Raw genomic sequence first — 144,179 nt, 5'->3', positions numbered from 1 at the left:
TTATTATGTATCTACCTGCACAATTCTGTTGTCAAAAAAATTTGATTATATTTATCATATTCATAATTTTCAATTATATTTGTCAGTATTTTTGTTATCGCATCAAGCCATGTTAACTCTACAGTAAAAGAAAGGATTATGTTTTATTGATTTCCATTAACACGATGTCGAGTGACAGGGACTATTTCATATTTTTAATAGGTATATTTATGACTCTGGTTTGTCGTAACAGGATTAAGATATCAGTTATTCTATTAAACAGTCTGGCACAACGATGCGCGCTGATATGAGCCCAAAATTAATTTTCATATAGATAAGAATGTAATCAAAAACAATAACACTTTAGTCATGATGAGAAGATTCGGCGTCGAAACCTATGTTACCCTCTAATGGCCATAAGAAACTCACACCTGAACAAACATGTGCCTTAGGCAGAAGTGGTGAAAACGATCAGAGCTAAGAAATTTTTAGGATTTGCCAATCTATGATAGGTATTCGCCGATTATTGCCCAGGGTGCACCATAGGTATGTAAAGGAATGGTGCATCATGGGAGGCAGGTCCTTTCCTGCACCCTCAATTGTGTTTATTACAATATATAAATACCTGGTTGCAGGTTTCAATAAATCGCCCTAAATATAATAATAATAAGGCGAGAATCTAAAATACTCATACTAATAATAATAACAGTAACAATCAATATCAATTGATGATCCATATGATAACTTGTTTGATAACTAAATTAAAACTGAATATCTGTGCCAGTTACATAAGGAGCACTGAGCTACCATCTATATACATAAACTAACGGTGTAGAGGCTTGCTTCAACTATACTTTTGATTGTTTTGAGTTATCAAACAAGTTATTGTATGTAGTATTTATGCTGAGTCAGGGGGTCTACTCTCAATCTCCGCCCGACAAGCGTCCAAAACAATTACTGTGAAATAAGTACTATTCGACAAAATTAAAGTGAAGTATTAAGTATGAAGCTTCATTCGCATCACGTGTCTTTTCATTTGGTCAAGTATTGCTTATTTGGTAGTAATTGTTTCAGACGGATGTCGGACGAGATCGAGAGTAGACCCTCTGGGCCATTTCAGCACAAACTGTAGTCAATAGGTACATTAAAATTTTATCAGTTCTTAGATAGATGAAATCTTTAATTTCTCACCACCATGACAAATACATACACAGACACATGATACAGACATTAACTCAGATGTAACGTAGTAATATATTTTACTAATATCCCTCTTGGAAGCTTCCGCAACGAAAAGGCGCTGACTCAGCATAAATGACGCGGCTGCCCGTGACGTTTCTTATAATATTTGTTTGTTTTCCTCACAGTATGTGTTTTATATAAATTAGTATAAAATTGCTATGCTTTGCTGACGATATGAAGATTATTGCACCGATTTCTTCATTAGCTGACGCGTTTAAGTTGCAGGAGGACCTTATGAGGCTTGATGCATATTGCATTGAGAATCAACTGGACCTTAATCCATCCAAGTGCAGCGTTGTAACTTATAGTCGCAAACGGAATTTAGTGCAATTTGATTATGTATTAAAAACCTCTGTACTGAAACGTGACAAGTTCATACGAGATCTTGGTGTAATTCATGACAGCAATTTGATATTCGATTCCCATGTTAACAACATTATTTCAAAAGCGTCCAAGGCTCTTGGGTTTGTAATGCGCAACTCTGGTGACTTCAGACAAGCAAAGTCACTAAAAATTTTATATTGTTCACTGGTTCGAAGTCATCTGGAATATTCATCGCAGGTCTGGAACCCTCAATATGTGACATACATATCACGTATTGAAAATATACAAAAGAAGTTTCTGAAATATTTATGTCTTCGAACCAAGGAACAATATGAGTCAAGTCGCTACATTGACTTTTGCAGGAAGCATCATCTTCTGCCACTGGAGATGCGTCGCCAGATGGCGGACCTTGTGTTTCTGCATAAAATTGCTTCTGGCTCCGTTGACTGTCCAGAACTTCTGTCTCGAGTCGCCCTTAGAGCCCCTGTGAAGTCTCTTAGAATTACGGCCCTTATATGCGTCCCTCCCGCTTCCTCAAACTTTAGGCAGAATGCATATTTCCTGCGAGCAGGTAATAACTTTAATAATATGTCGAAACGGGTTGATCTCGATCTTTTTAACACTAGCGTTGCATCGGTGAAGCGAATAATTAATGGGTTGTTTTTTGACAGTTAGTTTTTATTAGTATTTTAGCAGTTAAGTGGTGGCTTGAGTCAAATAGTAATTATATTAATATTTATTAATTGTTGTGTTAATTCTTCGGTAGTATTTATATTTTATTATTTAAGTAGTGTCTTTGCCGTATTAATTAGTGCTTATATATTTATTATGTCTTTATTAGTGGGAACCTGTAATTGGCTTTCTATTACTATTTAAATTGTTATTCTGTGTCTGTAGCTGTTGGTTTTCCTATAAATAAATAAATAAATAAATAAATAAATAAATAAATAATAATGAATGTTTTATGTTATACTCTGTGAAGTGATTGTAAATGTTTTGTTTCTGTTTGTATTTGTGCTGTATAAACATGTTATCTATCTATCTATCATATGGAGCATCAATACCTGATTTCATGTCGTAACCATAGATTTAGTATATAGGTACCCATAGATTGGCAATGCAAGTGAAAGAGCGTTAGTATACACGTATGTTAGAGCGAGATGCGTAGACGAGACCACTTCATTATACGCTATGAGCCTGTATGAACCTAGGGTCAGCTGACAACGAAACAAATTTCGTTTATTTTTGAAAAAGAATTGGTTTTAAAATGTGAAATAGTGTTAAACGGATATTTATTAGTTATGGTAACGTGTTCAGTGCCCGGACGTAACTCATCTAAAAAGGAAAACTCGCAGAATTGTACATTTCACATGTAAGTACTATTTAAATTTGTAGCTGTCTAAAAGCACTACCACAAAAGTTTTTTACATAAATATATCCGTAAAATTATACCATTTAAGTGCATTAATAACCCAAATGTATACGAATTCAATTAAAAAATATATCAAATACTTGAATTTCTGAAATTCATAACCTCACTTTCATAGAGATTGACGCAATCGATAATATGTTATCGAGATGTCATTAACTGAAAAAAAGAAAGGCAAAGGCGTGGCTTGCATACAGGCGAAATCATCTTCATACTTAATATTATTGAATCAGAAATTTCTGGTTTTAGTGCTTTATATCTAATTAATATTGCATTAGTGCATTATTTTATGTCTACATTAAAACGAAAATTTCTTTTAATAGTGTAGTTGAGGCTTTTAATGTTAATTATTGTTGTTGATTCAGATTTCCTCAAAACATTGAAGTACGACAGAAATGGCTTATAATGGTAAAGAGATAAGACTGGGCTCCCAAAAAGTTTTCAAAACTAAGCAGCAAGCACTTTGAGGAAAAATGCTTTTCCTTTAGAGGCAAGCAAAGAGTAAAGCTACGTTCTGGTTCTGTACCCACGTTATTCATTCAGCCGGTATGTCTTACAATTAATGGATTTTTGTGTAGTACTACTCTCGTCAACAACAAATCAGCGATTTGTTGTTGTTAGAGTTCTGTTCTGTTCCGAAATACGATACTTACTGATATAGGATCACTTGTGTGTCCATCTGTCCGTCTGTCACAGCCAATTTACTCCAAACCTACTGGACTGATTATTTTGAAATTTGGTACACATATGCATTTGTGTGATCAAAATGTGTAACGTAAATAAATTAATTCTGAATTTGAAGTCGTTATTGGGAGGGAAAGTTCTCAAGTATATATTTTTTGTAATTTTGAAATATAAATATTTTTAAGTTGTTTAAGAAAATAGACGAAAATTGATCATTCTCCCCTTTATTTTCGAAACTACTGAGCCTAAAGTTTTGAAAAAAATGCAGAAATTGTCTTTAAATCTCTCACTATTGTGCGAATAAACCTATATTTGCTGTTAGAATCCGGTGTAATATGTTAATCGATATTAAAGTTAAATCAGTGGATGGCGCAACACTATTTATCTTGCACACATGCACATTACGCACACAGATGTATTTTTGTTTTGGTCTCGTCTCCAATACTTCAGGGCCAATCTATGGATATACTAAATCTATGGTCGTAACATTTATTTTTTTATCTATGATTCATGACCTTTTGAGAATAGTATATCTTCAAAAAGTACTTAGTTACATTTCTATCAATGACAGTTGCAGTGCCCCTCAAGAGCTTTAAATTGCAGAGATCTGAGGGTCACTGCCAATGCACCCATCACCTTGAGACATAAGCTGACAAATCCCGTGTGCCTGCAAGTGCACCAGCACTCTTACCCTTCAAAACCAGAACGCAGTAATGTTCAGATTACCACTCGATGGTAGAATTATGTAAAGTTTTACTGTAACTCAACTAAACAACTCAAGCCAGCAATCTCAAAATTTGTCATGTTGGAAATAATCAAATAAAAATGTTTATATTATATTATATTTTTACAGAACTTACTTCATCTACCTCCTGATATGCTGGTCGAATACTTGGCAGCTTAAAACTCAAATCTGTGGTCACATACAGAATAACTATGAGGGCAAGAATACATGTCGACCAGAATAGAGCTGATAACTTTCGAATCCTCATCTTAGAATGGTAACACTAGCTGGAATACCTGAAATAAAAAGTTCCATTTTAGCACTTTTTTCTTTTTTTCAAAATAGCAGAGCACACACATGGTGTGATTCTCTATCCCTAGTAAAATTTTATTTCCATTCTTATCCAGCAAGTTAAGATTTGTGGAAATGTTTAGATTACAGTATATTTACTAAAAATTAAAAAAATATCCTATCTGTAGTGTGTAATAAAAAAAATCAACTACTCTACCTACTAAAGGCTACTAGGCAAGTAGCTTGAAATATTAATTTCCATTAATGTGATTTCAAATGGCAATGTGTATATCTCTCCTATTTATTATTTAAAAATTCAGTACAAATTTTCAATGTAATGATAGCTCAGTCTATTACATTATCACTAGCATTTCGTCGGGTAGTAACACTTAATAGGTATCCACTTTACAGCCGGTATAATTCATTATCGCTACACTAAATTTATATCCAAGGCACGCAAAATAATGCCCGTAATCTACACAAAAAACCGGCCACATAAGTTATAGTGAAAATAATAAAACAAATCCTTACTTTTTCCGATAAATTAACTATCAGGAAAAATTCAATAGCACATTTTTCACGTCGTACGCGAAGCAGTTAACTTTGTTAAATGTGATTAAACACAACCACGGTCTGTGATTTCTGGATATTAACACATCCTATAATATTTACAATAAAATTAATAAACAATATCTGAAAAATCGGACGAATTTCCGCAAGCCGATCACAGTTCGCTTTTTGTTTTGAGGATATCATTTGACGTGTCGAATCGGGGTTGAAGACGTCAAATTCAATAAATAACTCGTTTTCGTTGTGACATTAGATTAGAGCAATCGGTATTACGAACTTGCGTGTATCCGAGCGTTGATATGCAATCCGTTGCCAGAAAAAAAAGTTACAATAGAAAAAGAAAAAGCAATTTTGTAGAGTGCTATCTCATTCTTATCTTACAAAGTCGTGAATAACTGGTAAAGCGAGCACGACTGTTATCGATTTCCCGAAACTGTCAAATTGTTATGTGAAAAATGGCGTCGAAGGAGTCTCTTGACGTGAGTATTGTATTATTTCATATTAATTTTACTTTTATTTTGACTAAATAGTATGTGTAAATTGTGTAGATAACGTTTCAATCGTCGAATGTTTTTAGATAGAAATATGCATCCTTTTGTTCGAGATATATAAGTAGAAAAGGCCACGCCCTGGAGTCGGTTTCTTTTGTAATTATTTTTTTGCCGAGTTTTACGTTACTATTTTGTATTAAAACGGTTATTCCGAACTTGTTTAACAAAGGCGATGTTCATAAATTTATAAGATAATGTTTCGATTGACCTTTATCGGCTATTTTTAATTCATAAAATAAGCTGGAATATGTGAATATGCATTCGCGGCTTATTGGAATAATGATTTTTTCTTTTCATATTTATCCAGTGATAAGTGTTTAGGCTTAGGATTTTTAAACAAAATGACAGAAAAAATATGTCAGTGTGTAAATTATTGATTTTTTCGTCACCTATATTGATTTGTGCCTTTATGTACCAAAATCTAAGATAATCCGATAATGAAGTGTGAGATGTTTATTTATACAAATCTAGTTTAAAGTCATATCATGGAGGAAACTACTGCTGCACCTTTGCGATATGTACTTGCCATCAAAAGTTTTGAGCAGGTCTCTTTTTTGTTGTAGGTAGTAACTAATACTTGGTACTATACATACTAATTAATAATTGTATTAACAATTTTACCAATAATAAATGTGTTACCAATAATAATAAAAAAAAGTGTGTGGTTACCCGTGAATGGAGTTAACAAATATGGCAGTTTATAGTAATTTCACTAAGACTACTTAAATATACGCCATATTATATTAAGTAGTAATAAACAAACAAAATTAAAATTAAAGTATTAGTAAGAATAATATGGTGTACTTGAAAAATTTAAGAGACAGTTCTTATATTATTAATTGATAAATAAAATAAATTATTCTTATTGCTAGTTATGTTTGGTATGAATATCAAAAATAGCCTACCACATGTTTACATTAAAGTCCTTGATACGACATAATATACAGTCTTGTATGAATTTGGACTAATGAAAATATTTTTGAACACTATTTCACCTTGTCCTCTTATTGAGTGACCATTATGACAGATTTGGCTGTACTTCCGCTCCCTAAGTACAAGCGAATTGTTCCCAATTGCTTTTTAATAGTGTCTTTGATAGCACAACACAGAATATATTTACCTTGATATCCTTTTGTGCTGTTTTCAGAAGCAAGTTCAACACTTGTACCGGGAATAAAATCTTATTTAATATAATGTAGTAGACATAATCTAACATTAAATATTAAAATAATCTGAAAAAAAAAATAGTTTAAAATTACAGCTTAGATAGAAACTGTAATTTGTCTCAAAATAATTTTGTATGGTACCAAATGACGGAACGAACAAGATGTTAGGCAACATGCCTGTCCGTAGCAGTTACAGAATTACAAGGACCTGAGTTCACCCTGAGATATAGTCATTTAAATATGCATTTTGAATTCATCCTGGTATGGATCATTGTTATGCTACATTTTGAATACTTTGATTGACCAGACCGTTTTGACATGAGTGTACTTTCAAAACATGAGGGTATGGTTGATAATACAAATTGAGTGCACTTTAATATTAATGACAAAATACTGTTCAAGATATACTGTTGCAGCCTTTGCCATTTTTTGGACTTTGTTTGAGCTTGTTCATGGATAGATTGCAGGCTTAAAAATGAAAATTAGTGCGAACTTAGTGCATTAGTACTGCAAAAATGCGCTATTGCAGCCTTGGTCGGTAGCGCGGTTCGATAACGGGCAGGCAATTGAGCGCATCCGCATTTGTCAAAGGACACGCACGCGCTTCAAGACGCGCTCATCTCAGTCCAAGGTTACCTACACATCCGTGGCAAACGCCGTAGGTTGTCTTTTATAGCGGATGTTTCGCTCTTCATTCGGGGCCTCAAGATATCGTAATCTACTAGCCCGAACGGCGGGTTTAAACCTTACAAAAAGGCTTTAGCACGCGCCTCTATTAATGTTGAGCTAATAATTAGTTATTGGGTACTGCTTCTTGCCTTTATTGAACTTGGCGTGTTAGGCTGCTAACAGATTGACAGCATGTTTGCAGTTAATGCGTGAAGTCGTAATCAACTTGAGTCGATCTCGGTTGCAGGAAGTCGGTTTCGACTGCATGCAGTTAATGCGTGCAGTCGTTATCAATTTCCGCATTCGTGGTCTTGCATAACGACTTCACGCATTAACTATGAAGTCGGTGTCGACTGCAAACATGCAGTCAATCTATTAGCGGCCTTAGATGTTAGAAAAGAGTCAACGAAACTAAATTATATACCCTACTGTCTATATTTAGAAAAAGCCCTAATAGTTGTGTTTATTCTAGAAAGATATTTATTACACACCCTCTCCATTAATCATACTTTCTTTCATGTCGGTAAGAGAATACCCACAACCTTGTCATGAATATGATGATACTGCTTATAGTACCAAAGATTACAAACAGATTTGGGATCTGCGGATGTTAACACAACCTCTTCATCATATAATTTGAATTGATGAATATAAAGCGTCCGCCGTTGCCAATACGTGAATAGTTGTGACCTTACTCGCCCATCCCCACATTGTATGATTCACAATGAGCCTTCAATGGTACTGCCTGAATAGATCGTGTCTCAATTTCAGCATTGCATCGTTAGCAAAACTGTTATTCGAAATGTTTTGTACTCGTGTCATACTGTAAAAGCACAAGCGAAAAGGCCCCCAAAAAATCTGTCACGCAACACCTCCCTAAAAGCTCCTCGTGACTTGCTGTTTCTCTAAAAGCAATGTCTACTGGGTATTTGTCTCGTTTTATGTTATCTCAAAATTAACGTTGCGTTGTCAGAATAATATATTATAATTTCATTATACCTCTGCGGTTTATGTTCCATAATAAAGTTTTGTAGTTATTTTTAAGTGCGCCCCCAAGCGCTCGGGTGTGAAATTGGAAAATAGTCTGGCGTATGAAATAAGGGTAGTGGAGACACGACGGTTACTCGGAATTGCTACTGGTACACCTCATTATCCTGGTTACTACATCACGTGGGGATAGAAAATTCCATTTATAAAACCAACAGTCCATCGTTGTGGCCCTTGATTGTTTGATGGAGAATCACGAAGGTGAGAATAATTTGTGGCGACAGCCATATATCTCGCTTGCAATCGTCTGACAGATCGTCTAGTGGGCTGTGTGCCGCGAGGCTAAGGTCCTCGCCACTGACGCAAGTGGCCGGGCTACCGCAGGATGTCGGGAATGAGATCGTGTCCTCATAAAGGCAGCCGCACTGTCGTGGGTGGCGATAGTCTTGTGTAACATGTTCCTAATGAGGATATTATTCAGTGGCGTCTAAGCCGTTGGTTTTCTTAAGCGTTAATTGCATCCACGGTAGCCTCGTTAGCGAGACGGACAGATTGTGACGTTAATTTACGTTTCTCGTTTGTTTAGGTTTTAAAAAAAATGGTTTTTAAGAGTTTTAGCTTATTCTAAATCACGTCGCCTGGATGCTTTTTTATTTTTATGTGATTTCTCGCGCAATAGTAGGGAACTATCAGACGATTACCGGTAATAATGATTATTATTCTAAGCAATTAAAGCCTATTGTCTCGGGTGTATAAAGCAGAAGTATCAGAACGTACGTCTCGCCCTTGTCGAAAATTCAATTGGAATATTGTTTGATTTTTATTGAAAGTTTAATTTCAATTTCCACATCATGGAATGTTTCAATGAAATTAAATTTAGAATGGAGCAGTTTTTGAATGATTGAAAGCGATAGATGAAAACACAGTAATATGACACTTATATAGATTTAAGACGTTCTACTGATTGAGTTCGCACTTAGGCTCAACTCACACTGGCGCAGAGTTGAAGCGTCGCGTCGCGTCCTGTTTTTCAACTCCACACGCGCGACGAAGCTCGCATTAGTGCGCCGGGATCACAGTTTGGTCGGCGTCTGACGCCACGGCGCCCAATAGACGCGCGGCGACACACGTCGCCGCTCGATTCCATATTTGCAAAACACAAATTTGTACCTTAAATAAATGTGTAATGAAAATATAGATGAATATGCTATAGGCGAAAAACATGACGCGTCGCGACGCTTCGACTCTGCGCCAGTGTGAGTTGAGCCTACACAGTTCGCCGATCCCTCACTATTATACTGACACGTAGAGTGCTTTTCGAAACTAATCAAATTATGACACAGTTACAAAATATGCATTACCACGTGAGACAGTTGTAACATAGGTGTTTAACTAATATTTAAGGATTGTATGTACCTTGATTTTATTCAAAGAATATCAATTTTATGTTTGGAGTCCAAATGGCTGCAATATTTACTACCTAAAGTAACAGTTTCAAGAAAACGAATACTTGTTTTTGAACGGTTAAAGAAATCTAAGCCCCTGTCCATATACACTGGCCTAAATTACTATACCCAGACTTGGTCGAGGCCAAGGCCGACAATATCAATATATTTGGCTTTACTTTTGCCAGGCACTAGTGTTACGTAATCCGCTCAAGCCCTCGATGGAACAGAAACCTTTAAATTTCACGGTTATATGGAGCTCTTTGATCGGCGCGGTAGCACAATATGTTGCGTGCCCCTGTTCCACCAAGATAAGCCCCGACGACAAGGAATATACAGTGAAGGTTACAAGCGGTTTCAAAGGAAATGGAATAGTTTACGCTGGTTCTAGACCACACGAGTAACCTTGACAAAGACGAAAATAACCTAGCAACAGCATTACGTCTGCAGATATTATCTCGTGCATAATATAGGCTCATAGTTTATATGAATTTCGTTCAAAGTGCAGGATAGAACTTTCAGTTAAACAGTGTAGTAATACCACTAATCGGAATGTAACTAAATTGTTTTTCTTGACTTTTTTTCTATAAAACGTTAACTAAGTGTGCATTTGAGCATCTTTTGACCTGATGGAAAGTGACGATGAGGTCGACATGGACGCTTAAATAATGCCTATTCACTCTCGCCTTGAAATGCCCTTGTTGTAACGCTCAGGGAACAAGTCTGCAGGCAGGGAATTCCACTCCATAGCCTTTCGCCATATAAATGTGGAAGCGTAACGTTTCGTGCGAATCTTTGGAATATCCACAACATAGGGGTGGAACTCAAGCCTACATCTAGTCCTCTGGTAACGGAAAGGCGGAATTAAATCCTGTATTCCATCGCACACACTCCGTGATATATCCTGTAAAATACCGATAAGCAGGCAAATTTACGGCAGTGTTCAAAGCTCTGCAGGTTCGCCGCCATTAATTTCCTAATGAGTTACCTTTAAGCCTCTTGGCATGGTTGTCAATTGAATTTAAGAGGGCCAGTTGGTATGTAGCAAAGCCATCCCAAAGGTGGCAGCAGAACTCCATGCACGACCGGACTTATGCTTGGATTTGATAATATGTGCCTGCCTACAAAGTAATCGGCGTCCTTTATAACAGAGTAGGGAAGCAAATAGTCCGTTGTAAGTAGTTGCGTGATGCAATCCATCGTTTAGCACTTTCACTATTATTGTTTAATTACTTACACCGTGTTCGCTATTAAAGGCTCTTAACGACATACATACGTTAACGATGTTGCCGTGTTGGGCAGCCAACGCGAAATTTTTCCCACCTGCCCATTTTCATTAAACTGGTATTGATTTTCAATTATTCATTCGTTGAAGGGCGTGAGCACATTCCCTTGTTGAGCATCCCCAATGCGTGAATATTTATTTTAAAAAATGGTACGATGAGCACCTGACAGAGACTTTGTTGATCGCATATATACTCGCTTTGACGCTATGCACAACTGAAACAAATAAACGTACTAGGAGCCATACTATAGGGCTAATTTATTTAGAATCTGCAGTGCTAGTTGAGGATCACACTCTCAAATTATTATTTTAGAAGAAAATAGCATCGTTGCGCTAAAACATACAATTCCTATTTTACTTTCCACGGGACTTGGAACACTTGAACACGGCTAACGTTTCGCGAAGAAGCTTTAAATGATTCCACCAGTTCACCGCAAGGTAAATACATTCTATTGCTGATCAATATTTCCAAGGCTACTTTAAGTTCTATGTGTTTATGACGATCTGTGACTATTAGTATGCTGTTAGTTAAGCGAATTTATAATACACATAACAACTTCAACTATTTTTAAAAACAACTATATTGATAAATCGCTCCATTTAAGGCAACGAAGTCAAGGTATAATAGGTAAAGCGCACATATAGTTAACTCAATATATTAGTTTGTCATTTAACCTAACTTCAACAAGTCAGAGATCAACCTGTTGTAGTTGTATTAGGCCTATAAATTAGTCTGGCCTATTCCGTGACCTGCTAGCATCAGCGATTCCAAGTGATAGCGTTTTATTCCGCTTTTCGGTATTTAATATTAATGATGTATGAAAGGAGCTGTGTTAAGCATTTCCAGGTCATTAAGCAATAAGTTAAGCTTATGGTTGAATTAAGTAGGTGTCTACTATTACTTTTCGTTATCTTTTCATCCTTATGACGTTGATATACCACTTATTCGCGCTTTACTTTCTCTTTTTTAATGCCTCTCTTCTTCCTCTTCTCTTCTATATTTTGCCGCAAAGAATGGAACACGTTTTTTAGACAAACGAGTACCATAGTTGGTCACCACGTTGCTTAAAATCTCGTGAGATTGTCATCTAGAATGCATCGATGTTTATTATAAAAAAAAACTTATGTACCGTTCAACCAAGATCAATAAACTGGTCGTGTCATACTTCAAACCCTGTTTCGCTATAAAACGTTGATGCCTGTATCTCAACCAATTAAAACATATTGGCCATTTATATGATAATCTATTTCTTACCCTTTTACGGTTGGCCTCAATTCCTTTGTTGCAGCCAGTTTATGAGTAAGTACGTAACCGCGGACAAGCGTTTACCCGCAATTGGATCTGAATTTAGTTAGAGTATAGTCCTCCAACTCAAAAAGCATAAGTCATGTTGAAATGTTTGTAAAGTTCCTACTGAATAGCAGTTTACAGCGCTTTTAACTCCTTTCAACGTTAAGTGACGAAGGGTATGACATGAAAAGTTGAATATGCTTTGTAACGCTTCTATTAGGACCAAAATTATACTTGATATAATACTACTCGTGCATATTGTCGTATACGAGTTACAAGCCCTTATTAGCTGAATTAGCTGGACGTCATTCACATTGATATAGGAATTTTGAAAATTGCAGCAAATTTAAGAGAATATGAGAATATACATTCAGGAGCAATGAATCCGGGTCACTAACATAAACAGTAATATTGTTAAAACTATTCCACTATACTACTTAATTTTTTTTTGCCATAAAAAAGCTAAAAACAAAATAATAGATTTTTTGAGACCTTGAACCATAGTCATAACATCGAATTCTTAGATTTTTCGCGATTGTTGCCTACGCACAGGAAACTATTTTTTTTTATCTAAATCGCGTATATTTGTTTTTTCAAACCAACATTTCGGGCCCTTTACAGGTCCCATGGTAAGCCAGTCATGACAAGGGCATTATGTCGTACAGAAAATTGATATCTCAGTGCAGTTCTAATAAGAAACCGATTTAGAACCGGTATGCGGTATAATGAATTCATTGCATCTGTTTTTGGGATTGTTTCTGTTCTATCACAAAAAATATTAGAATCGTTTTTAGAATTCATTGTTCATAATTAAAGTACTAATTATGTTGCTTACACCCCAAGAATGTACGAGAATCCTCACAATGCTAGAAGACGTTCGGAGTCAGCGTGATAGAATCGATGTCTCGTTCTTAACAGTACAGCTGGTTGTTCAATGATGCAATAAGCACCCGGCCCTAATCTATGCAAACCAGGAGACGCAGGCTTCGAAATCGGTTTCTTAAGGGCACTGTGCTGAGATATCAATTTCTATACCTTAAAGCGAGCAATCCAAGTCCATGAACCGTAAGGCGAGCTGAAGCTGATTAGAAACCATTTAGATAGCATTTTATACACGCGAGCGAGCACGTGAACTCTCGAGAAATGTGCAAGTATCATGTTCTCAGAAGAATCGAAATTCATGCTGTATAAACATGACTGGAGGCTATAGATGTACAGAATACCAGAAGAACGATTTGATATTCGAATTCTACTGAGAGACGCATACAGCTCACGCTGATCGAAGACGACACTTTGAATGGCGAAAGATACGTGGAAGATATTTCAAATGAGAATGTTGGTCCATTAATTTTGATTGACTCTTATGCATTACAATGTTCGTACTGCGCAGACAATGAATTCCACCTTCTTCCTTAATATACTACCTTTAAGAGGTAGGTATCAGTTGCATGGAGTGGCCAGCATGCAATCCCAACCTGTGTGACGATGCTCGGGTAAAATTCATTTTGGTATTGGACTTCCTTATTGCATCATTAGTGAATGATCTTTAAAGAAACTTTTTAAGTCAATTTGATCTTTAATTATGTTGACATAAATACAACTTTCAACTAAAAAACTTAAATTCCTAACACTTTTCTGTTGAATGCGTAAGAAGGCTGTCAGAACCAACCCCACAACCTATTTGGTCCAGAAATTAGTACTGTCACTTATTAACATAAAATGTTATTATATTATATTATATAATTTTCATTGTAATGGCCTGTACAAATCTTTGTGAAGGTAAAAAAGAAAGCCTAGTATTACTAAGATGTTAATATTCATATTTCGTTGTATGAGAATTTACCTAAATGTTTTCAGTTCGGAAAATTGATGTCAGAGTCATTTCTTCGAGCTCTAAAATCACGGATTTTTCGTGTATAAGGATGAATGATGATGCTTGTCGAACTTGATGGAAGCGGAAGAACTTCTTCGTACTCAGCATCTAGGGTGTCAGTATTTTTTTGATATTTCCTTTCTATTTTGTAAAATGTCGGGACTTCTAATAAAAATATAACATAACTCTATATAAACAACGTAATCGATCTAATTCTTATCGAAATTAAGTTATTAACATATCTGGAATAAGCAAATCGATCTCGATTCACTTATAAGTGGCAGTATCGCTGTAACACCCTATAAGCAATTTTTTATATCTTATTTAAAATGTTTCATTTTTTTTTTCATTTTCATTGTTAAGTAAAATCAGCGTAATCGACATTTTTCAAAAAAAAGGCCTTAGGTGCCAATACCTCGAAAGTTACCAAAAGGTGAACGCGTTGTTTATGACAGGGAGAGCAGATAACATTTTGAAAGTATTGAATTACTTAGATACAAGTCTTAAAACATCTTAAAAAGCTTCTTTTTGCGCAAAAAATTCATGATCGTATTGATTACGGAAATTTAACGATTTGTTATCTCGTGAATTTAACTATATTCCAACCAAACAGTTCTTTGTTTTGTTCGCTTATGACGTTGATAAATTATTCTGCGGCTATATGAAAATTTGGCGAATAACGTTTCATAGCAAACAATGACAATACCATTAGCATTGTGTACTGTGCTAATGCTAATTTCTGTGTCGTTGGGTTCTATGAAATGTTAATTTCTGTGTCAATGCGTCCCGTGAAATCCTATTTCTTTGCTGCATTTACTTGTACAATGGGCCACGCCTAAGGCTCAACTCACACTGGCGCAGAGTTGAAGCGTCGCGTCCTGTTTTTCAACTACAACGCTTGGCGCGTCGACACGCGTCGTTTTAGTGCGCCCGGATCACAGTGTGCTTGGCGTCTGAAACCTCACTGCGTTCAAGTGACGCGCCTCGACGCCCGTTTTCATATTTGCAATACTCAAATTTGTACCTTAATAATGAGAAAATAGAGATGATTATACTATAGGCGAAAACATGACGCATCGCGACGCTTCGACTCTGCGCCAGTGTGAGTTGAGCCTAAAGCTTGTCAAAATTGCACTTTATGTCACTTACATACAGTATAATAAATTTGTAATTTAAAAATCTGTTTGTATGACGTAACCCAGGTGCGCATAATAATAATGATAATAGTAATTTCATTAGTGAAAAATATTTTTTGGCACACGGGACAAATTTTAATAATTAAGTCTTGAAACAAAAGTTTAACCGCGAAATCACGAAAGTCCTTTTGTGTTTTTTCTTTTTAATTTTATTTCACTTACTTTTACAACATGGATTTTTAAAACAAGATTATTCAGATGCCAATTAAAAGCTTCCACATATGAATATGATGTGAAGAGCCTATGCACATGGCCTATTTTATACGCGCCGGCGCTTCACAGTTACGCGCGTACGACGCCATAAACGCTCGTCATCTGCGCATATACGCGCCGCAGACGCGCTGTAGTGAATCGATGCAAACGCGCGCAAACATCTAAACTATAGTTGCTTCATTAAAAAAAACTAACTGAAAGAAACAAAACTAAAATTAAAACTATCCTTTATCAAAATGCGCGATACATACACGTGACTAAAGCGCAGATGACGCGCGTTTACAGCGCGTATACGCGCGTTGTCAGCGCGTATGAAATACATAGGTTCTAAGAAAATAACATTAAGCCGGGTACTCACTAGCGAGAGGTAACTGCAACCGTTGTATGTTATGTAACCAAAAATGATAATGTGTACGTGGTTCGCGAGCGGAACGCGTGCGGATCGCAGTGAGCCGTGTGATCGAAGACTGTTTCAAACGTACACACTAGAACCACGTTACTGTATCTGACACGTTACAATTGCAGCTCGCTAATGAGTACCTGGCTTTACAATAACACAAACTAACACGTGTATTAGAACACAACAATCTACAATCGCTTTTATCAGTCACTCGATAAGAAATTTACTAGTCATAATAATTTTTATATTCTAACGTTGCCGCTGTTGCAGAAAAGGTTGACCGTCATCATTGAGTTTACCCCATAGCAACATCAATTGTACAATAGTTTCTGAAAATATATACTCAATTCATATTTCCTCAGAGCACTTTCATTGGGTTTTTCACATCTATGGTCTGGTCCAATTTTTTTAACCGACTTTAAAAATCTAGGAGGTTCTCAATTCAACTGTATTTTTTTAACATATGTTATGCGAAAACTTTTCATAGCAGTTGTGAACCGATTTTGATGATTCTTTTTTGTAATGAAGGTACCTCAGTATTGGTCCCATTTAAATTTGAAGAAAATATTTCATCTAAGGGTGGCAAACCAGGGGACGAATCCGGTTTCGCGCACTTACCGTTTACCGATTTCAATTGCAAATAGATGTAATTCCACGAACTTTGAGATCGGTTTTTTTAATATTCTGTACTCAGAATATTTTATTTTTAGAAATTAGAAATTAGAAAGCCATTTATTGCACAATCACAAACACGCTTGTAAACAAAAAACAAAAATAATAATAAAAACAAAAGGACATTGAGGAACAATAATAATACAAAATATGCAGGTAATTCATCGTCATGCGTGTCGCGACTAGTGCAATTTAACTGGTATCTTTGGCGAACAATACCAGATTGCTGGTTTTAGCATTTATATAGTCTTTGATTATCGATTACAGAATAGTTAACATCGATATACTTAACGCCTATGTCATTTCTCTTCAAAGATGCTTTGTTTCATATTTCCGATTTTGTTTTGAGGAATCAGACCAAAGCACAGTTCCACTAAGGGTTGATGTCATATCTGAAATTGACAGTTTTTATCGATACTAAAGGCACGTCGACGCCGTTCTGATCGACAAATAAATGCAATTTACAGATAAAAATGTTTACTTTGATTAATAATATTCCGAAGTCAGCTTCTTTGGATCTCAAGCTAACTTACCTGTCTTGGAATGTATACGTGTCGTGAATAAAACTGGGAAACATTGGACTAGAATTTTAATGAATAATATTTTTTTACATACAAACGAAGGTGCTTTAAATTACACTTCACTTCTTCAAATTTTAATGCTTCGAATTTACAATTGTTGTCGTGTCTTTGTATTTGGTTTAAAACGACTTTTTAGTCGTAGCGCCAGCTATGAGAAATCTATGAAAGTATTTCGTCACCCAGTTAAATACCTTTACAGCTACCAGCCCCGGCTAGAGATGTAGCTATTCACTGTTTTAAATTTTTTTTAAATGATATTCAATTATTTTTATGTGAAATTACTCCACTAGTTTGTTATAACTATTAATACAAAGATCTATAAGTAAAAAATATAATGATCAAACTAAGAATCCTCATGGACAAATAAAATTACGATGATAATTATCAAAAAAAATATTTTTGAACCCTGCTTTAAATATTATTATATAAAAACAAGATGTTATCCGGTGTATAAACTCCAACAAGTGTGACATGCATTATCAGCATTGGAACATCAGTAAAGTAAAATTAATTACAGTAATTCAGTCTAGTGACAACCCTAGTGCACAAATAAATAATGGCGATTAAGTGCGCGCAGTTAGAAAAACTCCTATGGCTAGAAGATGCTGACACCCGCCTCTTCAGTCCCTTCGAGACCATGGACTTTGCAATACGTCCGAAACGTCGAGGTAATTACTATACGTGATTAAGTCCCGAGTTAAAAATCAAATAAAGTTAAAACATTAACACCCATTGCTGGGTACTGGCCTCCCTTTTGCACTCCAGCTCAATTGGTCCCTTGCGAGTCTCGTCCACAGTCTTCCAACCACTCCGACGGTATCGTCCGACCATGACGTTTCGTTCCTACCGGTTACCACTCGGTGACCGCCTTGGTCCATGAAATACTCACTTTTAAAATTATAGACCGTTAGTATTGGTTCCACGGCTCGAATCGGAATAAATCTCGAAGAATGAATTTCCTAAAGTAGCACATTAGAACCTTCCTCGGGCCACTAGCTCCGTACGTTGATGGGTTAATAAAACAGTATTATGTACTTACCAATATTACTATCGACCGAAGCACCGTATATACCCTTTTGATACTGAAAGTGGTTACATTGTTATTTATGATTGAGACGAATATATCCAATTGAATTCGTATTAAAAGAAAACCACTTCGAAATCGTTTTCTCTCCACAATTTCAATTTATATAAAGCAAGGATTTTATATTACGCTGCGTCCAAAAAAAGTCATGGTAATCTTCATACTGGATCTGAACAAAGTTTGCCACAGTTGTCTTTTCTGTATTCAGCGTTTTATTCTATATTAAAAGTGCAGCATTAAGTGTGAAGCGTAAAACAGCAGAGGTTTTTCCCGGATTATAGTTTGATTCGTTGCTCGTAGAGAATGATCCTTTAGTAGCAGTAGAGCTCCTTGTGACAGAGTTTGTCCAAGGAAGTACTGCCACTGTACCTATTTCTGCCGCCAAGTAGTAATGTTAGCATTACTGCGTTTCAGTTTTGAAGAGTAAGGGTGCTGGCGAAATTACAGACACATGGGAGTTGTCAACTTATGTCTCAAGGTGACTGATACAGTGGCAGTCCCCTCAGATCGTTGCTATTTAAAGCCCTGAGTGGCACTGCAACTGTTATAGACAGGCGTGTCGCTTACAACCTGGCACCGGAGTTATTCGTTATTCGTGCCTTCACTTGGTATCATAAAAATAAAAAATACATTTTACAAACGATGTGTCACGTGAAATGTTTGTAATTTTTTTAAGAATTTACACGTCGTCCACAGCGCGCTGATATTTTTAAGGATACAGACATTAACGGTACAAAAAGAACATTGTTAATGAATTTTTGATGTCATATCTGTTTTTCCCAAAAACTAATATTGCTACAAAAATACTTCGTCACAAAAGTCGTCATGTTGTACAACTTGGTTGCTCGCATCTTTCTTAGCTAAAAGAATTAATGAACCTTGAAATTTTATCTAAAATAGTGGATCGAAGTCTGAAAGTAAAACAATTAGGCCGAGTGACATAAAAGAGTTTTCTTGACAAATTCTAAAATTGTTGACAATAATTTGACGACACAAGCCTCGACTTGCGCGAGAGTATAAGGCATAAGGCGCGAGGCGCTGCTATTTTCGCATAGAGATAGTAATATCTCGCGCTTCTATGTCCTGTTCCTGTCGTGCTAGCCCTATTGATATATATAAAATATGATATATATAGATATATAAAAATATACAAAGGAGCTTACTAGAGGAAAAAAAAATTTTTTACGACTAAAATTTTTTAATTAAATATATCACACAAGGTATATCGCAAATGGTTGGTTCATATACAGGGTTATTTGTAAAATACTAACAACGCCTCAAGACTATATTACAAATGTCATAAATAACAACTCTTGTACCATGACTTTTTACAAAACATAATGGTTTTACCAAAAAGAAACTTCTAAGTTTTTGTTGTAGTATTTGACACTTTTTAGATCTGTATTTGGTAGTAAGTTCAGACGCCCACTTTCTTTTGTTACCGCACAGAGTTATCTCTATTCAAAGTCATGGACAAGTCGTGCGCCTCATGTTAACAGGTGTATACCTGTCCATAACAGTTCCAGTGCCACTCAGAGCTTTAAATCGCAAAGATCTGAGGGGCACTGCCACTGCACCCGTCGCCCTGAGTCCTATGTGCCTGTAATTTCACCAGCACCCTTCAAACCGGAACACAGTATTGCAGACATTACTGCTTGGCGGTAGAACTACCCTGGATGAACTCTTTCACAAGGAGCTCTACTGCTACTATGTTAGTAATATTGATCGTGTGAGGTTGTTAGTATTTTACAAATAATCCTCTGTAACATAGTAATTTAAATATTTTTTTAACAGGATTTAGTACGAACGACATTATATCAAGCTAAACATTGATGGATCTTGCTCCGTTGCTCTGGAGGCGATATTCGAACAATGAAACCACACTTTCTTTGTTCGAATATGGGCTCCAGAGCAAGCAAAATAGGCGCTACGATGTAGAGTTGCGAATATCCACCGGTTACACCACAAATTACAAATGCAAACTTACGTAGAGTTTTGTGATAAAAATAAAGCACACATGAAAATGTTACACGACAACGAAAATTTTCTTGCGGCCGCCGCGCCGTAGACGTCCAGCTACCATGCCGTCACGTACGTTAATGACGAATCTGAATTATATTTACTACGTAATAACGTATAATTTCTCGTCCTTGCAATAATGCAAATAATACAAATAATTGTACAAGTAATATGTAATTACAACTTTTTTCTTGTGAATTGAAAAACAGAATTTGAGTGACTGGATGAACCCAAGTCGGCTAACGGGGCGTGAAGTTGCTTGTTTGCTTATTGAGTTTAAAACGTAAATTGTATATAAACAGAACGTATTTGGCTGTAATAGTTCGGTATCCACGCGGTCACCGCGCGGCGAGCGCGCGAAGAAATTCGTGTCATATAAACGCGCCCCAACAGTGACATGGTTCTAGTGTGTACGCGTGAAGCAGTCTTCACTCGCTGGCATGAGTCTGGTTATTGTCGGTTAACTGCGAACCGCACGCGTTCAGCTCGCGAACCACGTACACACTATGATATTTGGTAATATAACATGCAACGGTTACGGTTACAGCTCGCTATAGTGAGTACCCGACTTAACACCGCATTATTCGTATATCTATCGCAAAGTAGCACTGCTGTGCTCTGAATTGAAATGTAGGAAGAGCCAGCTCTCAAGGCACTAGAGACTTAGATCAGTGATATGCGCGCTGCAAAGCATTTGCGACATTCAGGATGCATCCCCGCGGACTTAGATGATAAAAATCCGTGGTAGTGACCCGTTTAGCTCTTGCTTAGTCTCGATGTTTAAATTAAATATTGTAATCATAAAATAATGTATATTTACAAAGAGCAACCCCTAGAGTTTCTTTGCTAGTTCTTCGATTGTTTGACTTTGACTCGTATATCTATAGACAATGATAACCATTCACCATAAGGCGGTTCGTTTGACTGCTTTCTACACTTCATCATCAACCCATTTATACGTCCCACTGCCGGGCAGGGGTCTCCTCTCAGGCGAGGGTTTAGACTATAGTCCGCCACGCTGGTCCAATGTGGGTTGAAGACTTCACACGTATTCCGAAGGTTGTGTTCCTTCTTCGACGTGCAAGTTTCATCACTAAGTTTTCCTAATAGATCATGGTAAATTTCAAATAAAATTTCGCACATGACTTCCGAGAAAGTCGGAGGCGCGAGCCCAGATTCGAAACCACGGCCTCTGACTGGGAGGCGGTAGGTCAAACCATTAGGCTACCACGGTTTAAAGCTTTGTAACTTAAAAAAAGATCTACAGTTGCTCTCGTTGTTACATAATAAATTTAATTGCTCCATCTAATGGCAAATTATTATTTTTCCTATGAGAAAACTTTTCGTACAGTAGTTCCAGGGATGAAAACAGCGCCACTTAGTTACACTCATTTCGTATATGACATATGTTATTTCATACGTAGCCTGCTGCTATTTGCAATAACCGGCAGGCCACAAATGCAATAATATACCAAATGTTCAATTTTAAAACTTCAACGTTACGTACAGTGAGCAATAAAGCATAGGTTTTCCCGGGCTGTTGGCTCGGTGCATCGGTCGGTAAGGAGGTCGGCACACGGCATCGATCCGCCAGGTCGTCGCCGGTTCATTGTAGGTGCACTGGCTGACTGGCGCCGAGCTGGCTTTGCTGTTTATTTAAAAAAAATAGGCTGTTTGTGCAGTGCAATAGTCACATTGTTTTTAAAAGATCATCAATGTACATATTTATGAGAAAAGTGCATGCGTATCATAAATTTTATCAATATGGGGGTTTTAAATAAAGAGTTATTATGACTGGTAGGGTCTATACAAGATAAGAAAATACATTTATTTGGGAAGTGAGTTACACACATATCGGACATTTTATTATAGATCGTTTAAAAAAATATTTAGTTGCTTGTTTTATTGTTTTCTTTTAGGTAGTAATTACAACCTGTGGAACATACAAGAAATGAAAATAATAACGTTAATAAATGAAAATAGTAACGTGCAAATATAAGCCAATTTATGAAACATTAAAACTGTAATGAAAATCAGAGTGTACCGCGTTAGTTTGTAAACCAAGAAGTTACAAAAATTAAGGCAATCAAAGCCATCGATTTGTTAAATAAATGATATTACAATTGCAACTATTAAGTCCTTAAATGTGTTAAACCACTTCCCACTTAACAAGTTATAGTTACCGGACAGCTATTGATGGCTCTGTAATGATTGCTGACTGAAGCATTTAAATATTAAGGTACACGTACGGAAATTTTCTTTTCATTTTCACTTTAACTGGCGCGATAGCATCACAGTATAATATATCGTTTAACCCAGTGATATAAACTAGCCTCAAGGTGGTAGACGCGTTTGTTAGCTTCAAGTATTTACGTATTATTTCTGGAGAATAGTTATCGATTTGACTCTAGTAAGATTGATAAAAAAAAGAGAATGGCGACGGGCGGCGTCGATGGAAGTGGTATTGGGGTGTTGACAAGTAGCAAAGCACAAGGGTGGTTTTGATTACCAATGTATACCTACATGAGATTTAGAGAGTGTTATTGGGTGATATATTGGAAGTGTGTTGTAAACGTTATTAAATATTTTAAAAACACACGTCAAGCTAATATATCTCTTCTTGACATATCGATGTCACACACTATTATTGTGGCCCAGAAGTTATTGCCGCTACCTGCGTCTCTAGTAGCAGCCGAAATGTATATAATACTAGCATGCTGAAATACCAGCATGCTAGTAATACCAGCATGCTGAAATGTGAGACATGTTTGCCATCGTCGTGAAAGGGTTTTCCAATCAACGTAACGTATTCGCCGATTGTTGCCCAGACTTACAAAGCACATGAGTAGCACACCATTGCGAGGAGGCTTCTTTCGCGCACCCCAAATACAACAAAAGCAAATACGTTGCTATTTGCGTGTATGTATGTGTGTTAACATTTTACTGTACCACAATTATATATAAAAGAATTTAATAATAGTTTCAAAAATTTACTTGTTTTTTAGATATTTCTTTTTGCTAGAAGGATCTTTGTGCAACTGGGAGGATAGTTATTTTTTTCGCGTTTTATGTCTTTTAAAAAATAAAATAAAATAGTTTATATAGATTTTAAGACTTTCGTGGCTATTCACTAAATGATTATCACTAGTATCAGGTTTCTTACCACGGTATGACTTCTTATAGAATAAAATATTTTATAATTTATAATATTTATATAAAATAGTTTATTTGACACGCAATACAACACAAAGATAAAAAATGTAAATTAATAATAATAAAAGGAGAGTGTGCTATGGAATTACACGATTTAATTCCGCCTTTTCCTTTCCATCATCGGGAGACTAGGCGTAGGCTTGGGTTCAACCCCTACGCTGTGGTTCCAAAGATACGCATGAAGCGTTACGCTTCCATACTTCTATAGCGAACGGCTATGGAGTGGAATTCCCTGCCTGCAGACTTGTTCCCTGAACGTTATAACTTGGTTTTTTTGAGGTGAGAGTGAATAGGCATTATTTAGGTGTGCATAGTCCATCCGACCTCATCGTCACATTCCATCAGGTGAGATGGAGGTCGAATGCGCACTTACATTTGTATAAAAAAAAGTCAAACGGGTCAATGACTCAGCTACAGAGGACAATGAAGTACACTGTCCTCTCTGATATTTTCCCATAGCCCTTAGTCTCTAAATACCACACACTTAGGCATAACAATACTAATAAATAATTAAAATGCAATATATTATAATTCTAAATTATTAAAAACCAGTATAACAAGACACAAGCCATGAATTATAAGATTTTATTATTGACTGATGATTTTTATAATAGAAACTGCTTCCATAGATACTGGCCATCATATGATAAGACTTACAAGAAAGCATTGGTAATGCTAGCTAAAATTAAAAAAAAAAAAAACCACGCTGTTTCCACAATCTTGCATGAATATTAACGAAGGAACTCTGCAAGTGTCAAGATTCGTGCGATATGCACTTTTGACCTGAAAATAGGTCAACATCGATCGCATGTGGCGTCAAGGAGTCCCTGGATTTGTAGGCGTTACTACCAACTAACGAATGATTGAAATATCCTCGCACATTAAAGATGTAGTATATCAGAATAAGCTAACATACAACAAACGTGACAAAAAAAGCAGTTCACCCGAATAATATCTTCTGATAGAAGTATTTCAAATAAATACACTACATATTGAAAAACTAAAAAAATTCAAAATTAAACTAACAAAATTTTTAAGTATTCGTGAACATTTACCCAATTACTGTGGACCGCGTTCTATGTGTTAAATCAGTTCTTCAAATTAACGTAAATAAAAGGGATTTTCCTTCCGCCATAAGAAAATTTTTACAATTTTTTGATCACTATTTGCCATGAACAAAAAAATTACTTTTTCAAAAGAAATGGGTAAAATAAGGGAGTTCTATAAGTATGCATTAATAACATATGAAAGCGCTACAATTTTGCTACGAAATTCTATCGTAGCTTTCCGTAGCAGGTTTCGTAGGAGTTCATTTAGTTTGATCTTATGGTAATGCGAATTATTCTGGCGACTCCACATACATAATCAACAACTGAAAGGTAATAGGGGGCAGTGCGACCCACGCTAAAAAGGAGTTTTATACGAAGTATATTATTTACTCCGTAGTTATACCTAGTTAGTAAAGTTTGAGTTTGAGCTCTTAAGGCCAGGATTTAGGCCATAGTCCGCCACGCTGGTCCAATGCACCCGCATGGCTATGGCTTCAACATATTCCGAGGGTTGTGAATCTTCTTCGACGTACAGGTTTCATCACGATGTTTTCCTTCACCGAAAAGCTGATGTTAAATTGCAAATTAAATTTCCAAAAATTCAGAGGTGCGAGCCCAAATTCGAACTCGCCGCCTGAATGAGAGACGGTAGGTCACCATTAGGCTACCACAGCTGTTTTTATAACCATTAATGGTTTGACATACATTTTATGTCGATACATAGATAGATACTTCGATAAAGAAAACAATATAATACATACAATAGACGTTACCTAGCCAACTCATTAATATCCGAAACTGATTCTAATCACTTAGGAAATGTATTGATTTTAAATGTACTAATGACTATGTCATTCGTAAAGGGCTTTTTTTATTAAAAATTTTACTTAAGATCATTGATTATTACATAATTATAGTCCTTCTTTTTAGAATGCAGAGTAAAATGTTGTGAAAAAAGACGACGGTAAAATCTTGCCAAAGATGTCAGAATTGTGAATGTTACAACGTTTTAATGAAATTATTCATTGCCTTCATTGACTTACAAATAAATGGACGACGGGTCTAATACAAAAACCGCGAAAAAAATGTCCCAAGTCAACCTATTCGAAATTTAAATTGTTATGTCATCGCAGTATCGCGCTGTCAGTCGAACAAATGAAGACTAAAGCGGAGTTTGGCGCTCTGTATACGATTTTAGCGCCTTACAAGTGCGGACACTTTTTAGCGCGGACCCGACGTCCATATAATTGTAAGTCAATGATTGCCTTCTTTAGTCTTATTTTGACAAATGGCGGTACAAAATCAATTTTTATTCATGTCCACTAACGTAATAAGGACAGGCGGATTTGATTGTCTATATTGAATTATAATGTAAAACTTGAATGTATTTTTAATGGACATAGTTCAAAATGTAGTTATGAAATGAAAGTATGAATTTACAAAAATCAAATGACAATTCGAATAATAATAAATAATAATAAAATTGTTTATTGAATAACTTATTGTGCAAAGGATATAAAATATAACTAGAGGTGGGCTTTTAAACGAAAAGCACTTAAAAAAGGTTTGCTTTTTAAAATAAGCGCATAAGCACGCTTTTCATTTTAATCATAAGCTGGGTCTATGCGCTTAAACGTTTTTCTAAACTACTTTTTAAGCGTCAAACTGAAAAAGCATGTGATAAGCGCTTTTACAAGCACGCTTTTTAAACGTACGTTTTAACGTTAAATAAATAAGCAGTTTTTTCCATTTCAACGGTTAACGACTATAAAGTTACTAACTTCTTTAGTTATGTTTTTGAACGCTTTTAAACGCCAATGAACAAATTGTTAATATAAAAATGTTATGTCATAAATAAAAATACAACTCGTTTTATACAAAAAAATTTACTTATCTTAAAACCTTTAGTGGTCTACTTTGGTTTTCGCTATCAACACAACGTTGCAAGTTTTTTTAACGTAAAAGTCTATGCGCTTAAACGTTTTCTAAACGATTTTGTTCGCTTCAAACTAAAAAGAGTTTAAGTGAAAAAACGTTTAAAAAAGCATAACGTTTAAAGTTTAAAAAAGAAACAGTTTTTCCCATCTCTAAATATAACACATGTATCTGCTAATTATATAGGTGGATATTCAATTATAAACAAAATAATAATTTAACAATAAAATACAAATCATTTACCTATACGCTTAAATTAGGCAACATTAATTTTGGGATAATTAATAAATTGTCTGTATCATCATAGGACATTTTGAAATGAAATGAACCTGTGATGATGATTCAAATAAAACAATTTCGGCAGAGGTAACCGACATTCAATCGACAGTCGATAGCTATTTATCGACTGCAATCATTAGCTGCGTACAAGCGAGCAACACTTCTGCGCAATGATCTATCATTTTACTCAATCTTCAAAAAAGAGACTATAGTCATTCGTCTCCTAAACCAAATTCACGTGCTAAAGACAAAAAAGTTTGTCACATTTGAATTCGCAACGAGTGGTTTGAGACAGCCGCAGTTTTATACAGAAATATATTTCCGCTTTTACGGGTGAATTCTCTATTTTTAACCCTCGACGTAAAAACATGTGGTTTTCTGTCTTTCTTGTTTTTCTATCTATGTGTCTGTGGCATCATAGCTCCCAAACGGCTGGACTTGGACTGGTTTTAGAGCGTTTTTTTTTGAACCTCCTTTTATGGACATTTACCTCAGCTCAAATTCATTTTTTTCCCGTACTAATACGATTCATTTTGCTTGGGTCGAGCGACAGGGACACTGGGACACTTATTTCACATTTTATTTTTTTACAAACGAAATTAAGCCATTACAAAAATGTATATCGTATAGTACACGCGTTCTATTTTCAGTTGATATTAAAAAAAATCATTGGTATATGTAAAACTTTGGAGGTACGTTTGTGTTTTTTTACGTGAAAATTCAGTGTATATCCTCAATTTGACTAAATATTTGTTCCAAAGTGATTGGTTGAACACTGTGTTATGCTGAATCAGCCAGTCATTTGAGGTAGTATAGACTCTTAAGACAGTGCTCGACCGACAACATTAGCGATGCTGAAGTTATAAAACATTTACTTGCACTCCTACTAAAACTTAGTATAATGATTATAATGCTATGCCAACCACGTAAGTAAATGTTTTCATCTACGTGCACCTAGTGTAAGTTAATTTTCCGTGCAATCTTATCTCATTTAAGTTAATTTTCTGTGCAACCTCATTTCGATGGTTAGATAGCAAAACGTGGCGCGTGCCTGTAAGTTGTAAGCGACTCGGGTCACGCGTCCGTTCCCTTAATTTATTGCAAATTGGCTATAATTTGCCATACACAACGCTTGTTTCCTACTTTTGGTCTTATTATTATTGAAAGTAACTCTCTTTTAGACCAATTACTAATAATAATTAATGTGTTTGTGAAAACATAGGTTATATAGAAGCTGACATGTACAAAATAAGTATAGTTTCACTGTGCCCGGCCACACAGTAGGCTTTTCAATAATATTACACGGACGTGAACATATGGGTTTAATAAGTCGGTCAGAATTTAAACGCGATGAGTTACGTCGGTCAATTTTAATGGTAATTATATGTCGAAATAATGTCGTAATATGAATATGAACGTTACGTACGAACGTACGTCATTGGATATTGAGCAAAATTCTTACCAGTTACCGCGTTTTTCCCTAAAACTTATGACTACTAATTCTTCAGATTCTACAAATCACTGTAGGTTTTGTAATGAAATAATTGAAGGTATGGCTAGTACCAAGATATGTTATGCTCCTTTTTATAACATTGCAATAATGTTATTTCGTCAGGGATAGTGAAATTACGCGTAACTAGCATTAGATTATGAGTTCCCATCTCGGTAATTTTGTGGCCAAATCAAACCCGCGTAAAAGTCGTGGCAATCAAATTAACGTGATTTAAGGAAATCTATTGTTATCAGTCGGTAGACAACATGAACAACTGTACAAAAATGAAAGTCGTAGCCATTTTAAATAAATGAATAATAAATTTTAATTCCTCTCTTGTAAAATTTTATTTAGTGCAAATACGCGCTTTTTACCAATAATACACACGCGGATTTGCACTATCCCCGACGATTTGTTCCTATGGTAGCAACAATGTTATAAATTTAACAAATTAGAATAACCAGTGTGCCTAATTCTAATATTAAAACTCGTTATTTGGAGAAACTCACTATTTTAGTAAAAGCTACATTTAAATTTTCTGTACAGCACGTGTAACTCGAGTATGACACTGAACATTATCAAATAAACTTCAAAGGGCAAATGTATCTTATCATAATATGGAAACATATTTCGTCCAGGGTATTTTTATATTCACAAGGGAATAAAGAGGCCTTTGCCGTGCAAAAGGGCGACAGAGTTGGCTGGTAAAAAAGCCGGTAAGATAGAAACGAGATGAAATAGAAAATGCCCTTGGCCCAAAGATGCATTGCCTTGGCCTTAATATGGACACTTTTCTCAGCCACTTTGTGACCTTAATACCTTATGATCTAGCACAGGTTTATTAATTACGCTTAATAAAATACCTACAGCTGTAAACCAGGCCCTGTTATAAATGCTCACACTCGCCGTATTCAATTTCTCGACATTCATAGATCCGACGTAATCAATCACTGGGTAATGACTCCAATACGATATCATTATTATTCACTCACAGAGCGCATCATAATACCATAACCAACGGTTCGGAGCTTTCGAAGTATACCTACACGAGAGACAGGCTTTGACCGCCTTCGCCCTAATGCCAGCCCTTTGTACGATTAGGAAGCCATGACGGCGCGACATTTTTCCCTTGCTTGTCAAAGGTCTGTTGCTGTCGAGGACCTTGAACGCTATCATCTTCCTCATTACATCGATGTCCCGTTGATGATGTAGTGTTAAACGAGGTTCCCAATACCGGCAGTCCGTCAGTGAAGGCTTCGCATGTGATCGCAAGTCAGCAAAACGCAAGATCATGTTGTACGATTCTTGCAGATTTCCGATCACGACGTCCCTGATCTCCCATTTGAAATTCCGAGCGCTCTTTTCTAGTGATTTTTCTAGATGTGCTGTATAGGCGGTTCGCTTATAGAGAACAAAGCATCCCACATAAACACATCGTGCGAAAAACTTAACTCTGACTTTGCTGTCGATCGGGTTAAGTTTTAAAAAGTGACAAAACAGAAGAGGTCTATCGTGAGGCGCGAACATAACACGAATATTGAAACGATGAACGAACTGTATAGGAAGAACTCGACATTGTTATTGTCTAATTTTATTATTATACCAATATCCTATATTTGCTGTGTAATAAAGGCTCCGTTTACGAAGCAATAAGTAGCTCGTCACCCGACTGAACGGAACCAATTAAGCTGAGAAGGTCAGTTTACTTTACGGATTAATTTCCCTTGAAGGGAGTGCCCGCACCGTGCTGTTACTTGTGTAGAATGAAATGGATCTTAATTCTATGGAAGTAAATACGGATGTATCTACTTATTATAGTCATTGAATTTTCTGCTACGAAAATTGATAGAGAACGAGTTTACCTTTTATTTTCATAAACGTACGTTTCCATCTCATTTTTAGAGCAGGTCCGTGTCGATGGCCCTTTTCTGCTTTCTTTTAATAGCTTTAGTTGAAGATCTGTACTGCCAATGTCAAGAAATTAACCAGTCAGGTAACTACCGACTGATACAAGTTTTCTTGTATTATATTATGAATTACCACATAAATGTGAATTTTACATTGTAAATTATAACCTACTTGCAAAACAGATAACAATTCTAACTGCACTATATTCTCCAGTGTAATCTAGTGGAAACTAAGTGGTTGTTTCAACTAGGTACACAAGTTTGCACATATTCTCTCGCGAGCACAATAGAGATCTAACAGCTTAGAACTTTAGTGTCTTCCCATTCTACTACTGTTTCTTTGTTCAATTGTGTAGAGAAATAAGCTTTAAAACTTGCATTGAAACGAATTCAGAAGGCTTATTTTGTCTTCAAGATATTGGTGTAAAGAAAACTAAATGATTAAAAAGTAACGCGTAGTTAATCCAATGTAAAAAGATAACGTCACCGCTGTCACTTATCTAACCTGGTATTCTCAACAATAACTAATTTTGTGCTGTCCAAATATAACTTAAGTATTTATATATATTATATATTAAATTAGTTACTCAATTACTCTCTGCAGCTAATGAGATGAGTGAACCGCGAACGTGTATTCGGACCATACGATGTCAATTTGTATGTAAATGAAGTTTTTCGCTATGCAATTCAACATCCGAATTTAATTGGGAAAATTATACTTATAACAATTTGGTCCTTTGTACGTTTGGCGACGTGTTATTATGACGATTAATTGTTGCGATACAAAGTTTTTTTATGATATCAATTGACGGGACGTACAAGTCATGCGCCTGTTAGTAAACAGTTTCAGTCCCACTCAGAGCTTTAAATTACAAAGGTCAGAGGGGCGCTGCCACTGCGTCTGTCGCCCTAAGACGTACGTTGCCAACTCCCATGTGCCTGTAATTTCACCAGCACCCTTACCTTTCAAATCGGAAACGTAGTAATGCTCACATTACTGCTTGGCGACAGAAATAAGTAAGGTGGCAGTACTTCCCTGGACGAACTCTTTCACAAAGAGCTCTACTGCTGCTGAAACATATTTTGATATATTTTTCTGTCCTTTTTCCTAGTCATGGAATCTCAATGGACACATCACTTGACATCTATTGTCGTTTTCTAATTGAATATTATATTCCTTGAGGAGCAACTAGAAATATTCCACCTGCCCTTGTACTATCGCACAGTGCCTATTTCTTTTTTCTTTCAACGTTCCTTTCCTTCCTACTCGTCAATATTCTCAGACAGAAGGTCATAGGGGTTGCGTGTGTGTATACACATGGTTTCGTGCCACCCGATAAAATACGGGACGATATAGTCCTTGGAACCAAAATTTAAGGACAATTCCATTTCGCTTTAAACATAAGTATGTATATACAAGTCCAAATTATGTACTCTTATTTATCTTATGTCTTTACTCGAACTTATTCATATGGAATTTACACGACCGCGCTAACTTTATCACCAAGTAATCTGAAATAATAGGCTGAAGGTCCTCCTGAATCCTTAATTTCCCGCGAAAAGTGAATAAAACCGCCCTTATTGTACCTTTGTTTTTGTGAAACATATTCCGCAATATTTTGCGCCCCTGTTACATTATTCAGCAATGTCGCTTTCCATTGGATACATAGTGCCCTTAGGGTGATTTTATTGATGTTTTTTTTTCCAAAACGCTTATAACGGAACTGCTTTCTCGCCATTTTCTCTACTTTTTGTAGAATTCGTTCGTGAAAATATTCCTAATCACTTTCAGCAGTAGCTGGTACCTGCGACTTCGTCTTAGTAGAATGAGTACTTCGAAAGTACCATATTAATGTTCATAGTTTTATTTGTTCTCCATATGAACTTTCATCCCCTATCTCACCGCCTTTAAGATTTATTTACCTCTATTTCACCCCTTTAAGATTTATTTTTGCGACAAAAAGTAGCCTATATCCGTCTCCTAGGTCCCATCTATCTGTGCACCAATATTCATCATTTCTTGTTCAGCGGTTTAGGCGTGAAAACGTAACAGTTCCTTTCGCATTTATAATATTAGTTTGGATTGTTATCTTTCTGACAGCAAACTATTCTATACTTAGAATAAGTAATTTTCACGTCGTCATTTCGAGTATGCTAAGGAGAGTAACTTCTTGCCGTATACAGAAAAGTTATGTAATTTTCTCAATTCAGTGCCAAATGCGCAAGAAAACAAAATCAATAAAGGAGTTCTTAAAATAACTTATTGTTTTGATTTTGACAAAACCAAACAAGGTTGATGAAAATTATTCTTTAATGAAATAATAGACTTCCTTTCAGAATCAGATATCGCGTAACATTTTTTTGGATAAGTAATACTATACTGAACATGTAACTGATATGATAAGTTTGAAAAATTACAAGCTTTCCCGTTATTATCAGGCTTAGGTACTCACACGTTTGTTTCCAGCAAGACGAATGGCAAAATATAGCAATAAACAACTTATAGTATAATAAATAGGTGGCTTCATGGTTGCAGGGGGAAGAACTCAATGAATTTTATGTTAGGATTTCAGAAATGCAATGTACCTCGTAAGTAACAAGTAAACTAGGTTAGAACATCTTGCTACATAAACCCGACAAATTACACAGTTTCTGTAAAAGGGATAACAAGAAACAATTTCCAAATTAGGAGTAGACATCGATTGCCAAGAAAGGCGCCAATAGACTAACCGTACGTTGGCCCTGTTATTACATGTTGTAGTATTGATTAGACAGGACTGCCGCGCGTTACGTAATGCCGCGTCGCCCGCAGCAGACAGCCAAACTGCATTGGAATACTTTCCACTGATTTATATTGATTCTTTAGACTATTGAGGGTGTGTCACCGTTTTATTGGTCGCTAAAGCCCAACTCTATTCTTGTATCTTTCAGAAACTAAATGTGATCAGTTTCGATCCTTGCTCTAGCTAGCTTCTTGATTACTTTCGTAGCGTTGCTTAACCTCACAGTGTAACAAAATTAATTACTAACGAGTTTCTTGAACAACAAAGTATTTACTTTTCTCCTTTATTCTCATGAAAGTGCCGAGAAAATAATGCAATTAACTGTGTTACACACTTTACTTTAGGGTAGCAAAAGTTGCGAGCTTTTAGGCTTTTACTCATTTTTAGCATGTATTCTTAGAAGAGTTGAAATTTTGGTGCTGAAAAACAGTTATATACAGGCGGAGCATAAGACGAGTACGACTTCAAACTCGTCAAATACACATACGACGCACACTCAATCGCATCATTACGAAATCGGATGTCGTGCGTCAACGGTGACAGGACTTGACGCCACTGTCTTAAACCTCAGAAATGTAACACATTTGAGTGCACTTCACAAACGTTTGACGTGCGAGTTGCTAATAATTAATACATTTGAATCCACTTTGCAAAAGTAAGAGATGCACGGAACGGATGTAGTTATTAAATTTATTGCTCGTTTTAAATAGGTTTTCTTGATATCAGACACGCATTTAAGTATAAGTAGTAATACGAGTATAGTAGGACTCACTGGTTGGCTTCAATTTAAAAAAAATCTTTATTACTCGCGTTTGTATTGTCGTCTCTAGTTTTCGTACATAAATGGTCTATTAAGCTGAATAAAAGCCCAAAAAATATTATTTGAAATTTCCTTTGCTAAACGTTTTTGTATTCATCCAGATTCTATTTTCCCCCATGATAACGTAAGCAATTTAGCATGTAAACGGGGAATGTCAACAGGGAGAATGTAATTATATTTGTCTTAGGTCGCATTGAACTCGAGCACGCTCTACCTTTTGTCGACGTGCGACTGACGTGACTTACGTCATTACGTATTTTTCGTTCTACTTAATTCCTCCAAAACTTTCTCGATTTCCTTCAATAATTCAATGCTAAACGAGATCAACAATCATTGAAGTCGAATTCAATGTTTTTGGCTATAAGTGAGCGGGAAAATTGGTACGGGCCGACCAAGACGAACTTATCAGAGGACATCCTAAAGAACGACCAGGTCAAGGGTACTCTTAACCGACGAGCATGTATCAGAGCAATTGATGCGTGTTGATGAGACGAACGATGTGTGTCGGACCTTAGCCAATGTTAGGCTGTTGTCTCTGCCTCCCCGATGGGAAAAGAGTGTGAGTTATATATACATTCGTGTTTACCGTTCGTGTCGAGCCGATTTTTATGCGAGTCAAATTTGAACTTTGTATCAATCTCAATCAATTTGAAGGAACTTAAACCACATCCACATCACATACATCAACATCTCTTAATTACTGCCAAACCTTGCACAACCCCTTGTTCAAATGATAAAGGACGAAGTTTTTTCTTGTAACGTCAAGTGACGGGACGAACAAGTCGTGCGCCTGATGGTAAGCTACACGCCTGACCATACCAGTTGCAGTGCCTCTCAGAGCTTTAAATTGCAAAGATCTGAGGGGCACTGCCACTGCGCCCGTCACCCTGAGACGTAAGTTGACAAGTCCCTTAGTTACTGCTTGGCGGCAGAAATAGGTAAGGTGGCATTACTGTCCTGGACAAACTTTTTCACAAGGAGCTCTACCGCTACTGAAGTAAGATAAAGGAGTATATAACGTGATCAAGACAACGAGCCGGTTTCTTCGAACTTACAACGTGTAATCCCTTGGTAGTTTCTTGCCATGTGCTGATGTTTTTGGGTTAAACGTTATTTATTATCCTTATAAATAAACTCTTCAGAAATCGATTACGTGCTCTCTGATTTTGTTTGCCTTTGTCGAAATTCGAACACATTTTTAAAAAAATCTTCTAATCGAAGCAAATCATATCACAAAGCAAATTGAGATGGATACCTTTATTATATTATTTTTATTTAAAATATAATAAAACTTAAACGAGATTTCTCAAAAATGTAACTAAATCTTAAAAAATTTAGTCACGGAGTAATTTCCTTTGAATTGCTTATTTTTACATAATATGAGACCGCCATTTGCATGGCAAACGGCACGTCATGTCACGATTTTGCAATGAAAGAAAAGGTGAACGGATTTCGAATGGGGAACGTAAACTGCATAGAAAGTGAATTGTTTTTGTGAAGTCATAGTACGAATTTGACAGGCAATCCAACTTACGGGCTTAAACAGGATTGCTCTAAGAGCTCATAGTAGGCCTCGGTCCTACTCAAACATCGTGGCAAGTGCTAGCGCTCATTAGCGCCAGTCTGGGATCGAGAATTCGGCAGAATGTAGTGCAGGCAATGACCTGTTTGTTTTACCCAGCTGAGCCCAGCTCTATATGCATAAAGGACGGCTCATGACATCTTTAAAACTTTAAGTATATTAATAAATGCCGTAATATTTCTATGCCTTCTATTTTACAAATCTTTTGTAATAAAATTATGTTAAATTATTATATTATATTAATTATAATTCAATGATCACCAGATCTACAGTGATCCACAGTAATGAATAATTCATTAAGTGAAGAAAGATATTTTTTTTTTCACACACATTCGAGTCAGCAGACGCAGACGACCTTACGAATTTTTCTATGCGTTTGTTACAGATCTTTGTTATTACTTGTTAGTTTTAACGCATTTTTGTCACTGTGAGAGTCTATGAAAGTTTTCTTCACTCAACCTGTACAGCTACCAAACATTGACAAGAGATGTCGTTTTATAATTGTTAATGTTGATTATAATGAATGGCCTACTGACTCGATCTGTAGCTCGGTCAGTAGAGCAGTCGCCCTGGTATGGCGATAAATGCTGGTTTTTTGGGCTACTGAACACTTTGAAGAGTTCTTAAATGTTATATTATTTCGATGTAACATTATATAATATGCAATTTAGCATTTTTTGTATCCGTCTTATCGTAATTAAGTTTTTTTTATAATATGACGTGACGAACTAGTCGTGCGCCTGGTGGTAAGCTACACGCCTGTCCATAACAGCTACAATGCCACTTCAAGCTTTAAACCGCAAAGATCTGAGGGGCACTGCCACTGGGCCGTCACCCTGAGACATAGATTGACAAGTCCCATGTGCCTATAATTTCACCAGCAACCTAACCCTTGAACGAAGCGCAGTAATGCTGACTTTGCTTGGCGCCTCTAGTTCTAGCTCTACTGAAGGTTAGTTAGTTCATGTAACATGATACGACACAAGTCCTTTTTTATTATATCTGAACTCTTTCTCTTCTATTATATTATGCGTAATAAAGTGGCATAACTTCATTATTTAAATAACGATCATAATTTGTTTTAGGTTTTAAATAAATCAGGATGTCGGTATATTGAAAATCAAACAAATCTGTAGGAACTTTCATATAAATTGAAATTCTGTATGTTGATATACTTATTTAAATATTATAATTACTCAATCTAAATCAAAGTTCAATCAATATTTATATTTAAGCAAAACCCTTTCAGTTTTCAATCAATATTACTTCTGTAATACTACCAATACCAATCATAACAATAATTTTTGATGGTAACAGCTCGTTTGACGCCATAAAACTGAGGTTGAAAGTTGTATCAATCCCGCTTTTTTCACTTAACGCCGTTTCGTTGACGCTATCGTGTCCACGAGGCACACTTATTCATCTTTCAAAACGTGATCTTTTGTCTTTTGTTTAGTCTGAAATCCACTGCCTGCATTGAGTAATGAATTCAAAGTGATTCTCGGTTGGAATGCGACTGCATTCATTGCGGGGTCGTTATTGCTTCCCCTGGCTTTTGATCCACTGTCGTTTGCGACCGTTTTAAATAACCTTACACATCGCATACATATTCACGTTAATTTTACTACGAAGTTTCGAAATCAATTACTTATTGTACGCTGCAAAATAAGCAACAATTAAGAACAGTAAATCCTTGTTTCGATATAGGACAAATTCTTGTAGTATTACTAAAATTTTGCAATTCAATGTGTGCCTTGCTAGTATTATCTCAAGGTTATCTGTCCCCTGACTTTGAAGCTAGACTAACCTGTATTATGAAAATCAGTGATTTGGTTATTTATGTACTTTACAAGCAATATTATGGTAATATGTAGACAAGGTATATTACAATTTATTTGCGCTTCTGCACACACTAAGTACCTACATGACTTTCAAATATTTCAAAATTGTGTTTGAATTGAAGTTGTTACGACCCTATTGAGTCATTTGCATACACATCACCGTAATTCATCCCTCGTATCCAGAACAAAAGCTTCGTTAAGGGGGAGGTGCCAACGCCATAGTTGCCCCGTTTCTAACCCTCAAAGGGTATCACTCGGGCAATGTCGCATCCTAAATTACCATACATTTGATAGAAAATGCTCAGGAAACAAATCTTGAGTCAAGTACGTGGCCAACTTGTCTGTAAGTGCTGAATCTAACGTTTTCCAACACACGAGATTGCTTCTAAATCCTAAAGCATTTCTGTCTTATCTTTACGAGTATAAGGTGTCTCTTAGCCTCATACATTTTTGTTGCAGTAAACGTCTAGGACGATTTGAATAATGAACCTAAACAGCTATTTTCCTCTGACTCATAAGATTACCCGATGAACCGAATAGAGAAGTACAAAGGCCAAAATTGTGTCTAGTTTTAACTGCAGCTTGCCCGCAATTCAAGTGTGTCATTGTCTGACTAATTCTCACAGCGCCAGCCCGACAACTCATAAATTTGATAAATCCTGTCGTTTTTATTAGTCCTTTGTATCCACACACATTCTCGTTCCTGAATCGCAATCAAGTTTTAAGACATTTAAAAATTATTTGGTCTGCTACAATTAGTAGTTAGTTGATCCACTACAATTAAAAATGTTGATGTCTGCATATCGGTTGTAAGTCGCATTATACTTTTCGATCGCAGTTACTTACTATTGAAAAGTTTGCCTGAATGTTCAATAATGAATTAACGCTTCATACTACAGATTTATGTGATTTTATTTCCATTCGGGTGAATCATGGGGTTAGTTGGGTCTCAAAATTAAATTATCCGTTGCAATTTGCAACTAGAGTAACATAACAGGCAATTAATTTAATCTCGGCGCTCGTGCCGTGAATCGCATTTCACCGCGACTCGTTTTCTGCGGCTCGTTTTCCAATTTCAGCGCTAACGAATGACATATTAGGCTTGTCAACAACAATTCTACGTCTATCTCTTTCTCCGGCATAACGGAGTCTCCTTTACAATCTTTAGCTCTGTCAAATAAGCACATCCAATCTTATGCGCTTTTAGCTTCATCGTGTGTGAGAAAGTTAGAAATATACTTTGAAATCCCCACCCAGTTTGGACTAACAAGGGCCACCTTGTTAGCCACTTAAACAGCTTCGTGGAAAAATCCGTACAGTAAATCATTCGATCTTAAGTAGGTAGATATGGACGTAATTTCTTTATAATCCGTCATCCAGCTGCCGTCTGCTCTATATACAAAGCTAATTTCCATTTATTATTTAACATTTGTAACAACCTTCAACCAACAACCTTCCCCAATCTAAAGCCACCGAAACCACGCCAAAGCTTGGGAAAAAATTAATCTGCAATCCTGAGAGGCATTAGAGCAGCTTTCACTAATCTCGTTTCGATCTCCAGTACTCGTATCTGCGCGCAGTATAATTAAGCAATTACTATAAAAACTTAATTGGTTAATAAGCAAGTTTAACCTTTCTGTGTAACATTTTAATTCAACATTTCATTTCCACTAATCCACTTTAATTTAGCTGTAGTATTCGACTTTTTTTATAGTATAATATCAAGTGATAGAACAATCACCTGATGGAAGGCTACACGCCTGTCCATTACAGTTGCAGTGCCACTCAAAGCTTTAAATCGCAAAGATCTGATGGGCACTAGTGGGCGTAGTGACACGCCCGTCATCCTGAGACATAAGTTGAAAAGTCTCATGGGTCTGTAATTTCGCCAGCACCTTTGCCCTTCATAAACGTAACACAATAATGGTCACATTATTGCTTGGCGGCAGAAATAGGTAAGGTGGCGGTACTTCCCTGGGTGAACTTTTTCGCAAGGAGCTCGACTGCTCCTAGTCTATCTATATCTACTGCCACTTCATCAATCGGCATGTCTACTCTATCTATATCTACTGTATATCTACTGCCACTTTATCAATCGGCATTGTATTTGAACATGTCACTTCTATAATATTGAATAACACAAAACGTTTCGTCCTTCCACTTAGAATTAGACGAATTAACGTAGCCGGAGTGCACAGGTACCGGCGTATTGTGCTTCTAGCGAATTTCATTCATACGGCACTCCCACGCGCAATTTGTCCATTCTCGCATTACACTAGTCAGAACAGAGTTAACTATATTCCATGTAACTAATTCACGTAAACGCTGACATGTGTAGCACGTGCCGATTATAATTTTTACGAAGATAAATAAATAACAATTAAACTACAACAATTTTCAAAACATTATTATCTGGAATTTGCTGTTGAAAAATTAGCTTTCAATTAATATTACACGTGAAAGGAATAGTGGAAATCTTGTCGCAGTGATGTTTCTGCCTCTCTACCGTACAGTTCATTATCCTAGATCGTTTCCACCCGAAGTCCTTTCTTTATGACCCGGACAGTCCGGTCACTTTAGAAGATTAAAGTGAATCGCAAACTGATCGCCTCATCGATCAAGTTCTTTGTTATTGAATTTTTCCCTTCTACTGAAGAATTTTCCATTGTTATTATATACTGTTTTGCACGAAAGGTTACATCGAAATGTCAATAAGATATGGATCAATCTTAAAAAGTAATTGAACTTTATCAACAAAAATTTATCAATAATGATATGCATTGAACTGGTTTAGCAGGGAATGGAAGCATGGAGATCCATTAATGCACACCGCCTCAACCAGGTCAAACCGGTGTCTTGCAGATCTTATTAAACGCTCATTTTGGCCTAATATATGACTGCATTGCGAGTTTGTAGTTTGTTCAATTCCATACTTTCATAGAAGTTAGGAAATAATGTTGCTATGTTAATGTCATTGTAACGTAAGGAATGAAAAGTTATTTTCAAATCAAAGTTTGTTAGTAACTACCAATGCCAACGCCAACAATAGATTCTTGTTTGAATCAATAATTCCGTTCTTCAGTGGTACAAATATTTAACTTATGCAAAACTCACCAATCAGCATCTGCATTCAAACATGTCCTCAAAATGTTCCACTCTGTGTCACATTTGTTTAAAATTTCTTAACAACGATAGTAAGCGAGGAGCCGTCAAATTCATAATTGAATTATGTAGAGCACGGCAATTCTCGCGTGCACTTAACGTTGGCGTATTCACGCCTGGAGTTACGTACTGCGAAGTGCCCTGGAAGCTGCTTAGCACGACACCCGGCTTGGCCCTGGCCCCGATGCTGGTTTATCTCTACAGTAGGTGCTATTACTGAGAATAACTGGCATCACTTTCCTACATTTATCCGCAATCCTCAGAATGGCCCCGGAATTTCACCTGTATTATGCAAAATGATGAGAGAATGGCGAGTGTGAGTATTACCACGCGGACTAAACCGTTTGTAACGTTTGCATTTTCAATTAGTTTCGAATATAAGGTGAATATGAACTTTATAGGACACAATGTTGTGATTATGATAAAATGTAATGGTCAGCATTAAGCTATACGATTTACAATGATTCTCATTTGTCCATCTAAACTTCCATCCCATAAATTTCTGACCCTGTTTAACCGTAAAGCTCCTACAGTTCTTAAAAAGTTTTACCGCAGTTTCATAGGTCACTGCGTTGGTGGCTTGGCATTACGTAACAGTTCACGGAACTATGTTAGGTTTGCTTGAAAAGAAGGAAATCCCTACTCCCTACCTTTTTTCTCCCGTTAATCTGCTTTGGATACTAACTCGCTGCAAGTCCACGGTTATACGTCTCAAATGTCACCAGCTGGCATTTGGTTGGCTTCTGTATAATTATCGTGTGGTTTTTGTTTCCCTTTGTGCAACAATTTTATAATCTTGCTCCTAATTCAATTACTACTCCGGGTATTATTGGATTTGCCTTGTTGAGCCTTGTTTTATTAGAACACTAATTAAGCAAGACCAATCCGTAAAGTACTAGTAAATATATAAAATTGTGAATTGTATGATGTTCAAAGATAAAAGTATCGACATAAAGTAGTCAATTTATTTCATTTATCCATTTTCAGAACTATTCGACTTGCTAGGTTTAGCTACGACAGTGGCGGACAGTGTTTATATTTGTACTTAGTGTAAACAGTGTTGTTTACTGTATAACAATTTCATTGGCTGAAATGTTTTACGACTCATGCCCACATGAGTTTGCTTTAATACCACGTTACACGCTAACCACAAAACTAATAAGTGCCCATGTCTTTTCTGACAGTACGCTATTTCAAGAGCATAATTTCAAGCTTAAGAAAAAAATTTTAAGTAGCAGTAGAGCTCAATGTGAAAGAGTTCGTCCAGGGTACTACTGCCACCTGACCTATTTCTGCCTAGTAAGGGTGCTGGTGAAATTACAGGCACATGGAACTTGTCAACTTATGTCTCAGGGTGACGGGCGCAGTGGTAGCGCCCCTCAGATCTTTGCAATTTAATGCTCTGAGTGGCACAGTTATTGTTATGGACAGGCGTGTAGCTTACCATCAGGCGCACGAATTGTTCGCCCCGTCACTTGATGTTAATATAAAAAAGCAAGGGTAACTATATAACTACATAACATTTTCTATGTACACCATATAAATCTTTCATCATCATAATTTGAACCCGCATTCATATATCGCGTCTCTTGTTGGTAAATTTAACGCAATGCTAATCGCTAACAGTTTTATCTGACGTAATTGAATTCGAAGGAAAAATCTTCTCTCCTTCCCAGAGTAATTTTATTGAATTCGATACTCGTACTGATTATTATTTGATTCGAATGCGTCTTTATGTGTTTAATATACTCCGGACGACTTTTTAAAGATAGTAAATTTTACGTACACATTGAAATGGACTAAGTGATATACAATCCACATTTACCTAATCAAATTCGTAGGCTATTACTAGACGACTGCTTGTAGTTGAAACCGTCTGCATGCAGTCGACACTTACTGCATGTAGGTATCGCTGCGCGTCTAGGTAAGGAGCTCAGTGTATTTGTTGATGTCGAAATGGAAGTACAGATGTCGGATACTTCTTGCTACTACAGCTTGTCACTGAATATTTATAATTTCAATCGCTAACTTATCTTTTTTTATGGAAATAAAACAGAAGCTGTCACTGTCGACACCTTCTGTTTTAATTTTTCAAAAACTCACGTCAGTGGTTCCGGACTATACTTTGCGGTGGAATTGCTGCGATCAAAAATGCATAGATGTTGTTACAAAAAATAAAGAAATTGTTCCAATGTGAAACATAACGTTGAGTAAGGTTTCACGAATCGTTTTTTTGTGTTACCATTATGTTGATAAAACCCTGAAGTAATTGTTACCTTTTGCCGTTACTTAAAAAAATAACAGCGTGTCACAATAAGACACAAAAAGTCATAATCGTCGCCTTACTTTTTCAAACTCGTATCTTAAAGCACAAACTACTGAAATGGATAGTCTATACAAGTTTTGCACGCCGATTTCTTCATATTCACACACTAGCTTTTACCTATTCTTAAAGTAATGAACACCCTTGATAAGAAATTTAAAATATTTAGAAAGTGTTGCCATCTCCTGAATAGTCACTTGTTTTTTAGATACGAGAGAAAATAAGGCATCGATATGTCCTCTTAAGAATTTCAATTCATGCTTTTAATTATAGACTGTCATTGGCTTCATCGACTGCATCCGACGCTAGTCGAGTCTTTGACCGCAATCATTAACTGCAGACATGCAGTCCAACTGTAGCAGCATCCACCAGCAGCCTAATATAGATAACAGGAGATGTGAGAAATTTTGATTTCACATAACAGAAATTCGAAACTTAACTTCCAACCTGGAGATAGAAATTGCGGGATATTAAATAGGGACACAGCCTATAAGGCTAATCTATTATCGGAAATGAAGTCTCGACTCGGTCACGGCTTATTCACTTTGACCTCGTCTCCACTCGACTTGAGGTGAGCTAAAACTATTAACAACCACTCCGCCGTAACGAATCGAGAGCAACCGAGTTGGTACATCACATTTGGTTCGAAATAAGCTTTCAGGAAATTAAACCTCACGAATATCGCGCTTGGAAAAATGTCTGGAAAATTCGAATTGTCATATTTATACGTGAGGCGCACTATAAGTTTCCGGCATGAATAATAAAAAAATACTATAAATGGTCAGAACTGCATTTATTGTTTCTCGAAATATTTTCCGTTAGCGTTAATGCATTTTTTCATACGAATGAACCAATTTTGAAAACATTTATGCAACTCCTCCGTGACAATCTCTGAAACATATTTTTCATACGACAGCCTCTTCAGGTGATGAAAATGGTTGACCGCGTAACTGGTTCTTAATTTTTGGAAATAAATAAAAGCCACAAGGTGCCAGGCCGGGACTGTACGCGGGATGGCTCATAAGGTCAATGTTGTTCACCTTCAAAAATTCATTTGTCTGTCTGGCCGTGTGAGAACTGGCATTATCATGGTGCAAGATGATACGGCGTATACGCTTGTGTTTACCGAGTTAGTTTGTCAATAACTTCCGGCAAACAAATGGTCGTGTACCAATCATTATTCACGGTACAACGATTCTCCAAAGCAACAGTAGCCACGAGTCCAATTTTATTTAAAAAAAGAAGCAATCATCCGCTTAAAGGCACTTTGCACGCGCGCCACTTTGGTTGGTTTCGGCTCATCTCGAAAGACCCATACGCTCGATTACTGCTTTGTTTTGGAATCGTAACTATAAATCCCATGTTTCATGTCACCTGTTACTATGTCCAACGCCAAATTTGACGTCCCTTCGTTGAATCTGGTAAGCATGGCATTGCACCAAGTGACGCGATCCGTTTTTTGAGCCTCAGTCAAATTGTGTGGGATCCACCGAGAGCACAGCTTTTTCAGATCCAAATGTTTGTGTAGTATTGATTGTATTTGACTCATGCCTATGCCTAAAGATCCCCGAATGTCATGGTATGTCACATGCCTGTCTGTTTTGATCATACGACGCACAGCATTGATGTTTTTGTGGTTCACAGCAGTGGACGGGCGACTATCACGAAATTCGTCACTGGTTACTGAGATTCACACGACTGCGTTTGAATTCTAAACAAACCAACTATAAATAGTCGTCTTGCATGGTGCTTCATTGCCAAAATCAGTTTGAAGCCGAGCGAAGCTTCGCTGAGCTGTTAAATTACACTTAAAGTCATAGAAAATCATACTACGAAAATTTTCACGAGTTAAATCCATGGTGATGTAGACAACCAATTTCTAAAATAACGCCACAATGTAAAAACAAGTGACAGTCAGATGAAACAAACCGTATTCTACAGCCAAACAGTTCCATTTTCAAATGTTGTGATTACTTTTTAAATATTGTTTATGTAAATGGCCAGTTCCGGAAACTTATAGTGCGCCCTAAGTAACTATATAAAAAGTCAATTAAGTACGTCATATCGTCCTATTTGCGCTAAATCTATGACCCACTTTTGTTAATTTTACAGCTTAATATCTCACTCATTATATTTTCGATCCACAACATACAAATATAAACGATAATTGAGAAATAGTGATTTATTATAAAAGTCTAACGGCTCAAAGAGTCACAAATAAATAAAGGGTACTATCGAAGGGTAAAAGAGGAAAATTTACGATGAATGCACGGTAAAAACAGATTACTTAAAAAAAGACAAATTTCTTTGTATGAAGACAATTTTATTAAATCCAAGAAAACGATTCGCTCCCTATAGACGCTAGAGAATAATTACTTGATAATAGTAAAAAAACGTCTCAAAAGTGTATTTTAGTTCTAAGACAGAAATATTTAATCCAAGAGCAAATTAATTTATTTAAGTCATAAAGCTACTCTAGATTCAAGAAAATATTTATTTGTTATTAGAAATTTCTGATTTTGACTTGAAAAAAAAAGAATGAAAATTGAGAGATAATTATTTAACTGAAGATTTATGTTTTCTATGTTTAAGAGAAGTTTGATTTCATTCTGAAACCAAATTTCTTAAATTATGACTTTTGGTTCAGTTATATCAAAGCAACTTTCTGCTATTAATAAGTCCATTACAATCTTAATGTAAGATTTTACCGTCTTGGGTTAAAATATGGGGTAAATCTTAATGTAAGATTTTACCGTCTTGGGTTAAAATGTGGGGTATTTTTGATTTAAGTCATTTTGTTTGTTTAAAATAAGGCTCAATTTATATTGCGGCGGAACGGAATGGAAGCGAATTTTTGTAACGATATTATACATAACATAATGAACATTATGGTCGATTGTGTAACGGTACAAACTAGATACGAGCCAAAATCTTCCGCGGAATGCTCGAGCATTCTCGAGCATGTACGTTACACAATTGACCATAAAATTCATTGTGCTATGTACAATAACGTTACAAAAATTCGCTTCCATTCCGTTCCGCTGCTATATAAATTGAGCCTAAGGGCATAGTTTGTGAATAATTAAAAAAAATATATAACCGCCTTCAAAACGCAACAATTAATTTTAATGAAGTCGTTGGCGTTGCTGTTATGACGTTCCGACTTTATCAAATTATAATTATTGCTTCTTGAAAACGGTTGTATTTTTTTGAGAATTGTTCACAAATTTAAACAAAATAAAATTGCAGGCTTAAAATACTTGACACAAAACGACTTAAATAATAAAAAGATTATACTTATTTAGGAAATAAATTAAAAAACGTTTATTTTTTGTACACGTATACAATACTGGCATAATATTAGTAAAATACAAAATGAATTATTGACATGAAAAACTTTAACATAGAAAATTAAATTACAACTCACAGAAATAAAATTCGTGTCCCTACATATATGCATATATGTGTGACAAACCATAATTCAATAAACCTTAGGGCTTGTTTACGTAACTTACTTATTTTATATAAATTTGCACTGCAACAAGCCTTCTGAATAATTTAAACAATCACACTATCCCTGGAGTATAACATATCTAATCCCTGGAGTATAACATAGGGTTGAACAGACAATTTCTTGCTTGTCGCCTTTTGTTTTTGTTCTTTGATTACTTGGTCTATATCGCCAGCATTCTAGAAATTAAGATAGTATTAAGAGTACATGAAACATAATAAGTATCCACAACAGATTTGTGAGCCAATCTTTACCACAAAGTAATATTATAAATGAGGCATAAATATTGAAAACAAAAAATACATATATTATATACAGGAGGCAGTTTTATATATATATACCTACTCATCCGTAGAACAAAGATCTATATGTGCAAGACTACTTGTTCTCAGGACATAGTACATTTCGTTTGTTCTTCTTCGCTGTAAATGTCAGATCGACTGTTGTTGGATTTTATATTTTCGAAACGAAATAAGATATATAAATTGTCAAAACGCCTTTACACAGGCCTTAGTTTGAATAACGAAATTATTCTCGTAACGTTCTTATTCTCTTTTTGTTATATAATCATATCGGACTTCGGATGAGTCGACATATATAACTTCCTCCGTGGCCAAACGGTTAGCATGCCGAACTGCCAACGCAGAGGTCCCAGGTTCGATTCCCGGGTTGGGAGAAATATTTGTATGGCCTAAATTTATTTATCTCGTGAGTTTGAGTGTAATTTGTGATTGTTTATGTGTATATGCATGGCACCCGCGACACAGGGTTTCCCTAGGGCGGGGCTATTAAAAAAAACATACCGGCACACAAATATATGAGGAGTCAATTGCTGAGTAGTGAACTTAATTTTTTTTGAAATTCTTCCCTTTGGAGGCACCAGATGTGCGAGTATTTTAAGCTCAGCAGGAAGTGTTACTGTAACAATTGAAAATAATATTATACAATTTTATCTATCAAATTTAGCCACTGTAGCGAAACTCTATACCACTCAAACTTTAATCAGACAACGTAGGCCTCTAAATTAGATCTAAATATTTCGAAGAGAAGAAGGAAAGACATTGTGGTAAAGTAAATACAACATTTGCAAACAGACAATTCAATCGATCGGCCCAATCGATCCAATCGATCGGACGGACGGACAGACGAACGCAGGCACGCACGGACACACTGACACATGGACGGACCGACGGACAGACGGACAGACGGACCGACGGACCGACGGACAGACGGACCGACGGACCGACGGACAGACGGACTGACGGACAGACAGACTAAGTTAAAAATGTTAAATGTGAATTTATAGCTATGGAAGAGCGGTACCTCCTGACACTGACGCTTGACAAGCTTAATAGGAGGTACCATCCACTGTTAATGTAAAGTTAATTGCATTACTGAAATAAACATTTTCTTATTATTATTATTATTTATTTTACTAATTCTATCTCAAGCTTTATACAATTAAAAACGAACACTTACAATCATTGTCTAAATTTTTCAGTGACTCAATAAGGTTCAAGATTCTTTCGTCTCTGTTCGGTTTAAAAGCAATAATTTTTTCGAAAAATATTTTCCAATTTAAATAAAAATTCAGCCCTTTTTCTGGATACAACAAGTCGAAGTCAATGTTTATCTGAAAACAAATATCATAGTTGTCAAAATGATTGGTCTGCGTCAAGATGGAGGGACCCTAGCTCAGAAATGAAACGTAAAACATATGAAAACAGATTACATACCAATATGTCACTTCTTTGGTCTGATAATATTTTCCAGTCTTGTAGAAACTCATGAACGCTCTTGTGTTCACTTTCTTTTCGAACTTTAAACGTATGTTTACATTTTTGTATTACTTCACCCCATGGTTCGGTGTTATTTTTGAGAAACAGTATATCTCTTAAATGTAAATCTAAAAAAAATCATGTTAGTGTTTCATTTTATCCTTATTGAAATGTTTTGTAAGACTTTCATTATTTACCTGCATTCCAATCACCTGACAAATGCCTATCCCACGTAAGTACCTGTTCCTATCTAATAATAATAATATTATAGATTTTTTTTTAGATAGAGGAGATAGTAACAAAACAACCTATTGAAAATAAACATTAGTTCAGCAAAATTCAATAGTTTAGAATTCATGATTATTTATTTACAGTCAATAGCACATCAGACCACACATTTTTATTTGAAAATCGCCTCCAGTGCAACGGAACAAGATACGTCAATGTGTAACTTGACACGTTGCCATCCATACTTTTTCAATATTTTCTATTCTAGTCATTAAAACCACCACCAGTATCATAATCGTTATTCAAACAATTTTAACTTAATTTCTCAAAAGAAAACATTGGTTCAGCTCAGATTTACATGAAATTATTCTCAAACCTATCTATTTATCAGAAGTTCTCTATATGTTTTTAAACATTTTCTTTTTGTGTACATTATGACCATTAGAGAGTTAAAATTGTAGAAACTCATGAACATGAATTGTCTAAAAAATAACGGAGTAATCTAAGAACAAACACAAAAATGGTTCATTGCATGCTAGCTACATGGTTACTACTACTTTAATACCAAATTTCAATTAATTTAGTGGAATAATTTTCAAAATAGACTAGTTTTAAACTTTTGACTAGAGTAGAAAATTTTCAAGAAAGTACATAAAAAAATCATAACTTAAGCTATTGATTTTTGCTAAAGTAATGTTTATTTTAAATGGGTTGTTACTCCTCTATGTAGAAAAATTTTTGGACCACTGTAAATGGGGCCCACTTACAGTGGATTTACAGTTACATTTACCTGTATTAAAAACCCAGAATGATGCGACTTAGAATACCTACTCTCAAATACCTAAATAGGTTCATAAATTGCTTTAACCCAGTGAAAGTCAGTGGGTTTAATTGCAAGCCTATTTAAAAAAAAATTACCTTGCAAACCTTGAATATACTGTCTTTTAAACGGTGGAGCATTTTCTAGAGTGCCAGATTGTCGCTTGTGTGTGGTCTCCATATTTATACAGAAGGTTACGGACTTTGTCCACCAATTTTCCTGCTGCTACTGTAGAACGTCCATTAAATGAATTATTTTTTTTTATAGGTTTGGTAAAATAAGTGCCTATTGACTCCTTTGGAAACAGTGATATTATTTTCGCAGATATAATATTATATTCTTCATAGGTTATCCGGCTAAAAAAATAATGATGTATTATTGGGAAGTGTAAAAGTAATCAGAACACAGTATATACTTACTAATATATACAGTATATACTTACTAATTGACAATGTATGTGTATATATGTTTTATAATTATATCAGTCAACTGGTTTCTCTTGGTATTATTGAGAAAACCATATGTTTCATAGTATTTTAAAATACTATTGCCACCTGCTGACGTATGCAGTAGTGTCTCCAAATCAAAATGTGGAAATGTTTTTCTAGATACACTTTTGGTTGTTTCCAAGATGTCGACCATTTGTAGTTCATCTAATGAAACTAATAAACTGGTAAAAAACTAACAAAAATAAACAATCACTGGTGCTTGTCTCAAATTTACTGGAGGTGGGAGTAATAATGACTTGATCATCAGTTGATTCAGATACTGCATCCGTCGTTGCCTGTAAAGTTAAAAAAATAGAATATATTGTGTATTTTATAGTCAAACTATGTTAAGATAGTCAGTATGAAAGCACTTTCAACTAAATTTTTTAACTTAAACATACAGGTCCCTCACCTGTGCAGTAATAAGCTCCCCTATCTTTTCCTCTAAAGATAGTCTAGTCCCCATATGTGGGCATAATTCTTTCAAATTGTCTAGTTTTAATTTGGGGAAATGTTCAATCGTTATACCATTCTCTGCAAAAGTAGTCAAGTTTGTAAATAAAGTCAAATTAAATCAAATATCTTTTTATGTATTTTACTTCTAGTTTAATAACACACACACTCAATAACACATACACTGAATATACCCCGCACTAGGGAAACCCTGTGTCGCGGGTGCCATGAACACACACATAGACAACCACAAACTGCACCCAAACTCACGAGAGAAATAAATGTAGGCCGTATAAATATTTCTCCCGGCCCAGGAATCGAACCTGGGACCTCTGCGTGGCAGTCCGGCAAGGTAACCGCCACAGAGGCAGTTAAAAGTTAGTTTCTATTGTAAAATGCTAATTGTCGAAGTCACGCATTTCAAAGGTAGATAGGTACATTATTTTTAATAAACAATGACGACATTAAATCGGGATTCTAAACAGAGATTATTTACATAAAAACTCATAAATTAAATAATCCCATGTTTAAGTATACTGTATACCTATTTCTAGGAAAAGTTCGTCTAAGATCCCTCCATTTTACGCTTACATTCAACGTTACGTACAAAATATCATTATGCGCATAAAAATGTAATACTTACACAATTAATTCATAATAACATCAAATCACTCACCAATAAAATTGGTCACTACAACTTGTGGTATATTCCACGATTCCAAAAGTTCTTTCAACGAATCCATTACTGTTTCCACAAACAACAAATAGAAAAATCAGTTCCTTTTTAAGATTTTATTCTCCTTGCCTTACCTTTTTAAGATTTCAAGTAAAACTAAGTAAGTATAGTTCACTTTGCTTCTTAAATAATTGGCTATTGATTTATGGATAGCTTCTTCAATCGCAGATACGACGGCCACGGAGACGGAGCGCGCGCGTTTTCAACATGTCACGACATGATTGAAAATGACAAAGCAAAATGTTGCCATAAAAAATGTATTCTCGAATTTAGAATATTACTCTTATTGGCAAAATAACTTTTTTTTTGTCTAAGAAAATATTTTCTTAAAATACATCCAAGAAATTGGGGATTCATTTGAGATTATTTAGATTTGATGTAAGAGGAAAAAATTTCTTGATGTAAGTAATGTCCAATTAATTGATTAGAAATGAAATAAAATCTTGAAGTGAACGTATTTGTCTCAAAGTTAGAATAAAGTTAAGAGTAAAATTGTATTAGAAAAAGATAAGCAGTATCTTTGTAATGACAATATTTTATTACTTTAAATAAATATGTTTTCAGAATTAGCAAATATTTTGAGAAATTGCTCTTTCTTATTAGTAGAAATCCTTTTTTTCTGTGTGCGATCGGCTTTCGTCGTTCTAAAGCGCTGGTATTTTTCAATCGAAATAAACATGTTATGGCCAATAAGATTATTGAACGCCAAATGCACGTTTCTGAATTGAAATCTAATAGAAGTATTGATCTATATTGATGGTTACCGCCGTAATATCGATTACGCGCGATATTTTCCAAACTGTTTGTGTTAGTTCCTCAGAGACCTGGCCTGTATACTGACCTCTCGCTCTGTATACTTTCACGTAGTATTTAAGTTTTATGTTACCTTAGGGTCACGGTCGGTTGTTATGTTATAGGGAACAGTGTTTTCAGTATGCCAATGTAATTTTAAAGTGTGGCAAGATATAACGTGTAGTTAAAGGAAGGCAGCCTCAACTGTTAATCAGTTAATTATGTAAATGGAGCATAATCGCTTTGAGGAAGATATAAAAGCTGCCACATGCTAATTTATGGATCGGATTTTCAATGGAATGGTTTTAAAATTGATTGATAAAACCATTTCATCATGCTTAAGCACGAAACTTGGACGTAATTTTAACGAGTTTGTAAGCCTCGTATTGTATCGTTCGTTTGATATTCAAGGCGCACAATAAACTTTCTACTCCAATTGAAATGGAGAAATTTGTACACAAAACGTTTGAAATTGATGGGCTGGAAGAAACAAACGGGAACTGAGGTCTTTCCATGCTCTACATAATATAAATATGCTAAAAGTGTTTTTTTTATTGCGATTTGCATTTGAATCCACCTTATTCTATGCGGATATCACACATAAAGAATTACGACTATAATGAAGTGGATAAAAGGCAGATTAGCAGATGGCGAAAACAACTCATTTGTTTCTTGCCTCAGTGTTGGCCGCCCGTCAACAAAAAGTAATGGCGCTCATGAAAGGAAAGTACCCTCTAATATTTCCTCTGCATTTTGTTTCCTAGAAAGCACGTCGTGTATTTTCGAATTGTCCTCAAGTGATGAATGTGAAAATAAATTTATTTATTTGGCGTCAAGCCGATGTACTAAATGAAATAAGTTAATTTCAGAATATTCCAGATTGGGGAGCAACGATAATGTCACGATTAAAGGACACCTCCAATTAAGCAATGACTCTTGTACTCTATCAAATGTTATTGGATCTAATAATCTATCAAAAACATGAGAGGTTTTGATATTACGAACAAAACAAGTTGATGAAATCCTAGATTCTGTAGAACCATCAGAAATAGTAAATTTTCCATGCTATATTACGAACTCGGTATCCACGGTTATGCATAGGGGTGCTGGGTGAGGAATCCCGAGCTCGGCTCCCTGTAGGACCAATTTAGGACATTTCACTTTTTTTAATTGGTCGGGTCTGGATGTTCTGGATAGCACCCCGGAGTGAATTCGTTGCTCTGGTGCTCATAGTACACCGAATTCCCTAAATTAAATTATTATAATATTAAATTCTTTTTTTTATTAACACTACCATATTTTAACAATATAAAATGAATTTAAAAAATAATAATTAAGTTTAATTATTACTGATAATTAGAATAAATTAAAACATTAATTATGGCTGCAGTCTTATGTCTGCTTGGGATTCATCGGACGAAATACTGGCTGCCTAACTGGTGGTACGGAGTTTGAAACCATGTTCCCTGTTGAAAGTAGGATGTTTTTTTAATTTCAATGGCCTGTCTCAGCATCTGTCATCATTCTTTTGCAAAGACCTAAAGTTTGAGTGTGCAGCTTTATTCATGACATGCTAGAAGACTGCAGACGTATTTACGCGGCGGTGTTTGACATCACCTATTGTTCTTTGACGCGGATACAAATGCTTCGCTGTGTTTGTCGATAATTTTAGAGAGACCGCACGCGCAGTCAAGCTTGTAAACTCCTGCATCCTGTAAAGGGATGTTACATTTCACGGGTCTCCGGAACTGAGAAATCTTCCTCAGGGGTTTAAAATAGGTCTTGATAGCTCTCACAAAAGGTAAAATGGCAGGTCTTCCCTCGACTGTTAGTGGTTTTACATGGCGTCAGTGGCATTGGCATGGAATCTTCAACTTCTTTCCACGTAGAACTTGCTTTATATGCTGAAGTTCCTCGGCCAGACGATTAATGTCGTAGACGCCATGTGCCCTCTGAAACAAAGATTTGCCCACGGTAGCTAACTGGTTAGGTTGTTGATGGGAATTACCATTGAAGTACCAATCTGTATGGTGTTTCTTTCGAAATACAGTATGGCCTAAGGTGTTAGTGGTATTTCTTTTGACTAAATATCTAAGAAAGCTAAAGTACCACAATTCTCTTGTTCCATAGTAAACTGGATCTTTTTACTAATGGAATTAGATGATCCAAGTAACGGGATTACGACCGCAAAGATAGTTTCATTTCCTGTGTGTAACAATCGCGAAAACCTAATAACTCGAAACATTATATAACTTTGACACTGGGAATGTAGATGCCTACTTAAAAACCAATTATTTTTAAATGGACACTTAATTAAAACAGACAACTTTTGCAAAATAATTGTCCATGTTCAAGAACATTTCGTGGCAAATTTTATCAAACGAGTCGAGAGAGAGAAAAAGAGTCTGACATCGCATTAGTGAGGCTACTGACTTTAATGTTTGTCGGAATATAATCGTAAGGGAAACTTTTAGTTGGGAATCAAGTAAGAAAAATTCGTAGATTCCTAATTGACCTATTCACCCCTTATTATCAATTCGTTTAGTCGACAGTGAAATAATAACGGCAGTTGATTGCAATCAATTTGTTTTATTTACTTTTCACAGTAATTGGTTCTAAAATACAAAAGATGTATCGGTTTCAAATGGATTTTAAATGCCACGCGGCGTGTTTACAAGGAGCGGCCCGCCACTCTAAGTTGTTCACTTTCCAAGTAACTGTCACAAAAAGCTCCTTCCAACTTCAGTTCTTATTTTCGTATGGCAATCCTGCCAACTATCATCGAGTCATGGGACCACGACGACGACGGTCTGACGACTGATTATAATTATGTCTATTTTTTGTTTACAAGGGCGTAAAAACAATTTTTAATGTTTCGTCTGTAAGGTTGTTTATATAAGGAGGCAGACTTGGTAATAGAATGTGATTTAAGTCTTCGTGATAGATTTTATGCACGTATTTTTTTAAGAGAGGTAGTTTAGGTATAATTGGTACATGTTGTTTTTGTTTAAAATTGTTTCTCGTACAAAAACAATTAAGAATACTAGTTTTGTTATATCACTCACAATTCACTAATAGTAATGTCACTAAGAAATCATTAGCAAAATTACACATGTGATACTAAACCTTCGATGTCTGCTAATAATACCGCTATTTAGTCGAAATATTGACCCTCAAAATGGTAACTGTAATTATAAACCTCGCTAACATTAATTATTCTTTTCATAACATAAACAGTTCAATATTTTTCCTCGAAACTTATCAATAAACTACTTTTCGGCTCTGCTGAAAATCTTTTCTTATATGAACAACGCTATCTCAGGCTGTCATTAATATTCATTGCCACATCAACCCGTGCAGTGAACCACAAATCTGTGGAAGGTTTCAGAGTTACAAGATTTGTAGTTTCAACTTTGCCCTTCATGTTTCGTGAAAAACAATTCCACTCGTGTGGCGGGTATCGGTAAGTTTCAGAGTTTTATGTCACTTATAGAACATCGTTTATTCAACACCACACGACCTATTCATTCTAAGATACTTCTGCCAAATGCTAAGTGCTATTCGCCTAGCAATTTCTGCCTTGTCGTCTACATGTTATGTGTACCTAATTTACAATATAGGACACTACGCTCTGTGTCACGTACTGAGAACCAATTCATAGATAAATGACGAACCCCCACAGAGCGAAGAAACGAAGAAGCGAGAATCTCGCTCCAAGATTATACCTATATTATGGTAGTGTTAATTAGGAGCAGAAGCTAGAAGCAGATGCAAAAGTTTATATACTTGTGGCATTACTTCCAATGTGATGTGTGGCAAATAAGACATAAGAGTGTTTTCGACAGGCTTAATGAGACCAAAAGTTTTTGATCCCAAGTTCATTTCCTCGAAATGAGACAAGATCACGGAAAATATAAGGACATCAAACGTTTCGTCGTAAACTTGAACATTACTTCCAGTGAACATATTTTTTGTTTCTGAGCTGTTGATAAAAATATTAAGTAAAGGTGTACCAGAATCTCATGGCATTAAATATTAGAAATGTCGAACGATTTTCACCTGGCAATGTTAATTTGTCACATGTCAATTCAAGATATTACTTGTGTCAAATGGCTGTCTGCTCTACTTTTTTCACTTTAAAATAACGATTTTATAGTAAAATTACTGAGAATTCACTTCAATCTCAAGCAAAAAACATTGCAATAATGGTTATATCGCAAAATCAGCGATGAATTAGGTGCATCTAAGTCACAATTCACGATTTAGAAGCGGGTCTCAAATCTTGCCGATTAGTAGGAGTAAATAAACTTGATCTTTGAAATTTTAACGATGCCAAATCAACGTATGTGGTGCCGATGCAATTTCTGTTGGTACTGAATGCCGATCAGTAACACTACAGGGTATAGACTACAGAGTGGTAAAAAAAGTTATATGGCGTAAATGCGACTTACTTGAAACTGCAAACGTAAATAAATCTATCTATCACCCACAATGTAATTGATATATTTTTATTTAATTTTAAAATGTGTCAGAAATTACTTAATGTTTCTCACACACAAATTCATACAGATCTTATAACATGTACGAGATTAAATCAATTCTGATCAATTAAGATATAGGAAGTATCTAGTTATTGACTTACAAATAAATGGACGACGGATCTAATACAAAAACCACGAAAAAAATGTCCCAAGTCAACTTATTCGAAATTTAAATTGTAATGTCATCGCAGTATCGCGCTGTCAGTCGAACAAATGAAGACTAAAGCGGAGCTTGGCGCTCTGTATACGATTTTAACGCCCTATAAGTTCGGACACTTTTTAGCGCGGACCCGACGTCCATATAATTGTAAGTCAATGTATCTAGTACATTTTTTCCTATTATACTGATGTTGCCCACTATAAATTTAAAATTGTCTAAGTGCCATCAGATTCTGGTACACCTATAACCTTGTCTCAAATTAAGGGAAGACTCATTGCCAGCTACGTCTTAATGTAATAACTTTGTTAATTGTGATTCGGTTAAAATTCAGTACCAGAACCCGACTAACGGGCGAACTGGCTGAGCCGTCACTAATCAGTTTAAGTTTCAATATTAAGAGTATTTGATTTGATTGCCCTTACGGTCATTGCATACATTTACTTTTTATTATGTTAAATATTGTGAAAGTGGATCCAATCTGCTACACTTAAAGTTTTATTTAACTTTTTAACATTTGTGGGCCGTCGACAAGCCGTAATATTCATGCCTCTACTCCAGTTCGCTCGTCGACTAGAAACGCCTCATTTATGAGCTTTCAGCGTACTTTTAAATATGACTCGTTCCAGATACTGCTTTACAAGCAATTTATTGCTTCATTCGTCTTACGCTGAAAACATCGGCAACATTTTAAAATTCTTCCTGTTACTATGCGATGGTAGTTTGCTATTGTCTTTAATAGACTTTAACAGTCCTGAGCTGGAGATGTTTGTTATATTTATGCACTTACTATCTGTATTATTCTGTGTTACATAACTGCTGACGAACTGACTCATACTGGGGCAACCAGACGGTCGGTAGGTCGGTGTTAGCCCCGAGACATAGCCCGTATTGTTCTGCACGTGAGATTTGAGCATGTCGCTCTAAGCAGAACTGTTTTCAATATACTATTTTATATTGTGAGTGCAATATTAAAGTTAGTCTAAATATCTGATATGAGAGATGATTTATAAAATAATTAATGTCGGTGGGGCAGTGTGCGAGACGCGTTAGGTAATCGGCGGCGCGAGTGAGAGGGCGGACGGCGCGCGCCGGCTCGGCTATTGATCGCGGAGAATGACGCCCGGGGTGACCCAAATAGAGCCTCCGTGCTGCCTCCACCTCCGCAAACCACCCTCCGGCGTCACCCTTTGCCGCTTCTCCCTCTCCACGACGAATTTTCATATCAGCCGGTCCTTCACGGCGAAGGAATGGCCCGTTGCCCCGAGTTTGATACCGGCCTTACATAATACATCACAAGCGCCCTTCAAATTATCTACGCTCAAATCTCTTTGTCATTTAAACATTTGACATCTTCTATACAAGGGTCTCCAGTTTGAGATTCTTCCCTGACACCAGGCAGTACCTATGAGACTCCTCTGCGTGGAGTATAGAAGTTTTCTGGCTACGGCTAAAAAGTTTCGAGGTCAGTTTCCTTGCTGACAAGATTTTGTTCCCAACATTTTGTTCGGATGACTTTCTACAGTTACTTAAGCTTTTATTTACGCCTAATATTTACTGATTCAACATCGAGGGGTATTTTTCTTTAATATAAATTATAGTAGGCATGTAAAATATTCTGTTCCGTGCCAGTGCTGTGAGAAATTAGGGAATGTGTAGAGCACGTCGTAACTGACCTATGCCCGGGCGAACGGGGTCGCCGAGAACATTGCATGCGTGGTTAATAGTATTCTGATGGATGACATATTGCATTAAATATTGATCCGATCCTCATAAATGTCACCCGCGAATCTGAACTGATTCGTTCGTGATAAAATTGATAAATATTTATTACGTAGGCTTAAAAAACATAACTGTGTTTTGATGTTGTTGTTTTCTGAAATGCCTGCTATGAGCCTGAATGGCTTGTTAAAAATATCGTTTCGATTTATATAACAGCAAAGCCGCCTTCTTTAACCGACTTCAAAAAAGGAAGAGGTTCTCAATTCGACTATATGTTTTTGCATGTATGTTACGCGATAACTCCGGTATTTGTGAACCGATTTTCATGATTCTTTTTTTTGTTGGGAAGAGGGTACCTCCATAGTAGTCCCATTTAGTTTTGAAGAAAATTATCCACCTCTAAAGGTGGCTGTTCAAGCATGAAGATTCATTATAAATAGCGCCTAAATTTGTTTAAGGAGCATTTATTTTAATGGTTGATTTTGCTATTCTCCAAGTCAAGGCGTTTTTCTCTCTCATCAATAAAACTTTGTAATTATATGTAATTCCACGTACTTTTGAAGTCGGTTTTTTTAATACTCTGTACTGAGATTATTACATATAGACACGCCGGTCCATAACAGTTACAGTGCCACTCAGAGCTTTAAATCGCAAAGGTCTATGGGACACTGCCACTGCAACTGTCACCCTGAGACATAAGTTGACAAGTCTCGTATACTTGTAATTTCTAGCACCATTACCCTTTAAAACCGAAACACAATAATGTGCACATTACTCTTTGGCGGCAGAAATAGGTTGGTGGCAGTACTTCCCTGGACGAACTCTTTCACAATCTCTACTGCTACTAAAAACGTCTTCCTATTAAGAATGAATGTTAGTTTGTCATAATATATTGGGTGGAATAAAAAAATGGAATTGTGGAACTATGGTTCAAGCGAAACAATTATGCGAAATACCCTTTTGTTTACCGTTCAGTCCGAGGATGGTTAAATGAAAATGAAAAATACGAGCCGAGCCACGGCCCGGCAGACCTAGAATTGAAAAATGTGCAACTTTTTATAGTAACGAGGGAGGCACACTCCAAAGAAGATTGCGAATAAAGCTCTTTCAGCTACAGCAATTTTACAGTTAACTTTAAACTGACTGTTGCAATAATCTTAACTGCAAACAAAGTTGTATGCAAATTTTTAACTAGTGCAAACCACAGTGCAAGTTTTTTTGTCTTGTCCAATTCAGTTTGCTCGAAACTCGCTATGGCAGGAAACTTTACTGCAGATTAGTACTTTACTGTTTGCTTTCAGCATTGTTTTATTTCCTAACTGGCCATTAATTCCACGCCATATTTATTGTAAATTTTAAACTCTAGCGTATAAAGTCGAATTTACGAGCCGCTGTAATATTTTCAGAACTAATCTTCGCGGAACCACTAATCTTTGGTAATCTTACTTTGAGACACGGAATTACGGAGTTAGTGGCGTCAAGTACCGGAAATTAATATCTGACAGGTGGCGCCCCCTGTTACCCTCCGTGAAAGCATTCGCCTACCAGCCGTACACCTTCATATATGTACTCTCATCTAAACTTGGCCACTTCCGTAATTCCTGTTACACAAATTACATCCGTGTTTGTACATCAACAATGTTCTTATTCGGAAAAGTTTGCTAGTAATATACGAACGGCCCAAGATCTCTCTCGAACATCATTTGTCTTGTGTAAATGGAATGACTAGGTATTCTGTAAAATGGCGAGGAAAGCCTCTCAAGGACCAAAGTATGCGTTCCGATACGATTAATTTCAACTGTCTGACAATTTGTTTTCCTGTACGGTGCAACTTTTTGTATTTGAACTATAAAAAAAACCTACCCTCATTCAATTTAAAGAGATTTTTGTTCCTTCAACATAATACTGCCGATATGGGTGAATATTTTATTGAAATAGTGCAACGAGCAGCTTAAAGACGTTTATTGATTTTACAAATATAGGACACAAAATATAGAGTAGATTTAATTATTAACATCTAATGCCTTGTTTATTGTATATCCATATTTTTCGCTGTTTCCGTTGGAAAATGTATGAATTGGGAGAGATTTAAAACCTATAATTCTCGGAACAGATTTGTTCGGGCAGAAATTTTTCGGACAAAGGATTTAATGGTCCCGATATAATGCGCGAACATCCCCTTTTTGGTAACATGGGCCTTAGAGCCGGCATGAGGGGCAATAAATTATAGGTGTGGTCCGCCGTCGCTGCGGCGATGGTACGGTAGGCCACTTGCAGATTTACCACGACACGCCAATCGCAAACACCTAGCCCTGCACAGATAAAATTAGCCTACTATTTATGTACGGACAACGGCACATCATACTACACATTTTTGTTCGAAAACCGCCTCCAGTGCAACGGAACAAGATACGTCAATGTGTAGCTTGACGTGCTGGCGTGTGTATATATGTTGTCAAATTATCATAACGCGGCTGCTATGAAACATCGCAAATAAGTCGTCATAAAACCCACAAACAGAATGGTTTCTCTAGATACAGCTGTAAAATGTGGTAAATTAATTTCAGAGCCCCAATTCAATATATTTATGGTCTAAACCAAAACTGTAACGAATATCCATAAATTCGTGTCTTGGACCATAACTTTGAATATTACGTAAACTTCATTATCTAAAAATGGCTCTTCTATATAAACAGCAGGTACATATGTTTCCGCAAAATATGCCCTTCAGATAAGCCCGTCTGCCAATACTCAATATTACGTTAGGGCTATGGGCGCGTCGTCGAGACGTCCTTCCGCCCGCCTACGCGTGCCGCCCGCTCTACGGAGAAATGCCTCATAAAATTTTATTAACACCATCATTGTTACGAGGCTTACGCGACAGACATTCACAAAAATATCAAAATAAAATATTTTGACTATAATTTTTGCCAATAATGTTGTTTTACCGTTTCTGTGGGATTCTTTCATACACGAAGTGTGATCAAGATTAGAGGAGCGTTCGTCAAACAATTGCTGTCGATCAGTGGAGGCTGTCAACGAGCCGGTTGTGAAATGTTACGAGTGCGCGCGGGGCGGTGGCTCGGCGGCTGCGCGGTGCGCGCGGCGACGGCGGCGGCGGCGCGGGCGTCGTGACGCAGTGTGACGTCAGTGCGCCGTCGGCTCGATACGCGCCGGCCCCGCCGTCAGTCGCCGCCCGAAGCAGGCCGCCGAGTGTCGCGCCCTACGCGCCTCCGCCCCGCGCTCTCTCTCACACCGGGTTTTAGTTTCGTACCACGATGACATAGCCCCAGTGCCGTGCGACGAGACTACGTGGACGCGCACACATTTTTAAGTTTTTACGTTGAAACGAGGAATCCGTAAAGGTCCCCGTTGTTGCAGAACTAACGACGACCCACCCCGCTCCGTTGAGGGATTGAGGCGAGACCGAGAGGCGGCTTGCTCCTTTTATCCGCCTTTTCATAGAGACTAGCGAAAATGGGCGAGGTGAGTCCGGAGCCGCTTGCTGTAGTGCTTGCATTAGCCTTTTCAGTAGCGAGCCCGACTCGGCGACAGTGCTTTCGTGAAGGTGTTCAGTGCATGCGATAAGTGAGTGCCGTGCCGATCCGACACCGGCGGCGCCTCGTAGCAGCATCTGCGCCTGCCGCCGGTGCTCGTCCGTGAAGTGCTTTCCGTCTCCAGGCATGTCACTGTGCTGTCACACGCTGGAAATCATTTGCACGAACCATCGCCTTTGTTGTATTCTCACTCTAGAACTCCTGATCCATCCGCCTGCGCATATCACAGACACTTCTGTGTTGTTTGAAATGTTTCTGTTGAAACTTCTTTATGTTCACATCTTATCGTAGTGCATGTGTTAAAGTTACTAAGTCATGTACCATATGTATTGCAAAAGATAAAAGTAGGTGCAGCTGGTGAGTGATATAGAATAGAAGAGAAATGAGCCTATAGATTGTGCCGGGCCGGCGCCGGCTGGGTTGCGTAACTGTCCGTATCGATCTGCGGAGAGCGGGACACTAGCATCATGGTTTTTAATTTGCCAAAATGCAATATATATTATTTCCTTAGAACACACTAATAAATTAGATTTATTATATACTTCTCTAGATTGAAAAAATTATCAGAACTCCGCGAGAGATAGTTACGTTTCAACCTGTCTTAACTATAGCTGAAATCAATACCGGTTAAAACCTAACGCAGCTTTTATTCGTAAAAAACTAAAGTTATAATATGAGTACTTAATAATCATTCAGGAAACAAAGGCATTCTTTGTACAAAGTGAGAAATTGTATTACAAATATGACAATTTATCTATTTACGATCTGTCAGTTACAATTGTAAATTGATTGAATTGGACAATGTGCGAATGCAAAAAAAAATCGGATGATATAAAATTGAAGTGGTCCATAAGTAGGAAAAGTGTTCTATACAACATTTTCTTCTACCTTCTCATAATATAATATCAAATTTACTTTTTCTGACGTCGAAACAATGGTCGACCTGCCATCTATCTCGTCATGATATAATTACAAATAGTATTCTAATTTCTAAAATTTATTTGAAACGAATATTTTCTGGCTGTCAATAACCACCGTGGCATAAGAGCTATGGATATGATATAGATTGAGGTATGGCACAGAAGTCCTACTGCTGTGTGCAGAAGTAATTTTTGTAATTACAAGCGTCTGTAATTAATTTCACAACAGGACTTTAAAGAAACATATTCTTCAAGACACGGTTTGAATTCCGCCAGAAACATTGAATAAAAAAAGTTGAATTCGAAAAGTAACGGGATGAACCAATGTATCATATACGAGGATTGTAAGTGTAACTTGTAACTATTATATCAGTAACAGCTAGGCTTACCTAATCGTGTGTGTGTGTGTGTTTATATATATATAAAATATGTATGATAGAAATGTAAAGTATTAAATAAAATAATAACAATTGTCTCAATTATACTAAAGGTTTCTGCAACGCGTTCGTATTGAACGAAATATGTCCCAAGAGACCGCGTAATTGTGACTGTGAGGGATAAGATGCAAACCGAATTTTTCTAGATCGTCTTGAATATCAATCTTTTATCGAAGAATTACCTACTGATAGTACTAACTTTTCAATGAATTTAAGGTCCATTTTCAATACTGCCCTTATCATATGTAACGTAATCCTTTTTAAAGATATTTAATTATTAAAATATATGGATTAGCAAAACTAAATCTACAACCCCTCCTAGAAGTGTTTATTTTAAATGTCTTATTTAGTTTCCGTTTTATTGTTAACTAAAACCAGCGTAATTGATATTTAAAAAAGAAACTAGGTACAAACATCTCGAACGTTACCAAAATGAAAATGCATTAGTTATGAGTGACGGTACTGTTTTTCCAAAAATTTTGCTTTAAATCCCAAAAATGGCATTATGATGAATGACTTTTTATGTTTCGTTGTAATTTCCACATTTGGTAGACTGGAAAAAATTTTGTATAAAAGAATTGTATAGCTTTCTTTGGTTTGTATCATTGTCAGCTGACGGTAGGCACAAAGAATATGCCTTAGCCATCCGAAGGAAGTAGCTAACAGGTAGCAGCAGCCCGTGCCTTGGACACGAAGCTCCGAAGGTTTATTAGAAAATTGCCTAGTCATTATGTCATTTAAATCGCATAGACTGCCGTCGCTCTATTGGAGTATTTCCTTTATCCTCTATGACGACAGCAACAGCACGCATCAATTAGGTTGCTAGACAGTCCTTGGGGAGTTTTCTAATACGACATTAGATGCCCTAGAAAAATGTTTCGATAGAAATGAAAATGCGAACATAAGATTCAATGGGTGTAAACATGTGTTCGAAAATTTTTATTTTTTCTATTATTTAAAACTTTCTAGTATTACTCCTCCATAGCTTTCAAAAGAAAACATCAAAGTAAAAGTAATACCAATAAATTCCTTCAATTCTTTGATAAACAATAACTTTTCTGTCCACAATAGCTGTAAAAAGGAAATAATGAAAGCAAGAACTTCAGGAAATAGACATAAGTATACATTTATCGAATTTGGAGAATGTTGACATTGACCCAATTTCCCAAAGACCTTTATGATATCGCAATAAGAACGGCAAGAACCGATTTGTGACGACGATGTCACGCAAACCATGCTCTACATTGAGATTGCCTGGAAATCACACAATTTATGTTCATCGCCTATTTCTGTTGCTATGGAAAGTTTTTCCTGACCTACTTCTACTATATACTTTTACTGTATGTGTACTGGAGCTCTGTTGATCACGTAAATCTTGTGTAATTTTCTATAACAAAGTACATTTTGTTTCAAATGTATTTTCCTTGTTATTTTCCTTGTTATTTTTACATTTTCAAGTTTTGTTTTTATTTCAATTGGTTAAAAAACGATGGCAAATAAGCGTAGCGTTTTAAGGATTCAAATGAAGGCTATGATCGCTATGGTATGGCCCATAAACGCTGAGGCCTCGTAAAATTAAACGCTCGGCTTATTGCACTTCCCATTTGGCTGTTTTCTGTTGTTTCCTACTCGAGAAATAGAGTTTTATGGTTTCCATTACGTAACTTCAAGAGACGATCTTTTACAAAGTAATGCTCTTGGACATTCATTATTGTTTACAGAAATTAATAGATATTAAATAAAAACATTGCTTAATCAGGCTCATTTGATCGATTACAGACAACGCTGAATAATTTATCCATCGAAACATACACGTGTTCGTGATTTCCATCCATTTTAGTGGCTTAACACAACTGCGAGCAATCATTAATCAGCAAACCTTATCTAGAATCGCCAACTACTGCTTCTCGACAGTCAAAAGGACTTATAGTTTTATAGCCTCTAATCCGGCTAAGTCTAGAAGGGACTGGCGAAATAGTTTGATTATTAATACAACCCAAACTTGATTAAATTCAACTGGTCCTTTGTAAACCTACCAAAGCTTGGATGATTTAAATATAATTTTATTTGATAGTTATTATTTTGACTGCCAGCTATGAATAAAAATATTATACGACTTTAAATTCTTTATTTGTTTTATTTGCAATAATGTTTATTATTCTTATACCTGTTTATTTCTCATGTTTATTTTAATATTTTAAAGGTTATCGGACCTGACTTTAATTCGTACTTTCTCGTTTTGTTATTTATTATTATCGATAGGTTGTTAACATTAATAACTCTTATAAAATACATTATTATCTAACGTAGAGAATGTGCAGTGAGTGTCATTAATCTTTAGCCTCTTAGGTCTTGGAACAAATTTATATTTCACTCTTTTAAAAACAATATAATTAAATAAAGACTGAAGTCTCGCAATCGTAAATCGGTTTCTCTTTAACCACTAACGCGCCAATAGATTTTCCGAATGGCTTTATAAATAAATCATTGCGTTGAAACAATATTTTAAATGTTTAGGAGATAGTCGAATCAGTTTTAAACAAATTAGCTTTAATATTCGTTTTATCTTAGCACTTGCTAAGGTTAAATAAAAACCACTACGTTAGAAACTGCACCGTTGTGAAATATTTTGACTTTACTTTCACATAATAGATTTTATAGTCGATTTCAGATGTGACATTTAAATAATAAATGCGCCTGAAAACTACAGGTGAGGCAAACGTCATTTGAATTTAAATCTGTAGTGCAGATTTGGGGTTATGGCCCGCTGCCATGAGCGCGAGTAGATATAATAGACTAGATATATGGTCTCTACATTACCGACACGCGTGTTTTCTTTATGTATTTTTAACCGACTTCAAAAAAAGAGTTTAATGTCAATTTGGCTGAATTTTTTTGTGTGTTACGCGATTATTTCAACTTTTTTGTGAACTGATTTCGATGACTTTTTTTGTTTGAAAAAGGGTACCTGAACATTGGTCCCATCAAAATTAGAAGGAAATATTCTACCTCTAAGGGTTGCAAATTAGGGGATGGGTCCGGTTTATTGGATATCACCCAGTTTCCGTTAACCCATTTCAATAAAACTTGGCCAACAGATGTAATTCCACAAACTTTTAAGGTAGCGTTTTTTTAATAAAAAAATCATAATTATGCGTCCATGTAATCATGAGTTTTAGATTGATTTTTCGCAAAAGACCAGAAATTCATTTCACGTAGCAATTTTCATTCTATTAGCATTTTGAGATACGTTCATATACTACACTAAACAACTATAGTAATATTAAACATATATGTACAAAATAAAAAAGTGCGTTCTGTATACACCTAGTTACTATCTTTTCCTGTCACTTACACCATGGTAGCTAGATGACATTCTCGAATTTTTCGTACGTTAAATTTATTAATATCACATTTCGATTTTGTAGTTATTCGCTGCACAGTGATTAGTAAACTGGAACTGATGATAATCATTTATACAATTCATTCATAATTTGTTTATTGATTCACCGAAAAAAATAAACATTTGTAAACTATAGTGCATTTAAGACAACGCCAATCGCTTTTCTAATTAATAGAATAACACCCCATATCTTCGGTATCATTGCTGAGTTGCATATTATAGTGTTGGCTAATTATCCGACGAAACTCAAATAATGGAAATGAAAAAAATATTTTTCAAGAAAAAAAAAAATTTTTTTGAAAATTATTTTTTTCTATATGAACATTTTTCCATGACCCTACACTAGTTGTATATTGTTGACTTTGAAGTTTAGTTTCGAATATACCGTTGAAATCATTTATTTGTGTCAAAAAAGAAACTTGGTCGATATGGTATTATTGAATTTTAACCTAAACACTAACATGGATTCGTCAGTGATTTAATGATAAAGTATAAAGAAATAACTTGAAAATATCAACTGTAGCCGTAATTTATAACAATGGTACATCTTTTGAGAAGATATAAAAAAAATTATCTAGTTATCAAGTGTGAGCTGTGTTCATGGGAGGTCTCGTAAGGTAAAGGGCCAGAAACGTTTGTTTGAAAAAACAAATATAATTTAAAATTCCTAAGTTAAATATATTCGTTGATTTATTAGGATGTTCCATATAAAAAAAACACATCCTAGTGTGTAATGGCAACAAAATAAGATGAAATATTTAAAAATTATTAGGTAACAAAGGGAGCAACGATAGGCTCGGTGACCCTACAGTTTACACCGTGGGGGGTAGATGAGGAGGTCCCGAGATCGATTACCGGTGGGACCAATTTGAAAAGCGAATTTTTCTAAATTGGTTCTGATCTTATTTTACTGGTTTGTGCTCCAGGTGAATTCCGTTGCTCCATATATAATAGTACAGGGAATTCCCCAGTTTGAGACCAGGCAATTGGTGTGGTTGTAGAGCATATTATTATTATTTCTTACTCGTATGTATGTAAAACATATAACTTGTAAATATAAATGTAGGTACGTAAATATTCTAGGAGTTCTTAGGCTAAGTCGCGAATTCCAAAATATATCTTAGTTTAGGTTACCTATCAGTAGTCCGAAATGACATTTTCCAGAAATAACGTTTGGACGAATTTTCATAACCTCGAAAGTAATTTTGACAGGAAAATGTTTTTTCTTTTAAACCTAATTTAACCTAACCTAACCGAACATAATCGTGTCTTTACGATAAACATTCAACATATCCTGAAAAAGCAACTGTTTCGTTATAATTCGGTTTTCGGTGTAATGAAAATCGAACAAAACAATTGTCGAGTTTGTGATAGGTTACCCTTACTTCATAATAATAATCGAGTTGTACAAGTAAACAAGACTTTTTGACATTCTACAAAAAATACTATATCGATCGTCTGCTTCTTACACATTTTCTCGATTTTGTCTGATCAGACATGTTGATCAACAAAAAACACGATCGCGATCACTGTTGTTTACAAAACTATCAAATCTGACAATTACTACACATCGACACCCAATCGTGACCATGGGACGTGTTAAGGGCCCTTAACGTTGATTGGTTTATGAAAACAAATATACCTACATGATTTTAAGTCCAAAAAAATTGTTTTATCTCCATTGGTAATAATAAATTAAATAAATAATGTACCTTACAATATCGATGGGTTTCTATAACAATGACCTATCTCAAAAAACCCATTACAATTAAGGGTTGAAACACAAAACTGCGATGCGACGTCGCACCGCAAAAATCTCCAAGCTCGCACGACGCATCGTAAGAATTTGCGAATTTATCCGCATCGCGCATTCCTGCGTTGCTGATCTTCTTCGTGTTTTTTCATATACTTTCTTATCAATAACAGAAGTGTAACACTCTTTTTGCGATCCATATCGCCACCTAGTTTAAAAAATACGTTCAATACGGTTGATGATCGTCGGAGGAATGGTTACCCGAAACGTGGCAGTGAGATGCCTTGCCGCACGAAATCGCATCGCAGCAATTCGCGTCGCAGTTTTCTATGTTGCGAATTCGTATCGCACCGATTCGCAGTTGTGTTTCGACCATAAGGTTTGCTTGCTCAATAGCAGAAAGATTTTTTTTTACTTTTGTCACGATGCTGATGTGGCTCGACTTTTGTCGAACCACATCAACCCCGTAGCATACCACCGCGATAAAGCTATAATATCCACATTTAGCTGTCAAGTTCGAATGATAATCTATCGAATGATAGCTATTGCTGTGATAATGATAGCAATAGCCTAACATGGCGAGAACCTGATGTCATATTTTTGTCGCAGCGCGAGCACCGCGACCAATGGCTGCCAAAGAATATAGCAGTGCCAAACATGGCCGCAAGGTCACAGCTAATTTTAAAACATTTTGACGGTTATGTACAATAATTTTATCAACGTAAAAATTTTGCGCGACAAATGAGATAAAAAGAAAAAATAAAAACAAACTAATTTAGGAAAAATTTAAGGGAATATTTCTAAAGCAGTTCAATACATAAAAGTAATTACAAAATACGTAAATCATAATAACTAATATAATGCAAAGCGTGTAAATACTGAAACTTCAAAAACCCGACATTTTTTGTTTCATCGTTTTCGCGGCGATGATTAAACGTCAAAGATAACTTTAATACGCAATTTTATATAGTTACCCTTGTTTTTCAAAATGTATAACAGTAGTTCCTTATCAGATAAACGAAAGAACGCATGACTCTAGTGCGGTAACTTACCGATTCAGTGTATGCAATAAGTAAATTAATGTTAATAAATGCAACACAGCTTATCAACTGAAATAAATATGTCACGGGGAGGTATAAAACTAAAGACTTTGTCACACTTTGCCTTGCTACGGCCACTGGCGCGTAAAGCCAACAAATGGTGCACACAACATTGTGGAAAGATCGGTATCTAATACAGAATAAAATTTTGCAATTTCAGAATATGACTGAGTAATAAATAAAACAATAACTATTTTGTTTAAGTTCAGCAATATGTTTTTCGTAATATCTAGAGTCAAATATTTTTTTTACCTAGACTCTACACATCGGGTCGACTGCATAAAATATTCATGAAAAAGTTAAACAGACAAAATCAAATTTAGTACCAACCAAAAGCAGACTGTGTTAATTACAAGTGTGTATTAACTAAATATTTTTTGACAACATAGAGCAGTAACGAGTAACATGAGAGTAAGCTGTATAATATCAGCAGCCGGCCTGCATAATAGTTATATCTGCCAGGCAACCGTAGTAATATGAATCTTTCTTTTTCTCCACAAAGTTTTACACTTTAACAGTGTTTGCGGAGACTGGTACGTGAATTACATGGATCTTATATTTACAGGTCACCAGGTCTCTACCTCCGTAAGTAATTAAAACACTAACGGAAATGAAACTATTTTTTCGGATCTAAACCGCGTGTATTGTTTTTTTTTAAACCAACGTTTCCTTTCCCGGGCCCTTTACAAGTCCCCATGGTCACGGCTCACCAACATGGGACCTGTAAAGGGCCCAAAACGGTGGTAAAACCACAGTTGATAAAATCCTAGTCGAAGTCAATATAGTCGTCACATAAGAAGCATCGATAGGAGGAAGGTCAACACGAAGTCTACACATGTTTTATCACCTCTTACTTCCATCACGGTCATAAGTGAAGCTCAGCCGCAAGTAGACAAGAAAGTAGAAGAAATTGTGTTAAGACCCACGTAAGAATGGCTTTTCAATCGTGTGCCGAAATGTTGGTTTGTTTGAAAAAAAAAAACAAATTACGCGATTTAAATTCAAGAAAATAGTTTCATTTCCTATGTGTAATAATCGCGTAAACCTAAAAGAACTCTATATTAAAACACTATTTTTTTGCATACACATTTAAACAAATTTGAAAATTAAGAAAGTTCAATGAATTATGTAAAATTAATCAATAGAAACAGAACTAAAAGAACCGTGGTATAGAATAGTAAAATAATCAAAGATGATCGCTGGACCACTGTATCTATATTTCTTTTTTCTTAAAAGTATTTTCTGAATAGTAAGTGAAAAATTAAAATAAAATTACTGTATAAAATTTCATTGTTATAAGTCATTTTCAATTTGTAGTTGGTATTCTTTATTGAACAGTTCTTCTTGAATTCTTAGGTTTTCGTGATTGTTACACAAAGGAAATGAAACTATTTTTCCGGATTTAAATCGCGTATATTTGTTTTTTACAAAGCGTTGTAAATTATTCACAATGTTGTTTATATTCCCAATAAAAGTATGCGTTTTACTGGCTTGTCTACATTTTCGCTTAAATAATGCGTGAGTCATATTTGCGTGTGGAAATAACCTTCATAAACTTTTTATACTGTTTCGTAGTAAAATTTCTTTCCTTACCGTAAAAATAGACTACACATTTGTTATATAACATATTTGTTTGAATCAAATGTGTAAATGATGACGCATATTTTTTTGTTTTCATTATATCCATAAAGTGAATATAATCGATACGTTTCTTGAATTATAATAGCCTCGTTAAAATATTAAAAGTTCATTTTCCATTTAGTTTTTTGTCACTCTTCCAAAAATTTTATTAGCTCGTTTATTTCGTTTATTCATTGGTCTGTAGACTTGGGCCTGCAGTCTTTAAAGTGAGCTATCTGATGTAGTTCAATCGGTCGACTGAATTAGTTCGGTCTTCTAGTTCTTTTAGTTCGTCTTGCTCGGACATTGAATTAAAGCTCCAAAAGTAGATAGTTTTCTTCAAATTAACAGTTTACTATTTAATATACAATTGTATGGAATCGTTACTATTTTATTAACCTGATAAATAAAACGGCGTCTTTGAGTATTAAGTATTAGACACTTAAACGAGCTGGCAACGTTCTGTCGAACATGTCACTCGAACTTGTACTAAAAGCAGTGATAGGTCACTAATTATCTCATTCGCACTGTTCCTACTGAATTATAAGAAAAGTACTACATATAGTAGTAGTAGGATAGTCTCGCGTCTTTGGGTACGCAACGCAGACAGTTCCTAGTTTATACTGAATTAGAAACACCCATGAACTATTCTGCCGTCCGCTATCTAAAACGTGGCTATGTGAGAAAATATTTTTTGCGATTTCATAATAATGTAAAAACAGAACCGAGTTTTTAGAAAATTAAAATTGTGTTTAATTATATGGGTATAATGGGGCTATGGTGGGGTCGGGCTCGGCCTGCGGCGCGTGATCGGTTTCAGATTACGGGGTGTGCTTATGCTCTTCGTTGGCACAGTGATTAAGTACTATGGGCGCTTGATGAGGAAGTTCCAGGTTCGATCCCTGATTTGAACCAAAAAAATATTTTTAAATTGGTTCTGGTCAGGGTATTCTGGGTATTACCCTCAGAATTATCGTTACTCTGGTACTTATAGTACAGGAAATTCCCTACTTTGAAATCATAAATTTGGAGTGATTGTCTGGAATTTTTTCCTTAAACTTCTCTTTTTGGCATAGCTTCCAAAAAAAAAAAGACGTAACAGAGAGACGGCCGAGATACAACAACGCTATATATTATCTTATTTCCACTACATCGGGAAATATGCCTTACATTTTGAACAATTGTGAAATCTTGTACCGTAATAGAGTCTCCGTATACTACCTACATAAAGTGGCGTGCGGACGCTTCGGGCTTCGCCCTCCGCTACACCTCGGCCTTTTTTTTACGGGGGGAAAATCTTTATAGATACTCCTGAGCCCAGGGAGACTCAGGGGCTATGTGGGGACTCTCCCTCCAGACTGGAGGGCCTACCCCACTAAAACCCCCCAGGTTTACCTCTCGCCGGTTGAGTCGGCGCCGTGGGATCGGTGCACATTTACCAAGACCGCTACACCTCGGCCTACGGCCGTAAAAAGTGAAAAGTAAATTTTGACTGCAATTTTTATTATTTTTAAACATTAATTACTTTATTTATTATTAAACACCCATAAACTTCCCTACATGCCGATTTTCAATAGAATTAGAGTAACTTTTCATCTGCCGCCAAAAAACACTTCTATGACAGCCATATTGAAAAATTGAAAAACAAATTTTGATCACAAATTATTATCAAGCATTCCTAGAGACACCCCCCATATGCCAATTTTCAAAGGGATCTGGGCAATTTTTTTCTGCCGCCAACGAACGCTTCTGTGACGCCCATATTTGAACATGGCGAAAAACAAATTTTGGGCACAAATTATTCGGCATTTCTAGTGGCCTTCACATGCCAATTTTCAGTCGAATCAGAGCAAATCTCTTTCGGCAGCTCTTTTTAACGAAGAAAAACACTTACATGTTATAAAGCTGCTAAATGCTGACCATATTAAAAAATGACGAAAAGAAATTTTTGACACCAAATTATGATTAAGGACTCCTAGATACCCTCGCATGCCAATTTCCAGCCGGATCGAAGCAAGTTTTTCTTCGGCCTCCATTTTGAAATCGCCATCTTGATTTTTTTTTAACCCAGTCAGTTGACCAGTGTTACCCTCTATGACATTTCTTCGAGCACCTCCTACCTATATCTAATAGTTTCCGTGATAGGAGACTTTGAAATTTGTATATCTTGTTAATTTGACTTTCGAACATTTTTTACTTCCCACGGACATTGACCATAACAGTGTATCTCACAAAAATCCCCCCCATATATTATAGTTTTTGCAGGCCGTTGATCACTCGTTTACATTTTCCACATTCAGGTCTCCTCATATTCGATTATTTGCCTTGGAGCTTATCCGCGTACAACGGTATAAATATGTTTTTTCCACCATATCGGGAAGTGTGCGTTTTATTTTTCTAAGTGAGTCAGGATTTGTAGCTTTAAATATATAATAATTGCATCATTTGTGTAAGTTCCGATGTGTCGGACACCTTAACTGAACTGTTTATAAATAGATAATATTGAGCTCTATCCTATGCTATTTAAAACGGATATTTGACCACTTGTCACTTGACCGCGTTCTAGCTAGTGGATGGCAAGTATTGAGATCGTGCAAGAGAACTAATTTCTCGCTTCAGTCATTGTCGGGAATTCATTCCTACTTGCTGAACTACTCAAGCTTAGTCTCTAAGCTCTACAAAGTGACGTAATGGCGACATCTTGACATTTCCCCTGTTCTCCCAATATGCCCTATTAATACCTGAGCATGCACGTGAAAGCGCACGTCATTTAATAATAGTATTTTGGCAACAGACTGAAAACACGTGCTTCATTACTACGTTTAAAAATAATTGACTCATTCAGTGGTCACGCCATGACGCGACTACGCTATAGTAACAATAAAATTTCGGTTTAAAGCAGTTTGTGCTGTTGCCATTGGCCATGAGCGTGTCTTGTCTGACCAGCCGAACTGCCAGACATGTGCCTAAAAATTAAATGACTTGTCGCACAAATTTTGTCTGACGCGCGTGTCCGCTTGCGTGCGTAAGTCCGTTTTATTTAGGACTTTGGAGCGTTCGAGAACTACCGCTCAACTTGTACGAAATTAGATTACCATCTTTTAATTTGTCTTTTTTAGGTCTGTAATTTGATAATAACTTACTGTGCAGTTTTATACATTTAATTGTACTTCATCCCTATTGTATATGAAGGTTTTTCATATACACCGTCTCCTTTGTAATGAATTATTAAACAATAAACATTACACAATTAAACAATAAGCAAAGGATACGCAAACTTATTCACAGTACATTATTAATACACTTTCTTTTTACCTAGCTAATAATGTAATCTACTCTCTTATAGGTAATAAACAGTTGTCATGTTGCCCCTTTCGTACGCATTGACTTAATAAATTGACACAAATAGTTTATCAACGAGGCGTTGTACATGTTTATGATGCAAAGTAAAATTTAATATAGACAAGACATGCTCGTCTAGGAACAAAAAAGTTAAAAGTTTCTTATTTCATAACTGGTTACAGTCAAACGTAATCGCATTAACAAACGCGCATGCACAAACATAAATCACCCAATTTTAACATTCCACATTACATGTTCAGTCACCTTGAAAATCCCAAAATGGGCCCAACGGCCCACAGGTGGGGTCGACAGTTCTAGCCAACGGGTTTCGATTTTCCATCAGATATTCCTGTTTAACCTTTCTGGAGATTATAAATGCGGTCGCCAGAGCCCGAGGGGTGGCAACCTTGTCTTTTAACTATTTATGTCGGTCGTAGGTGGGGGCGGGCGCAGGACGCATGCGCGGCACGGTTCTTATGTAATCGGGGCCACGCCGCTGCCGTGCCGCATGTCTGCTCCTGCATTCCTGGCCGACACCATATGAATATTTCATGATCTCATTGTCCATATTTATGGTCTCTATGATACTAATTAAATCCCAGGCGAGTTGGAACCTTCTACCAAGTGTCAGCATCAATTATTCACTCCGGCCGCACCGCGCTTGTGAAAGCTAATTCATAAGCTTTTGCGCCCGCATAATGAAATGGTCCTTCATTTTCAGTTTGGTGATTACTTACTCCTTTGGCACGTAGACTCTGTTTCTATCTCTTTCATAACGACTCGATGTTCCTTTTTATCTGTATGTACTCTTCAGCCTTGACCCCTTTCTAAAACTTAAATTTGACGCCGTTTTCCTTTGTTCCTACAACATACAATGAAAATATCTTTCAACCTTTTGCAAGGAATGCTCGCCCGTGTATGTTGCATGATATACATTAATGAAGCAACTCTGCATCGATACTACACCAGGCGGTTTTTTCTAGCCGGTCTTTCTGCGCTGTTCCATAGCTCCAATGTGCCAGTTATTGATAGCCTTCACGGGAATTCAGGGCGTTGTTTAATGAGCGACCACGAAGCGATCGTCAATTATCGAGCGTTGTTTACCGCGGACGCATTTAGCCGCAGTGACATTAGCCTGCACAGTGCTTACATAATGAACCACTACGTTCCACATCGGACCGTCTGCATCAAGTCATTCTGAATCTTAATGCTCGTATTATATAAATAAACGACACCCATGTACAGAGCTAATCTTATACTATGCGTTATTTTGATGACTACATCTTACAAATGGCGTTTTCACATGATGATAAAATATCATCTGGCTCTTTCAAAACGTAGAGTAACGATCGTAATTTACTTAGCGATTACATAGTTACCTACGTATTTACTCTAATATTTCCTATTTTAGCAAATATGTCGTATTAATTATGTAGATAAAACATGCGCCTCAGTGCACAGTGTCCTTACAACGACGCTCAGATTCGCACACGCATCGTAGCCCAGATCAATTGAGCGCCATTGAGTTCCCCTGTAGATATACGTACGGCAAGGTTAAAGCGCACGCTCTGCGACCGTGTGCGGATCACTTAGCACAAAGGCTTTTCAGCCATTTATACTATTTTGTAAAACTAGTCTTATATAAGAGCATCCTGCTGTTAATAAGATTCAATGAACGCATTTCGCATTGTAGCAAATAGATACGAACATCTGCCAATCTTTATTTCAATGTTTATGTTTGGAATAACGGAACTGTGTTTCATATCGTAAAGTCTATTTACTAGTTCATAAACTTTCTAAAGACCATAAAGCGTAGTGAAACACAGTTTCTTAGCACAATGTTTTACATGTTTATTTATTTGACCGCTGGTTACACATGATTTTAAAATCGAACTTTTTCATTTCACTATTACTCTCTAAAACAATATTTTTGGAAAGCATTTCTAAGAGTATAAGGTAGTGTAGCAGAATCATGTGTAATCATTTGTCACCATCCACAATCCATGTGCATGGCCCCTAGGGCCGCCTTGTAGAATGTGTCTAGCTCCTAGTTATGTTTGCAGCATGGACGTTCTGACTCGTACCGCGTCGCCACCATCGGCCCCATTAAGGACGATAATAGAACCGCTGACGGACAGTATAAGGTTTATATTTTACCATTTTCATCTGATCCCGACGAGTGATGACTGACGTCACCAATTAAATATAAAATACCTCACAAATTTGAAGATGGACTTAGGTGCTATTAGAGCCTGTATGTTAACACTCTATAACACAAAAAGTGTACACAGAATCACTGAGAATTATGTATGTGTTAAAAATTGTCGACAAAATGTCAGTTATCACTCCTTCGCATGTTTAATAAATATTGCATACCCCATTTGTACCATTGTTATACGCTGATGCATGTTTACATCAAGTATCTTTTTTAATATAAAAATGTTGATACAATTTTGGTGTTATAAATAATGTTAAATGAAGAATTAAAAATCTTTATTACGCATTACAGACACGCCGGAAACCCCCCGCGAAAAAACGGAAAACAGGAGATTTAGACGATCTCAAACAGGAGTTGGACATCGACTATCACAAAGTCACGCCTGAGGAACTCTACCAAAGATTTCAAACACACCCAGAAAATGTAAGTTTTTTATCGCTTTCGCATTGAATTGGATTCATAACTTTACTCTTTGTTATTGGGATAATATAATACGTGTGCAGTTTAATACACTCCTGTATTAGAACGAATGATTGAGAGATAAATAGTATAGTATGTTATGTAGAAGTCGTTGTAGCACCCTCAATGATAAAGTGATATAATACTAAAATAGCATTTTAAAAAAGTGACGCAAGTCACAGAACATACTGCTAAAGGGGCTCAACCCGAGGCCCTCACAAGAATCTCAATAAACTCCTGGGTCTGCTAAAAATTTTGGAGAGCGACCTCGGCACCCTGTAGATGGCACACAAGCATAAACACATGAAGCATAAACGGCTGTCAGTGATACTAATTTAAAAAGGTGTTTATTATATGGATGCCTGGCCCGTTTGGGCGACAGTCAATATTGTTTTTAAGATTGACACTTTGACTGTTTTTGTCGTCAATCGCATTGAGTTAAATTTAAATCTTAAAAGTCAAACTTGACAAGCCCATGTACGTGACACCAGCCAAATACGAAAATTCTTTTTTATATTAGTGTTATTTTGTACGTTATTATATACTCCTTTTTAAATCTATTTGCTATTCCACTTATCGTTGTGAGTGAAAACCTCGCATTTGGATTTTCACATTGTTCGTTTTTACCTATTTTTGTTGAGAAATAACTTATAAACAGTATCTGAAAGAGGTATAATTTAACTAATTAAAAAGCTAACTAGAAACATTATTGCGTTTACTCATCGAGTATATAACCAGAAATAGAGACGAAATGTCATTTAATTTGTTTAAAAACTATTCTGCCAAATCCTTATGGTGACGACTGCGCTCCTATTGGCCAGCCCGAATTCGGAACAATTGACGGGTGTCATTAATTGTTTCACTACAAATCGACCAGTTTAACTTGAGCGTTGCTATAATGAACGAAAATTGAAAAATTACATATTTAATATTTAATTACTCGATGCTTTTACTACATTTTACAGCACATTTTTATCTTCGTCCTGATTGAAAGATTAATCAGAAATCACATACGAGGTTTTCACTCGAAGTTGACGTTATGGAGAGCAATGAAATTGTTGAGTATTGAGTATTTTGTAACTTCCCAAAAATTTTACGTTTGGAACTTCGTCGCTTTATTATTGAGCGTGTTATATATATCCAATAGGTTATTTGATATGTAGGTATCAATAAATAAATGTTATTCATTTACACAAAAAAAGATATTCAAACTCTTATCAATTCGCATGTGACCAAGTGCGAAGCCAGAACCAAAATTCTTGAAAATAAAGTAGTTAGTAGTACTAATTTAGACATGAAAAGTTAAAACGAAAAGGCAAAAGTTTATACATGTTAAAAAAAGTTAGATCACTTCACCAATGATTTTAAACATTATGTACACACGCCAGCACATCAAGCTACACATTGACGTATCTTGTTCCGTTGCACTGGAGACGATTTTCGAACAAAAATGTGTAGTCTGGTGTGCCGTTTAGGTGTGCATGCTTCATCGACACCTTTCTTTCCATCAGATAAGATAGAGGTCAAATACGCAGTTATTTTTTCAAAAATAAAATTATATATCTGGTATTAAAGTTAACTTCAGACATTTCTTCAACTTGTTCATATGAATTGATTGATACATTAAAAAAATATATGACTAAAACAAATGTAGACGTAACATAGTCGTATATTACGTATAATTTATAGGAGAAACAAAATATATTTTAAACATCACTGCTGTCACTCATAATTTTCAACGCGTTCAGAGTTGCTAACATATATACTGTATTTTGACCCCACAAATTTTAAGCTCTTATTGTTACTAATATGTAATAGTATTTTATGCAATCGTTTGCATAATTACCGAATAATGATTGCTTACAATACTTTTTCTACGAGTAAATAAAATTATGAAACAGAATCAATAATTAATGTATATTTTGTTAGCAATCCATGACAACGCATTTTAACCAAACTTTAACCCATTTATTAGGGTAGGCAAAGGTTTCACCATACAGCCTCTTCATATATTTAGACATAAGCCAAACAAACGCTACTAAACAAAAAACCAGAGATATGGAACTGGCCAAGTACCGCATATATTTTAAACAATGATTTTTATTTTCACTTATGGCCCGGTTACAACTTTTAGGCCAATTTAACCAATCAGGAGGCAGGATAGCGTTTGAATTGCGTTTTAATTGATATTTAATTATCAAAAAACGACATTCTTTTTATTCTTTTTTTAAAACTCATTATAGTTCTGTGTACAAAACTTTATTAAAAATTTTCAGCAGTGGCGATTACCATAGACAATAGAATTTTGAACTAGAAAGAAGTTCAAAAGTTCAGAACTAAAAAAGCACCTTAAAGATATGATTTAAGAAATTATAATTGATAGATTAAAATACAGGAGTAGAACCTAGAAATAATATTGATATATCGTCGTCTTAGAGTGAAAACCTCGTATGTTATTTCTATGTCATTTTTGAAGACGAAGATAAAAAGTGGTGTAAAATGTAGTAAACGCAATAATATTTGTAGTTAGCATTTTAATTACTTAAATTATACTTCTTTCAGATATTACATTACTTTAATAATATATTTGAGCAAGAAGTTTATAAATTTTATATCAACAAAAATCAGTAAAAACTAACTATATGAAAACGCATATAAGGAGGTTTTCACTCGGCTTCTTAAAAAAGGAACTCTTTGGCTGTAGAATACAGTTTGTTTCATCTGACTGTTACATGTTTTTACATTGTGGCGTCATTTTAGAAATTGGTTGTCTACATCACCATGGATTTAACTCGTGAAAATTTTCGTAGTATGATTTTCTACGACTTTAAATGTAATGTAACAGCTCAGCGGAGCTTCGCTCGGCTTCAAACTGTTTTTGGCGATGAAGCACCATGCAAGACGACTATTTATAACCATGCCATGCTTACCAGATTCAACGAAGGTGCGTCAAATTTGGTGTGGGACATAGTAATAGGTGACGAAACATGAATTTATAGTTATGATCCCAAAACAAAGCAGTAATCGAGCGTATGGGTCTTTCGAGATGAGCCGAAACCAACCAAAGTAGCGCGCGTGCAAAGTGCTTCTAAGCGGATGATTGCTTCTTTTTTAAATAAAACTGGACACGTGGCTACTGTTGCTTTGGAGAATCGTTGTACGGTGAATAGTAATTGGTACACGACCATTTGTTTGCTGGAAGTTATTGACAAACTCCGTAAAAATAACCGTAAACGCCGTATCATCTTGCACCACGATAATGCCAGTTCTCACACGGCCAGACAGACAAATGAATTTTTTAAGGTGAACAACGTTGACTTTATGAGCCATCCCGCGTACAGTCCCGGCCTGGCACCTTGTGACCTTTATTTATTTCGAAAAATTAAGAACCAGTTACGCGGTCAACCATTTTCATCACCTGAAGAGGCTGTCGTATGAAAAATATGTTTCAGAGATTGTCACGGAGGTGTGACATAAATGTTTTCAAAAGTGGTTCATTCGTATGAAAAAATGCATTAACGCTAACGGAGAATATTTTGAGAAACAATAAATTCATTTCTGACCATTTATAGTATTTTTTTTTATTCATTCCGGAAACTTATAGTGCGCCTCACGTATATATATAGTATAATCGACACAAAATCATCACAAGGACGTACCTTTGAGGGAAAATACATTCATTTTGTTAGAATGATAATGCATTTAATGAAAGAAAGAACGTAATAATCTAAATTGGTTGTAAATTTCTGTTATCTCTTCTACCGTGTACTTCTGGATTCGTGCCAGTTACTGTTTAAAGTGGTCTTATCTCTTTTGGCGACTATTTTCATTTGTATTTTCGGTCTCGTAATGTAAGAGCTGTGCGCTCAACAGCTGATGGAGTAAATTAATTTACACTGTTCTTTAAAATTAATTTCTGTTATTTAGTCAACAAAATAATGATTTTAATTTTATACTTGTTTAGTGATGAATATCATCATAGGCCTGCTATGATAATGTCAGACCGTTAAAGCAGTATTCGCGATATATTACACTGTTCTAATGATATGCGTTCCCACTCCCAGGTAACAACGTTTTATTTTCAATTTTAACCGTTCTACGCCAAGGTTAGCAATGTGAGCACTAGGTGAGGAGGTCTCGAGGTTCGATCCCAGCTAGGACCAATTTGTATATTGTATACCCAATGTCTGTCTTTTTTTAAGACGGAGTAAAATGACATTTGTAAGATTGCCAGTTTTCATGATATTTTAAATAGTCATGTGGTTGTTATCGATAGTTTTATCGATAGATTGTGAAAGAAGGTAACGTATTACCAAAAATGTCTGAATTGTGAATGTTACGACTTTCTAATGATTTCTAATTACGTTATTGCCTTCGTCATTCTTGTTTTGACAGCTGGCCTACTACTATCAAAATTAATTTTTATTCATATGCGTTTTAACAAGAACATGCAGATTTGATTATATACGTATATTGAATTAAAATGAAAGGTTTTAAATGTCTCCTTTTTGTATTTTTAATAGATATAGTTCTAAATGCAGTGTATGTATGAGCTTACAAAAATTGACAATTCAAATGAACCTGTGCCGAATAATGGACCGATGATGATTTAAATGAAACAAATTCGACTTCGCAATGAACTGTCATTTTACTCTATCTTCAAAAAGGACAGACTATAATTTTGCGCATTTAAATCGCGTTTTATCAAACAAACAGTCAGTCGTGACCATGGGACCTGGGGGCCTACCATAACTTTTCCAAAAACAATTTTATTTCAATGTAAGCTTAAAGTAAGCTTATTGTAATATTACTCAGATTCGTACCATGACAACCTGTCAGACAAGTATTATTGCAAAAGTGATTGAAAGAACGAATGATTTCCCAATATTGTCTATTCCTGACTAAAAATAGGAAAGAGATAACGCTATGTGAACTATATAATGGAATCTCTTTCTTTTTTTATGTTTCGAATCGTCTGATCGTAGTGTAATGTTTAAGTACTTAACGTTATTTACATTCAGAGAATTTTGACTGTTAATAAAAGAAAAGTATGTAATAATAAAATGTATTAAAATTACGTTGTTTTCAATAATTATTCCGCATTTTCATGTAGAAAATTATATAAAACAAGCTGAGTCTTGATAGTCACGTTGTGAGTTCGGAACTATAGTCTAGTGTCAACTGTTAGTTTCGCCAAGAAGCATATAGATGGCGCTGCTATAATTTAGCGAAATAAACATCGCGGATTCTTATTTAACGAAAAATTATTTACTATGTGCTATTAAATAAAAAAATAAACAAAGTATTGGAGAGATATATGTAAATAAATAAGTTCAACTTCACTTTTAATCATTACAAATCAATATTAAGACAATAAAACTGAAAATAATACTGTTTCCATTGCATCCGTGTAACTATTTTAAGATTGCTAAAGTTGACATAAGAGCAATACCTATTACTTTAATGTTAAAGACGCGTCATAGTACGATCTGAGTGAATGAATAGTCACAAAGCTGCCAATAAAAAATCATAGTTTTAACATTACAAAAAGCTTACTTTAAGCGCGTTATGGTACGAAAAGTCAATGTAAGGTTAAAGTAATATTGTTTTAAGAGGTTGTGGTAGGCCCCCTGCATTTTGATTGCCTCTCCCGATCGGAAACTGCGTCTTTTCCCAGTCGAGGCGTATAATATTGCGGATGGGCTACCCGATCGGACCGGTTCCGATTTGAATTAAAAACAGGGCCCTGTAAAAGGTTGATTTGCTTGAAAACCCGAATAAACGCGATTTATATCCGAAAAAATAGTTTCCTGTGGTTTATGTATTGTCCCAAAGTTAATTTCTTTGTTCTGGTATATGGAATTCCCAAATTTAAAGATCAGAAAATTAGTGCGATTGTCTGGCACAGTTATAATAATAACTGTGCCAGACAATCGCATTTTAGTTAGTATTTTGCCAGGTTAAATTGACATAGTCATCCTAAATAATCTCGATTTTATTTATAGTTACAAATAGTATAAAGTTTTTATAAATATATTTTTCTTTGTTTTTCAGGGCCTTAGTCACGCAAAAGCGAAAGAGAATCTTGAAAGGGATGGTCCAAACGCGCTTACGCCGCCAAAACAGACGCCCGAATGGGTGAAGTTTTGTAAAAATCTGTTCGGTGGTTTCGCGTTATTATTGTGGATTGGTGCTATTCTATGCTTTATTGCCTACGGAATTCAGGTCAGTATTATAATCGTCTCTTTGAAACAACATTGTAATACTCTTGTAATAAATATGAAATACTCTATAGCAAAGCGCACTTCACAAATAAGCGCGGTCGAAATTTGTGTAGGAATCGCGTTCGGTGTGTATTATATATAACGTGACCATACGTCCCGTTTTTAAGCTTCGTGTCCCGCTGTCTCCAAAATACTTATAAGTTCGAAAAATGGCGCGAAAACGCTAAATATTGTCCAGCCCACCAGACTACACAAGATTAGTTCTTTTTTCATAATTTTTTATCAATCATCATTTTTAGTTCGTTTTTTAACTTTTTTAATCATTTAACATTTCGTAACTATCTTAAACATGTGTTTTACTTCTGAGAGAGACAGGTTACAGTCATGATACACCATATTATGTAATGACTCGGAATCTCAAGATTAAAGATTCGAGTTACCTGAATATCGTTTGTTATATTCTAAAGTAGTAATAATGAAAGAATAATTGTTTATTTTTGTGACGTAAAATCAGCACACCATAGATAAAAATACCGTGTATAGCAAGTCAATGAAAAAAGCGTACGTTCATAGCTTTCACGTCACTCACTGTCTATTAGTTAATTGGTCAAGCGCTCCCCCGCCCCGCGTCCCCCAAACCGTCAGGAGGGCCAAGTTTATGGCGTTGTACCTGTAACCACAATCTAAATTTGTAAAACTCTGAAGTCAATGTCAACAAGCGCTAAAACAAAAAAACTATTTCTAAAATTCCAGGCGAGTACCGTAGAGGAACCAGCGGATGACAACTTGTACCTCGGCATAGTACTGGCGGCGGTGGTGATCGTAACGGGCATCTTCTCGTACTACCAGGAAAGCAAGTCTTCGAAGATCATGGAATCATTCAAGAACATGGTGCCGCAGTTCGCAACTGTCATTCGTGAGGGTGAGAAGCTAACTCTACGAGCTGAGGACCTTGTGCTTGGTGATATTGTTGAGGTGAGAACGATCACGGCTTATGACACTATTGTAAAATTTGTGGCTTTAGTGAAATGGGGTACAAGTAAAAAAAAAAAACTTTACAAGGAGACTCGAAAAACAGTTAAAGCTTAATAAAATATGATGTTAAGCGTTAAGTGTTTTACGCGTTTTCTTGTAAAGTTGGCTTTTATACTTGTACCCCTTTTCACTAGAGCCACAGAAATATACCCTGGGTGTAATAAGGTTCTACGAACAAAATTACATGATAACTTTTTCATGCCTAAATACAGGCCTACCGCTTAACTGAGTCGGTTCCTAAGCTGCGCGGTGCGGGGATAGTTACTGTTTACTTAACTGATATGTCGATAATTGTAACAATATTTTCCTGACGATATTCAGCAGCAAATTCATTGACATAAGTGTCTACCAGATGAATCAATTCTCACCCCTCATGGAAGAATGACATGAGTGGAGTTACGTTAAAAATTTTTATTGCTCCATTAGATACAGACAAATATAACACATGCTCTCCAATTCGTCGATAGAGTTACAAGAATTGAGTTGATATTTACATGATGATATTGATATGTATATTGGGTCGATAGAGTTGTAAGAATAGGGTTGGGTTGATTCTCCGATAGAGTTACAAGAAGAGGATGTGTGGGTTATCATTTCACATAACAACGATTCGGTATATAATAAAGCCTATTTAATTGATACTTGAAATGAATAAACAAGCCATTTGGCATTTTTTCAATCAACTTGTTATTGAATATCGTCAGAAAAATCTTACTGAAAATATCTCGTGTGCAGCGCGTTATAACTGTTACGTAAACTCTGTCACCTCCTGCACCGCGCAACTACCTTAGGAACCGACTTAGTTAAACGGTAAGCCTGTAGCAGAGTTAAAATTTTCATGTATACATGATTTGTTTCATGTAGTTCGTATTATTTGTACGATGCCAAGAGTTAGGATTTAGGGTCTCCCCTTTTTTCGGGGTCGGGAGATATATAGCCAATTAGATTGCAAAAAAGCCTTTTAAAAACACAATATTAAGATTCACAACAATATGGGCTTGTTGAGAAATTGATAAGCGCTCGATCCGTAGCTCAGTTGGCAGAGCGACTGACGCTGATTCGAGTACAGTGGGGTCGAAGAAATTGTCGACTAGCGGAGTAATTTCGCAAAAATAGATGCTTGTCATGGTCATAAAAACATTATGATATTCAATAAAATGTCTAATGTTTCCGAAAAATGTCACTTTTCGACACTTTATTGAGGGAGCAATATAGTTCAATCATTCATAATCATCCAGAATACAGCCAATAGACGCCGAATATTTGAGTTTTTGCACGGAATTCATTCTGTCAACAAAAATTGAGGTAGGGTGAAGCGGAATGCTTCGTTCTTACTTTTTTTTTAATATCGCACACACTCGACATATGATTGGCGCAATCAAGGTCATAGGGATGGGACATTGTAAATTTTCAATTACGTTTATCTATAAAATGGAATTAATTAATTATAGAAATTGATTATATTTTGAATTATTTCTTTAAAGATTATATTATAATAAAGATGTAGTGGCATTATCTACTCGTAACATAATTTATTTACATATTAAATTAATAAGAAGATAATGTTTTACAGACTAAGTTGGCAAACTTGTTGGTATAAAACATTGTTCTTCATTTCTTCTTACTTTCAGTCCTATTGTTGTGCTGTATTTATACTTGTAGGAACATATTATCTTGATTAAAAAAGTACAATGGATAATATTGACTTCATAGTAAGTAGTACCAAAGTGACAATGTACTAAATAAAAAACCATCTCAAAGTGAATAAAACTTACTATGTAATCTGTCGAAATGGTAATAAATGGGTTATTTGATGAAATGTTACAAAAGTTGATTGCATGCCATGCCAGTAGAAAGTAAATGGACTAATTACTCGTTAAAACAACATAATCGAGACGAGTATTAATTTAATTCGGCACGTCACTAGCTACACTATTGAAGGACGTTAAAAAAGAGACTGCGTAATTAGGCGGCGTTTACGGCTCAGGGACCTGGTCACAACTTACCAAACGTTGTATATATCTGATTTATTAGTCAGATAAGTTGACAGATACCGTTCGTCTGTTATAAGGTGTCTAGAGGCTGTGTAATCGATGTTCATAGTTCAGTGTTTTGTCCGTAATATGACTGATCTATTCCGCAGGTGAAATTTGGCGACCGTATTCCTGCTGACATCCGGATAATCGAGGCCCGTGGCTTCAAAGTCGACAACTCCAGTTTAACCGGCGAGTCGGAACCCCAGTCCCGCGGCTCCGAGTTCACCAACGAGAACCCGCTCGAGACCAAGAACTTGGCTTTCTTTTCCACCAACGCTGTCGAGGGAACTGCAAAGGGAATCGTCATCTGCTGCGGAGATAACACCGTGAGTATCAAAGATTCAAACGACAATAGATAACTTAAATAAAGCGTCGGACCAACATAGTAATACCATAGTCATAAGGCAAGTTGGGTAATTCCATACAAACGTAGCAGCGCCTCTTGTGTGCGTGCACGCCCGCCACGCGTCATGTACGAACACACACATTCGAATAATCTCGCGTCACGAGTCGCACGCGCCGTTCATTAAGGAATTGTAACGTTCGCTCTGTATTTTAAAAATGACATCAAATAGTAGACGTGTTTATTGTTTTGTTTGTGGTGGTTTGAATAAGAGTGACTATAATTCAGAATTGTTCCGCATTTCATTTCTATTTCATAATTATACTATCATAATCGAGATACTAATCTGCGATAAAAGTTGGACAGTGGGGCCGGCACACGACGGACTGGGTGGTGTAACAGTATATTAGCCGTTCCATCGTCGTACAAGCCAAGATACTGTACAAAGTATATTTAAGTAGTCTTAATCTAGGTTAGATGTATAAACTAAGTAGCATTACGGAGCGACATTACTATCTTCTTACACGTAAAGCTCCTTAAATTTAGATTTAAACAAGTAAAATAATCATGTGACAACCCTACACTCCGAGCCAAGTGTAGGCATTGATACTTCGAACAGGCGGGAGTAGTACAAGTAGGGCAATACTTGCCTTATTAATACTATGGTATTACTGAGCATAACCATAAAGCATACTTTTTCTTAAGGAACTGCGGTCACGCAGTATTCGCTTGCAAACAAAACTGAGACTGGCAAGACTTCGCTGATAGTACGTTATGGCAGATTGGCATTTTTGAAATTAATGTTACGCCTGAGTGCCTTGAGGTTGAACCGCTGAAATTCAAACGACAATAGAAAATTTCCTTTAGACAATAGAAATTAATCCTCTCTTTCTTATTTTTTTAAAGAACTCTAGTTCTTTTATAAAATAAAATATACGGTCACTCGGAAACTATATAAAAATTTTAGTTCCTAAAGCTATATGCTTTCCTGAATGTCATGGCATCAGTGCTAATTATAACAATATTCTCTCAGGTAATGGGCCGCATCGCCGGTCTCGCTTCTGGTCTGGACACGGGCGAGACTCCCATCGCCAAGGAGATCCACCATTTCATCCATCTCATCACGGGCGTGGCCGTCTTCCTCGGCGTCACCTTCTTCGTCATCGCTTTCATCCTCGGCTATCACTGGCTGGACGCCGTCATCTTCCTAATTGGTAATATGAAGCTCGCAACTTTAATTCGGTGATATCATGCAAATTTAAATAATATACAGAAGAATTGTTCATATACAGTTGCATTCTGTTTTTGTTCAATTTGTTTAATACATCTAAATAGTGATGGCACAGGCTAGCAAAATTTCGAAGGGATTTATTTTTAGTGAAGATACTGACGCAATATGATTTTCACCTCAAGAAAATGTATTTAATACCTTTAGATACAAACTAGGAACTTTAACACAATTTCCCACTCTAGGTATCATCGTAGCAAACGTACCTGAAGGTCTACTGGCTACAGTCACTGTGTGTCTGACCTTGACTGCAAAACGTATGGCCTCCAAGAACTGCTTGGTAAAAAATTTGGAAGCTGTCGAGACTCTCGGCTCCACCTCCACTATCTGCTCCGATAAGACCGGCACGCTGACTCAGAACAGAATGACCGTGGCTCACATGTGGTTTGACAATCAGATCATTGAGGCTGACACCACAGAGGACCAGTCCGGTGTGCAATACGGTGAGTTGTGAAATCATACATCCATCCATCGACTTAAATTGTTGGTGTACTAAAGACCATTCAGACCATTCAATTTTTTTGGATGTTTTTTAACCTCATACAAAAGAGGTTGTATGAGGTTAAAAAACATTTATTTGTCACGATTTTATGCAAAAAGAACAATTGGCGAAAACCATCCCTTTAAGAAGAAACATTAATATTATGAAATTCTCTAACAATAATAGTTGTTTATTTCAATCCATAGATCGTAGTAAAAAGTGACCATCATACTTTAAAATTGTTAAAGTTATTTATAAAAAAACAAATACGTAAAATCAATAACATTCGTATGTAACTATAAATTAGTACAAAATCTTTAAACAACAAATAAGTGTAATATTACGAACAATTTTGTTCGCAGACCGCACTAGCCCCGGCTTCAAAGCTCTGGCCAAGATCGCGGCTCTGTGCAACCGCGCCGAGTTCAAAGGCGGTCAAGATGGCGTGCCCATTCTGAAGAAGGAAGTTGCCGGTGACGCTTCCGAAGCCGCTCTCCTGAAATGCATGGAACTAGCCCTCGGCGATGTCTTATCCATCAGAAAGAAGAACAAGAAAGTCTGCGAGATTCCCTTCAACTCCACCAACAAGTATCAAGTTTCTATCCACGAGAGCGATGACCCTAGCGACCCCCGCCACTTGCTCGTAATGAAGGGAGCACCGGAAAGAATCTTGGAACGATGCAGTACCATCTTTATTGGTGGAAAGGAAAAGGTAATCTTGCAACTTTGCTATATATGTTTTTTAATTGCAGAAGCAAAGACACAATAGACAATTACGAATACTTGACTAAATATAATAGTAAATTTTGAACCCAAAAAAGCTTTCGGAATTACGGTACCGCTTTGGAGACAGCCATAACAAAAACCTCTTAAAGGTTCTATTTATATTTTGAGTAATAGCTGCACGGCCATTCATATTTTCTTTTTCCCGTGTATCGTATTTAAACAAATGAGAAAGGGAAACATCTGAAATGAATGCCAGGAGTTCATGAAATCTTAAAGTTTGAAAAAAGACACGGTTTAACAATATAATTTCGTCTTTGAGATAGGTAGATGAAGTTGCATGTAAGTAAACGTTGATAGTATGATTTTAACAGAGTTAATTTGCCAACTGATAATTTCTATTGATATCTCGAATTTTTGATACTAGAGATAAAAAGAGCGGTGGTAGCCCAGTGTGAGAAGGATTGCTCTTCAACTGAGAAGTTAACCGTTCGAATCCCTGTATCTGCGACTTTGATTTGTAAGTTACGCCATTTGTAAGTGTTTAGTAGCGATACCTCTTGTTAGCAGTGAAGGAAAATATGGTGATAAAATCTACGTGTCTGAGACTATAAATAAGCCCTTGAAAAACGTTAAGTTGATTATGGTTATATGTAGACATGGAAATTAATAACAAGGCAACTGTATTTCAGGTGCTGGATGAAGAAATGAAGGAAGCCTTCAACAACGCGTACCTGGAACTCGGCGGCCTGGGCGAGCGCGTGCTGGGCTTCTGCGACTTGCAACTCCCTTCGGACAAATACCCCATCGGATTTAAGTTCAACACCGACGACGTCAATTTCCCCGTCGACAACCTGAGATTTGTCGGCCTGATGAGTATGATCGACCCGCCGAGAGCTGCTGTGCCCGATGCCGTCGCCAAGTGCCGGTCTGCTGGTATTAAGGTTTGTATCGTTTGACTATAGAATGAATACAACGTTTGGTAATTTGGGTATGGAACGTTAGGGTGGTTCGTGAAAAGAAACGATGCGTACGGGACAAGGATAGCGGGGGAAGAGAGTGTAATAGGGAGATAGAAAAGGCTATGAATGCAAGACGCGTAGGTTTTAAAGTAGAAAAAAAGACCGTCAATGTTTATAAAATTGTTTGGTTTATTTAGATTAGAGGTTCCCAAACTATTTTGTTTGGTAGACTATGTGCCTATCTAACGTTGATTTTTTTTACAAATTCTCCACTTCCAATGCGTGTTAAAATTGTTAATATAAAGATTGAACAAGGAAAGTTCCTTCGATTCGGCTGGACTCGAACCAGCGACTTCACCATACCGTGGTTGACGCTCTCCCAATGAGACCTTACAAATTTCTCTATGTATTTTTGTAGATTTTTGTTTTTAATTTTAACGACTTTTTTGCCATGATTGAATATCATGATACTAAAATGACGTGATATTCAATGCGCTTAATATTCTAATGTGTATTTAACCGCTGACATAGTACTAGTGATAAACTTTGTAAAATAATTTAAGTTTCAAACATTTATCTATTTGAGTTTGTTGTCAAATGTTTAAGAACTTCAACGGTAATTTATGTATCTATTATGAAAACGTGTTATGTATTTTCACATGACTAATCTGTGTAATGTGGATTATTCCATTTATGGATAATTAAAATTCTGGTCGCGAACCTAGTAATATGACTCTGGAACTTTGTGTATCTATATGTGACAGTATTTGACGTCTTACCTTCCAGGTAATCATGGTCACGGGCGACCACCCGATCACAGCAAAGGCTATCGCTAAGTCCGTGGGCATCATCTCAGAAGGCAACGAGACCATCGAAGACATCGCGGCTAGACTCAACATCCCCGTATCAGAGGTGAACCCTCGTGAGGCCAAGGCAGCCGTTGTGCACGGAACGGAACTCAGGGAACTCAATTCGGAACAGCTCGATGAGATTCTCAAGTAAGTACAGTACATATTACAATAAAATACTTTTTGTAGCGCAGAAGAACAAACAAAAGACAGAACAACGGTCGGCCTCGATGACAAGATAAATTTCGGAAATAATTATAATCAGAGGGTGGAATAAATTCTCATTATATCACACGAAATCAGGATCCAGGAGTGAAAATCAATAAAAACTAAATTTAACTAGAATTTCATTAACTTACTACGAAAATACTTTCCTAACTTACAAAATCAACTTTATTCGCTAATATTAATTTACTCAATCATAAATTAGCGAAAGAAATCCGGTATATATTGCCCCTCATTACGCCCCAAAATACTGCAGCTTCCTTTGCTTTACAATTCTTAGTATTTCCAACTCCTTTCTCATTCGACGAAGAACCTCAACATTGGTGACCTTTTGTACCCACGATAAATAAGTAAATTTAATAAATAATAAAATAAATAACTTTTCTTAGTGTTCGATCTATGTATTAATAATTATTACGAACTAGTGGAGTAACTTCACAAAGATAATTTAATATCACGGTGGTCAAACATCGTGACATTCGACTAACTTAAAAATTGCGAATGAAAAGTTTTTAATGTAACAAGAGGTACGATATCACATAATGACTTACAGACATAGGCTTCAAACTTACAACTCCCCTCTTTTGCGTCGTAAAATGGGTCCAGTAACCATTCAATTGAAAAGACACTACATTGAAATTAATTAATAGCATACGGATCGTTATATGTATACCAAAACAGGATGTGGAATGAAAAAATGTTTTAGCAATCACCATGATCATCAAAGTTCGTACTTTATCAAAGTCTGAAAACCAATTTACATATACATCAGCCAAGGTCCCTTCAAATTATGTGTAAAACATCTGCACATACCCACGAGTCGCGTGATAACACGCCGTTTTGTTACCTTCCGCCCGATTGCCCTATTCTCCGGTCGGCCTTGACTCCTGACATTGGGGTATGGATCAATACCGTTCGACATTGGACTATTGCTTCTCTAATAGACATCCGGTTGTAAACCCACTATGCGGCTTACAATTTCATTTGCTAAATTACAATTATATAATTTGGTGGTTCAATTATTTTTTTATACTTGATTAGGAGAGTTATACAATTTTACATAGACGTACAGAAAGTCTGTTCCAATCTATTGTGCCAAAAAAAGTAAACAAACCGGTTTGGTTAAAATTCTAAAGTAATCACTCAATAAATGGAGCAAGTAACACTTTCACGTATATTTTGAAGATTTCGACTTTATACCTCATCACTTTCCAGCACTATTCATTTAAAATACTTATTAAAATCTTATTTGAAAAATGTTAGTACAAAAGTGAGGTTCTTTTTTAAATATAGATTTGTTAGTAGTCTATGGTTGAATAGGGCTGTATGGAAATAATTCATTCGGTTCATTTAACTAGCTTTTGTAGTCGATTAGTGAATGGATAATTTAATCACAGTCCAACGAATATCTGTACATAGGATTTCAAACAGGATTTAAAATTAGATTTTTCTTATGTAAGAAAAAATTTTTGACCTCATGTATTTATTATTTAAGTATTTGATATCATCACTCAATATTGAATCACATATTTTTTTAAAGTAATCAGCAGCGAAGTCGCAAAACCCATTTTATTATGTAAAACCCAGTTAATTCAATTAAACAAATCGATTCATTCAATTAATTAATCGATCTGTAGATGGCAGTACAGTTGACCATCACTAAACTGTGAGTGGTCGGTTCAATGATCTGTTTGTTTGTTTACTTTTCTAGCAGAATGGATTGGAACAGACTATTTGTTTCATGTAATTTGTATTATTTTTATGACTTTCATATGATGGAAGCACTTTTGGCGCTTGATCACTTGTGCATTTGTTATACCGAGAGTACGATTTATCGATATCAAGATTGAAGTAAAATATCTAATAATTGTACTAACAATAATAAGCATTTAGTTCATACCTGAATCCATGTATATTTAGTAACAGACTTATTAACTGTGTTAGTAAGTACATTAATTACTTTATATTATATTTACATTTATTTAGCAGCCCTAATAGAGGGCACCACATGCAGCGCGTTGAATCATTGAAGGGACCATCAACTGTGTCCGCTAATGTGATCAGGAGGGTGTTCATGCTGGCGCCCACCCGCTGATTAACTTGTCAGTTTCTCATTATGTATTGGAAGCCATCCGTGTGTGGTTCTGCAAACATTATTGATGCGCTGCAATAACGCGGTAGCCCCAACAGCATCCTATTATATTGGACATGTGGGGCGTTATACGCTTTTTGAGTAAATGCCATCCACAGATTGCAGGTGTAATACGATTGGCATTAGGTTTGAAACAGGGTAACCTTCACTTTTACTTATGACGATGTGACCTCCTTCCATCGTCATCCCACCTTTGTCACCTTTTCTCCGGTTCCTGGCCACTTGTTTTTAAATTTTGAATCGTTCTTTAATTCCTTTGTCTCGCCATTGTGATTTTGTTTCGATCCATCGCCACTCCCTGCTCGATCGTCGAAGCAGACACGTCTTCTCGTCGAATTTTTGATCCGTTTACCAGTTACCAAAAATCTGTTGTGCAATAAACATTTAAAAGATTACAAATCAACTTTAAAACATTTTTATAAACCCGGATTTATTTCCACTATTTCTTTTGAATTTTGAACTTTAAATTCGCTAAGCAAAATGTGTGGAGGCTGCGGAAGCGGCGGAGGCTACTACACTCTCCAGGCTACATTACAATCAATAGGACATGCTTATGTGGTGCCACCAGCGCGTGACACGCCTTTTCATACTGTAAATCTACATATCAACATATTATTCCTTGCAGCCAGCGCTCTACGTTCTCTTTCCATGTCCATGTAGTCTTTTAGCTAATATGATGATCCATTTATTTTTAATTATTTGTTTTAGTCAACTCGTTACTTTAGTCGTAACATTAACTGTTGATTTTAAAGCTGGTTAATCGTAAACTGTTCCTCTCACCAGGTACCACACGGAGATTGTATTCGCGCGCACATCGCCACAACAGAAACTGATCATTGTAGAAGGCTGCCAGCGCCTTGGCGCCATCGTGGCTGTCACAGGTGACGGCGTCAACGACTCCCCTGCTCTGAAAAAGGCTGACATTGGTGTTGCTATGGGCATTGCTGGTTCTGATGTGTCTAAACAGGTACGTTTTGCATAGTATCACCCATCATCAAAACTTCACTGTTTTTTTTTTCCAAACGTTGACAGACAAGTCAGTAACTAAAAAACGGCTAAATAAAAGCAAATCGAATTTCGGAAAGGCCAGATTAAAAGTACCAACAATAAACACGCACGTATGAAGAGACTGATTGTAAGAGGATGTCATCCATCCGAAAGAGATTTGTCAGGAACGTAACCAGTGTAGGTTTATCGTCGCTGCCATCCCTAGTTGTAGGTATGTATGTATGTAAACAAAATTAATGAACAATTAAATTTTTACTTCAGTATTACAATTAATTATATCCAGGTGTCGTTAAGCAGTATTTATTTATATATATTTTTTAATACTCCGCTAATTTGTTATTTTTATTGATACAAACACAAAAAAAATCGTTTGATCTGACAGGACTTGATCCAGTGTCTCTTGCCATTCTGGGGCCACCGCTTTTAACCTACTGAGCTTTAAGAGCGACACGGTTAACTGGCACTCGTTCTAGTCCAGTCGAGTCGATGGAATTTTATATGTTGTTCGATCTTTGTATTAATAATAAAAATTGATATTATTTTGTGAATGCAAGCTGCGCTTGTGTTGAGTTTTTTTTTTTAAATTAACCGCTTGAATATTCAACATAAGCGCTATAGTGCACGATTCAACCTCGTGGATTCGCGGAGTAGCAAATTAATTTACTTCCATTTTTATTAACATCGACTTCCGCAAAGTAACGCCTGAATGTATTAATGAAATTATTTCTGCCATGTTGCTAAAGTGAAAATATTATTTGCAAATAACTGGACAATATTGGTTTTAGGCGGCTGACATGATCCTTCTGGACGACAACTTCGCATCCATCGTCACAGGCGTGGAAGAGGGCCGTCTCATCTTCGACAATCTCAAGAAATCCATCGCGTACACTCTCACTTCGAACATTCCTGAAATCTCCCCCTTCCTGGCCTTCATCCTTTGCGATATCCCACTGCCGCTTGGCACTGTCACCATTCTTTGCATCGATCTAGGAACCGACATGGTAAGTTTGGACTTTCGTAGAATTCACTATCTCATTGTTATCGGTTACGTTTATTGGCATGATTCACCAAAGAGCTCATACTGAATGAGAAATTTACTTCACACGTTGAAGGTTGGACCTAGTGTCTACAGCTGCTCTTTTATTTTCTGAAGAATATTTAACAGCTGGCCACCGACTGCGCCACCGAATAAAATGGCCATGTGGTTAAGTAGCGAGACGCCCAAGTGGGCACGGATATCTGCCCAGGACGATACTGGGGACATACTGAGGCGACGAGTGACGGAGTTTATACTCCGCCTTATGTTTGTTTTTGTCTACAATAACGAGTTTATGTCGTAAACATCCAATATATATCCAAGGATATGGAATGTCATTACAAAATTCTCTCTTAATATGACCGCGGTACTGAAGCACGCTGATAAATGTAGCACAATGTAAAAACATTATGTTGCAAGAGCCGTTTCTGAAAGTTTTTAATTATTAATTTAACTTTAAAAGTTAATAATGATTATCCCATTAATTGGTAAAAGATTTTCTTTTGTTATACATTCAATATGAAGTTTTTTAGCAGTCAACGGTAGCAAGAAGTACAAAGAAACAGTAAGATCTTGTAACATTCTGATAATACAAATATATTTGCAAATAATCTCGACGTGTATGTATATTCGACAAATTTTGCTTTTCAAAACTTTCGAATTCTAAATAATTAGCAGCTTTCCATCATTGTTTTACAGTTTGGCGAAATTTGTTGGAATTCTAATTGATTAAAAACATATATGACATGTAAATATAACTAAAGTATGGTTGTAAATCAATTTATAAATAAAATATTTACTGGTGAGAAATAAATTGAAGTACAACTGCGTACATTAAAGTATCTTCCTTAGCATTGACAGCAGGGGAGCAGCTGGACAATTTAATGTATTTTGTATTGAATAAGTGATTGATTTAGGTGCCAGCCATCGCACTGGCATATGAAGCAGCCGAGTCGGACATTATGAAACGCCCGCCTAGGAACCCGTTTTGTGACAAACTTGTCAATGAGAGGTCTCTATAGTGTGTCGATATGTATGCTACCGTGTAACCTTAACTGGATTTCAGCTAACGCCGCGGTGTTGTTTAAATTTCGTGAAGAGTGAATTTGCTACTTAACGGAATTACAGCGCACTGGAGTCGTTTAAAAATAACTTTAAAATGTGCCTGAATACAAACATGCGTCTCTTGCGCTTTAATTTCGTAAAAGAATACATAAAAATTGTGTTACATTTAGACGATGTGGAATCCTGCATGATTCTACTAACTCTAGACTACTAATGCGGAATGCGTTATGAATGCAGACTTCGAAGAGTTTACCTGTTAGGCGAAAATTAATATAGATGTGTTCTGTTTGTTCTAATATCATTTGACGCCAAGCCTTCGCGATCCGACGCTCTGGAAAGTTCAAGTAGATGTTTACAGTTAGACAGACACAACACACTGATGTACATGTCATTGTCATTTCACTCCATCACCATTCGCCACCTCGTGTGACCATCGTGTCCACTCCCGATCATTCGGTTATATTTTACGTTTCACATCCCGGTGAATCCTGTACCTGCCATAGCAGAAGTCATCTCATATTTAAAATTTTTTATGTGTTACCTTTTAATAATTTTTTGTTGTTAGTCTTAAGCATCTGTGTCTCTCCGAGCACGCGGTACGAAAGGTGTCGGATGTCCACAGCAGTGATGTAATGGAGCTAGTTATCTCGTGACGGTACCGCGTGGTCGGCAGGGGTTGTGTATATGTTCGATGTTGTACACATGTGTTAATGATGCACCACGCTTTGTCCGAGTGCGTGCCGAGCGGGCGCGTCGGGTACGCGTGCGCGCTTGCGTACGCAGCCGCCGACCGTCCGCTCACATCGCTAGTGTTTGTGTAGGTGCCCGCCATTTCCCTGGCTTACGAGGAGGCAGAATCTGACATAATGAAGCGACAGCCGCGTAATCCTTTCACTGATAAACTAGTAAACGAGAGGTAAAACACCACGAGCGACACCATCGTTCGTTCAAAGATATTATTATGTACGCTAATGCTTGCTACCACGTGTAAGTTAGTCTTCAATATTGAGGATTGGTTGTTGCCTGCTGTGTGTGACCATGTCCTGTTGGAACACGACTAGCTCTGTGGATATTGAAGGCGACGATAGCACCGCTCCTAACTCTGCCTTGCGTTGTCTTTTCATATTTTTCTGTACTAACGTCTCTTCTTTCGATGTACGTAGTTTGGTGGAGATGGAACGATGCGGTTTGCCAGCACGTCGGCCTCGGCCGCAAGCGCCTCGTTCCATTGTTGTGATTTTGTTCTCACTTATCTTTAACTATCTATGGTATATGTGGTCTGCGTAAGGTAAGTCCGGTGTCTCTCTGTCGCTGTCATTTGTACAACCGCATGCTGTGCCAACACTAACCCTCTTGTTCTTCTATCGTTATTTTATCTTATATATTTTAAGTACTCTCATTTTTTACCTTCATTATCTTCATGCACACCATGACACGTTATTTATTTCACACAGGATCTCGCTATCATTCAGACTTTTTTCACATTTTGACACCTCGAGCCTCATCTCGACACAGAGTTCGTAATACATTACTTAGGCAGGTCTCTCACATTTTTATATAAATATAGGTACTATGACACATAGAGTTTATACATTGAATATTATATATAAAATACAGCTAGGGCTTATTTTGTCACTATCACTAGAGCGTAGCATTTCGATTTTGTACTCTTCTTTTTAAGGCCGGTAAGAAGCTGATTTTTGAATTTCGATCACGCCAGTATTTTTCTACTTTACATTTACTAGCTAATTATAATGCGTAATATAAGTTACATTACTGTATAGATTTATTATAATAATTTCTATCCTATCTCGCTAGTTGTAGATAATATGTACTTATATTGTGCGGCGTAGCCGAGGGGAGTGTACGTACTCGACTCGTGTCGTATCGTGTAAGCCGCGTTGCTACCAGTAAGTGTTGGTTGTTCTGATTGCTTGGTGTTACCAAAGGTGCCTGCTATATCCTTGGCGTACGAGGCGCCCGAGTCCGATATCATGAAGCGGCAGCCCCGGAACCCTTACACCGACAACCTCGTCAACAGAAGGTTGGCCCCGCACCACCCGGCCGCCGCCCGGCCGCGAGTCACACGCTTTACTAGTTACTCATTTGGTGTTAACACACTAGCCCACCACAAAAACTCCACGATTGGTGAGATAAAAAAAGCATTGGAATGGTGCGGCTACTGGTTCAACAATACCATTTGACTGGATGTGGAAGAGTTGTGAAGATCCCCCTTAATCTAGCACGAAGCAATTGGCCCCGATCCTCAATCATATAGCAAAAGAGTCTGAGTGTATTTCCCTCGCAAATGACGCGTAGTGTTGTAAGAAATAGTAGCTCCTTTAGACACCCCACTAATGAAGAAAAGTACCCAAAAGAAAAATTGAATTAGTTTTTTCTATAAAATAGTAGATTTAACAATTTAAACTAGCAAGATATCCTCTATACTAATCCTCTATAGAACTTTCGCCTGTCTCCGATCTTCACTCTTCCATATTTCAAAATTAGCGTGCGAGCTGCATTGTCCGGTGCACGATTAGCCAAAATTAGTACATTGTTTAGTCCTCGTCCTAGAAAGGCACTAGTTGATTAATTGTGTGTTATGTCATTGTAGTGTAGACTTTTCGACATGATAATTAAGTTTTTTTTTCAAAGGAATGACGTAGGCGTCGTGACGTAAAGCGATATTAGTTTTTTATTAGTTTCCAAAGCGGTACGTTTGTTTTGTACATTGTAATTTTATAGTTTATGTAAGTATTTTACATAGTAAACGCACGTTCCTAGACGCGTAGATCACGAGCTACAGGCTTACGCTCACAACACACTACACATGAAATAGGGCTGTTTCTCTCTATCTATTTTTCTTATTTTGCCAGATATATCTTTTAATTTGACGTCATTTGTCACTTGACCCCATGGAAATTCCGACCCAAAGCGCTTGGAAATGTTGTTTATGAAGTAGTTATTTGGGTCGATCCGTATTTACGGCAAGGTGACCTACTTTCTCGCGTTTACCCAATTGATTTGCTTGAGCCTACTTCTGCCTTTTTACCTTAAAGTGTTTGCACAATGGATGTAGCCTATACTTCACATACTAATTCAAAAGATGTATGAGAAAAATTGCATAACCAAGCTTTTATTTAATGATTAATATGAAAATATGATGCAATAACACGTATTCAAACATTTTAGCTCAATCGATTAATGGAAATTAAGTAACAATTCCTTGCGAAATTTAAACTTCAAATTTAATAAATTAAATAAAAGCTTGCAAAGTGTAGACTGACTAGTTTCAAATGAACCACTACACAATGGCGCAAGTAACGGCTGTAAATATCCATGTTTGTGTTCATATATAGTGATATTAGGTATTTATAAAATACGCATGATTGTGATGAGGGCTCGTATCTAACTGGTCAGTTATAAAATCCTGACGTTGTTGATGCGAAAAATTTTAAGATGCGAAGATATTTAAAACAAAAAAATTACTTAATGAAGTTCCCACTTTTTACGCCTTTGCAAGTTGTTTTCGCCTCAACAACAGCCAGGGGGTGTAGTGGACTCACTAGCTTTAAAATTTTAAAAACTAAAGCTATCCTAAAAAAGGAATTCAGTACACTTAATTTCATATCAGAACGACAAAAAGTCCACTTCATTATGCTTGGAAATTTAAACGCTGTTACTAGTCAGTGTCGCCTAACAAAATAGAAATACAAAGTGCTTTATAGAATCATATTTGTTAAAGTAAAAAAAAATGATGAAATCCTTAAGCTAATAATTGTCAAAGAATAAGGCACTTGTAAAATAACTGCTTCAATGCCGACTTACCTTGAAACCGACATGTTATGCCGTTTATCAAATTTAACATAACAAAAGAATGTACATGGCAATTTTGTTTTATACCAGCCCATTACGAGTAGATACGTATCACACCCTTAATAATAAAGTAATTAATTCTAAATGTGACATTTTTAAAGAATTGACATTTATATTACGAACTAAAAGTAACACATGTCGCACCTCCGGTGTAACAGTGTCCTAACCTGTGAAATTTGCATAAAACGAGTTAAAAGCTTTGTGTTTAGTGCCACTGAGCACATTTGAAGAGCTCTTAAATGTTATACTATTTCAATAAGCATTGCTCTCTATGAAAAAGAAAAAGAATACATAATAGTATATGTTTTTCCATATACATTACATTTCAAAAATTAATTGGCATCACTATGTTTTGTATTTGATATATTTGGCAAACAATTACCATGTGTAGATGGCATGTGTGACAAAGTATTTGCCTTCTTTGCCTATTCGATAAATGCGGCAAACACCAAACTGGCGTTACCGCTCGCTGGTTGGTTTCTCGATGCACATCAAAGGAGCCAAAGATGCAAATACGCTAGTAAACCGTCAACACTATGATCATTCATTATTTGAACTCCTTATTTCGCCCCATGTGTAGACGGCCATATTTGTCAGTGTTTGCATGTTTGTCGTACGTTAAACATTTTTCCAAGTACGTACATCAAACACCCAATAACGAATACAAGTAGCCATGTGGAGTGCCGGCATAACGTTTTTCATATCATATTCACTTACATTCACATGGTGTCACTTACATTATTATTTGTTTTTAATCTAGCGTGTCAGTTTTCCAAATATGTTACATTTTACATTTCGTCACTTTATTATTGAGGGTGCCACATGATTTTCGAGCCAATCTGAATATCATAATTTCGAATATTCCCATTGTAGTACTATGTTGCATGACAGTTAACAGTTTTCAATTTCGCCATATGATGAAATAATAAATTATATCTATTGCTATACGTAATGAATAGCAGTCAGAAAAAATATAGAAATTTTAAAAACGGCAAAAGACAATGTCGGTACAAAAATTTCACGCATTAACACGTTGCCAAACCTCCAGGTTGATTTCAATGGCGTACGGCCAAATTGGTATGATCCAAGCCGCGGCCGGATTCTTCGTGTACTTCGTGATCATGGCTGAAAACGGATTCTTGCCGTTGACGCTCTTCGGCATTCGAAAGCAATGGGACTCGAAAGCTATCAACGATCTCCCCGACACCTATGGACAGGAATGGGTATGTTTCATTTGCGTAGTTATTCATAGTGCATACGTCGAACATAGAAAGTTAAATGTGTCGTCAACACATATGATTCTCAATACGTGACTCGCAAAGAGTTCTATTACGACCCCCAGGCGTCCAATCCACAAGTAATCCATGTCAGCGAAAAAAATAGGTGCACGAGATATTTGTGTCGACGAGAGTCGCACACAGTCGTGACTAAAATGTTGGTTTTCTATAAATAGTATATACACAGGTTTAACTACCTCCGTAGCCGAACGGATACCATGCCGAACTGCCACGCAGAGGTCCCAGGTTCGATTCCCGGGCTGGGAGTAGTACATACATAGATACATACATACAGTATACTTAGTATCTTATAATACACGTAAATTGAATTGAATTAAAGATTTTATAACAATCAAGTTATGGGGCTATATTCTGTTGCATAAATGCATAAAACTTAATATGTGTGTTTTTATGGAGTCCTCATGTTTTCGCGATTGTTACATATAGAAAATGAAACTATTTTTCCGAATTTAAATCGCGTATATTTGTTTTTTCAAACAAAAAAACGTTTCCAACGGTCCCGAAACGTTGGTTTGTTTGAAAAAACAAATATACACGATTTAAATCCGAAAAAATAGTTTCATTTCCTGTGTGTATTTTTATGTAGTTTCTTACTATACAGCTAAACTTAGCAACTGAGTAACACTGTATCTGATGTCAAAAACACGTTTGAAGTTGATAAATTTGTAAAAAATCCATATCGACCCTGGCAAGTTAAAATGTCTAACGTGCATTTGGAAAATATTACAGGAGAGAGATTTAAAGTAATGTTTTTACAAAAAAAAAAAATCATAACTCTAATTTTATTTGTTATTATGGAAAAGCTGAAACTTTCTTGTTTTCTACATAACAAATAAAATTTGAGTTATGATTTTTTCCCTAAAAAAAATACTTGAAATCGCTTTCCTGTAATGTTTTCCAAATGCACGACAGACGTGTTACCTTTTCAGCGTCAAAAAACAGACAAAAATGACACGTGGACTCAAAGACAAAAAAGCGTGGTAACCTCTGGTTTAAAGCTTGTCTGTATACAACACAACGAGTTGGATGCTTCACATATTTTCATAACGTTTGTTGAGCATTTCTGCGTGTATGAGAAAGATATGCCTTTCACTGTCCAAGCAAACGAAAGTGAGTTTAACATTATGTCTCAGGGTGATGATTCTAAAATTCTGAGTGGTACTGCAACGGTCATGGATAGGCGTGTCGCTTACTACCAGACGCACGACTTGTTCATCCCAATTACACCCAGCGTTACACTTTGTTTACAGACCTACCGTGATCGCAAAGCCCTCGAGTATACCTGCCACACCGCGTTCTTCGTGTCCATCGTCGTAGTGCAGTGGGCCGACTTGATTATCTGCAAGACTCGCCGCAACTCGATTGTGCACCAGGGTATGCGCAACTGGGCCCTCAACTTCGGCATCATCTTCGAAACGGCGCTCGCGGCCTTCCTTTCTTACACGCCTGGTATGGACAAGGGACTGCGGATGTATCCCCTTAAGTGAGTGCCACCTGTATTCCAATGATTCTTTTTTACGGTTAAGTTAACTTTTAGCAAATGGTAATGCCGCAAAATGTGTATTCTCAATAACGTTTCTGTTTCGCTCAGGTTCGTGTGGTGGCTGCCTGCCATCCCGTTCATGCTGTCGATCTTCATTTACGACGAGATCCGGCGCTTCTACCTGCGTCGCAACCCGGGCGGCTGGCTCGAACAAGAGACTTACTACTAGGCTGCACCCCCCACTGTCCACGGCGTGCATCAGTTAGTTACTGCGTACATAACGTTCATTTGTGTTCTATATCAGACTGACAGAGGTTGCGGTGCCGTCTCGGTATATGTGTAATCGCTGTCGTGTACTGTACGCTTCTCACCGCTTGTTACCGCATCGCTCCCGCAGGGCGGCCCTTATGTATGTACCTGTCAATGTTATCCGTTGTTCGATGTTCGTTTTCGCGTGACGTGACGGGCGGACGGCCGCGCCACAAACACATTATGTTTAACGAACTATGTATGTATATATGCACAGTGGAGAATGAGGTTTGATATTTGTGATGAAAAAAATTATTATACACATATTATTGTTTAAAATCGTGAATCATGTTATTTTTGTATTAAAATCTTTTAAAATGTAATTTGAGTATTAGAATCGCGTCATGAGACACTCGGAGAACGTTGGGAGCGCCGTCGGGCGGCGGGCCGCGGCCGCTCGGGCCCGCCGACTCAGACCTCATGTTCAGCAGGTCGCCCGTACACCACGATACACATAAGATAGCATAAATACTAATAAATTGTTTTCACATACTTACGTTGTAAGCGAAGGATCGTGTTAGCACTAGTGGGTCGTCCGCTCCTGTTGGCGAGGGCCCGCCGCGCGCCGTGCTCGGCGGCCAACGAAAGCATTTGTTGTAAAATTACAGTTAAGAGCCATTATTATTATTATTATTACATTTTAAGTGGAAGTTTAGATTAAGTTGAGTTTTTCGAGTGAATAACGTTTAGTTGACGATTCGATCGGATGCGTGGTGTGTGAGAGGTCGATGTGGAGTGCCTGAGTTTTAGTGTACTACTGCTTACTGTTAGGTAGGTAGTTGAAATTTTGACGCCGTATTTTCAATTGTAAAAGTAGATAATAAAGCATACACAGTCGCGAACGCTTAGTGGTGCGCGCGCCGACACGTTGATCAGCACTGCCGCCGTCGTGTCCGGCCGCCGGCAGCGGCCCCAGACAGGCCGGGCCTCGGCCCGGACCGCGACACGACGCTTTTCTTTTCTAAAATAATCAGATTATTAGATTTCGTCAAATTTATTAAATAGGCTGCTCATGGTAATTATGTAAGATTTTAATTTCTTAATTAAAAGATAATAACAAAACGTAGGAATGCGTAATTAGCGATTTTTAAAATTATACAGTTATGATAGAGTCATTCTTGTTTTAGTCGCCACTTGGCTCTTCTACGAGTGCGGTCTTGTGTAATTAGGGTAGGAAGAGGCTAGGGGCAGAGTGGGGGCGCGCAGCGGCGTAGCGGTGGGCAGAGCGGAGCGTAGCAGCAGTGCCCGCGGCGCCACTAGCCGAATAGGAGGACCAAGTGGAACGATTCATTTCAATTTTTCGTAACGAATACATATAACATTATAATAATGGTTACAAAAGTAAAATATAACATTATAGCGACTAATAAATCTAAATTATATGAAATGTTTATAGATTTAAAATGACGTTTGTTTCTTTAGAGTGACCTTCTGTGCTTGTTTTATGGGAACGATGTACATCTCTGACAATAGTCGTTGATCACGATGATATTAATACGATCTGATCTTTGTAAGCGTTTATTTACCCACACCGTAGAACTAACATTGTTTTGCGTTCGACAGTAATTTACACCGATTCATTTTATAGTATTACTCTGTTGGCTAGGAGCGCTGTAAAAATGTAAGTGTTAATAAAAAAAACATTTTCAAAATATTATTGCGATGTTTCATTGTTCTCATTTTGTTTATTTCGACCTTTTTCTTTGTTTTTTTTAAGTCCATAAATAAGTTAATTAAAAATAAGAAAAATACAAGTCAACTGAAATCGGAAAAATTCCAATATATAGATTTCCATTATATATAAGTCATTTAACACACATTTTAAACTCCTTAAGGATTTCAGTGTCTCACTAACTGTTTGTACCTATTTGTTATAATGTATGAATATGAAGTAAATAAATAGTCTGTTTAAGTTTAAGTATGCTTTATATAAAGCATATGAAAAACGAAAACAATAAACAAGCAAAGTACCGTCTTTGAATTAGGGCTGTATCGCGCAGAAGAAATAAAAGCATAGAGCAATGTACAACACGAGCCTGTAACACGTTCCATGACTCCTTTTGTAGTCGCACATTTTCTCCAATCAAACGTCTACACATCACGATGACGCCCTGACTAAATGTATTTTCTCTAATGCACTTGACCATGAACCGTAGTATATATTATAACATACTACGTATTATAAAACACCAGTAAGGACGCAGCATTGAAGCGTGCTAATTAGTAGGATCACTTCTATTCGAGTCGCACGGGATTCATGATTGAATGACGAATATTTTCAGACGTCTGAGTAAAGACTTATGAATAATCTCCACGTGTATGAGTAGTATATTTCGATTATATTTTTTATAGGGAATGAAAACACCAATACTTGTTGTGTGTTGATGGAAAGGGGAAAGCGGAATTATTTGCAATTCCATTGCATATCCCCGTGGTATCCCACATGACAACTAACCAAGTATTATCTCAAGAATTGCGTTATATATTTATGTTATTCGTATACGATTTCATTTTAAAGTGACCCCGTTGTCTTGTAGAATACTGATAAGCGGGCAACTTTACGACGGAGTTCAAGGCAATGCAGCTTCGCCTCTAATAAATTCAAGTCATGTCTCTTGTCATGCTTCTCAAGTAAATCCAAGGTGACCAGTTGGTATTTAGCATAGAAGGCATCAAATGCACTGTCATCTGCATATTTGAGGCATTCTGTACTGTGAACACGTCAAAGCGCTTTTGCACAACAACATCGTAAGGCAAGGGACAAAACAAGCGGAATATTGTGAGCAATTTTATTTGGTCATGACTAATAAATAAAGAACGATGTTTGGGTTGAATTCGGTCGCGAAATTTAACAGTCCGGGTGGCTGGTTCCCAGTATGCCAGCCATATTTGATACCTGTATGCTATTAAAGTTCTGGAGTCTATTACGGATAGGTCAACGGATGGCTGGTGACCTTTAAATCTCTTATACATATATTTTATTAAATAAATAAATAAATAACGCACACACTCAACATAGCCCCACACTAGGGAAACCCTGTGTCGCGGGTGCCATGGACACACACATAGACAACCACAAATTACACCCAAACTCACGAGAGAAATAAATGTAAGCCATACAAACATTTCTCCCGGCCCGGGAATCGAACCTGGGACCTCTGCGTGGCAGTCCGGCATGGTAACCGTTCGGCCACGGAGGCAGTTACAAACAAACAGTTTATTATAATATATATGTAACAAAATATTTAATTATTATTATTTTTTTTTATTTATTATTAATATTTATTATTTATAAATAATGTATCTATGTCTGAAACTATCAAATCAATACACAATAATGTCAAAAATAGCATGTATGGGCACGCTCTACATTTTTATGCATTGCTATTTTTACCTGTATAACGTTTAACATGCGTCAGCTATAAGTTGTTTGAAATAAACCTTCAAGACGAACACACGTACACATAAAAATATTTTCTTTCTACAAACAAATAATTAACATTAATAACAAGTAAGTAAGGGTCAACAGCACATTATACCCCTTATATAGCATTTCGACTAAAGGCTTCGAGAGGGTTTTTTTTTTGTCATTTTCCAGGTTAATAACATAAAAAGATAATTTAACTTTGCACATTATAAATACACACATAAAAAGTGACTAGGGATCAAGCACGTGTTTTGCCAATTACATATTGAAAATCTATTTTTTTTAACACTGATGGAGTTTTTTGTCAATTTTATAACTTGAATTTGAAAATGAAATTGACTAAAAAAATTCATTGATGTCCAAAAAAGTAATTAAAAAACCTGATTTCCAGTAATTAGCAAAACCGTGCAAGTTGAAAAATACGCTGTTTATTGTAACGCGAATAAATTTCTTTTGCCTTGATAGTAGCTGAAAGCTTCTTGATGTAGGGAAATTACATAACACTGCGTTGTCTAAATTCGTAAGCCTCGTACCTCCATTAATGAGTAGGCACAAAAAGAGGATTACTGCAACAAAATAGATAATTATACTATATTTTATGACAATCTAATGGTTGGACCTTTGTTTTATAAGGGTATAGAAATTAGATAAAAAGTAATTTCGTCCAAATACGGAGTTACGAGGTTTTCAAATTTAGCCGACGCACTATATGGGACTTGCAGTGTTTTGGTTCGACATGGTAGAGCAAGTGTGTAGCAATTTTTTGTCATCACCGTGAATGAAACTGAAAACCAGCCGTCGTAACAGTCACGTGCATTTGCCTCAAAAGACGGATAAAACGCAGAAGCCTCGCAACATTTTTCATGGAAGGAAAGGTGCTTGTGTGCGGCCACGAGGAATCGCCCGTGCGTTAAATGTACGAAGAAAATTACGCAGTCAGTTCTGTTGAAATGTGTACCCGTTTTCAAATTATTTTAATGTAATATCATTTCCAAATTATTTATTTATTGAATATCACCGACATTTTACTGCTATGATATTCAATTATTTTTGTGAAATTGCTTCACAAGTTTGTTATAAATATTAATAGAAAGATCGAACACAAAAAAAAATTATTTATTTCATTATTTATTAAATTTACTTAAATATAAACTACAGTGAAGACTAAAATCATTAGTTATACAGAACGTAAATTTCCATGAGTCAGATTACATCAAGTTTGACACTTTAGATCGTTCTAATCTTATGTGATACAAAGTTGAGTTTAAATCTCAAACATACTCTTGAGCCTGTACTAATTTAAAGAATCAATAGAAAAGAACAACAAAAATTCAATATAAATAATTCAAATAATCAAAATATTTTTTAAACCTGTAATAAGACTTAACTGTACTATTGATTATAGAGCTAGAGCTATACAAGGCGTATCACTATCTCTGTCAAAAACTGTAGTATCTGAAATTTATTATATGGACTTAAAATTTTCATTAATTATCATGAATCAATCAATGTTTACCATGTCAACCCTATATATGGATTGTATTCACATTGTATCGACATCATAATATAAAAAGCATTAGGTAAGAAAAAAGAAATAGGTAAGTTATTTGAGACAAACAACGTGAGTTATGTGTAGGGAGCGTGAGGGAATGGGAGCCTACTAAGGAAAATTGATAATAAAGTCATAATTTATGCAATTTTAATTTTTATTACTTATGAACGTACGCTTCACATATCTGGGTACTAGATAATCACAGCAAAATTTGAAACTAAAATATAATATTTGGTTAAAAAGAAAAAACTAAATCATGTCATTCGCTCCCATTACCCCACAGTTCGGGAAATGGGAGCCGGTATGAATCCCGTATGTCAAATGGGAGCCATTATATATAATCAGCCTGAAAAAGAAAATTAAAGTAATAAAATATATAAGTTAAAAAGTAATCAAAATAAACAAGAAAGTATTAAAGAAATATCCAGTGAATATTGCAATGGGATGAGGAGAACCAAATAGCTCTCATTACCCTCGTAACATCATAATTGAAAAAGGAATAAAACAGTAAAAACATTTCTATTTTTATTGTGATTTCAAGCATAACTTCTAAAAATTGATAGATATGGTGACATAGCTAGTGTAAATACAATGTAGTATCTATGCGTTTTAATGCTTACCTGGGATTATTAAATTTGGCAAATTTTGTGAGCGCGGAGCGAAAAACATACAACCATATCATACGACTAAACGCGGCGTTCTACGGGGGCGCCCACGGGACTTGAACCTTGTAGAATGTTAACGAAGACATAGGACTGCCATTTGTACAAATACGTGCATTGGGAAAGTCCAGTTTAACACCGCTGTCATTACCCGCGAGCCCCCAATACCCCACGTTCCCGTATATGAAGTTAAGCAGCGTGGTTCTTTTTAGCTATTAAAAAGTTACTTATTTAGGGTTGGTACCCTGAAGGACTTTTATTTTCTCCGTTTTGGTTTGGTATATTGCCAAGATCTTTTGTGAGCGAGTAAAGGACACGTCTGGTGTTATACCTAAATACATAACTCAATTTCACTCGAGATGTGGGTTGGTTCTTGTTTGCATAACTATGTCCAAGTTATGTAGCGAACAAGTCGTGCGCCTGGTAGTAAGCTACACGCCAACCCATAAGGCTGCTAACAGATTGACTACATTTTTGTAGTTAATGCGTGAAGTCGTAATCAATTTCATGCAGTCGAGGTCTCGGTTAACGACTGCACGCATTAACTGCATGTATCCGACTTGACTTCATGCAGCCGAGATCGACAGTCGTTGATTACGACTTCATGCATTACTGCAAACATGCAGTCAATTTGATTAAAGTTCTAAAGCTTTAGACCTCAAAGATCTGAGGGGCACTGCCACTGTTTTTTATTAAAAATAAGGGCGCATTTGACCTCCATCTCACCTGATGGAAAGTGACGATGACTTCACCCGTCATCCTGAGTCATAAAGTTGACAAAACCTACTTGTAATTTCACCAGCACCCTTACTCTTATAACAAATCAACATTTCTCTCGTCATAACATTTTTGGATAGAGGGATTTTTTCCGAAAAGTCATTGTTTATTTGTTTCTATTTATCATTAAATTTTTGGGAAAGAATATATTCCCAGATAATTTGGAACTTACGCCGTCGACTTTTTGGCGTCATGGGTTAGGAGTAAGATAGTTTTTCTTGTATCTTATTTTGAAAGTAAGATTTTTCCTTTTCATAATGCAGATGACATTTATATTTATGGCAAAGCTTAATTGGGCCATTTGAGATCTTGGCTCTTCTCCAGTGTCCTCGTTTATTTATACTTATAACGTTATAGTTTACAGATGCAAAGCTGATGTTTTATTGGTAAAAAAACAGGAACCACCGATATAGAGTCTTGTAAATGTTATGGACATATTGTATTGTATCAATCTATATAGTCTTCTTAAAAATGTTTGCTTTATATAAGTTGCTTTTTACCAGACTTCAAAAAGGAGGAGGTTCTGAATTCGACTGCTTATTTTTGTATGTATATTACACGACTACTCGACTTCGTTGATTCTTTTTTTATTGGAAAGGGGGTAGCGGTTCATCAATAGTGATCACATTGAAATACGAAGAAAATATTCCACCTCTAAGGTGGCAAATTAGAGGTGAACACGGTTTATTGGGTTTCACCCACTTTCCATTAGCGGATTCAATAAACTTGGCAAATAGATGTAGGTAAATCCACAAACTTTTAAAGTCGCTTTTCTAAAAAAAAATATTTTTAATCTTTATCTAGGGGCTTTGAGAATTGAACATGTAAGCCCCATTATTAAAACGGCACATCAAGAAAACACTTAATAAAGTCCAGACAGATAAATCAAAATACTACCTAACTAAACGTGTATACAAAATCTCTGCGGCACTACATGTTGCCTCCAATAGTTGCACTTATTTAATTTAAACTGCCTGTATAGACAGGTGCTTTATACAGACAGTCATCAATCAATCAAAATTATTTTTTATTTAATATTTTGTTTCAGAAATTCTTGGAAAGTAAGACCAAAATATTATGCCATGGAAAAACATCTGCAACATCCTGTACCATAATTACTCTGCGTAGGTAGAAATGCCATCGCGCGACCAAATTAACGATCGATCAATAAATCATTCCTGCGTACATTCACAACACAGTGAACGACATTAAGTCGAAAGACAACAATGGGTATAGTCGTTCTTGTTCCGTAGTTACCTGTAGTTCTTTATAAATCTAGAGTTAAGTGCTAACATAAAACTATCAATGTAACCCCAAAGGGATGTAACACGGCACGTGTTGTAGCGGCCTTGGCAACAACATCTATAGCTTTGTTCTATAAGTGGCTATATCTACTTATGCACAGAGGTCCTTTCGTCCTATAACCGCGCAGAAATTTTCACACCCCCGCCAAGCCCCTTGGTGACTGCGCATGTGCGAAATTGACAGCCCATTGTGCCAACACGTCCCGATTTACCCCTCCATATAAAATCATTTAACGTCGCAAAAGCAACGCGTAAACTGTTCGCATGTTTTGTAAAAGGCTTGTTTAGAGATACTGCAGGAGTGGGAGCGTGTATGCGCCATGACCACCCACGATGTTGGCCAGCATTAGCGTCATCAGTCCTGGTAATGGTACGTAAACATACTTGTTTTAACTGGACTCTATAAACCACTTCCCCTTTGCACAATTAGATTCGTATCTCTTCAATTTTATCCATTATTATTTTTTAAATAGTTTTACTGGAAGAAAGTAAATTCTGTATTAGAATTTATATATACAATGGCCTTGAATTTGTAGCCTGACTCACCCTCAGTCAGAAATTAATGTAGTCGTGGTGGTCACAAAGGCCATTGATGATACAAAATTTTATGCATCGGCATTTTTTTATAAAACTGAAATTTCTAATACACTCATTGACTTACAAATAAAGTCAATGAATACACTAGTCAATTTATTTATATAATATAGTTAATTTTAATTATTTTTTAGTATTTCATAGACTTTATTATTTTTCTCTCTATATATGTATAAGTACGTGTAAATGTTTTAAACCTATACGTAACTACATAGGTATTTAGTTCTGTTCCTTATTTCATCTGTAAGGAACAAGAAATAACAACTAAATATACATGAGGGCTCCGAACACTAACTCGCAACTCACAATAAACATATTTATTAAATAAAAATAATAACATAGTTTATAATACATATGTAGCGTAAATTGGAATGTTCCTTGGAAAAGTTTAAAAATAAGGCATTTAATAATTTTCGTAATGTAATGTAAATGTAATAGTGAAAAATAGGGTGGTTAGCATTAGCATTAGGCATAATTGGTTGATGATTTTGCCATCTCAGTGAGGCCCAAAACGTTGGTTTGTTAAAAAAAAATGTTATACGCGCTTTGGATCCGAAAAAAATACTTTATTACAATAAGTAGGTTTTTAATAAAAAAAAAAGTGTGCATTCGCCATCTCAACTGATGGAAAGTTACGATGAGGTCGACGATGGAGCATGCACACGACATGAAATTTCACATATACTTAATTGGTTACGTTAATACTAAAATTCCTTTTCTCATCACCAGTGGAAGCGACAGCGTACATAAGCGCTGTAGCAGCATTCGCGGCATTAATCCTCGTGGTACTGCTATTCCTGGGTCGTCGATGGTGCTACTCCGCTGTCTTCAGTCGCACCAAGTGTTGCGATGACATCCTTGCCGTAAACCACGTCGCAAAGTGTTTGACACTTGACAATGCTCAATGTGGTACGTCCCTATTTTAGTATTTTTATGTTACGATAAATGTTTTGGTCATACTGGAGAGAGTAAAAAATACAGTAGAGGTGAAACCCCACTGTGCGAACATGACAGTTTTGGGCTTGCTAAGCTGACTTAGCCAGTGTGGTATTAAAATATGGCACACCGGCTTCAACTTCTTCAACTTCGGCTTCAACTAGTTAAAAGTGATATCGTTTTGGATTTTGTTACGGGCGTGTGCAGAAACTTCCTTGCTTTTCAGTAAAAAAAAAAAAAACAAAAAATTGCGACAACGTCAATCTGAAGCAGAGGTTCCCAAACTTCTTTGTCTGGTAGACCACGAACTAATTATATTTGTTTTGCGTAGACACCCTGCCTTTTTAATATGTTTTTTTTACAAATTGTCAACTTTAATTGTGTGAATGATTAAATGTGAGCAACCCATAGTGCTAGCGAGAAACTTTACAATAAAAAAAATATGATTTTTGTCTCTATTTTCTGTTTGTGTATCTGCCTAATGTGGATAATTCTATTTATGAAAAGTCAAAATTTGGCCACGGCTTGCCTAAATGGGTTCCAATCTCGTGGACCCTCTATAACGTTCCATGCACCTCCCATATTCTTTTCGCTGACTCCTTGTAAATTGTAGTGGATATATATTTGGCTATCATAAAATCTAAAGTAAGCTTATTTTTGGCGATTTATCAGTAGGGTGTTTATTCAAAAATGTAACGACGTCATGTTTACTTGCTGCGTTTGTCATTTTTTTGTCACGACAGTGTTGAAGCTGGTGTGTGCCTTTTAAATACAGAGAGTAGCATTTGACCTTTATTAACAAAACTAGCGGTTAGCAATTATCCTTCCTCAGATGGTATGATCGGAATATTTGTCAGGACTTATTTCGTTTTTTATGAATAATAACTGTTTTTTTTGTAATATTTCTCGATAGTGTCGATTATAGAAATACCAGTAAAATTTTGGTAGTCAAAAATGCTTTAGAAGTTCTAAAATGTACTTTTCTTCCCTGAAATTTTCTTTTTATATAGTCTACAACCTAATATAGAATACCTGTTGCCTAAACTAATCCAACCTGTGTATAAGTGTTGTGATTATTATAAAACAAGTCCCTTTAACTGTAAAGTGATATCTAAGTAGGTACAGTATTTAAGAAGCTACTTACAGTAAGTACCTTTTTACCCCTGCACCCTGGTACCACCGATCATACTAAAAATAGTACCACTTAGACCACTCTTTTTATTTAGTAACACTCCCAATTGACCTGCAGATCTGTCTTAGTAAAACTGTGACGAAATGAAAAGCTGACATTTAAATAAAGAACGAAAAATTTCTAATCATGACCACATTGGATCGACATTTCTAACAATAATGGGATGTATTCGTTTTGTTATAATATCATAAACTGTCTTCAGGATCTCAAGAACGGTTCTATAAAAAACATGAACTAGATATTGATTTTATGAATTGAATATTTGATAAATTTCATTGACGTCGTTCTGACGTGTTATGCGACCGGTTGTCAAGCGACTACGTGTAACTATTTCAGTAAACTACCCTTGTGTATACTGGTTCAAGGTCTATCAAAGCCCATAGGCGAGCTTTTATATTTCATTTACTTTATTTGTATGGGTGTAAAGTACATCTTCATAGTTTGAATCGATTTTGATATTCCCTTACCTTATAGAATATAGGTTTGATTTTATACAAGAAATTTTGCGCAAAGAAGCCGTGGAAAGCAGCTCTGGTATACAGGTTTTTTTTAAAATGGGACAGTACGGGGAAATCTGAAACCGTAGAAGATACAAGGAAACTGTCTCAAATGGCTAAGTCTTTTTTGTGAAAACAATTTTGGCGTAGTCAATTTTTTGGTCAAGCATGTGTTGTCCATAAAAATGAATAAAATTGATCAAAAATTATTTTTGTGCTAATCGACTCAGTTTCATGAAGGGATCATTTCATTGTATGGAAAAATCGGGAGAGCCGAAGATGGTTAAACTTAATAAAATATTTTTCATACGAAATGTATAAAATTGACAAATTTTTTGAATGCAAATAGACTCAGCTTCGTATGAATATGATTTCATTGTATGGAAAGAAAAATCGGGACTGCAGAAATGAGTCTAATTTAATTTAAAATATTTCATAAAATAAATGAATAATGTTTTGTTAAATTTGACCAACTTGTGCAGTCCCGATTATTTTCTTCCAATACAATAAAATCATTATCATAAGAAACTGAGTCCATCAGCATAAAAAATAAATTAATAAATTTTACATTATTAGAAAATTTTCACTGATAACAATTCAATCAAATGATTCAAAATGAACTAAACTGCGCTAATGTTACGTAAAATGCACGTCCCATTTTTCACACAATTCATTAACACGGTGACCCCTAATGCTCTGTTAGGTTTCTAAGGGGTAGGGTCATCAATTCGAACTACAACTTCTTTCGTAATAGAGATGCGCGCCGCGCCGGGGCGGCGCCGTCTTTTTTTTTTATAATATCAAATGACGGGACGAATAAGCCGGGAGCCGATGATAAGCTACACGGCTGTCCATAACAGTGCCACTCAGAGCTTCGCAAATCGCAAAGATTTGAGAGGCACTGCCAGTGCTTTCGTCACCCTGAGACGTAAGTTGACAAGTCTCCTGTCCCTGTAATTTCACCATTTTCGTGATTTCGATTAAGGGATTCACCATATTTAATCGCGCGGAATAATTAGCTTTGAGCTAGTCAGAAACCCTTTATGTCCATGTAATAAGAGCGAAAAAGACGTTACGTGCTTCACTTTCACTCGAATCGCCGATGCGAAACGCACGGCATTTTCGATTTTATTACATGGTCTTAAAGATTTTTCTCAAGTGTGGTGACTCCCAAATATGACTCCATTTAAATGACGTTTCGTCTTGTTAATTATTTACTATATTTCAATACAATAATTTCCATACTATTAAAATTAATTACATTCCTATTTACGTAATCACACTGATTGAAGAGGACTTGGGGAGGTACGCTGACTATTTCTCCCGCTAGATGGCGAATGAATGCTGGTACTGTCGTACGTGCCAACTTTCAAGTTAATATAGAAAAAACGTAGAAATAAATACAAAGGGTGATTTATACAATGTTTTTAGTGTTCTTTTAAAACCTATAAAAGGTCGCTGTTAGACTGGGAAAAAAAACTTATTTCACAAAAAAAAATGCTTTGGAATAAATGCAATTGAAATTGCACGACTGTTTTCAATTTGTAACAGACGATTCCACATTTCGTGTTTTACCGAAACTATGTAAATATTTGCATTTTACTTTGACATAGCTAAGTAACTTTCTACAAAAACTCCAAATAATTTATTTTCACAGTATAATGATGATATACACCGCGACAATTTCACGCCGATCACGCCGCCGCCGCCTCCGATCGGAAAGCTATCAGAAGCCGATGCCGACAATTTTACGTTTAGCGCACATCTCTATTCCGTACATTTGGGTCGAGTAGTTATAACTACAAACAACAACATTCTCAGTTACCTTGGTAATATAACCTGCCGTCACCCCGAGAACGTCGACAATTTATTTGTGGTGGGCAAGATAGAGGTTATTAGACCTCGCAGCATAACAACAACAAGTAACAGTCCGCTCTAGTCTTTAAGTTTCAACCGCCCCTTAGAGAAACCGAATGAAATGGAAATGGCTCGTACGTAATTCCACGAAGAACTTTCCGGTAAACGCGATCTTCTGCAATGAAGAACCGAACTAAGAATAAGAGAAGTTCGAATTCTTAGGTTTTCGCGATTGCTTCATATTGGAAGTGGAACTACTTTTTCTTGGTCCTAAATCGCATATGTTTTTTCAAACAACCAACTTTAGGGGGTCTGTAAAAGTGTTATGGTCACGGCTGACGCGAATCGATCCGGAAAAATAGCTTCATTTCCAAGAAGTTATAAACATTTGGTATGGAAAAGCTGAATAGAAATTTCGTTACGATTTCATACGAGTAAACATGGGAAACGTATGGGTATTTAGGGTTCGTAATGATTATACAAATAAAATGCAAGTTGAATTCACTAATGCGAACTGTATTTCCAAAAAGAACTTAAAATATTAAACCTGCCGTTACACGGCAGAAAGAAACAACAGTGTTGCCTGCCCAAAATAAAAATAGAACATTGCCGTATTCTTAATTTATAAATTCTACTAAATTATATTTATTTATATTTATATTTATTATAGCTATTTGTTTCAATATTTCATAAACAATGATAAGTAGAATTACCCCTTCGAAATTTCTCAAACCTTGCAGGGTGACCCTGTAACATTATAGATCCTGTAAACTAGAACAATATAGAAATATCCCATTGTTAAGTAAATATTATGTAGTAAATAGACTAGCCTAGAACCTAGTATATAGCCAGAAATATATATCTATTGATGTCCGTCCGTCTGTGTTATAGATGCTTTGTCGAAACCGAACCATTATCCCGATCGAATATTCACATTCGAGGCATCCGATTCTGACGAAGAACTACGATTACGCATACAGCAGGTGAGACGCTAGAATTTTAGATTATTTTGTTTTGTAGTGAGTTTTTATTATTATTTCTATTAAGTAGACTTTATTATGAATCCTTCTGTAGTTTCTTATTTATCAGTATCATTGAGGACTTCTGTACAGCATATAAAAAGAAAGGTCTTGAGACTAAACTTTAGCTACATGTTGCATAAATTTTGTTCTTGTAATATATGGTAACGCGATATACGTATAAGTTTCAATCGCATAGATGGTCCATGATTTAAATCGCAAAGATTGGCACAGCCGCTGCGGCCGTCACCCTGAGGCATAAATTCACAAGTCCCATGTGTCTGTAATTTCACCGGTACGCTTATCGTTCAAAACCGGAACGCAGTAATGCTCACGTTATTGTTTGTTTTTCACAAGGAGCTCTACTGCCTGTAAATTGCACAGTACACGCAATTTCAAAGTTAATGAAAAGTGCACTGTTTACTCTGCCATAGGCAAAGTTATACAAAACTGTCACTTTTTTAAACTCAAACTTTGAACACCATTAAATGATTTAGGCTCAATTTATGATGCTAGAGAATGGTCGCGCACTCTAGTTTGTACGTTCCACAATTGACCATAACGTTCATTACGCTGTGTACGTAACTGCCTCTGTGGCCGAACGATTACCATGCCGGTCTGCCACGCAGAGGTCCCAGGTTCGGTTCCCGGGCCGGGAGAAATAGTTGTATGGCCTACAATTTTTTCTCTCGTGACTTTGGGTGTAATTTGTGTTTGTCTGTGTGTGTGTCCATGGCACCCGCGACACAGGGTTTCCCTAGTGAGGGGCTATCTTGAGTGTGTGCGTTATTTATTTAATATCGTTACAAAAAGTCGCTTCCTTTCCGTTCCGCCGCAATATAAATTGAGCCTTATTGTACAATGTTGCATATCTTCCACGTGACTCGCTGCATTAAAATAATGAGTTCCTCCACCAAAATATTAGAGAAAATCGCGAAAACGAGCTGAATTTAAAAATACTCTGTATTTTCTATGACCCCAATGTACGGGACAATTAGGCTCAACTCACACTGGCGCAGAGTCGAAGCGTCGCGACGGGTCATGTTTTTCGCCTATACCATATTCATCTCTATTTTCCCATTATTAAGGTACAAATTTGTGTTATGCAAATGTGGAATAGCACGTCGACGTGCGACGACGAGCGCCTTCCCGCGTTGACCCTTGGTTAAAATCGAGCTGTTTCGCGTGTCACCGTGCGTTCTTTGCGCTTAGTGACGCCGACCACGCTGTGATCCGGGCGCGCTAATGCGAGCGTCGTCACGCGACGACGCGCGTCGTCACGCGTTGTAGTTGAAAAACAAGACGCGACGCTTCGACTCTGCGCCAGTGTGAGTTGAGCCTTAGTCTTCACGATGCGTCGTTTCAAACTGATCGAAAGGATGAATAGATTGTGTATGTTTATGTCGTTAACGATTAACTTGAACGCCAAGAGAGCAGACCGATTCGATTATCATGACGATAAATCGAAACATGGAGTCATTTGATGTATTAAAATACCATAAATTCAGAATATCATTAGCTTCGACTATTACGATTTCTACTTAGTCGAAGATATTTTACTAAATCAGGCTTATTGTAGAGCAACAAGGATAAAACTTAAAAAAACCCCATTTAGTTTCACTTTAGTTTCCAGAATTTTCCCAGTGCAGATACTTTTTTTCATATCGAGTTCTTACTTTTTTTCAGTTATTTAAGTACGTATTCTAATAAACTAAAAGAAATTTATATTCATATAGCATTGTTAATAGTGAAATTGAGCACCTAAATCTCTGCAGACGGGCCGTGATATCTTCAAGAATTCATACCAACAATATTAGCAATCCACCAAAAATGCCTTGCATTCATTACCGTGATAAATGACCGCACAACCTCGTCGACGTTGCAATCGACGATATTTTTTCGTACCTAACAATCTTAATGTAAGATTTCCCGATTATGTATAATAGAGCAGCCTAACAGATTACCAAGTTTTATTACGAGTAAACTGGAGCTCTGCCCTTCTTGTCATAACTGCCATGGAAAAAATTCAATTTTGAAAAATTCATATTTTTCAGTAAAATAAATATATTTTTTTAAATTTTCCAATATTTTTCCTATAATTTTTTAAGTGGATAATTGCTATACAAGTTTATTTTATTATTCACGCTAAATAAAACTTCAAAAGATATTTCTAAACGTAGAACATAATACGAACCTTCGAAATTATATTTTTCCTATTTTCCGGAAAAAATTCCACTATTTGAAATTTTTCGGAAAATTACTTAACAGTAGTCGTGACCAACGCGTTTGCATTTTGGTCACGAAAGTTAAACAAAACAGTTTTCAAACTAGAGTTGTCTTAGTCACTAGAGTAGAAAATTTTGAAGTATGTAAAAAATCATACTACTAAACTATTGATTTTAGCGGAACTAATGTTTATTTTAAATGGGTGATCTATCTAAAAAAAAAATTTCGACTACTGTAAATGTGCCACCCTGTACATAACGTTAGAATAACACTTATACAACAACGCAATACTCGTTTTAGCGTCTGAAATTTCTTTTTAAGGCTGAGCGTGACGTCGTCGCGGTTCTATGTAATTTCTTAGCTATTAATTAGATGGCGTTAGTGGCGCGAAATAATAGTTTTTTTAAGGATTTTCGCGAAATTACCAGCCAAAAGTAACACTTTGATAGTATACGCGATACGAGGAATTCATAACACATTTAAAATTAAAATAATTTTTTACGTATAATCTTACAATCATGCAATAATAGTCATTTTCCGCTCGATACATACATACAAAGGTGCGCTGTGGTCTAACGTTCTTTGTACAGTATGAAGACTGAAAATAAAATAAGACCGCGTTCCCACTATGTCGTGACGACAGATTGTCGTGCAGTTTACAGTGTCGTTACTTGTATATTTAAATGAAGTTGTCCACATATAGCACGACATGATTAACTGTCGTTCACGATTTTTTATCGTAACAACGGCAACCATAAAAACGTGACGACAGATTGTCCCAGCTCCTATTGTCGTCACGTTTTATTTATCGCTTTCTGCACATATTCTGCTCGCTGCCCTCCCCTCTCGTACCCCTCGCCCTCTGCTTGCTTTGCAGTAGCGTTGGGTCGTATCCAGAGATGGGCAAAGAGGCTGTCGTGAAACGTGATAAATTGTCGTCACGATCTAATGGGAACAGCTAGTCACGACAGTCATTTAACGATAAAAAATCGTCCACGACAGATAGTCGTAATATGGGAACAGGCTAGACACGACAGTCGTCCAACGATAATAGAACGTGACGACATAGTGGGAACGCGCCCTAACAATACAATACTTTTTAATTAAAAAATGGAAAGTTGCATTTATTTCTGTGAACGCCGTGATTTCTTAGAATGTTTTCGGCATTATTCTGTACATATTATTAAATTTGTACCCACAAACTTAGAAATATAAGGTATCTCAATCTATGGGTATCCTGGTGTAATATTACTACTGGTGCCATTATATTTATATGAATGGATGCAGGTTTTAAATTAAATGAGATTATATTATCTTCTAAAACAGAAATCGCCCTATGAACTTTTAGGTGATATGAAATCCTAATTTTGACTGAACTATTTTTGACCCGGGCATAGTCGGAACAATTTTTTTTTTTACCTCATATCACATTAACTTAACGCATCTTTTAAAAACTCTCTTTCATATACATTCGGTCTAGTACCTACTCACAAGCCTCAAATTTCAGGACAAAGAAGAAGTGGAATGCCACTACGAAGAGAAGAACGAGAATGTGCCAGCAAAACTCGAGGTCGAAATTGTGGAGACAGCGCTACGAGAGACTACCTTGAGAGAAACACGGATCGACGACGTGGTACCAAAACGCGCGGAGTATATTCACACGCTTGAAGCACAGAGCAGCGTTGATAGTGACGTCGTTGCACACAATGTAATGTACACTGTGTTATACAAATATAAATTCTAGCATAGTTGGAGTTTGTACAATAAATTATTAATGCGTGGTGCTAGTGTGGGATCACGCCTTTAAACCGCACGTGTTGTGAGCGACGCAAGCGGAAGTGTTCTCTACACTTACATAATATATATTTTTTGTCACGCTTGTCACCCGTGTTCGCCACTGTTTACAATTTTTCGTGACCTACATTTGCGCATAACACGCAACTCTTAGGGTCGTATTCCAGAACTCTACTCAATACTCAAGTCAGGACTTGAGTATTGCAGTGAGCACTGAAAATCATACTCAAGTCCTTGCCATTAGGGTCGTATTTCCAGTGCTTGAAATCATACTCCAAGTCTGCTCAAATCCTGACTTCAGCATTAAGTAGAGTCTGGAATACGACCCCAAGAGCGGTTGCAAACGCCAGATTGGGTGCAAACGCGATGCAGTCGCTAATCGTCTACCTTTACACATGCGCGGATTTTAAGCAGCGATTCAAACGCGCGACTGCATCGATACAAACGCGCGTTCGTGGATCGCTACACTTGGGATTTGTAGGCGATTGCATCGATGCCATCGCGCGTTTGTATCGATGCAGTCGCGCGTGTACATCAATGCTAAAAGTCGCCGCGTGTAACCATTCTTAAGTCACTTTTAGACTTTAGATTTCACAATTACAACGACCGCATGTCTCCCAATTCTGCAGGACACGTCCCTTCTTTGCGCGGACAATGGCAGTCCGCAGGAGCGTGGATCTGTGGAAATAACCGTACTATATGACGCTCCTGTGCGGAGTATGACTGTTCATGTTCTGCAGGCGAGATCGCTGCCGTTGAAAACCCCCGGTCAAATACTGCAGAGTCAGGTAAGGTTGCGAAACAATAATAGTTATTTGTTATGAAAGGCTGCAAAGTTGTTGTTTGACGCGAGCGCTTGTATTGAAACGTAAGCAAGCGAAGGAACCTTAAAAAATATAATCCTGAACGTAGCGAGGGTTTCAAGACACGAGACGCAAAACAACTTTACTGCCATGCGAAATACACAACTTTCCACCTCACTATAGCGAGGAAAATGGTATATGAAAGAAAAACAGTTGAACTGTAACAAATTAGTTTTATTCATTCATACATCAAAAATAATTTAAAAAACATAATTAGTTATCGTTGTCAATTCATATTCATATTCTCTATTTGCAAGTTACATGGTTATACATATAACAGGTGTTCTTATACTAGTGGTACTTGACATGTAACACCCCGTGGGCATTGCAACATTCTGAGAGCACTATGTCCTTACTTTTTTTTTTTTTTTATATATATATATAATAGACACACGATTGGCCACAATCTCACCTGATGTTAAGCGACGATGTGACCGACGATGGGACGCGTTTGCCTAAAAAATGCCTATTCACTCTAGCCTTGAATAGCCCCAAATTGTACTTTTCGGGAAATACAATGGCCGGTAGAGCATTCCATTCCTGTGCCGTACGCATCAGAAAGGAGGAAGCAAAGCGCTTAGTGCGAATAGGTGGAATATCAACGACATAAGAATGGAGTGCTCCGGACCTTCTAGTCGACCAAAGGAGGAACGGTGAGGGCGGAACCAAATTGAAAAGTTCCTGCGCACACTCCCCGAAATGTATCCGATAGAAAACCGAGAAGCAGGCTACTTTTCTGCGATGATCGAGATTTTGGAGCTTCGACTCCACAAGAGGATTATTGTTAATAAGTCTCTTTGCTTTACGCTCCACCGAGTCCAAGGCAGCTAACTGGTATTGGGCAGAGCCGTCCCAAAGGTGGCAGCAGTACTCCATACAGGATCGAACTTGTGCTTTATATAGATTTAAAAGCTGTTCAGGTGTGAAGTACCGCCTGACCTTGAAAAGTATGCCTAGTTTTCTGGCAGCAGTTTTTGCCAAGCACTCGATGTATCGCCCAAAGTTGAGGTTGGATGATAAGTCCAGACCAAGTAGCTCAAGGTGGTCCCTTATCGGCACGGATACACCTCGGAAAGTCGGAGTAAGGTGTAGGGGACTCCGTTTTGATGAGAAAAGACACGCCTGTGTTTTAGCCGCATTAAACCTGACCCTGTTAGCATCTCCCCAGTCGGAAGCAGCTTTCAGACTCAGGTTCAACCGGGTGACCATCGCCTCTCGCTTACACCGGATCTCTTCACTGTTGTCTCGGGCGTCTGGCACATAACTCACCGCCACTGTGCTGTCGTCTGCGTACCCAAAGATACCGGGCATCAGCAGCAGGTCGTTGATATGCAGCAAGAATAGAGTGGCGGAGAGGACAGATCCCTGAGGTACACCGGCATTTATACCATGAGGAGCAGACGAGTAACCATCTACAACTACACGGATTGACCTATCCTTCAGAAAATCGCCTATCCATGTGCAAAAGCCAACAGGAATTCCGTAAGCTGGAAGCTTGTTTAACAGGCTATCATGCCAAACCCTATCAAAGGCCTTTGATATGTCGAGAGACACAGCAAGCGATTCACCGCGTTCTTCACTAAAACATATACATTATTAAAATAAAATTAAGAATTATTAACAAAATTAAATCTAATGTCATGTATAATAAGAATAAAATATACCTACGGATTTATATTACATAAATAATGTACGACAAATCGCGTAGTTGAACTTGTCATTATTATTTTTTTCATCGAAAGAAAAAGTTACGTGCACCACAGTCTATCGTCAAGTTCGAGTTTCAAAAACCGTTTCCAACCTAACGTGGAAAAAACGCTTTTGCGCGCAGATTTGTAATGAAAAAGAACGCCTTTCCGAGCTAGTGAGGTGAAAAAGTAATTGAATGTTTTTCGACACAGATCACCCACCGATAATGTACTTTACTTCAATATTGCAGGTGCGAATAGTACTCCTACCTCTGAAAAAACAAAAGTTCAAATCGAAAATACGCAATGGAGAAAACCCACAGTACATGGAGAGTTTCGTGCTGCACAAGATAAATCCAGGTAACCTAGTAGTTAGTCACATTTGGTGAAAATAACTTTACGTTAACGCTTTGCCAAACATTCGTTATTTTGGCCGTCGAATGACAATTCGAGAGAGTTCAACAATGCTGTATATATTAATGAGATATTATTTTAGAAATGGTTAAAAAGCTCACATTCCTCCTTGCAATTCGCTTCACCTCGTTTGTATTTGGTCTGCGTACAATCTATAAATAGTTTTCTTTTGACGGTTGAATGACAGCTCTAAATTACGTAGTCCAATACTGTGCCCATAGATGGCGCCTCAAAATATGCTACTAGATATTTTTGTCTCAAACCATTTCGTGCGCTGCATCCGACTATAAAGATATGTAGTAAAAAAAAATTGATAATAAATACATGGTTACTACAGGGTGTGACAACATGATTCCTAAAAATTGTCACGACAAAAAAAAAACAAACTTAACTAGAAATTTTACAAGAAAACCACTGTATTCATTTTTCAAAATCTGAAATAAACCCAGTGTTACTGCCGCTCGAGCCAAGCAAATTGAACCATATTAGCACCGGAAAAAATTGAATTCGATCTGAGGTTTGTATCCACTCTTAATGTGTGCGAGTGAAACTGAAAACATTTCTCAGTCGCACTACACAATGTCGCTGCAACCGTGTACAGATTTACCAACACACTCTAATATATGGCGTGTGTGTAGGTATAAAAACAATTTTATTCACCTTATATAGAGGACGTGCACGGTCTGGGACTGCGTATCCGCATCTACGGATGCGAACGTATGCGGCGGCAAAGGTTGCTTGGCGAGGCGGCTGTACGATTCGCGTCGCTCAACCTCGAGCTCGAAAACGGCTTATGGCTTCAACTTGCACCACGGCAACATCACCAGCCTAGCTTACAGGTATGCACTACTACTACAAGAAATATATAGATAATTAGGATAAATTACATTGCCGCCGTAAGTTGAAATGTGTGACATTTTTTCAAAATAATTGTTATGTATACTTAACGTGACTATACGTCCCGCTTTTAAATTTCGTGATCCGCTCTCCCCAAAATACTTAACAATGTCCCGCTTTGACAAAACAAGACACAAGTGACATTAACATGAGTTTCAAAAAGGTAGGGTCTGAAAAACAGCTTAAGCTGAGACTCTATCCTTTTTATCTATACAGTATCTATAAGTGATGTTATTTACGACTAAATTGTTTTGTAAATATAGATAAATAAAGTTCTTTATTATTATTTATTATTATTCTTAACAAGCGAAAAATATATAATGCCAGCCCACTAGACTACACAAAATTAGTTTTTTTTTAATTTTTAAATATTTTTAAATCTTTTTAAAAATTGTTCAATCAATAAAAAACATTCCGCAACTATCATAAAATTTGTGTATTATTTTTAAAACAATAATATAATAAGTGACAGGGTGTCCCGCTCTGAAGAAAAAATAATGGTCACGTTATGTATTTTTTGTATAATATCAAGTGACGGGACGACTAAGTCGCCCCTGATGGTTAGCTACACGCCTGTCCATAACAGTTGCAGTGCCACTCAGCTCTTTAAATCGTAAAGACCCGAGGCGCACTGCCACTGCGCCCGTCACCCTGAGACATAAGTTGACAAAACCCGTGTGCCTGTAATTTCACCAGCACCCACACAGTAATGCTGACATTACTGCATAGCGGCAAAAATAGATAAGGTGGCAGAACTTACCTGGACGAACTCTTTCTCAAGGAGCTCTACTGCTACTAAAAAGAAAACAAAATGTATACTGCCGTGACCAATAAAAGCCGATCTGTCACTATTTTTATTTATTCATAAGAGGATAAGGTATGAAGTTACCGCAAGAGAAAAGTAAATATTTGCTTATTTCATTTCTTCAAATTTTTCAGTTCAGAGTTTATTTATTATTTTCTCGGTTCTGAGTTTTTGTTATCAACGCCCTTTCAACTATGGTCGGCACTGCAGAGCCTTGAACACCGCTGTAAAGTTGCCTGCTTATCAGTATTTTACAGGATATACCACGAAGAGCGTGCGAAGGAATTGCAGTATTTAATTCCGCCTTTCCATCATCCAGGGGGACTAGACGTAGGCTGGGGTACCCCTAAGTTGTGGATATTCCAAGAATTCGCAAGAAGCGTTTCGCTTCTCCATTTATATGGCTTAACGGCTATGGAGTGGAATTTCTTGCCTGCAGACTTATTCCTTAAACTTGGGCCTTTTCAAGGCGAGAGTGAATAGGCATTACCTAAGTGTGTGATGCGTAGTCCAACGTTGACCTCGTTGTCACCTTCCTATATGTTCCATTATGTGTGCGTACTAGTATTAAAAAAAAAAAGATGCGTATTATAGTCAATGACACAGAATTTGTATCTGGAAGGAAACGTTCATTAATAAAAGATACTATATTTTTTTAATTTTTCTTTTATAATACCAAATGGCGGGACGAATAAGTCGTGCGCCTGGGGGTTAAGCGACACTTTTATACATAACAATTGCAGTGCCATTCAGAGCTTTAAATCGCAAAGATCTTATGGACACTGCCACTGCGTTAGTCACCCTGAGACATAAGTTGATGTGCCTTTAATTTCACCAGCATCCTTAGGCTCAATTCGTATTGCGGCGGAATGGAATGGAAGCTAATTTTAGTAACATAGCATAACGAACTTTATGATCAATTGTGTAACGTACAAACTAGATACGAGCAAAAATCTTCCGCGAAATGCGCGAGGATTCCGCGGAAGATTTTGACTCGTTACTCGGAACGCAGTAATGCTCACATTACGGCTTGGCGGCAGAAATGGGTAAGGCGGCAGTACTTCCCTGGACGAACTCTTTCACAAGGAGCTCCACTGCTACTGACTCTGCATGCTATCGATATTACAAAACTTCGAGTTGTGAACTTTATTTGACTATGAAATAGGCGTTGCCGTGTCATCATATCACGGTGTCATAGCCGTGGAATAAACATAAATAAAACTTTACTACGTGTATTCAATTCGAAGCTTTTTCTAGAAGTAACAGGATTTTTATATTTTTTTACAATGCTCTTTTTTTTCTTCTTTCCATAAAGGAAAAGGCAAAGGTTTTACACCATACAGCCAAGTCTTGGTACATTATTTTTGAGCCATGTCTTCGTTTAATTGTTTCTGTAAATATGGCCGCCACAAAGAGGATAGGCAATTTGAGGCGGCGTGTTTGGATCGACTCGGGATTCCTTAGAACGGGCCGATACGGGTATTTTAGTTCGAGATTCGTATAATTTCGCGTTTTAATCTTCGATTGAGGCACAATAGCACTATCCTATTCCACTTTAAACTAGATTTCACAAAATAATTGAAAGTCAAAATAAAAACGACACTTTTCCCTCCAAAAGGCCCAGAGCGAATCCCTTACAATGTTCTATTTTTTTATACAATACTAAATACAAACGTACAAATTTATTCCGCCAATACTAACACAAATCATACAGCCTAGTCTACAGTATTGATATTCGGAAACGATCTTTCCAATGCTGCGATAAATCAAATTGATTTTTAAACCTGTACTACCACTGAGTTCAAAAAATGAGGAGGTACCCAATTCGGCTGTATTTTTTTTTTGTATGTATGTTACAAGATTACCCCCAGCATTTGTGAACCGGTTTTAATGATTCTTACTTTGTTGAAAAGAGGATACCTCGGTATTGGTCCCATTTAAATGTGAAGCAAATATTCCACCTCTAAGCTTGGCAAACTATGGTATGAACCCAGTTCGGCGCACCGATGGCAATAAAACTGGACAAATAAGTGTAATTCCAATAAAAAAGCCGATAAGCAAACTTTTGAGGTAGGTTTTTTTATAAAAAATGTTAATTATTGGTAATCTTTATTCCATTCCAGCTACCGAAACTAGAACTCACGCACTCAATAACGGGCCTGCTAGCCAGTCCGTCGTCTATAACTACGGTGGGTCTACCTGGGGTGGGCAGCATTGCAGGTGGGGAAGCGTGCAGCCTCGCTAGATCTGACTCTGCCTCTTCTTGCTGCAGCGCTAGATCCGCACCTGAGTTGTTGTTGGGACTACAGTATAATTCCACAACTGGACATCTCTCTGTTGAGGTAATTATACAAGATAGTGTATGTTGACAAGGCCCACGTGCCTCCAATTTCACCATTCCTACAAGCGTTAGGCATTCTGCCGAAGCATCCCGAAAGTTGCCAGCTCGGTACCCTTAAGCTTACCGCAGCTTTGTTTTTGCAGCTACGACCATTATAATTGAAATTGCAATTACAATATCATAATATATTTAACTGCCTCCGTGACCGAACGGTTACCGTGCTGGTCCTCACGTACACACAGGTCAGTTGTTGGCGCTATTTCAGCTTTCGAATTTTTTATTTCAGTGCAAACGAGAGTGATGAGTTGCCAGTGTCGGATGGCCCTTATTTTGTCTCTATTTCGGTTATATACTCGATGTTTGTATTACAAAATTAAGTAACGAAATGGACAAATTCGGGACACTGTAAACCATGGTCTATACGAGTATGCACTTTTCCAACTACGCTCTTCGACTTTATTTACAATGACTAAGTAATATTGACAGGTAATAAAAGGCACCCACTTCCGCAAGCTGTCTCCGACCAAAGCACCCGACACTTATGTGAAGCTGAGCCTGATCAGCTCGTTGGGCATGGAGATGGGTCGCTGCAAGTCCACCACGCGCCGCGCGCAATCCAACCCGCTTTACAAGGAGCTCTTTATCTTCCAGGTTTGCACTTACACCTCTATATCTCTCAGCCAATTCCTTACATTTTCACACTTGTCATTGTCTGGTTAAGCTCTCACGAATGGCGACGACCTCGGTGGCCTAACTGTTTGCATCACAGACCACATAGTGGTTTGCATAATCCAACCAGACTAAGGTAGAACCAGTTTCAACTAAATTAGGTGTAAATTCCGTTGCTTTGGTGCTCATAGTACAGGGTTTTAGGAGACCTGATAAATGGTGTGGTTCTCTGGCACATCGATACTTCCAATGAACACTATGCCAACTTAATTTTTTGACTTGTTCTGTTTTTATTTTGTTTTTTGTTTCTTTATTTTTTTTCACAAAATAAATTTTTTTTGGTATTGTTTTCGAATTTTGTTTATTTCTTTTTTTAACCGACTTCAAGAAAAGGAGGAGGTTCTCAACTGTAATTTTTTTTGTAAGTATGTTACCCGATTACTCTTGATTACTTGATTACGGCATTTGTGGACCGATTTTGATGAGTACCTAAAGTATGTAATTGTATTTAGAACATTGGGTGTTTAGCGTTTTTTTCTATCAGTTTTAGCTACACAATTTTATTTTTTATTTCACGATAAATAAAACTTCAAAAGATATTTCTAAAAAAAAAGGACTTAGCATGAGCTTCGAATGATACTTTTCCAAGTCTTATTTTTCAAATTCTTCAAAAATTATTCCGAAAAAATTTCCATTGATATTCTTCGGAGAAATTCCCAGCAGCTGTCCCAACTATATAATAAGCTGTCACATTGACCTACCGCCAAATTCATACAATCGTCAATTTGTCTAATAACCGCTGACGTTGACGAAATCGTCGCGCAAAACGATGGAGCCAACCCCTTCTATATAACTTGAACTTGAATCTGCAAAGCAGAAAAGTATGCCTAAAATGAAGAAAGAAGTTTTAAATAAGTTGAAAATATTAACAATTGTAATTAGGTAACATTACCGAAACGTATTGTTGTTTATATGACAAAATGTAAGCAACCAAAATCTCCCGACAATGTTTTGCGAAGGGAGAACCTTATCTCTATTTATGATATTTTATGATACTGTGTGTGTGTTACATTATTTGAAAAGATAAATAAATGTGAAAAGAATCCAAATTTAGGGCCCTGGTTCAGTTATATTACAATACCATCGAGCTGAGCTAATCTTGGATTCCAAAGTTGAGTAATACATAAAACTGTTTTGAACAATAAAACTATCGCTTACACTGTGTTTAGTTTCCTTAAAGCGTTTAATAGTCAAGAGAAGTAGAAGTCAACACACCGTGGCAGATGCTATACCAACTAAGCCACAGAACGAACCAGTGGACCTCACGAATTTTTCTATGTGCAACAATGTCGGATCTTTGTATTTGTTTTCAATTGATCTGTGTATAATTATTACTAACTAGTGGAGCAATTTCGCAAAAAAAAATGGAATATCAAGTCAATAATAAAATGATAACAGTTAATAGCGACGTCTCTAGCCAGGGCTGGTAGGTGTAAAGATATCTAACTGAATGACGAAATACTGTCATAGATTTCTCATAGATGGCGCTACGGCTAAAAAGTCGTTGAAAACCATATACAAAGATCCGACAACAAGCACATAGAAAAATTCGTGATGTCCGCTGGTTTGTTCCGTTCTTAGAACTCAACATATTCAACGCAGAACTAATCGAATCTGTGTTCCAGGTGGCTCTATTCCAACTAAGCGAGGTAACTCTGATGGTATCAGTGTGGTGGAGACGCAGCGTGAAACGCAACGAGATGGTTGGGTGGTTCTCGCTCGGCCAGTCGCCCTCAGGCAGGGAAGAAGAGCGCCATTGGCAAGAGCTCTGCGAACGCCAAGGGGAACAGGTACTAACATATTTATTTCATAGTGTTTGGTTAAAACAGTGTTGATGCAAGATGAAGTAATGAGTGAATGAGAGTGACTGCAGATTGGTATATGTATATATTTTTATATTTATATTTTCATATCATGTATAAGTACTATGTACTAAACACATAATTCCTCGAATAATTAATGATCTTCCTAAAGCACTAAAAGACGAGCTTAACCCCAAAAACATAAAGAATAAACTAAAACAATACCTCCCTAATCAAATAGAGTCATAATCATGTAAATTTCAAGTATAATTGTAATTTTATTATTATATACTACTTTTATTATTACATTACTATAAAGACTAACGTTTGAGAATAAGTATCCCAATCCTAACTTTTTTTACACTAGCTAACTATCTAACTTATAAACCGACTAATTTACTATTTTGAAAATAAAACACACCGTATAACATTAACGACAGAAAGAATGTCTTCATCACACACACTTCCACACAAAAAAATTAATCATGCTAGCGGCGAATGCGACCGGTCAGTCGGGTCGATGGGAGTGAAATATCTTCTTACCTAACCCATTTTTGTGTTTATAATTGGCAACATGATATGCAGCGGTGTACAGAAAAATCTGTAATAGGTTTATGCGACACCGTTTTATGTATTTTTAACTTATTATAAGCTATGTAAGTATGTTATAAATAAAAAAAATAAAAGATGTAATATCTATCGCTTATTTATTTCTAACGTTTCTAACACTTTCATACTTTGCTTGTAACGTCTTTTGTTTCTGTTATATACATATATCTAATTACATGTCATTACATAAATACCGTACACATATACACCCCACACCAATGATGTTATACGCCCCACACAAACACATCCTATACACAAGCACATCCCCTTATTTGAACAATACTTTCTTTTTCAGTTGTCATTATTGTAACGTATGGTTAACTATAATTAGTTATCTATTTGTGTATTTTATTTATATTTTGTAATTTTATATACAACTAGTGTACTATTGTTAATCTGAAGATAATATAAATATTAAAAAAAAGTGCTGCAATTACCATCAGAACCGCTGTCACCAAAACTTACACTATAATAAATTTAAACACTCTGAAATCTTGATAATGATAGTCGTAGTTCCAAATTTAAAAAGTAGTAACAAATTGTGGATTCTTAGTATATCTTAAACTTTACTTTTTTTTTTATTTACTTCATGTTGGCATATCGTTGAAAAATACCTATTATTGCAAATTACGATGTTTTGATTTATTATTAAAATTTCAATCAATGTGCCATCTAGCGGTCAATCGCTAAACGACGACAAACTTTTTACGCCTATGTGTAGCCTGGAAAATTCGTGACGTTTACCTCCAAAAAAGAAGCTACCATATTGCAGTGGTATAATGTTTACTTTTGTTTCTCATAACAAAAATGTGTTACGATAAACAGAAATGGAAAATGTATTAAAATTAAATAAAATAAAACTTAACGATGATGTGAAACACCACCGTGAATAATATTGTAGGTGCGACTATTATATTTTCTCTCTAAGTAGTAAAATAAAGCGTGACAAAATACGAGTTTCGATATTTTACACGAGGTAATTGACACGACCATAACGCACAGCTCAAATATGCGGAGCTCTGCATACTGTTGGCACGCGTACCACGCCCACCAAGCACTTCTATTGTATTACTTGTTCTGTGGTAGAGCTATATTTTCAGTTTATACTTATGTCAAATCTGTCTCTTTGCCATCAACCTAACATAAATGTTTTATTAATTATTATTATTGTCGTTTATCATTATATAATACACGACACTATCGATTGTTGTCAATCATACCGGTGTAATAACGCTCTAAATGTACACAGGTTCAACGCTGGCACGTTCTACAAGACTCCTGACGGTCACCAACTTAGCGCGAAGAGGATGCGCTGGTCTGAACTCCCGCGCCTTTGTCGCGCATGTGCTATGCTTGCACTGGCGGATATTACGCCGGCCTCGCGATGTGAGCGGAGACGCCGATCCAAAGTCACCAGTGGGGCTCGACTGCGTCAGCTCATGTCTTTTTCACTCTCCTTGCAAAGAGTTTATTTTGTATTGGTGGACAAGAATCTCATGGTTTGTAGGTATATTTCCAAGTACCTATAATGTCCTGTCGATAATATGCTGTACAGGAGAATTTAAGTCTTGATATTGATCTGACAGATAACTGTGATCGTGAACTGACATAACTCTGTCGTAGCACGTTCTTAATGCTATAGACCGACCAACTTATCTGTAATATAAGTGTGGCATAGCATTGGTGTAGTATAGCAACTAATAATAGTAACTAACAATTGAGAACAGATTATTTACTTACAATATTGTGGTAACAATTCTAAATAACTCAGCGTCAGAATGATGCTGAGTGCTAGAATACGATGATGGGTAGTTTAATTCTTAACATTGGCCAATAGATGGCGCAGCTAGCGTTGGTACTCTGTGGTCGTGAATTGACAATGACTAGGTTTCCTTGCAAAAATAATGGACTTTTTTGTTATTACTTTACGAAAATCAGTTATTTACATTACGATACGAGACCTTGAATTTTTAATTGAACCTTGTAAATAACTTTTTTCCCTCAAAATTGTAAATTGCGTGTATTAAAGTATTAAAGGACCATTTGGGATCAGATCACAAGCCAGCTGTTTATATGGTACTTCTCTGTCACTTTAAGTAAATGAAAATGTGGTTCGACATATTCCATGAGATTTTGTTTGTCCAGAAATTGCAATAATGGGAGCTAACATTGTAAAAATCTTTGGAAATGTTTTAATGATTTGTTGTATTTCTGAATGTTTGAGGAAGTTTTCAAGATTTTGGTGTTAGTTATTGTATGTGTTATTTTATAGCAAATTATTACTTACTTTCATATTGACTTAAATCACCCAAAAGGAATCGACGATTTTATTTTCTTTTCGAGTGCGATGTTTTCGGTGCGTTGTTTTCGGTGCGTGTAGCTTTTGTTTGCACCAACATCTTTAATTTGTGTAATACACACTCAAGCTTTGTGTGTATTCAGTATAGTTTGAACAAGGTGTAGGACTTTAATTATTTCCCAAGCATAAAAAAGAGATTCTATGTTCTTCATGAGATAGATGTATTGTATCATAAAGCTTATTTTAAATAATTAAATCGCTCTAAATTTTCTTGATCATTATGGATCAAGTAAATGTAAATAGGGATTGTGCTATAAGCGCCATCTAGAGGCGAAATTGCGATTCACCATGACGTGCATATAACTCTTGACAATTATAGACAAAAGTGGCGCCATCTCTGATCTGTCACGACAATGTTGCCACCATTTCGCACTGACTTGTTAAACACTGCGATTGGTATACTAGATTGTAAGGGCCGGTTCTAGGGCTTTTTTCTGATAAAACTTGTAATTTGTACCTTTGAAAGGGCACGCACATTTCTGACTGATTGGGAATTTCGATGTTAAAGATAAGGTTTTACGAAGATTTTTAAACTTCAAACTATTAATGAGATCAACAAAGGTTGCGGCAAATATCTTGATCGAAATATTATAATAAGTATGTTATACGCACTGGTCGAAAGTAAACGATGTTTTCAAACGGTAATGAGTATGATAAGTGGACAAGCACATACCTGTCACTTAAAAAAAAAACACTGGGTTCTTATGATTCCGTAGTGCCAGCAAGGATATTTATAAAGCATTTAAAGATTTATATAGTAAATATATAGATTGTTGTCGACATAGTTTATTACTTGTAGGTTTTGAAGCTTTTTATATTTTTTTGTTTACGTGTCCAAGAGGAGTTTAGGGTATCAAAAACGTGATCTCGATCACATGTAGTGCCTGAAATTTGCTGCAGCCTTTACTCTCTTGTTATTCTCGAAGAAATTATTGTAATGAACGTATCAGATGCGTATTTAGAAAGGAATTGCGTAATAGGAAATTTATTCCTGCAACTATAGTTGTTCTAAGGTGTTCTATTTGTCAGTACAGTAATATTAGTGGTCAAGTTCTTTGCCTTTATTTGGAAATTTGAACGTTTAGTAGGTACCTAAAGACTGACAGGTTAAAATTGACTCCTTGTCAGGTTGCGGATTTTCTAACAACCATATCTGCCTCCGTGGCCGAACGGTTACCATGCCGGACTGCCACGCAGAGGTCCCAGGTTCGATTCCCGGGCCGAGAGAAATAGTTGTATGGCCTACAATTATTTCTCTCGAGAGTTTGGGTGTAATTTGTGGTTGTCTATGTGTGTGTCCATGGCACCCGCGACACAGGGTTTCCCTAGTGCGGGGCTATGTTGAGTGTGTGCGTTATTTATTTATATCTGTCAGCAGAAAAATTAAGTCTATTTCAGAGTGCAACAATAACTTGTCAATCTTTAAACATGTATAATGTAATGAATATAAGGTCAAAAGTGGAACGCACAATACATGTGAGAAAATAGAATATGTAAATCTAGAAGTATATTTATCGGTATTTACATACAATGTTTAGATATTTACCAAATTTAATCCGCTAATTAGATTGTAATATTAGATTTTACATTTTTTTTTTATATATTAAACAAACCAACAATGATCTACTAACGTATTATTACACAAATTTGCTCTCAGAATAATTTTATTTTCAGGCTACAAAATAAAAACGGTACATGGTTAATAAATCTATTAATATAGGTATGTTAATAGTTTGTGAAACTGTTTATAAATAAATATTGAAAAACAACTGTTAACATAATTTAAATGATACCTTTTTTATTGAGTAACTCAATATTTCAACTCAACAAAAAAGGTACGCGTTAAAAACACCGTTAGGAATGTAACACTTTTTCAAATTGTATTAAATATTTCGTAACTCCATAGAAATAGGCTTCTTTAACCCATATATTACATACTACAATATACGTTAACGCATATATCAAGCAATACAAACTGACCTATTTAAACTACAAAGAGCGCTAAATGTAAACCAGTAAGGTACTATTTTCTATATTCTATGATTACCTAATTATTGATATACGGTTCTCATCTCCAAATACTCCAAATTATGACATATATGTTGAATATTATTGATATAAGTTGATGTTAAGAATGTCTAAGTACTATTTTCGTATACTTTAAGTATACAGTATTTATAATGTTATAGAAGTACTTTGCTTTATAGGCATTAAGCAATTAACTTAAAAAATAATAGAGTGAGATGAAGAATTTGTATTGTCCGGGTGGTGCGAGAATTATTATAAGGTAGCAAAATGTCCTTTCTTGACTAGCTATAGTGATTAGTCACACATAGTACAGACGTCGTCGAAATGATCTGAGTACTAGATTAGCAGTAAAATTTTGCAGAACAGGCTAAGGCTTCTCAGTCGTTCTGCCATATTCTCAAGAAATGATCTGAACGATCAAAGTTACTAAAACCAAATTGGGTAATTTTTTTCTATATGTTCAGTGCTCAAAATATCTCCTAATTTGACAAAAATAAACGAGTGTGAATATTTTGAAAAGTATTTTTCAGCTTCAATCATAAGTGCGTATTGGGATTCGGGCAATCGTTAAAATTAGTTTAATTAAGATGCATTGCATGTTAGGTTTAATTTTAGTTTAGTCTGTCTCACTGAGGACAATTCTGCCGTGTCCGGGTTGAAAGATACACGGTATATTTATCAAGATTAGCAGGAACACTTTAGCAGCTGTATCTGAGCACAATAAATTTTTTAAGTTGTCAAAATTTGACAGCTCTAAACTTTAATTAAACCTCATTACCGTTCTTGCTGATAACAATAGTAATAGACGAATTTAAATTAAGCTTTAGATAAAGACTATCGGTTACCTTCGGATTTCTAGAGCGCAGTTTACGTCTGATGACTCACAATTTGGCGCCAAAATATCACACAAGTCGACGTTCTACAAAAGAAAAAACACCCGATGATCTTTATCTAAAGCATAGGTTCCCAAAGTTTTTGGCTCACCGCACATTTAGGCAAATTAAAAAAAATTTCAACGCCCACCACCTCGAGAAATTATTGAAAACACGTATTTTTTATATTAACACAAAAAAGCAAAAGGAAAAATATTCCGACTGGGACTCTTCAACGCCCACTGGGAAGCGGTAGGGACTACTTTAGGAAACTATGGTCTAACGCTCGTAATAAATATGACCTGATACTGTACTTGCCAGAAATAATACCGTTAAGGGAGCTCGTAAACTGCAACAGAAATGGCTTTATGTAATAAGAACGAAAAAATCGTTTTGTAATTAAAATATTCAATTATTTTTTGTGAAATTACTCCTAGTGGAGTTTGTTATAATTATTAATCCTTCGATCCGGCTGGCTTCGAACCAGCGTCTTCTAGCAAACCGTGCTGGACTTTATGCCAACTAAGCCACGAAAGTACTCCTCTAGTTTGTTATAATTATTAATGCAAAGATACTTAGAAAATATTCCTTAATTCGTAAAAGTCGTTTTGTGTTTCGCGTCGGTGATCTGAGGGGAAACGAAACGATTGTTTCGCTCTTGTTGTTGTATAGACGTAAATGTTTTTCTCGCCGGTTTAAGCCGAAGACGCCTTGTAAAGAGTGGTGACACCTTAAGTGTGTACTTACTTGCTATTCTGAGCAAATTGCTAGTCTCCTATCACCCGGACTTTCAGCCGCATTTTTAAGTAGATTAATACCTATATTCTTACCATTGTGTAGTTATTTGTACCACTAGTCATTCTTTAAGCTGATGCTTTTTATACTTACTTAAAAGTGATTAAAATTGACCAATGTAAATAAAATAATCAAATAACAGACAATTACTTATTGGACACAATTTTTTTGTAAATATCTACATAATTTTAATAGCAACTCCTATTTAAAAACTGAATTCATAACACTATTTTGGGCTTGGCTGTAGTTGGGTAAAAATATTTACGCTCGGTTATTCATGTATAAAAATCCCACGACACTGGTGGACGGGTTCATAACCAGTTGACTTGTTTATCGATTTTTGCTAAACATTTTAATAATATTTAAGTTTAAGAGTCTATACAACCTCAGCCCGAATTCAATTTTTTCCCGTACTAATACGGTTCATTTTGCTTGGATCGAGCGGCAGGGAAGGTTTTCTTGTAAGATTTCGAGGTAAGTTAGTATTTTTTTTCTATCGTGAAAGTTTCTAGGAATCGTGTTCTCACGCCGCATAGTAATCGGTGTATATCCTCAATTATACTATATATTTTTTCCAAATTGATTGCTTCAGCAATTTCTCTGTTATGCGGAATCAACCAAAGTCATTTGAGGTAGTATAGACTTTTAAGGGATTTCGCCTTTCATTATTAAATATGAAAATAGCTATATACTAAAAACATACTACATAGGTAAACTCAACCCGTAAAGCCAAAATTTAAATTATTACCATTGACTTACAAATAAATGGACGACGGGTCTAATACAAAAACCACGAAAAAAATGTCCCAAGTCAACCTATTCGAAATTTAAATTGTAATGTCATCGCAGTATCGCGCTGTCAGTAGAACAAATGAAGACTAAAGCGGAGTGTCGCGCTCTGTATACGATTTTAGCGCCTTACAAGTGCGGACACTTTTTAGCGCGGACCCGACGTCAATATAATTGTAAGTCAATGATTATTACGTATTTATTTTGTAATTTTTATAGCAAGTGTTATAGCATACTACTAAGTATACAGTATTTATTTATTATGAATACGAGCAATATTGTTTAAGAACAAAAATTTGTGATGTTCCGTACATTTTGGTTGAGTAGGAAAATGTCTAGTAATGGGCCTATTTTTACACGGCACCGGTCTATTCTCGTTTGAAACGATTACTTAAAAGACGCGTGATGCGAATGAAGCTTCATACTTGACATTGTCTTTTACTTTGGTCGTGTATAAAGAAAGATAATACGTGTGGCGCACAATAAGTTTCCGGAATGAATCTCTGAAACATATTTTTCATAGTCTTCGACAGCCTCTTCAGGTGATGAAAATCGTTGACCGCGTAACTGGTTCTTAATTTTTGGAAATAAATAAAAGTCACATTGCACCAAGTGACGCGATCCGTTTTTTGAGCCTCAGTTGTATTTGACTCATGCCTATGCCTAAAGATGCCTGAGTCTCATGGTATGTCACATGATTGTCTGTTTTGATCATACGGCGCACAGCATCGATGTTTTGTTGTTCACAGCAGTGGACGGGCGACCATCACGAAATTCGTCACTGAGATTCACACGACCGCGTTTGAATTCTGCAAACTTCCTATAAATAGTCGTCTTGCATGGTGCTTCATCGCCAAAAGCAGTTTGAAGCCGAGCGAAGCTCCGCTGAGCTATTCATTTACACTTAAAGTCGTAGTAAATATTACTAACGAAAATTTTCACAATTTAAATCCTTGGTGGTGTAGACAACCAATTTCTAAAATGACGCCACAATGTAAAAACAAGTGACAGATGAAACAAACTGTATTCTACAGCCAAAGAGTTCCATTTTCAAATGTTGTAATTACTTTTTAAATATTGTTTATGTAAGTGGCCAGTTCCGGAAACTTATGGTGCCTATGTAAAGTAAACAAAAAATATGCCTTTTTACACTGTTTTATATTCAACTCGATTCCCCCCACATTACGAGCCTATCAAACTAGTAGTTCAGTAGTAGTAGAGCTCCTTGTTTTCACAGTTTGTGCAGGGAAGTACTAACTTTCGTTATCTATTTCTGCCGCAAGACAATGCTATGACCATTACTGCGTTCAGTTTTCAAGGATAAGTAAGAGTGCTGGTGAAATTACAGGCACATGGGACTTGTCAACTTATGTCTCAGGGTGACGAGGTCAGTGGCAGTGCCCTTCAGATGTTTGCGAGTTAATAAAGCTCGAGTGGCACACAGCACGAAAATATTGTTTTCGCCACGCCCAAGGTCATATCATAATGTAAATTACAGCTTCATTGTTTTCTATCACATCAGTCAATCTTTTTTCGCGTATACCTGTTCCAATTTCATTCTACTTCATAGGACTACTATCATTTTTTATATATGCAAGTTTAGTCGAAATTTCATAACCTCGAAAGTAATTTTAAGAAGAAAATGTTTTTTCTTTTAAACTTAACCGATCCTAATCGTGTCTTTGCGATAAACATTCAACATATCCTGAAAGAACTTCGTTTCGTTATAATTCGGTTTTCGGTGTAATGAAAATTCGAAGAACGTTACATCGGACGTAAAAATTTTCGACTTTGTGATAGGTTACCACCATCGCTTCATGCCCCCTTATACCTTTAGTACAAGTGGCGGGTATTTATTCTAATTCAGTTACTGCTTCATCATACTCTATCTTCAGGCTGTCTAGACAAGAAATACTATATCTAAGCTAGTAACAAACATTGTGCAAACTTACCAACTGTAGTGCCGACCTATTCACTTCCAGCAGACGCCTGATATCTCATCTTCAGAATTTATGACGCTTCCTTACTCTTCTATCATAACCAACTAAATTTATTAATGCAAACATTACAAAACTTGTACTAAATCGGGACATAATTCGCGACAATTACGAGATGAATGTGACAACACTACACTTCGAGAGACGTGTAAGCATTAATGAGCGGAACAGGCTGAAGTTGCATTACTTGTCTTGTTACACTATGGCTCGAAGATCATTCTCGGAAGCTGGTAACCCCCGTAATCATAGGGAAAGCTAACGTTTGTTTCTTAATAGGAAATGAAACTATTTTTTGGATTTAAATAGTGTAAATTTGTTTTTTTTTTTCAAACAAACCAACGTTTCGGGCCTTTTGCAGTTCCCATGGTCACGGTTGACTCTCCTACTTGCCTACATCTCTATACGTGATTTAAATCCTAAAAATAATTTCATTTCCTGTGTGTAACAATCGCGAAACCTAAGAACTCGATATTTGTTCGTATTCATAAGTAGAATCACATCATAATTAGTATTACTCCCTAAAAATCCCGTAGACTTTTCGGAGTTACTTTGTATATTCATGTTATTTGCAACTTCTCCAATTATAGTTATATTTTAGTCAATTTGATATTTGTGCATTGTTCGAAGCTAGCAAATTTTGTACTTTGAGTACAGTTATCGTTATAGTGATGTAAACGGTCAAACTAGCCAAAAATATAAGGCAATTAGGTTTATACATTCAGAGTGCTCAATAATGGCTCAATATATTAAATATAAAATAAGATTACGCTTCGTTGTCGCTATTCCACATCAAATTATGAACTCTTTTGCTTCGCACTAGGGAAACCCTGTATCGTGAGTGACATGGACTCACACATAGAGAGAAATAAATGTATATTTCTCCCGGCCCGGGAATCGAACCCGCGACCTCTACGTGACCGACCAGGATGGTGACCACTCGGCCACAAAGGCGAAGGCGGTTTAGTTAAATAAATCCAAGGTGTAATTATCATGAGTTTTCAGTTTCAACGCTCACCAAAAATACAAAATAAACAAAAATGACTTGATATGCAAAACAATAAAAAAGGCATTATGTTAATTATAAACAAACATTTGTAAATCGGCAATACAGGCCGATGAAGTACATGAAACTCTTTGGCTGATATGAACACCTCAAAAATAACAAACACCGCACATCAGAGCAAAAACAATTTTGTAGATTAATTTTTGTCGAAGAAGCAACTATTTGGCACTCCTGAACGTATAGACAAAATTGGTTACAACACGTCCACATGTTGTAACCATTGTGTAAAAATTGTGTTATTTTATCCAAAAAATTAATAGACGTGTCTCAGAAACCCAAGGGCCGGCTACCTTGCTAACGCATTAGTATAGCCATACAAAAGGGGAACGCTGCCAGTGTCTTGGGCACCTTGCTGCGGGGACCCAATTTTATTCATATGATTTAATCCTAGTTACCTGTACATTTCAACTTATTGTCTAATAAAAATTAGTAATTGTGTTTATGTTATAGTGAATAAATATGTATAACCAAACTAACAAGATACGGATAGTTTGACCGTTAAGATCATTTTGATCGCTTTGGGAATAGAAAAATTGTACTTAAACAAATTGATCATTATGTTCAACTATGTTTACAGTTGAATTACACCAAGCTTTTTGTGAATGTTGTAAGGAATTTTTCATATATTGTAACAAGAAAATTTTTATTAAAAATTCTCAATAAAACTCCATTTATACATTTTTCCTAAACGATATTTTATTTCGGACATATCGACACTTGCACTGGAAAGGTAAAACGTCTAAAGCGCATTTGGAAAATATTGCAGTAGAGCGATTTGAAATATTTTTTTTAAGAAAAGATATCCTAACTTTTATGTGTTAAGCAATGGAAGCATGAGTATTTGAAAATCTACTGGAACCAAGCAGTGGGGTCAACAGTCCTAAACGTTATTAGGTACAATTTCACTCGTATTGAGTATTTAAATCACAATGACATCAATGCATTTGATAAATATGATGGCGACCTATATTTTTCAAATGTCAGTGCGGCCAGTATCTTTACAACTGAAGTGGGGACAACAATATTCACAAATCCTAATGGATCCACTTGTGTTAAACAATGGAACCATGCGTATTTGAAAATCCTACTCTACCCACTAGTGAAACTAAGCAGTGAGGCCAACAGTCCTAAACGAATTTTATTTATTTAAACGGCATCGAAATGTCGATAGGTATTTTTTTTTTCCTAGTTTGAATTTGTATTTTGGGCAACTGAAGGGGAATCGACGATAGACTGTAGTGAGGTGAGCTGCGCAACCTTAAGAATACTACCTCAGTTCGAATAAAAATTTTTCCCTTAGGGTAAACTGGGTACGGTTGAAACAGAGCCAATATCTCAGGCATGTTCGCAGCGGCTCACGTCTACTGTTTTTACTCGACCATGCGCAAACGCGCATTGGCACTGGTGAGTAGGGTACGGGTCAGCCCCAGCACCATCATGCGCATGATTGCGGACAGGTTCGACTGTCCATATATATATGAACCAAGCTTGTCGCCTGCATGTTGTTTCAAACACTTAGTTCATAAGTTAAATAATTTTATAATGATAGTTTGTGTTTTGTAATATTTTGTAAATTTTAATTTACATTATTATTACCTGCATTAAATTTCAGGTAATAATAATGTAATGTGTAGTGAATGTATTGTCTATAATATGGGTTTTTGCTGCCCGAAATAAATGATTTTTTTTATTTTTTTATTTATTTTTTTATTTTTTTATTTTTTATCTTTCGAATCATATGAGATAAGGTGAGAGGTCCAAGGGGCGAAAGAAGCGGACAACAAGTCCCAACACAAATCACAATGGTGCGTCGCTCAACGCTCGTTGCAATGTTTTGAATGTTTATAGGAAGCCCTATTGTGTTTTGAAAATCAAAAGTAAGTATTTTTGTGCAGAACTCCAGTTATTATGATTATTATTGTAGTCTGACTATTGTGTGTATTTTTGTGTTAGAAATCAAGCTTGTAGAATAGGGTAGCTTGGTTAGTTTTAATGTGTCATTATTGCAACTCTTACTAGAAACAATTTTGTACCTAAAAGAGAGATTAGGGACGGTTTTTTTGGGTACGATTGAAACAACATATTTATTTGATTTTCTTGTTCTCTAGATGCTTTCAGAAGACTTCGAGGGCGCAAGTCGACGTATCGAGGTATAAAGACGCCTACGAGGAAGTAAATGCACGAGATTTGTTGTTTGTTGCAAAGAAGTATAGATATATAAAAGCGAGATGCATCTAGCATCTGGCATCAAATAGACCAAATTCCAAAAATACAACAGGCGCAGAGGCTGTTCCTATAAGGAATACTGGGGGCTACTCTCGATCTCCATCCGACATCCGTCCGAAACAATTACTGTCAAATAAGTAATATTAGACAAAATTAAAAGACAAGTATCCAGTATGAAGCTTCATTCACATTACGCGTCTTTTCATTGGGTCAAGTAATGCTTATTTGGCAATACATCCCCTGACACATCTGATGATGAAACTACTCCACTATCACCTTCTCTCTTAATTAATAAACCACCAGTAGAGACGGTAGCTCAACAATAGGCTTATCAATATTCACCAGTCCCGAGAGCTGAACAGGAAAAGTCCGTTGTCCGGGAACTTTGAATACACTACCCAGACGTCATCGCAGCAGTATACATCAAACTTCGCCTAAACCCTTCTACATGTGCTCAAACAATTCCTTCTCGCACTGCTTTTGTATTTACGCCGAAAGCTATACGACCATTCCCGAAAGCTCCCGGAAAAAAGCAAATAGAAGGCGGAAAACCAGAAAGTCTACAATTTACACTGAT

General features: G+C 36.4%; 3 protein-coding genes and 2 long non-coding RNA genes across 10 annotated transcripts in view; 2 read left to right on the top strand and 3 right to left on the bottom strand.

Annotated features, from left to right (window-relative positions):
• The window catches only part of LOC113226562 (alpha-mannosidase 2), a 34,942-nt gene extending 29,551 nt beyond the window's left edge, over window positions 1-5,391 (bottom strand). Inside the window, exons 1-2 of the mRNA XM_026459230.1 lie at window positions 5,205-5,391; window positions 4,519-4,678 (exon numbers count right to left, since the gene is read on the bottom strand). Of these exons, the coding sequence (XP_026315015.1) occupies window positions 4,519-4,650 (132 nt within the window). The 5' untranslated portion in view covers window positions 4,651-4,678; window positions 5,205-5,391. The remainder of the gene's footprint in view (window positions 1-4,518; window positions 4,679-5,204) is intronic.
• Window positions 5,392-47,404: 42,013 nt separating this feature from the next.
• Window positions 47,405-48,441, bottom strand: LOC113226426. Its single transcript, XR_003310101.1, has 3 exons — window positions 48,309-48,441; window positions 48,052-48,205; window positions 47,405-47,490 (listed from the first exon to the last, which is right to left on the bottom strand). It is a non-coding gene; the product is annotated as an uncharacterized LOC113226426 (long non-coding RNA).
• Window positions 48,442-49,627: 1,186 nt separating this feature from the next.
• LOC113226700 lies at window positions 49,628-51,163 on the bottom strand. Of its 2 annotated transcripts, XR_003310128.1 has the most exons (4): window positions 51,016-51,163; window positions 50,299-50,420; window positions 49,841-50,182; window positions 49,628-49,754 (listed from the first exon to the last, which is right to left on the bottom strand). It is a non-coding gene; the product is annotated as an uncharacterized LOC113226700 (long non-coding RNA). The 2 variants fall into 2 exon arrangements; XR_003310127.1 differs by lacking the exon at window positions 51,016-51,163 and having other exon boundaries at window positions 50,299-50,546.
• A 10,389-nt stretch (window positions 51,164-61,552) lies between these two features.
• LOC113226432 (sodium/potassium-transporting ATPase subunit alpha) lies at window positions 61,553-105,082 on the top strand. 5 transcript variants are annotated; one of them, XM_026459048.1, is made up of 18 exons: window positions 61,553-61,773; window positions 76,483-76,563; window positions 76,929-77,060; window positions 83,151-83,321; window positions 84,074-84,295; window positions 86,499-86,717; window positions 87,768-87,948; window positions 88,208-88,465; window positions 88,866-89,215; window positions 89,919-90,170; window positions 90,975-91,186; window positions 94,197-94,380; window positions 95,207-95,422; window positions 97,344-97,438; window positions 98,438-98,566; window positions 101,447-101,621; window positions 102,947-103,179; window positions 103,288-105,082. In XM_026459048.1, exons 1-18 carry the CDS (start codon window positions 61,765-61,767, stop codon window positions 103,406-103,408), a joined length of 3,240 nt encoding a protein of 1,079 aa, XP_026314833.1. In that variant the 5' UTR covers window positions 61,553-61,764; the 3' UTR covers window positions 103,409-105,082. The 5 variants fall into 5 exon arrangements, with proteins under 5 accessions (XP_026314833.1, XP_026314830.1, XP_026314829.1 ...); XM_026459045.1 differs by lacking the exon at window positions 97,344-97,438 and having other exon boundaries at window positions 98,472-98,566; XM_026459044.1 differs by lacking the exon at window positions 98,438-98,566.
• Window positions 105,083-121,156: 16,074 nt separating this feature from the next.
• LOC113226616 (synaptotagmin-16) lies at window positions 121,157-133,523 on the top strand. The gene is made up of 8 exons (XM_026459317.1): window positions 121,157-121,239; window positions 121,955-122,113; window positions 124,128-124,236; window positions 124,960-125,129; window positions 128,116-128,334; window positions 128,820-128,984; window positions 130,688-130,852; window positions 132,723-133,523. Exons 2-8 carry the CDS (start codon window positions 122,045-122,047, stop codon window positions 132,753-132,755), a joined length of 930 nt encoding a protein of 309 aa, XP_026315102.1. The 5' UTR covers window positions 121,157-121,239; window positions 121,955-122,044; the 3' UTR covers window positions 132,756-133,523.
• The last annotated feature ends 10,656 nt before the right edge of the window (window positions 133,524-144,179 follow it).

This window comes from Hyposmocoma kahamanoa, unplaced genomic scaffold, assembly GCF_003589595.1.
Source record: "Hyposmocoma kahamanoa isolate Upper Pololo Valley unplaced genomic scaffold, ASM358959v1 192, whole genome shotgun sequence".
Taxonomy (NCBI): Eukaryota; Metazoa; Arthropoda; class Insecta; order Lepidoptera; family Cosmopterigidae; genus Hyposmocoma; species Hyposmocoma kahamanoa.
Note: the sequence above shows the minus strand (reverse complement) of the source record. Positions and strands in the feature narration are given on the sequence as shown.

Excerpts from the sequence above, each read along its gene's own strand:
- LOC113226432 (XM_026459048.1), top strand. Across the intron at positions 86,718-87,767 it reads TCTGCTGCGGAGATAACACC|GTAATGGGCCGCATCGCCGG; the intron begins GTGAGTATCAAA and ends ATATTCTCTCAG. Across the intron at positions 89,216-89,918 it reads TTATTGGTGGAAAGGAAAAG|GTGCTGGATGAAGAAATGAA; the intron begins GTAATCTTGCAA and ends ACTGTATTTCAG.
- LOC113226616 (XM_026459317.1), top strand. The coding sequence starts at position 122,045 with ATGACTGTTCATGTTCTGCAGGCGAGATCGCTGCCGTTGAAAACCCCC. Across the intron at positions 124,237-124,959 it reads GCTGCACAAGATAAATCCAG|AGGACGTGCACGGTCTGGGA; the intron begins GTAACCTAGTAG and ends CACCTTATATAG. Across the intron at positions 128,335-128,819 it reads CTGGACATCTCTCTGTTGAG|GTAATAAAAGGCACCCACTT; the intron begins GTAATTATACAA and ends TAATATTGACAG.